Raw genomic sequence first — 115,000 nt, 5'->3', positions numbered from 1 at the left:
AAATGTAATACAATAGATTCAAAGGACGATCAATTCTACAAACATGAAAACACAACACGCCTCCATCCTGCTGCTGTGGTTTCATCCCAGTGTCTGAAGCCTTCAGATGTTTTGGATTTGGCTGCGACACGGTTCCCCCCTGAAACTCCAGAAGTGTTTAGTGTATTGATATAGTGGAGGGTAGATCATGAGGGGATTTCCATTTGGCGGGGACCTATCCCCTTCAGCCCTGGTTAGAAACCTGTCCCTGTGTCTTCTGTCTTTATCTTTTGGGGGATGTCTCCTGATGTCTCGACCTGACAGACAGGAATCCCCTCAGAGCTCCTCAGAGTCTCAGAGTCAGAGTCACAGTGACTGTGCAGCAGTGAAATATCATGTTATATAAAATACTGGAGTCAAGTGTTCAGCATCCACCTGCAGCTCAGCATCTCCACCTGCTGGAGGTCAGGGGGGACTGCAGATTATTTAAGGAAACTCCCTTTGGTTATTAAAGTTATTACAGAATTAGAGAAGACATCTGTTACCAGACTTAAAGTTAGCTTAGCTTAGCATTAAGACTGGAAATAGGGAAGCAGCTGCTCCAGTAAACCTTTCCACACTTATTGCTAAAATAAGTACATATATATATATATATATATATGGATCTGACTGGATCTGTATTATTCAAGTTAGCTCCTTTACATTATTTTTATGTTATGATGCTGTTATGGACGCACCACATTTGGACAGACTGTGATGTTAGCGAAATGTTAGAATCCTAATGAAGGAGTTTCCCACAGACTCAACTCAAACAACCGCTCAGAACTGTCATCACTTTTAATTTGAATTAAGTGATTATGCCTTTTTCTATTTGTGTATTAGTGTCTGTATTTGTACTGTATCATGTTATTATTTATACCTATAGACAATGCATGTCAATTATCATTCTTGCCAACTCTGCATCCTGTATTTACATTTGGTATTTTATACTTATATTCATTAATTTACTAGGTCCCTGTTAAATAAAATAAATAAATCTGTGTCACGTAGTATTTCTCACATGTTGTTGTCTGAGCTCGTACGTTGGACGACTACAGATGAAGTCAGGAGGCAGAGCCACGGACAATTTATTCATTTTGAGAAAAATATATATGAAACACACGTACTGTTTATAAATAAGATCGTTTCCTTCTGAGAAATTGAAAGCAAACACTTTAACTTGTCTTGTCTTTAGCTACACAGACTGTGAACGAGGTCAGAACAGTAGAATGAAATCAACATCACTTTCACCTCATATTGAAACTCAAATAATTTCTGACCTGATTCCTGCAGTTTTGTCCCTGAAGAGACGACACTGGGAGGGAGGTGGATATATAGAGTTTACAGATATAGAAATACACACACACACACACACACACACAATACACTGTGCAACATGGTTATGAAAGCCTGTTGTGGAGAGTTCCCCATTGGACAGGATGGGGCAGCGGAGGCGTCTGATTGGCTCCCGCGGACGCTGTGTCAGTCTCTCAGCTGCAGCTCACGCTTCAGAAGACAAAGATCAGAGAGAAGTGAAGTCGACTTTTCCACAAGTTGCACCAAAGAATGAAAGAAACCGGTTCCTGGAGCAGAGAGTGAATTTATGTTTCTCTCTCCTGCGACCGACAACAAATCAAAACTCTGAGTCTGAACAAAACCATTTCCTGTGAATGTTGGGAAACAATCTGCTGAAGGTTTCGTGCTCTCGTGGTTGATATCAATGTGAGGACGTTATGTCTTATGTCTTTATGTGACTGTGGAAATGGAAAGTAAAATATCTGCAAATAAATACATAATAATAACATTACCTTAACTCATATGGAACTTTTTAAAACAAAGTGCTTTACATGGTTGAAACAGGATGTAAACATCCATAGGGCCTACGGCAAATAAGATTAGAGAATTAAATAAAACAGAAATCCATCATCAAAACAATAACTTAATAAAACAGAAAACATGTATAGGTAATACAGATGAAGTATTAGGATGTTTTAAGAAGTGAATTAAAAGACGCCACATATTCACAGGCAGGGAACTGGGACGTCTATTATGCAAACTGGTATCTAATGAACTGGTCTCTACATATAAACACTCTGTTTGTAACGCAGAGTTCACCTGGAGGGCGTCTGGAGCAGGGGATCTGGATCTCTGGGGATCTGATCCAACACCCCTCCAGCTGCAGGACGGTGACGACGGGGCACTGAACCAAATGTGCAGATTTAGTGAATCTGTGGAAGCAGCTGCAGAGACAGAGTTAAGGTCGGGTTCAGGTTCACAGAGGAAAGTAAGTGAGACATCTGGAGGAGAGTTCACAGAGAAGACAGGAACAGAAAGAGAAACAGAGGGAGAGCAGAGACAGGAAGTGCACTTGGGCCCAGACTGAGCCACTTCCTGTTTGCTTTATGTTCAGGTCCAATTAGATTCAGGCTCAGAAAAAGAGACAGAGTCAGAAACGAGAGTCAACCCACCGTGACGTCACCTGTTGGTTTGTTGGAGTTCTCCAGCAGGGGGCAGAGCATGAGCCTGCACGCCCACTTACACCTGCAACCATTGGACGGTAGAAGCTGTCAATCACATTGTTGTGTCCACGCCCCTACATGCATATGGTGCTTTATTCCACAGAACACAGGTTTCAGGCACTTTCACGTTGGCTTCACTTTCTGGACCTGGAGTCTACGATAAGAAAAATGAGATTTAGGTCTCAGTGCTTTGGGTTTTTTATCCAATCAGAAGCGAACACATGTTACATAGAGAGTGACATCATCTCCAGCCTTACATGGGCATCTTCAAACCTGGTGTGGAAGGGACTTATGTTACTCTGTTAGCGCTGATATAAGGTTGGACCTTCTGGTCTCCATGATGCATCAAGTCCAGTCTCTGCCAGAGTTTCATCAGTTTCCAGAAAACTTCCATCACAAGTTTATGACTTTTCTTCTTCTTCTTTTCTTCTCCTCCGACTCAGGAAATAATGATAAAACAATAAAAACCGAAGGCGCTGACAGTTACGGTGACGGACCTTTGCAGCTCCAGGAACCTTTCTCATCTGAAACTTCTCTTTTATGTCAAGTATTTCCAGAGACTAAAAAGTAATTTGAACATTTAGCTCAAATATATATTTATATATATAACTTGTGTAACCCTGCATTTGCATTTAAAGAGGTATATGTGCAACACTTGCAGACGGGACACATTCAGCCTAAGTGCTCTTGACTCTTGGTGACACTGCAGAGCTGCGTCTGTGGACAGATGAGACAAGTTCTCGTCCCATGGTCTTTTTTCATGTTGCCCTCCACTCGGCTTCCGCAGCTCTCAAATTAAATTTCTAACGAGGCCGCTAAGTGTGAGAAAACACGTCAACCACACACTTCACAAAGTTTGCGTAAGTTTCCCGAGCCGCCCACGTCCGAGCTCAGCCATCACGGGTTCTAAAAGCACAGCTCAGGGTGTTATTGATTCCCTGGCTCCTCTCAAGGCTTCTCCTCTGATGGTTTGACACCTCTTCTCCCACAGCAGCTCGTCTCCTCAGCTACTGTATGAACTCAGTGGCTCGGCCTCTCCAGCATTCATTAAAATCTCTGTGCTCCCTTCAACTCGTCCTCAGACTAATCACTGGCAGAAGCATCTCTGTTAATCCAGTCTGGGGCCTTGAATATTCTCTCAGAGTGTCTCAGACCTTATTGAGTATTTGTGGGAACATTCAGGTCTGAAGTGAATATTTTCTTTATCTGATCTGACTGCAGGATGCTCTCTTTTCAAAAGGACGGGTATCATCATGGAGCCACACTGGAGAGAACAGTGACAGAAAGGATCTGCTGAGGACGTGAGGACATTTCTCCAAACCAAGGTCGGGACATCACCTCAAGTCTCTCTGCTCAGGGTCGAGAGCATCTTTTATTTTGAGGCTGCAGGATTTTCATACTTGTTAATGTTAATCAAAGCAACTGGCCTCACAGTGATGAAATCCACTCGGCTCTATTTTAATCCAGAGTTTTACTGAAATTCATATTCAAGACGTTTCCCTCTGAATCTGACGCAGCAGTTTCATGTGGAGAGTTTACAGCAGAGGCTCGTTGAGACTTCTGAGTTCTCTAGCTCATTATTAATATCTATACTGCAGCACATTTAGTTCCATCTCAAACATCAGCTCTACATTGTGTTTTTAACATTTTGAAATTAGTGTATTCACAAAAACATTATACAAAACTTGTTTTTCAAATTGTAAAAACGAGTCACGTTTCTCAGGTAAAGCTCATTCAAAGGTTGAGTTAAAGGTGATTCATGGATTTATGCATTAATTTACATAAAAAGCAAATCCCTCATGGAAGCATGTGCATCATTTTCAGTTTCTCTTCACTGTTAAATCCAAATGAAACTAAATGTTATTATGCACTAGATTAATTCTGCCACAGGTGTGTCCTCCAAACCACGTCTTTAAAAGTCTTTACATGTTCTAAGATTTTAAACAAACAGACGACTTTAACTGACTTTGATTGTTTGTTTGCATTTTGTTTCTTATTTCACTTATTTATTTACATTTTTTATTTCCCTCCTACCTCCACTGGAAAGGTTTTGTTTTCACTCATGTTTGTGTGTTTACAGTTTTACGTAAAAACTACAGGAACCATGAATAATCATGAAACTGAATGACAGGAAGTAATATGGGTCAAGAAAGAACTTATTAAATGTTGGTGCGGATTCAGTGAGAAAATACATTTGTCAACATTTTCCTTTATCGAAAAAGCAATCAGACGTGTTGTGGGGACTGAGATCTAAGAGTGTGTGTGATTTGTTTTAGATTCATATAAGAATCCAGATCTAGTGGATTTAAATATGGTTTCATAAGGAGACTGCTGGGCCTCTGCAGAGATATGAACTTTACTGAGTGACATTCTAGTTTATAATTGACTCTATTGAATATATTTCATTAATATAAGCTTAGAGTGATAGTTATAGTTAAGAGTCTACAAAGGTCTGAATGACTCATTATTATTGAACGCTCTCTTGCACCTGCAGCCGCTGGCCACACGGTGTCAGTGTGTAGCTGTGAATCCAATCAACGAGCACCAGTTCAGCACGTTTCAACAGAGACGTTCAGTGTCTGTGAGGAATCAGTTACAGATGTTTGAATCAGAGTCAGGAGCAGACCAACAAAAACACACTGGTGATGAATGTTGGTCAAAGAGTTTTAATTTACTAAAGTGACTGTTGGAGGAAATGTGAAGTGTTCGCCTACTGAGCAAAGGAAATCACACACACACACACACACTCACACACACACACACACACACACACACACACACACACACACACACACACTCACTCACTCACACACAAACACAGACTAACACACAGTTGTGTCTCTATGACTTCAGAGGACATTACATTAAATTACTGGAAATTTATTATAACCTTAAACCTGACCTTAACCTAAACCTAACCTCAGTCTTAACATTAACCAAAATATACATAATCTTAACAAAATGTTTATTTAGAACTATCCTTAACCTAAACCAAACCTTAAACTTGTGCCAAAGCTAAAGCTTATCTTAACTTTACCCTTATCTTAACCTTAACTAACCTTGACCTTAACAAAAACCTAACCTGATCATATACCTAAATATACATTTTGATTCACGGGGACTTTATTTTGGTCCCCATAACATGAATGTGTAAACAGATTTAGTTCCCAACAACAACAACACACACACATACGAAAACACACACACACACACACACAGCCTTTGTGTTATCCCATCATTTCTGACCTCCTCCCTCTGGAACTACAAATCATCTCCGAGCTCCCTCAGCTCGGTTCAGCTCATAGAGCGACTCAGAGCTTCTTCCTCTGTTTCCTGTGAATAGAAGCAATCAGACGCTCGTTCAAAGAGCCGACGGGTCCGCGGCCTCGTGCACGACAATTAGCCGAGTTAGCTAAACCTCTGATTGACACAACGAGGCGGGTTGATTAGAAACCTGAACTGATCAGACTGCAGTGAAAAGGGGACGAGACGTCACCTTGATAATTCAGGGAAAGTGGTTTATGAGAAACTAAAGAATTAATTTACAGGATATTTCACAAGCGGGTTTGATGAGTCGGACCGAGAGAGGCTTCATATTCAAGTTTGCCTTTCAATGTAGTACTAAGTACCCTAAGTAATAATGCAGCAGCGATTACTACTAAGTACTTGTGCAATAATGTAATGTCATAGTATTCTAGCAGCAAATTAATGAATGAGTATGAGTACTTGTGTAACAATGTATTGGTGTCTACAGAGTACTACATAAGTTATAAAGTAGTAATGACTACCAAGTACTCATTTGATATTGTTGTGTCGACTACAGAGTTTTGTGTGATAGTGTAATGAACAACCACTGAGTACTTGTGTTATTATAAAGAAAAGACTTCAAGTACTTGTGTAATAATGTATCGGTGGCTACAGAGTACTTAAGTTATAAAGTAGCAATGAAGTACTCATTCGATATTGTTGTGTCGACTACAGAGTTTTGTGTGATAGTGTAATGAACAACCACTGAGTACTTGTGTGTTATTATAAAGTAATGAATTCAAGTACTTGTGTAATAATGTAGTAAAGACACCTGAGTCTACATGTTTAATGTAGAAATATCTCCTAATACTTGTGTATTGATGTGGTGATGACAACAAAGTGTTGTGTGATGATGTCTTCTGACTAGTTGTGTCATAACGTCAGCAGCTTCAGACACATCACTCATATTTAGAGGTTGAAGTTTTCAATCAAACGTGTAGAAACGCTTCCATCAGCCTGGTGTCAAAGTCTATTTGTCCTCATTGTGTCTGAGCCACGTTTAGAATTCCACTTCACCGCTGTGCCGCGATAATCAATAAAACAGATTTCCCCTCCGTTTGTCCATTTTCTGCAAATATTAGCAAACTGAGCAGAACATCATCTGGATTTTGAACGATGATCTTCGTGTTCGTTAGCGCTGCTGCTGCCGGACTGAGCTGAGATCACTGCCTCCTCCTCACAGCAGGAGATGATGTGATATTCTGGTCCCGTTCAGGAGGAGAGACGTATTAGCCTGCGACGCCCACTCATGCAGCCCCGCTCTTCATCTACTGGCTCGGTCTAATTGGTTTTTGATCGACTGCTAACGAGGTTAGAAAGTGCTCCGGAAAGAAGGAAAACACTCGAAGCAAACTGTACAAGTGAGGGAGCGAGTGAAGGGAGACACAGACAGGACCTGGACAAAGGAGCAGATGAATAAAGACTTAAACTAACGGACAAAAGGTTTAAATCTTTGTTCTTCAACACTTCATAAAATAGAAAATCTTTTTCTTATGTCTGCAAAGGGCTTTGTAAAATGTTTTTTTTTTTAAAACTGCTGTATGATTAAAGGTTTATGATCGTTATTATAATTGTACTAATTGTTTAACTACAGCCGCTATCGTTTCTTCAATTCTGATGAATAATATAGTTGGAATGCACCATTTTGTCCATTAAGCTCTATGGTACAAAATGCTTAAGTCAATTTAAATCTATTTTCATCTGGTTTACTGCCAACAGACAACAACTAACACATCAGCCTGTAACAAAGATACACAGATTAACAATATTAACACACATTTAAAAGCACAATCCATTCTTATTAAATCTTGTTTTAGCTCTGGTTTGGTCTCAACCAGCTCCGGAGAAAAATATCAGTTATTCTTTTAAACATTTTAACTTTTATTCATTTGTTTTTTAATTAATTAATTAAAAAGCTCCTCACTTTTACTTCTTACTTTATCTCATTAATCTCAACTTCTATTTAACTTGATTTTCATAGTTTTATTCTAATTTCCTCTTATTATCTTATTGTATTTAATTATTATTTATTTCATTTTGCTGCTTGCATTTGTCTTAAATTGTTTTTAATAATTTGAATTACTTCTTTCCTCTTTCTTGTTTTTCATGTCTGAGTTATTATCGTATTGTCCGTCACACGTGAAGCACTTTGAATGTCATGAACCTTCGTGACTCGTGTTATAAAAAAACAACATGTTGACTGATTGAAAGTGACAAAGCTTTGACTTTCCACATTAATAAAGAACAGAAGGCAACAGTTTGTGTTGGGATCGAACTCCCGAGGGGAAGTTGACGCTCATGAACCACGTGACGGTGACACGACCCACATGACACACGGCCGTGGATTCATGCAACAAGAGAACAAATGGCTGCTGAGGACAGAAATCAATGAGGTGAGTCTCCCAGATCAATCCTGTGGTTGCTGGGCTACTCACTTCCATTTCCTCCCCTACACACACACACACACACACACACACACACACACACACACACACACACAAACACACACACAGACACACACTCCACACGACCCCAAACTCATTGAGGGTGACAAAGACTAAACATGTTGCCGCCTGCACAGAGAAATATACATTCCTCAAAACTGTCACCTCTTCAATCTCGTGCCGACAGTAATGATCCTGAGACGCCGCCATTTTGAGACGTGCAATTTAAAGAAAGAAATGAGCGAGCGGAGGAGGACAAATGTCTCGGAGTGAAGAGGGGAGGAAGAGGAGGGTGGAAGGAGGAGGGTGGACGGACGGAGGAGGACTCGCTGTGAATCATTAGTTCAGTGGAAGCTCCGAGGTTTCAGGACTAATTGAGTATCGGTGTGAGCTGGGGGGGGGGGGGGGTCGGCCTCCGAGCTGCTGTCGTCAGGTTTTTGGGCCCGATGGGGGGGTGTGAGCGGGGGGGCACTGTGATCCGGAGACGACGCCATTTTGAGCAATTTAAAGATAAAGACGAGTTTAAAGGATTCACTGGATAAACTGGTGAAAAATGCAACACACAAAAAACTAAGAATGTAGTTAGGACTTGTGCATGCATAGTACTAGTGTAATAACCTAGTACTAAGTAATAATGTAGCAGTGATGAGTGTATTTTGTACTCAAGTAGCATTGTATTGATGACTACTGAGCATTTGTTTAATAATGTATTGGTGGCTAGAGAGTACTCATGTGATAAACTAGTGAAGACCAAGTACTTATTTTCAAATTGTTGTAATGACTACATAGTTTTTGTGTGTTGATGCAATAACACCACTGAGTATGTGTTTAATAACATAGTAATGACTAATGAATACTTGTGTAGTAATCTAGTAGACTACTACTGAGTCTACATGTGTATTAATGTAGTAATGTCTATTAAATATTTGTGTATTGATGTAGTAGAGACCACTGAGTACTTATGTAATAATTGAATAATTACTGAGTATTGATGTATTAATGTATTATTGACTACAGAGTATCAATGTCATGATAAAGTAATGACTACTAAGTACTAAGTAGTCTTTACTACATCAATACACATATAGTTAATAGACATAACTACATTACATGTACATGTACTCATGTAGTAACATAGTAGCTGCTGAGTACTTGTGTGATAACGTAGTAATACATGAGTACTCCTGAGTGAGGACTGTCCCCGGTGGTTCGATTCCCTCTTAGGAACCGAAGCCTTTAACTTTATTATCTCATCGTCTTCTCTGTGTAAAGTCACGGCCGAGTCGAGGTGTTTATTTTTCTCTCACATATTTCTTCTCTGACACTCGAGTCATATGAATAATTAACTTCTAACCTGCAGAATAATCATCTCGACTTCCATCGCTCTGCAGAGGCAGAAAACAATCTTCCTCTTCGTGGGAGGAAGTTAACGGAAACCGGCCTCTAATCTCCACCAGGTGATTAGAGCTGAGAGGGAAATTATGCGTTTATGAGAGGAGCCAGAACTTCAATAACGTCAGAGAGAAGAGATCGAGATGGAAAAATACTTCATTTAAAGTTGTGACTAATATTTCTGAGCAGAAGCTGTGACGGCTGATTGAGGTGCTGAATTCTAAGTAAAGTTAGGACCTCACAGGAAGAAGACATGTTTTAAATAGATAATATAATAACAGGAAGTTCTTTAGTCCCGTTTTAATACAGAGTCGCATTAGCTCAGAATCATTTTCCTAAAGTTTTAATATCTCCAGCTGTGGTTATGGTCTCAAAACAACAGCCTCCGGAGCAATAACTGAAAATCCGATGACGTGTAATCAGCATCAAATTGATCCTGAGCCAGGAATCCATCCACAGTCACTTTGGGGTTTGAGGGACGACCTCCTGCAAAGTGTTTGTTCAGCACAAAGTCAGATTCATCATTTCACACTTTTACATTCTGGCCTCATAGAGAATTAATTTCACTTTGTTATGAGCAGGTCAAACTGAATCTGTTACTTTCTTCTTTAAACAAACAAACTTCATCTTAGTTTTGTGTTCTCATTCAGTTGATTTGATGCCAGAAAAATGACTATAATGATATTATTATTAAAAACCTTATTAAATCCTCTCACTTTGCTTGTAAACAGCTGTAAAATGGAAAATCCATATTTGCACAGATGTGGGGTTTGTGTGTTTGTGCATGAGTGAGTGAAACTGAAACCTTTGTGTGACAGTAACTCATCAACAGACAGTGAATAGTGCGGTTATTTCATTATTCACTTTTGAATATGGCTGATTATAGATAGTCCTCCTGTTTTGGTTTGCCCCCCCCCCCGAGCAGCAGGACAGATTCATGCTGTTGGATGATGGTTTTCACTGGGAAGGAATCGCACCGAACCGGCTGTGCTGGGGGGGTTTCCAGCTGGCTCCAGTGGCACGGTGATGGGTGTGTTGGAGGGGTGATGGTGTTGGGGTGAGATGGGGTGACGTGTGTGTGTGTGTGGGGGGGGGGGGACTGGGGCGAGATGTCCTGGTGGGGACAGGTGCAGGGGGAACAGGTTGAGACGAGCGTGTGAAATCTGAGTCCTGCTGGAACAGACAAGCACAGGTGGCTCCTTGTCTCCGGGTGAAAGAGTCGGAGCTGCTGAGTCGAGATCGGAGCTTCGCCTGACCGCACCGGATTCAACCGGCGGCAACCCACACACACACACACTCACACACACAGACACACAACAGACACGCTACTGTAGCTGTGACTGGGGGTGTGTCAGGCATCAGGCCATTAGTGCCAGACGTGCCAGGCATAGCACATAACTGCCGACTGACCTCAGATCGCCCTCGTGGCAACATCGTCACATCCAACGCACCGGGCTGCAGGAAAAATTACATTTACCACCGTTATACAGTTTATCCTTAACCCCCCCCCCCCCCCCCCCCCCCCCACACACACACACACACACACACTCCCCCCAGCTGCTTTTAATTACAGTGAACTTAACTTTGAATCTCTGCATCTTTAAAAAAAGGACCAGGACACCGAAATCCACCGCAAGCACCGAGGAGGTTCCCATCCCCCCTTGACCCCATTTTAATGAAATGTATGTGGGATATGACCCCAGTAATAAATACATGTAATGATGAATTTAATAATTTTACATGTTTGAGCTGATCCAGAGGAAGACGTTATCCATGGTGGAGGGATTTGACTCTGGATGAATATTCTGATTTTGATCTTTTATTTATTTATTGTTTGTTATTTGCACAATAGATTTTATTTCCTTATATAACACATTATATATAAAAGCGATGCAGGACTGTACAGGAACTATTATGTTCTTTCTGTTTTAATGTTATTTTTTGTTTCTGTTTTCACTTCACATCGTTTGTTTTGTTGTTCGGGGGGGGGGGGGGGGGGGTCGGACCCAGTATGATTTAAAAATCTCTTGACATATGCAAAAGGTAAAAATGACCTTTTCCATAAACAAACAGACTCAGAGAACTGCTCTGTGTTATCAGACGTCTCTTCATGCTCATGCAGCCGCTCCGGGTTTCTCCAGATCTTCATCTCTGATCTTTCTGCTGCCACGACACAGATGAGATGAGTTCTCTCTCCGGGACTCGACACATTCACGAATAAGATTGAAATATTCCAAAGCAAGAGTATTTGCAGTCGAGCTGAAACTGGAAAAACATCTATGATTGACACGTTAATAATATTTAATTGGCTGACGGTCGAACCGTTAAGAGGAATTTCTGTTTGGAACATTTCCTTCCAAAATAAAGTTCTTGGCCGAGGTTAAGTTTTGAGTTTGCACGTCTGCATTTTGTCATAAACTGCATTGGTCTGTTTGTAATGTACAATACAAACATTATATTCCAATAACAACAACACACACACACACAGACACACGCACACACAAAACCACAATCAAGTGGTCTGTTTAAATCTTTCAATAGAGTGAACATGCATTCTGCTTGAACAGAGGATTTCGTCCCTGAGGCCGAAGCAGAGGATCATGGTCCAAATCTGTCTAATAAAACACAACCCAGACCCGAGCCGGCCTCAGTGAAATGTGCTGAGAGGAAGAGCCGCGCTCCGCTCGACCACATGTCGGTGAAACGTTCGATGCCGAGTGCTGGACGGGGGGGGGGGGGGGGGGGGGGCAGCAGCCGGGATGTGGGTCAGTTCAGAATCGATGCAGAGCTGCAGTTTAACTCAAGTGTGAAAACCAGCAGAGGGTAAATCAGCTGCTTCTCCAGATCCACGGCTGCAGAGGTGGTTTTTTATTTGACTGTTTCTCCGTCTGCTCTGTTCACTCACTCAGTCAGTCAGTCAGTCAGTCATTCAGTCAGTCAGTCAGTCAGTCAGTCAGTCAGTCAGTCAGTCAGTCAGTCAGTCAGTCAGTCAGTCAGTCAGTCAGTCAGTCAGGAAGGGTTCCATGAGCAGGCCCTGGTCTTGTGATGTTCTTGGCAGCACAGACATCTTAGAACATAATTTCTCCTCTCGTCCGCCTCGGCATGAAAAGCCTCTTTCATGGAGACGCGTATGAAAAGGCCGCGCCGGCGTTTCTGACGGGGAGAAGTGCAACAGTTTTTACTGAAGACATTTTCGGGGAATTCGGTATTCGGCTCGGTGGGAGGGAGGGAGGGAGGAGGGGGGGGGGGGGGGGGGGTGGACGTCGTGTCTCCGTGTGTGCTGCAGCCCTTTCTGCTCCTCCATCGGTGTTTATGAGGCATTTAAAAGCCTCCGAATGTGCTGTGGTTTGCGGCCTGCAAGTCCAACCCCCCCCCCCCCCCTCCCCCCCCGCCCAAACCCTCCGGGCACGCTGCCATCGCAGGCCCACAGTTAAAGTCAACAGACACAGTGCAGAGGGGGGGGGGGGGAGTTACGAGGGCTTGTGCAGCACAGAGCGAGAGACTATTTTCTTGGCTTGTAAAATAACTCCACTTCTTGCCCGACTGATGAAGACGTTGTGGGGAATCGAACCCGTTTCCCTTGGTCGTGTTTCCATGTACACATCAGCCTCCTCACTGTGTCACAATTCTGACAAATCCTCATTCAACCTCCAGTCACTGAGATGATTAAGCAAAATTAAACGGGATCAAACCGTTTAATGACGCCGCATTCGCTCCTTCAATCGACCGCCTGTGTGTTTGTGCAGCTGTAATGAGCCCGGGGGGAAACTGGCAGATTATTTGCGTTGTCGTGATCCCTCATGGTTCAAATTTCCCTAAACTACTTTGTGCATCTGACATTTTCTAAATGGTTATTAGTGGATACTGGGATAACGACCTGATGTCACAGAACTCGTCTGTTTGGACTCGAGATGTTCAAATCAATCCGACACGGTATCGAACTTCCAGCTCCATGTTTTCTGATTTGCAGTCTTGGTGCATCCTCCTCTTCAGTCACGATAATCTCACACATTTAAATTGATGAACTCCATTTATCACAAACAACATTAAAACAGGAAGCTGCTTTTTAATGTTGTGCCGATCAAAGATTTAACAACATTTTTGATTTGATCACAAAAGAAGATGTTGTTCCTCGTATTTATCGTAAATCTGCTCCGACGTAAAGGCTGATGGGATAGTTATTATATTTCATAAATAGCCTTCTTTACGATGCATCATCCTTCTGTCTTCTGTTGACATGTGATTAAAACCGACTTGCATTAGATTAACTGTGTCACTCAGAATTATTTGACACCTTTATTTACTTTTTGCTCAGAGGTAATTTACTGTCATGTGTTCCAGCAGCTGAGAGCGAGGACACGACTCGTCCGTCTGATGTGAGGAGACGTCTTCTGATGATGAGACGTCAAAACGTAAATTGCACCTGTCCTCTGCATCATTGTCTCCTCAAACTCAGCCTGACACATTGTTGAGTGAGATATATTTTGAAAACTTGAAAGTTCCAGTGTTCATCTCCACATCATGAGCAGAAGAGGATCATTAATTTGAATTTCAAGACCTCACAGCGCTCGGCCCCCGACCCTCTGGCTGCAGCAGCTTCATTAATTGAAAGACGTAAACCTGCTGAGTCGATGCTTTTTCACTTCAAACACTGGAAACCGGCCTGTTGGACAGATTTCAGTTTGAGTCATGATGCAAACACTGGGCAGTGAGAATACCGAGGTGGGGGGGGGGGGGGGGGGAGGTCGGGACAGGGGCTGCATTTTAAAACACCAAAACTTTAAAAGTGTTAAAGGTTCAGTGTGTAGGATTTAGTGACATCTAGTGGTTGAGTTGCATGTTGCAGCCACCTCAGGGTCGGCCACAGTTTGGACTTCACGTGTTTCCTTTGTGATTAACTGAAATCCCAGAGGCTGTAATTCACCTCGGAGTATTTCTATAAATAGTTATTAATGATATTGATATTGGCAACTCCGGGTCTGCTGCTTTACATAGTAACCAAAACAACAGATAACAGATAAGCTCAGAATGTGCCAAACAACATTTTTCCATTCACACGAGTTTCCAAAGCTAATATTAGAAAACAATAAACCAGCGGCTGACGAGCGCTGCACCGTAGATGGAGAAGAAACCAAACTGCAGATTGAGAACAAATCCAAATGATTCAGCCTGATTCTGCCATGAGCCATGAGCACGTTAATAAAGTTATAAACATGATGGCTCCCAAAAATTAATCCCAACGACATTAACCTCTAACAGAAAAGTTAGGATCCTGCTATCGACAAGGCTAAAGGCTGATTTGATGGCTTTTAGGATTTGAACTTCCGAGCCACCACAGATTTCCAGGCCACGTCTCAACCCCGAGCAGCTTCTCCACAGACCTGAGGCCCCATGTGGACCTGATGGATTGTGGATCTTCAGGACCCTTCTGGTCTCATTCTACCAGGAGCGCTCCTCTGGATGTTTGGATTCAGTCTGTGGTCTTCAGAAGGAACCACTGGGCTTCAGGCCAAGAGCCACAGACGAGGTTTGTTCGTCAAACGAGTCCAAACGTTAAAGGACAGTGACACGTACACATGTCGACGCCCCTCTTCCTGTCAGACACACACACACACTTCACACACACACGATGCTTCAAAGCCCCGGAGAAGTTCATTAGAAGAAGGACTTGAGGAAAGTTCTGCCCGACTCCCTCACCCTGCGTCTTACGATCCATCCTGACAGGCAGCGATCCGACTTAACTGAAAAACTTTCCTTAAACCGTCAACTTCAGCAAAGACGTGTCCGTCACAGGATGAGATGAAAGTCGAGCCGCGGTGTTTAACAAGCTCAAATTAATGCAGAGTCTAATGAGGCTCCTTCCTTGGATCCTTTGAGTCGAGGCCTGAGGGGCGAGCAGGAACGCAGCTTCTCTCACGTGATCCCGAGGAGGCCCCGAGCGCCGAGGTGGCCCAACGGAGCCCGAGTAAAAAGATGAAGATTAAAAAACACAGGACTCTGCTGCGAGGCCACATTTAATGACAAAACATCAAAGACACTCGGATCCGTCCGTTAGTCGGAGAACAAAGGATCCCTGTCTGTTGCCCAGAGGATGAATTCTTTATGTTTGATTCCGGATTTTTTATTTCTAAAGCCAAGAACAAATTCATAAATACTCCATACTACATTGTGTTGGGCCTTATCTTTAAGTTGTATGCAAGAGATGATGGTCGACTCTTCTCTGTCTGTTGCTAAATCACAATTAAAATATGCAGCAAACCAGGTCTGTGCTGTTTAATCTCAAACTGGAATACTTATGCTTATGGAATGCCTAGGTGGGGGGGGGGCAGAGTCCTCTTCTCCCTCCATACTGACAAAAATAAATGTGACTGATAAATAAAAAATGGCTCTAAACCCACAGAACATTAGAGAAGGTGCGTTGGCTTGTTCCCCTCCAGCCTCCATGTTTCCCCTGCATGTTGAAAGAGCCGGTGAGAGCTTCACTCAGATGAGAATATGAAGAGCAGCCTTAGAGAAATCCCCCCCCCCCCCGACACGCTGACACAGGACAGGAAGACGACTTCACGTCAGGGACACGGGACAGAACACGAGTCCTGAAAACCAGGATCAGTGTTTTCCAGACAGATGCCTGCCGCACAGACGAGGGGACAGACTGAAGAAAGAATCACAAGCTACATGTCAGTGTCTGTGATTATTCCACTGACAGGTCTCGATAGTGAAACATGGTGAGACCTTCTCCCCGGCCCTTTGCTGCCTGTTCCAGCACAGACATAATGAACTGTGATAGCGTCTGTCAGCGAGCAGCAGCCGGGGCTCAGACGAGGGGAATAGAAAAGTCATTTTGAGGAACATGCCACGATTCCAGCGTAGATGTATTTCTTTAAGGCTGGAGGGTTTGTGGGGAAGGTACGGGGGGGGGGGGGGGGGGGGGGGGGGCGGCTGGCAACACAAAAACCCATTTAAAGGAAAAAAGAAAAACCTGCAGTCGCTGGTCAGACATTAAAGGAGGTAGGAGGCCGTGGACAGTAATTGGAAAATGTTTTTTCCCTGTCAGTCACAACCGGCAGTTTTCTCACCGTGTCCCCGTGTTTCTTTTTTTCGGAACGTGAAGAGGTCAAAGACAATAATTGGATTAGAGATCAGAATATATTTTTCAGGACTCAATCTTTCAATTGCTCCAGACATAAAAAAGCAAAACGCAGAAACAAAGTGATAAATGTCCGACTTGCTCCAAAGTCACACGATGTTGAATCCGTGTTTGGGAAACGCAGTCGCTCCAGTTTTAGGTTTCAGTTGAAACTGGTGGGATCCTGGATGAGAGGGAAATCCCAGAGGAGGATTAAAACCTTTTCTCTGTCACTTCACATCACAAACTTTGGCTTTTCCACAATAAATGTCAGAGACGGAGACTATTTATACTTATTGAATCAGTATCAAATGTCCACTGCTTAATTTCTACTGGAAACTACATTAAAATCAGTTTTGGGGGACGGATAGAACAGACGATACATTTTACAAAGCAGCTCAGCTTCATTCAGCAGCTGTTTAGAATCATTCAATAGTTTGTAACTTGACGAACAGATCATGTAGAACAAGCATCTGTAATGTGTACGTATGGAATCAATCTTTACATTAAGAAATTGTACAGTTTGTACATTGGTCCTGTAACGTCCCTCCTGAACACATTAACAACACTCTGCACCACAATACTTCAGTTAAATGATGTTTCCCCTGTGAAGTCATCCGCCTTATTGACAAGAATCAGAGAATGACTTCATCCGAGGCTCATTTCCATCAGCACACATTCATCAGCAGCTGCCATCGAGAGGGAAACATGCAAACAGGCTGGAGAAGAGGCCGAGCGCTCCGACTGCAGCCTATCGACTGCCGCTCGGCTGGAATCCAATAATTATGCAGGAGCTAAACGCCGTCCATTATCCAGCCTGGGTTCAATCTGCACCAGCAACAAACACGTCTCCGTCATCTCCTCCAGACACACAAACACAAACACACACACACACACAGACATGATTATCTAATAGACTGCGGGGAGGATAATTGTATAAACTAATCGATACCACCTCATTAGTGGAGCTGTTTTGGCTAAAAGGTCGATCTCAGCATCCATCAGAGTCGTTTCACTGGATGCATTAAGACGAGAGCATCGTTTGGCTTTAACGTCTCAACCGGTTCATCCCAGATCCTCTCGCTGCTGATGCATTTACAGGAGAATCAACTGATGGACGTGACGGTGGAATCCAGCTCGATGATCCTAAGAGGCTCCGACGTCTCTGGCTTCACGCTGAGGGAACCTGTGGAGCGTTTAACTGGAAACAAGGAGGATGAGTGATATTGTGTATTTTTCCAGCAGTGGTTCGATGTAAATATCGTGTGTTTTAGCTGCTGGTGGCCCTGAGAGCTCAGCGCAGTGAGGAGACAAGAGCAAATACACAAAACAGACGGAACAGACACTTGACAACACGTACACGGCAAATAGAAAACGTGTTGCAGTGGGTTGAGCTTCCACGGCCACTGTAGGACACGGTTTTATGGCTATAAAAAAACAGAGCTAACATATTTAATCTGGACAGAGATAATATTTTACCTTGAAAATGTTTTTAAACAAAGATATGTTCGAATGGATGTGGCCTGATCCCTTTAATCCCAAAGAAGAGGCCTAACATGGAAACCCTGTTATTCCATATGAGACACAAACATGACAGCTGTTTGTTCATTGCAACTAAACTCTAATGAAAGGATCCAAAACTTTCTACCACTCGTAATACAACATTATATTCTGAGTCTTGTGCTTTGCTCGGTTCCGGAGGGCTGATTCAAACTGAAGGTCTCAGAGACACAGCTTCCACCAGCAGACGGAGACTCTGCAGAAATGAGTCTCCACACGACCCTGGAGCTCCCGGCTGTTTACTCGCTGTCGGGCTGAGTTCCCGCCGTGATGTTTATTGTCTCTTATGCAACGGCCTGCGTGGAGTCTATTAGTCAGAGTAACTTGGTAATTGAATTCAGATTTACTTCTGTAAACACATCAGAGTTTTGTCTTCATCACTCTCCTGTGGCTGGAGCTTCTGAAAAATGGATCTTTACAGGGAAGCAAAACACAAAACCCTGTGACGCCACTAAACTCCTGAAACAACAACACAAACACAACGTCAACAACACACTCTGCATTCACCACATTCTTAACAACGGTGGCTCAGGGGTAGAACGGGTCGTCCGATAATCAGAGGGTTGATGGTTCGATTCCTGGCTGAACACTGAACCCCAAAATTGCTCCACACTGAAAAATATAATGCTCGAAATAGAAGCGCTGTGAGTTTAATATCAACTGCACCGTAAACTGCATTTACATGAAAATTACCAAAATGTTTTAACATTTGGGATTTTCTTATAGTTCTTTTTGAAAATTAAAGCACTGAGAGAGAAGAACTTTGTGTGAACTATGGTAAGTGAAGCGAACAAGCTACAGATTTGACTGCTTTCTAACGGCTGGATATCAGTTTAGCATTTTTGCTCTGATTAGCCAACACTTCTTGCATTTTTTTAATTAGTAGCTTATGCTTAAACTGTAGTTTAAACATTTTGTAAGTCGGAAACCATAATTTGTAACATATAATACGTGAATTGCCCAAAATGACGTCAAAAGGTGTAAAATAAACCAAATAGAATTCACAGCATTGTTGCCTTCGCCACGGAGGCTTTGTTTTTTTCCGTTTATATAATAAATCCGTTTGTAATATATAACAGACCTTGAAGCACAAAATAAATACACAATTTCTTCATTAATGAGGACGATGTCTGCGTCGAGGTGCTCCACATGGGATCGAGTGAATTTTCAATCTACACATGCACAAACAAGATAAGTGAAACATTTGTCCAAGAGCGAAAAGCACTTAGAGCTTCTAGGTCGAGCGAGGCTGGACCCTGTACATGTTCTATGTTGCTTTATTATACCAAATGATCAATTCCCTCTTTACTTCCTGGTTCTTATTTACAATAAGTGTTCAATTTAGAAGCAGGAACACAGGAAACAACCTTGATAGGACTTTCATAACCAGGTGAACACACTTCGTTCAGTTTCTATCGGAGTCCTGTTAATGATCTTGATTACTTCATTCGAGCTGTTTCCATCGAACATCATCTCCAGAATAACTGTAATTAGAATGTAATCTGAGGTATGTTTGAGTTCTATCTCTGTTATGTTTCCTCTTGGTTTTTAATGTACAAACTGAAATGTCCTTGTTAGTCTTCTCATCAGGAGTTAGGTCAGAACAGGACTCCTCCACTGCTCGGCAGCAGGACCTGGATGTTTACTCTGTGTCCTCTCGTGGCTCTGGGCTCTTCTTTGTTGAAGGAAACTAAACCCAATGACATTCGCTGATGTTGTTAAAGCCTTTAAAAGATACGCTCTGGATGAAATGTGTGTAATAGAGCAGGGACACTCCGACCACAGCAAACAGCTAACACAGTCATATGAGCGGTTCAAGGGACTTTAGAGTTCCAGAGCAGAACGCAGCCAGAGGGCCTCGAACCAAAATGAACCCTGATGAACCAGATCACTAAAAGTATTCATTAATACAGCAGGATATTATACTGAGGATTCACCATGGGCCTCTTGATGACCTTTATAAGACGATGCACAACTGATATCACATAGATATCTCAAGATTGAAGAAGAGGAGCCACTCACACGGAAGACCACGATGAAGACGTCAACTTGGAAAGACTTTGTGATAATGGCCGACACCTGTGTTGATGTGATGTGAACGTGTGATTTCCACAGCAGCATTTATACGTTGTGTTCTTTACCCAGGCTCCACCCCCCTTCACTACACAACTCCACCCCTTCACTACACAAAGTCAGTTCTGTCAGACAACTCACGTTTGATCATGTAATATATTTATTACAACAGATTTAGTGTTTGGCGTCTAGGCTCCAACTTAATCACTCCCCCATATGATTACACAGTAATGATGGGAGTGATGAGCAAATACTTGTAACCCCCGTTGGAGCCTACAGGTGGATGCTGGGCCTACAGGTGGATGCTGGGGTGGTGGAGGGACTGAAGCAACAGGTAGCAATACTGCAGCAGCAGTGCGAGCAAGAGGGGTTGATGGGAAATGTCTCTCTGGTTAAATAGACCACCTGATAAGGTGGGTGTGTATTAAGATGGTTGTGGAGATTGAGGTATGTCACATGATGTATGTCACATGATGTATGACACCTGATTGGCGCAGCGCCGCTCGAGTTGCCTGCCAGAACTAGCTCGCAGGCGTCGCCATATTTCTGTCAGACAACTCACGTTTGATCATGTAATATATTTATTACAACAGATTTAGTGTTTGGCGTCTAGGCTCCAACTTAATCACTCCCCCATATGATTACACAGTAATGATGGGAGTGATGAGCAAATACTTGTAACCCCCCAACACTGCACATAGTCGGAGCCTGACGTATGGATCGGTATCTGCTATGTGTGCGCCATTCACCGTAGGGGCATTAGCCTGCAGGAGAATATGCTAACTAGTGAACCTGTTATGTGAGCCATTCACCGCCGTGGTGTGGTCATTCGATTTAGCCAAATTGTCTGCGGGGGAATATACTACCTGGTGAGGTTCCATATACGGGAATATAGTGAACTTGGCACATGGCAACATATGCATCGGAATTTCACCTTTAAGCCCAGCAAACCACCTGAAATGCAATAAAAGAATCAGTCTGCAAAGCACATAGAAATTATTCACTCACATGTTTTGTTTGTATCGCCAATATTCAAAACATGATTCGTTTCATCGGGCTTAACAAATGCGACATCCTGTCCTTAACCCTCGACAAGAGTAAGGAAAAACTACCAAAAAACCCCCATAAACAGGGGAAAATGTAGAAACCTCAGAGAGAGCCACATGTGAGGGATCCCTCTCCCAGGATGGACAGGAACAGATGTATGCCACGGCAAGGGTGCAATGAATCCCTTGGCATCGTTTGCATTGTATCGTCACCATTTGAGGGTATGAAGGCGCGCCAAAACATGCCTGTGACTATACCCGGACGCGGAGACGTAATGGATCCCGAGATCTGACATGCAACAAAGGATTTGTGCAGCGGAGATTACATATTAAAACACCAAGGCTGCAGATGATGTTTGAGAGTCAATATTCCTTCTTGTGGTGTCCAACATAGCATGAGTAGCATTGATGATGGAGTGTTGCAGTCATAGCGGTGCCACATCTTAAGGAGTGCGGGAACAGCATCCAGGTGTTAGGCCTCAGCTCTGGCAGGGATGGCGAAGCTTTGAGGAGATCTCGTCATGCATTTTCAACCATTGTTGGTAGGCAAGGGTGTCGTCAGATGGGTTGAAGAGGGATGCAAGCGTTTGATCATAGAGAAGAAAGAACAGAAAGCAGTATTTATTCTTAGCAATGATAATTCAGAAGTCTCGACAAGATCTATCAGACTTGTTGTAAACATGTGTTCTTCTAAGACTAGAAAGGATAAGGTCATGTAGAGGATTAAATGAGCGTCCTTGTCAGATTTCCTATTAGACTGCTTCCGTTATCGTATACTCTGACTCACCTTGACAACAATTCAGTAATAAGGAAATATAAAGCCAAGGTAAATGACAGTCTTACCTGTCATCATTGAGGATTCATAGATTTTCTATTGTAGCAGCATTGACACATGATAAGGTTATTGGTTCTTGATCTATTCACTGCTCTGTAGGAATTGGATGAATACCATGGGGTCAAGACGCTCGGGTATGGTTGGACAGATGGGATTTCCCTCTGCTTAAATAGACCGCCTAATGCAGTGGATGAGTGCTGTGGCTGGTTGTGGCAAGTGAAGTATGTCACCTGATATGTCACATGATTTATGTCACCTGATGTATGGCACATGACTGAAGCAGCGCAGCTCGATTTGCCTGCCAGAACTAGCTCGCTGGCTTCGCTCCATTTCAGTCAGACTACTCACGTTTGATTATTTATCTTATTTATTAAGATATTTATTATTCACAATAGAACATGTTTGTGTTTGGTGTCTAGGCTCCAACTTAATCACTCCCCATATGCTAACACAGGAATGATGGGAGTGATGAGCTAATACTGTAACCGCCCAACACTGCACAAATTCGGAGCTTGACGAATAAATCGGTATCTGTTATGTGTGCATTTCTCCATAAGCGCATGCCTGCTTGAGAATATGCTACCTAGTGAGCCTGTTATGTGTTCCATGCCACTGCGGTGTGGCTATTCTCCATAGGCGCATGCCTGCAGGAGAATATGCTAACTAGTGAGCCTGTTATGTGTTCCACGCCACTGCGGTGTGGCTATTCTCCATAGGCGCCTGCCTGCAGGAGAATATGCTACCTAGTGAGCCTGTTATGTGTTCCACGCCACTGCGGTGTGGCTATTCTCCATAGGCGCATGCCTGCTGGAGAATATGCTACCTAGTGAGCCTGTTATGTGTTCCACGCCACTGCGGTGTGGCTATTCTCCATAGGCGCATGCCTGCTGGAGAATATGCTACCTAGTGAGCCTGTTATGTGTTCCACGCCACTGCGGTGTGGCTATTCTCCATAGGCGCATGCCTGCTGGAGAATATGCTACCTAGTGAGCCTGTTATGTGTTCCACGCCACTGCGGTGTGGCTATTCTCCATAGGCGCATGCCTGCTGGAGAATATGCTATCTAGTGAGCCTGTTATGTGTTCCACGCCACTGCGGTGTGGCTATTCTCCATAGGCGCATGCCTGCTGGAGAATATGCTATCTAGTGAGCCTGTTATGTGTTCCACGCCACTGCGGTGTGGCTATTCTCCATAGGCGCATGCCTGCTGGCTAGTGAGCCTGTTACCTAGTGAGCCTGTTATGTGTTCCACGCCACTGCGGTGTGGCTATTCTCCATAGGCGCATGCCTGCTGGAGAATATGCTACCTAGTGAGCCTGTTATGTGTTCCACGCCACTGCGGTGTGGCTATTCTCCATAGGCGCATGCCTGCTGGAGAATATGCTACCTAGTGAGCCTGTTATGTGTTCCACGCCACTGCGGTGTGGCTATTCTCCATAGGCGCATGCCTGCTGGAGAATATGCTACCTAGTGAGCCTGTTATGTGTTCCACGCCACTGCGGTGTGGCTATTCTCCATAGGCCCATGCCTGCTGGAGAATATGCTACCTAGTGAGCCTGTTATGTGTGCCATGCCACTGCGGTGTAGCTATTCTCCATAGGCGCATGCCTGCAGGAGAATATGCTACCTTGTGAAACTGATTATGTGCGCCATTCACCGCCGCGGTGGGGCCATTCTCCATGGCGCATGCCTGCAGGAGAATATGCTACCTGTGAAACTGTGATGCGCACCATGCACCCCCGTGGTGTGGTCATTCGCTGTAGGCACATTGTCGCGGGAGAATATATACTGCCTGGTGAGGTTCCCCCCAACTGCCCTGGCTGTAGGAGAATATATTGTGAACTTGGCACATGGCAACCTATACCCCAGAATTTAACACTCTAAGTCCAGCAAACCACCTGAAATGCTGGCAATCATGGACAATCCGTCTCACCCCTCCACAAAACACTGGACAGGCTAAGGAGCAGCTTCAGCCATAGACTCATTCAACCCCGCTGCTCTAAGGAACGATACAGGTCGTTCCTCCCAACCGCAATAAGACTGTACAACGCATCTACCTCTGTCAGAGCCACCATCACTGAACTAAACTAAATATACCTGTCTCAATTCATCATTTTATACAATAATATTGTCTTTTGCACACTCGGTCTACATATTCTTACACTCATAGTACATTATATATTGCATCGCCAAATACTTATATTTATACCCGTACTATATATTATATCATACTCTTTGTATATTCTTTGTATATATAAGTCTATATACACATATTTATACATGTGTACCTGTTATTATTATTATATTTGACTATTATTATATATACTGTTACTGCTATTATTACTATATACTGCTATTATATTGGTATAATTACTATCATATATAAATACTATACAATTTTTTATATACTATCTAACAATAACATTACCATCATATCATCAGTACTATTACCATCATCTGCCACTGCACCTTATCTACCTATTTATCTTGTGTTTCTGTTTTTATTCTTTCTACCTCAATATTTTATTCTATTGTATTTATTTTATTGTAATCAAATGTACCGGCTGCTATGACGACTTAATTTCCCTTCGGGGATGAAGTAATCTATCTATCTATCTATCTATCTATCTATTTACGGACCTCAGAGTGACAAAGGGAGCCACAACAACTAGGGCTGCACAATTAATCGAATTGCATGATCGTCAGCGATATTGACATTTAAAATGCGTGCTTTGCTACATATCAAATCAAGCGCTTTCTCGCCTAACATTCGCTAACCACAAGAGGGAGAACAAAATGGGAGTTGTCATGCACGCACCCTGCAGCGGTAGCCAGAACAACGTTTTGTCTGCAGTCAGTTCCGGTATTTCTTAGAGAGTAGAGACAGAGAGTAGCCAATCACGGTGTCGTGTGAAAGGTAAATCAATTATCAGGAGCAGAAGGCGAGGAGCTAGTCCTTCGAAAAGGATCATCAACCGTTGTATGGTAGTTTTGGAATTTAGGGCAAGTGATGATAACCAAGAACAAATCATGCCAGAGTGAGTTTAGAGTTGTGTTTGCGCCGCATAGCAATACAACTACCTTGTTTAACCACCTGAAAAAACGACCCACAAACCATAGTACAACAAGTGCATCAAGGCCAAAACTAACATTACCTCCCTGAATCTCCGTCAATGTCCAACGTCAACAGAGAAAACCATAAACGACCATGCATGGTGCGACAGCGTATCCATCCCCTTCCCGAAGACACACTGGAATAACTGATGCGATCGCATTTCATTTGGCCAAAGACATGTGTCCAATAAATACTGTGAGCAATGATCAAGCACAACAATGGAGCCGTACATGTCCCTGACAATTCACTGCATTGATTGTAATTTGCAATGAAGAGTCGATGCTTACAGACGTCATTTTTTCCCATAAGAACCGACAGGAGAGTCGATTGCCCAGGACCTAATGAAAGATGTGTACATTAGCTGGAATGTAGCACAACATGGAAGTGAAGCAGTGTTCTTGTGCCTTTAAACATGAAAATGCTATAAAAATATATTGTTCCTAAAATGTATGAATAATCATGATATTAATATTGATCTAAATAATCGTAATTATGATTTTGGCCATAATCATGCAGGCCTTACGACAACGCTGCGCACAGAAGTGTTGTGGTGTCTTAACACAACAGTAAACCACCACTCTCTCACATCCAATGAAGGATGTCCAGAATTTTCTGGTGCACTTCCTCAAAGTGGACCAGATTGTAGTTGACAATCCGAAGACAAAATAGTTGCCCGCGAATTTAATATTCGTTCATTCGTTAGTTACCTCATGCGCGTGTTATTCGCGCAGCTGTAATAAACTTTGTTTTACCGGAGGTGCTGATGGAAGTAGCTGAGGAGTGAGCCATCTCGCTCCCTTCCTATCCCTGAAACTCGGGCATGTGCAATGCGATAAATATAGCACATGGCACGTCCGTTGCGAAATCATCGCATGCCAGAAGTCATAAGAAAGTCATATATACAAGTTATTTATAATTATTGCATTCAACATCTATGAGGGCCCACCTGAGGGCCCAGCACCCTGCACAAGATTGAACCCCAACCCTTGGTTGGAGGAAGACCACTCCACCCACATATATATTATATAATTGAAAGTTTCCGGAATAACAAAACATATTACCTGCTAGCCTTTGATTCCTTTGGGAAAGGTACTGTTGTCAGGAGACAGAAGCTTCAGACCCATGGCTGGAGATTGGACTACAACTCCCATAATCCTGCTGGAGTGACGTACCAGGAAGTACTATAACACGAGCCGGTCCCGTAATTTTGTTTACATCACGTGCCGGGAAGATGGCGTGTGATTCCAGCCTGAATTGTTTCATTCATAACGTTCAGTGCAGACTTCATTCAGCAGAGGAGACAGGATGAAAGCCCCAGCGGATCCAGGCGCGCTTCCTCTGCCTCCGAGGGACAACATCCCGCGGTGAGGGAGAAGTTGGTAGAGCAGAGATGTCCCGGGAAGAATCCGTCAGCGAAGCTGCCGTCAGTGACGCTGCTACCAGCGTTTGTTCGGCCTCGCGGAGCCGCCTTCAGTCAAGAAGTAGTTGAAACTAACTCGTGGCTCAGACCCGATGAATTAAACGCTTCGGGTGCGCAGCTCCTCCAGGATGTGGTGCGCGCTGAGAGGCCCGCGGGAGTCGTGGCGCAGACGCTTGACGTCAGATTCACACGTAGTGAATCTTGAAGGACCGAGCCGAAATTTCGGAAATAAAGCGAACTTCTTCAGAGGAGGAATTACTCGGATTGAGAGAGACAACGACCCACGGAGGAACAACGGTCACTTGGTCAACGGCTGAGACGCTGAAGCAACAGGTAGCAATACTGCAGCAGCAGTGCGAGCAAGAGGGGTTGATGGGAAATGTCTCTCTGGTTAAATAGACCACCTGATAAGGTGGGTGTGTATTAAGATGGTTGTGGAGATTGAGGTATGTCACATGATGTATGTCACATGATGTATGACACCTGATTGGCGCAGCGCCGCTCGAGTTGCCTGCCAGAACTAGCTCGCAGGCGTCGCCATATTTGTGTTTGTGTTCATGCATCACCTGGAGACTTCACACTTTGACACATTCACCAGTGAGACACGTCATGTTTTCATTTTTATTCCTAGTATAAGAGACATACAATGTTTTTTTTTCTCCGTGAGACCAAATTCATATTAATTCAAGAGGCGCAGTCTGAAAATCAAACAGAAAAAGGAAAAACAATACTGAATCCATGAGACCCCGTCCAGATAGAATGTATTTACACCAAATCAAATTCTGATTCAGACGTCAGAGGCGGCACCGCTTCTTTTCTCATTCAATCTGTCACCGGCAGATAAAAGAAAAACTCACACACTCTTCAAACATGGCAGCAGCTCCTCTTATGGAACAGTACGGGCGGGACCTTCAAAAACCAAAGTTGCATGTTTTATATTTGTGGTGTGAAAAGCTAAATCTACTTCTTTTCCCCCTGAAGAACAAACAGTGTGGTCAGTTATATTTTCCTTCATTAACTGGATGAATGATCAACTCTACATTGGGTCCAATGAGCTTTGGGGAGATTTCAAATCAATACGAAACCCTTTCAGATACAGTGAGTGGCGCAGTGCTGTGTTCACAGAATGGATCATGGTTCCACTCGACTGTGGCTTTGACGAGTCTGACTGACATCGTGATCCCTGAGGGAAAAACCTCAGCAGAGGGAACCTGGTCCACCAATCACTTCCTAAGAATCGACCCAAGAGACAAACTCAACTTGTGGGATCGATGTTCATTGCACTTCTCCAGGTTTTAACATTTTTGTCCGAATCGACCATCGTGTCCAGACTTGTGTCTCTTGCATCTAAACCAGAACTAGATCGTCTTCTTCCTCTGAATAAGAACTTCAGAAGCCGAAGCAACATCTTAGCTTTATCCATCGGTTAGATGTGACTTGTAGAAACGGGGACAGGTCTGAAGGTCAAGCTTCAGAGGAACCGTGAACTGCTCCTGCAGAACTCCAAAGAGATGCTCACACTACTTCTAAAAGAAAAATAACAATGGCACCAGTAGGGGAAGTGACTCCCAGTGGAAAGTGACCGACCGCAGGCTCACACTGCTGGGATGCGAAAATTAACAACAACAAAAAACAAAACAACAAAGCGAAATGAAGGGTTTCATTCCAAAACTCCATCAATCTTAGAAAAAAAGAGACGATAATTTGTAAAATATTCCTTTGTAAAAAAAAAAAAAACTAAAAGAAAAAGGCTCAATATACTCAAGATATAACATAAAATATGATACAATAATAAGTGTTACAATCATATTCACAGTTACCAGTTTATCAGACAACTTTTTAAATGACAATTCATTCTGGAATGAAACTCTTCAAATGTACAATAGATACTGTATGACACGAACTGACGACCATAGAAAATGAAACACCAACAATATACTGGAGCATAGTAGCCATCAGAGCCCCTTGCATTAACCCCTACCCCCATGTCACACACTATTATTAAATAAGGCACACATTTACACATACAGTTAAAATTTGGCTAGTAATTATTCCTTTATTTACAACCAATAGTCACAAAGTTAATAATTATAATACTTGCAATCCGTTCTATGTGTCGTGTTCACTCTGCCAGGTGGCGTGTTTGTCACTTGAGAATACAGTATTTCTTTTTTTTGTGTTTCTTCCACTGCAGAGGAAACTAAACCCTCTGAATTCTGTGGAGCACCAGTGTCACAGGAACATTCTGGAGGAACCTAAATGGACCCGATTCGGTCGCGGCTGACCTGACATCTGCTGGAACGGGGACAGAAGAGAGAGAGAAGGGACGAGAGTAGCTGCTTTGTTGAAGTATTTCCTTTCTCTTGTCGACACAAACTAATTTGGTTCATTTTTCTTTTTTTTTAGCCAACTTGACAATGAGCTGTGATGATGAAGTGCATGATGAAGATACTTCTTAAGAGTGTGCAGGGGGGGGGGGATCGTTTGATATGCCCAAAGATGAAAGAGTATAGTAAGGCCAAGACATAACTACTTTCGGGGGGGAAATTGCTGACTTTTCACCACAGGTTACATATACTGCAAATGTATATGTATACATATACGGTGTGGATATAAACACACATATATATACACACACATGCATAATATAAACACATTCGAGGGTGGGGCGGGGGGGAGGGGGGGGGGGGACTGGTTACCAACACTACATCAGAAAAGGTTAAGCAAAAGCCTGAATCTACGCATCGCAGGAGCCTCCGGCTTTGAAGTGTTCGAGATGACGGATGAGTTTCGTTTCTCCAACATCGATGTGTCCAAAAACTAAGTTGCATTGTAAATCCACACTGAGGACATTGGCAGCCTAATATAAGGAGGTGGCGTCGCGTCACCCGAGTCAGCGGTTCTATAATAAGCAAGTAGCTGAGCAATACCAATATGGTACAAAGATATTCGCTGGACAAAAAGAGTGGGAAAAACAAGTTTGGTTGAGGCTTTTGTCCACAGTGACACTGGCTGTCACGTGATAGGTTGTGTTTTCTTGTCAAGGTCTGCAACCTCAAACCCACTGGGTTCCTTCAAAGAGAATGTCCTCTGAGAAGACCCGACGAGGGAGAACCTCCTCTAGTCCAGGAGAGAACCTCCTCAGTAGTTGAACTTCCCCTGTTGGTTCACCGGGGACGTGGCAGGTATGAACAAAGGTTTGGGAGGGACGTCGGGTTTGAGCGAGGAGCCCCGGCGGACGATGGCGCCCCTGTGTGGGACCTCCTGCTCTCCGGCGTAGCTGTGCTGGCGCGCCAGGTACCCGTTGGGGATGAGGGGGTAGTGAACCTCACACGCGCTGCCTGTTGAGTTCATCCGTGCCAGGAGGGGGGGTGGCTGGTGGGGCCCACCGTTTCGTTGGCTGAAGCTGTGCTGGCGAGGGATCATTCCCCCTCCTCCACCTCCACCTGGCATCTTGGCGGCTGCAGCGATCAGCGAGTGCCTCTGGGAGGAGTGCCTCCTCTCCAGAGTGGACTGGTGGTGTGAAGGGATGTCCGGAGGAACATCCATGCGTCGGGTAAGGCTGTCTCGAGGTAAAGTTGACGAGCTGTAGTAAGGGGCAGATTCTGTCTCCGGGATCTGAGGTTGGATTCGGTTGGCGAAGGCTAAGTGGCCTCCACCACCACTGGCCATCAGACCCGATGGGCTCATTAACTGGGAGTTTTTACTGCTGCTTGCATCATGGATGTGCTTCAGGAGCTCATCCAGCGAGGTCACCTCCATCACTTTCTGCGAGTAACCAGGGTAGGGCTGCTGGGATAGCACACGTTCAACATTGTGGATTTTACGTTCATCCGAAAGGAGGTGACCCCCAACCAGTGGCTGCCCATTGGACAGGCTGTGGGAGTAGGGGAAGACCTGCTGGTGGAGCAGGGCTGAACTGGGCCTGGAGCCGCCGCAGTGGGACTTTGGGTCTTTGGCATTGTTGCAATTCTGGTTCTTCTCCCACTGGTTCTTGAAGGCTTTCATGCTCTTTATGGGAAGCTCTGGGGTCGAGTCGGGTGTCGGCAGACCGGAGAGTTCTGAGGAGTGGTGCAGGTGGTGATGGTGGGGGTGAACCAGGTCTCCCATTGTCATGCCATGGTGGCCATTTCTCCTTGGTGGGTGATGTTCCTTGCTGTTGGTGAAGAAAGAATTGTAGATCTTTGGCGATGACACCTCCATCTTGTCATCCTTACTCTGGCTGTCCAGGAGGCCGTTGAGCTTGGCCAGGCTGCGGAGGGACAGGGCGTGTGGAATCGGAACCTCGGGATCCTTCGCCAGCTTCTTGGTCTTGTGACCCGAGTGGTTGCAGTAGCAGGAAACCAGGAAGCCGGAGAGAAAGGCGCCGAGGACGAAGGCCACCAACACACACGCGATCAGGAGCGTGTAATGAACACTGTGGTTGGTCTTCTCCAGGTCTGGTGGTCGCCTCACACCTGGACAACAGAAACAGATTGAGGAAAAGGTTAAGAGCTTTGCAGACTGAGCCGAGAGAGAAAAAGCAAAACACAAACATTCAAGAGCTAATGTAGGTCAAGTAGCAGCTGGGAGAGACAGGTTGCGTTGACAGGGATTTCTCGATGTGAGAACCAGCATGGGAGAGGTGTTTGAACTCAGCTCTCTGCTCCCTTCCCCTTCACTGTTAATAGATCAATACCGACTCCCTCGGACCTGAGCTCTCCCCACAGACCGGCGGAGACCGAGCGTTCCCCGGGCCGGTGAGAAATAAACTCTGAAATGAGCTACAGCTTTAAATATTGATGGAAGCAGAGCAGCAGGAACCTGATATCATTTTCACAGACTTTGCTTTCCAGTGTCGGGATCGGGGGCGCGAGCACCTGGCTTGATGAACGAGCCAAAAATAACAGCACCGGCCAATAGCTCACCGAGTGTGACGCCTTTGCCAACACGGACCCAAATGAGGTTGTCAAATTCTTTCAAAATGAAGCCTAGGGGGACAGCCTGTGCGACAGTGCACCGCGAACACAAGGTCACTTAGCTGAGGTAAATCTACCGTGTAAACGTCCTTGGGTGATGTGACCCTAGCAGAGTGTTTGCCTAATGGCGTGAAAGGCAGCGATGATAAGAAGAGTGAAACCTGCCACCTCTTATAATCAGAGCTCATTTGCAAGAGGCTGCCGCCATCTGGGGTGTCAGGCCCTTCTCTCCGCCCTTAATGACAATTTCTGTGAAACTGATTAGTCTGTGGAGGTGGGGGACGGGAGGGGGGGGGGGAGAGGGGGAAGGACGGAGCAGCGCAGAGGGGGGGAGGGGGGGGGAAACATGCAGGTGTTCAAAACAGGTTAATTCCGACAGCTCAAGGAAAGCTTCGATGAGGAAGGAAAATGGAAAGTGATGATTTCTAAATCAGGCCTCGCTGATGAGTTCATAAGATGTTCAGAGTGATGATGACGAGGGTGATGATCGGTGGGCGAGCGAAGAGCAGATCGGCTCAATAATTCAGAGGAGCAGATTTTAATCTTTCCCCTGAATTAAGTGACCCGGACTTGACAGGACGACGGCTCTTGGGTCCAGAATAGTCCGGCTTAGAAATTCATCTCTCGAGTTATGGAGTGGACGATCTGGATGGAATCTAGCAGAGTGTTTTCTCCGTGGTGATAAACAGTTCATCGTGAGGTGGAGATATATTGATAACAGGAAAAGTAACACGAGGCTTTTGGCTCAGAGAGTCACAGAATCATTAATATCATCCAACTCTGCCAGATGATTGATCGCTCCTGCCATGACTCCAGAATTATGCGGATATATTTTACGTGACGAAGCTGCAAAAACAACTCAAATGCTTCAAAACTTAATTCTTTGATCCCTTCGAGACAAACCTCTTGGATGGATTTCATGTTTCGTGGAAAGGACGGTGTGAATAAAACCTAACGCAGAGTTCTGAGTGAACATTATTAAAAGGTAATGACTAAGTCAAAAGGGTCAAAGAGTTCCTCCTCAGAGGTTGTGTGTTGATTAGAGGGAAAATATTAGGGGATATTACAGAGGAGGGAAATCTGATCAGAGTCGTTAGATTTCAGTCAAATCTCATTAGAAATCCCCTAGAGACAAACGAGTGAAAACTAAATCTAATTTCCTCGAGCCCAGAAAGACGCCCGACACCACAACGCAGGAGACGGAGAGACGAGCCGTTTGCCTCCTGTCGTCCTCGCGGCTTTAATTTGACTGAATCTCATTAGAGACGAGGACAGAATCTGAATCCATCCAGGTTTGATCCGATCTGCGTGTGTACACAGTTCCCGGCCGACAGTTTAAAGCTTATCGTTTAAATCCTGAAGTTACTTGTGAAGTTCTTTTCACTCGTCATTATCCGGAGGCAGACGTCTGTGCAGGTGCTTGTGGAGGATTAGTATCTCATCATCGAGTATCATTGAATTCATTCTCTAGCTGTTCCCCCCACAGAGGTACTGTAGTCCACTATCTAATCTTTCTGGATATAAAGCTTTGAGTAGAGCTTTCCAATTAAAATCCTCACTTTTTCGCCATTTATTCTTATGATTGCCTGGACTTATGACCACATTAAAGAGTCATAAATCATAATTGCAATCCCAGTGGGAGAGGCAATCAAAAGTGGTGCAGCAGTGAGCCTGTTAAAGCCTCCTCTTTTATTCTTGGACAGTTTTCTTTTGTCTCATTACGCCGGCTGCCAATCAGCTCTGCGGCAAAGTCACAGTTGTGAGTTTTGGATTATACCCGAGCAGCGTCCCGGCAGCTTCATGCACCTTTTGGTAATGAGCCTCCATCTCAGTGTGGTTCCTGCCTCCTGTCGCCCCAGCGGCTCTCTGGTACCTGTGACTCATCTGCTCCCTCTGGACCATGGCGCCCTGCCTGACCTCCGGCTACCAGGCGGCTGAGGGCGTCCTCCCGGTCGAGGGGGAATGAGTCAAGTGGCTCGACGAGGGGGGGGGGGGGGGGGGGGGGGGGGGCGAGACACACAGCTGAGGTAAACAAATCCAGAGCCGACAAACGACCTGTCACAACATGCTTCACCAGCAGGTCGGATGACTCAATCATCGGGTGTTTGGGACATACGGTGCCACCGGTCACACTCAGATCATCTCACGGTGAATCACACCGACAGCCTGGCGAGCAGCTCGGCGGCGAACAGGAGGCGACGGCCGACTGTACCCAACTTCTTGGCTTTCTTCGCCGTGCTTCACCAGAACGTGGAAACTCAACATTTGGGGTTTGAAACTTCATGAGTACTTTTATTTTAAAGTTAGTTGACGAGGAGAAAATCGTCACCTCATGTTCGAAGCGATAATTAACAAAGCTTTACGCTCATCTCACAACTTCCCTTCCACGTTTAACACGGTTCAAGAGTCAAGTTCCCGTCTCTAAAACCGTCTCTTTGTATTTCTGTGCCGAGCTCTCAGCCCAGCGACGGCTTAATATAGAGATACCCAAGTCTGCCAAAAGGTAAAAAGACAGATGGGCTGCGTGAGTGGAGTCAAGGGAGGGGAGGGGAGGGAGAGAGAGAGAGGGACGGTGACAGGCAGGGGAAAGAAAAGAAAAGAGGAGATGAAGGGACGAAACTCAACCTTGGTGACAAACTGGCGATGAAGAGGGCGAGTGAATGAGGGGAGGACTCAGAGATCAATAGGAGCGGAGCAAAGGGAGGATGAAAGCCACGGAGCAGAAAGAAAAGAGGGCGAGTTAGAGATAACAAGTGAATGTGTGTGTGAGGAGCTCGTCTGGAGGAGGAGGAGTGAGAGACAGACGTGACGGGCTCGGTGACAGACCATCACTCTGCTGCAGCTCTGAAGCTCTGCTGCTGTGATGTGATGTGGTGGGAGAAGAACCTGGTGCTGCTCCTCACAACCGCAGGAGGAGAAACACTTCTGCATCCATGTGGATAAAAATAGACGGTGCGGCAGGTTACGTAAACAGGTTTCTACACCGCGCTGCCTGAGCTGCAGCTTACTAATTGGTGATGTTATTTTTTTTTGGGGGCATAAGGGAAATAAAGACTGTCTGTTGTTATGTCTGATTCCCCCCCCCCTATCCTCCCCCTTGCAGGTGATTAAGTTGAGTCTGAAAAACTAATTACAATGGAAGTGATAACTACAGTAAGTGATTAAGTAAAATGGCTACTGTCTGTGCAAGACCAAATCTGCTTCGTTAACAACACAGCAGCCATAAGCTTCTTCCATGACACCAATTACCGGCAATCTGAGCACTTTGAAGTGTCTCTCTCTCTCTCTCTCTCTCTCTCTCTCGCTCTCAAAGCATCTGAACTGTACAATGCCGGAATTTTAAACACTGCTGCGAGGGAACAGCTACTTTTATATCAAGGTCAGATACCAAGTGATTTAAACAGAACAACTTTTTTCTTTAGCATATGACTTTTCCATTATATCAGACTTTCCTCAAGGGTGCGTTTAAACACTTTTCAAACCTGAGGACGACTCGTCAAGCGAAGATGCTTTTTCAGAATAGCCTCCAAATTACTTTCTGCTTCCACGAGTTTACAAGTGCATGTTATTGTTCCCTTAATGGATCCTCCATCCCGACGAGAAGTCAATGAGACAAAATGGCCCCGAGTTTCATATCCCTCGTCTTCCTGCTAATGCTGCAGATTCATTTCTTCCACACTAAAAGAAATAAAAAAAACACAATTGAACTCCTGGGAGACGCCCTGAGGTCGAGGAATGGAACAAATTAAACATTTTCCCTTTTTTTTTTTTTAATCCGGCTCGTCGCTGTCAGTTTCAGTAATTTGACAGTTTTAATTCCTGACGTCTGTTGTCGCTGACAGACGTGGTTAACAGACAGAGCGTGATTGTGTGCGTCACACACACACACACACACTGAGTAAAAGCACTCTGTGTGTGTGTGTGTGTGTGTGTGCAGGACTGACTGGGTGAATTCAATCATGTACACTTGTTATTAGGAATTTGCATAATATTCCCCCTCAGTGCTCAGCCAACTGGATGAGGTGTAATATACGTGCAGGAGCTAAGGTGACGCGGTGTAATGTTAACAGATCCTTTCCAATTGAAAAGTAGTGGTGATGAGAAGTGCATTTCATTCCAGGTGTGCCGGTGCATACAGAGAATAGATTTCATTACAGGTTTGATTGAATGCTGGTAAATTAAGTGTGAGGTGGCATCTGGCAATCAGCGCCACACTGTCTGTACCCGGTCGGGGCTTTGAAGGGAAAATCAGGTTTTCTCAAGGAGCTGCACAGAAAAAGGCGAAAGAGAAAAAGATAGTTTTGGTTTTGATCGTCCAGGTTTGGAGACATCAGTCCCTGCCGCCACTCGGCTGCACACGGACGTGAATGTTTGTGCTGATTGAAGCTTTAAAAATCATATTTGAAGTGGGGTGTCGTCATAAAAACAACAACTCAAGCACAAAGCCAAGTAAATATAGATGCCAATATTTTACCAATAGGGATGTGATCACGTTGGGGAGGAGGCAAACGTCGCAGATATCTCCAGATCAATGTGAAACCAAAACTATCTGCGTGATGAGATGTCACCAAGTAGGAAACAGAAACTCCTTTCAATGAACCTCTGATGAACTCATGGAGCCGGTGAACCGGGCCGAGCACATGCACAGGGCGGAGTTCTTGTTTTTTCCTCTTTACATGCAGTTGCATCAGAAACTTAAAAAAACAAAAAAAGGAAAGAGTGTTAATTTGCCATTCGGAGGCTGGTAAATCAAAAACTGTTCCAGTGCAAACCTCCACCTGTTGATGGTCTGATCTGAGAGGAGCCGGCTGCAGTGGAAGAGTCTTGGCTTTACCAACCGGCTTAAAGAGACAGTCCACGCCAAAGTCCGGCTCTATAGCTTCTACAAATCACTCTGTTCTAGCTTCGAGTATCAAGAACATACAGCAAATCATAAAGAAAATGATGGGACCATTAATAACAATCACTGGTTTCCTGGTGGACTCGTCTTTGGAGTGAACTGCTGCTTTAAGAGACGGAGAAACTGTCACTCAGACGTCTGAGCTCAGTGAATCCAGAAAGGCAGGTCGGGGGGGAAAGGGGGTCAGTGGGGGGGAATTCAACAAAGGAGGCAGGTGCAGCTAAAGGGTTAGTCCGACTAAAACAGAGGAGAGGAAACACAGGCAGGTAAAACTCCGGAGGGACACCCCCCCCCCCCCCCCCAGAGGTCAATGAGACAGGGTTGAGGGTAAGGGGTTAGAACCAAGAGCCGGGACGCAGGTGGGGGGTTGATCACTGTGGGCCCCGTGGATCAGCTGATCGCTCTCCATCCCGACACCGAGCTGAGCTCTCATGGCCCACACGGAGGTAAGAGCCATTAAAATGTGCCGGGGATGGAGAGTGAAGTGTTCGGTGTGTGTGTGTGTGTGTAATGTTGTCGAGGTGAGTTTGTGCGGCGCAGTGTGTTTTCAAAGAAAAGTAAAAAGCATGATGTCACTTGTGATCGCTGAAAAGTGCTGGTGAGCGAAGGGAAAGTGTGTGTCTGCCTGACCTTTAATGATCATTACACCACGAGTGTGAGTCAGGGAGACCGAGGTGTGTGTGTGGGTGTGTTTGAGTGTGTGTCCGTGTCACACCCTGAGTTGTGTTAAAACGTTTTAGAGAATCCTGTCAGGTCAAAGCAATTTGAAGATGTTAAAATTAAAAACACGCTTTATGGTTTTAAAAGAGCAACAGTTGATTTTTCAAAATCACTTCTAAAATTCAAAGTAAAGGCCTGAATATATTTTTTTGAATTATTATGAATTATTTAATTAATTCTGATGTCAAGGCAACTAGTTTTGTCTCTTCTTCTACAACCTTGTGACAATGTGCGACTTAGTTTATTTCCTCTGAACCATGTTGTGTAAATAAAGATGGACGACATGACAGGCTCCATGAAAGTGAAGCCAAATCTTCTTAATCGACCCCCTGGTGGCTGGCTTCAGAATAACAGATGGATAAAAAAAAAAAAAAAAAGTCTGAGTAAACTTGAAATTCATTTTTCTCAGAGGTGGTTTGAGTCAATTTAGTTATGTTTCATGACATTGATGTTTGTTTGTGAACTAAATAAATTTTGGAGCTGGAGATGTCGTCTCACTATTTACAGTCCATGTTTTCAACCTCATCCTCACATTTGATTGTCTTTTTGTTGTTTTTGAACGATTTTAAACATAAAACTATTGTAGTAATTTTTGAAGAGTTGTGACGCTGATGTGAGTTGAAGAGGAGAAACCTCTCGGTGGTGGTTTGAGGGGACGTGTCGTCAGAGCTCGACCAGACGATGTGTCTGTTACCATGGTCTTCATAAGTATAAATAACTATCTGGAAAACGAGCTGGCATCGATGCCCCCCCCCCCCCCCCCCCCCCCCCGGCCCCCTCATGTGAAGGTTCAGCCCGAGTTCACTTTCTGCTCGACTCCTGTCAAGCTTTAATGAGTTGGAAAACACCCGCCTCACTTGATTCTATTATCGAGCCATCTCTCTGTGCACGTCAGTTAAATTAGCTGCTAGCACACACACACAGACACACACACAGAGACAGACAGAGACACACACTGGTTTATCCAAATGAGCAGAGGAGTCAGGGAAAAGGTCAAATCACAATGGAGGGCAGGAGAGGGGGAGCAAACAACCTGGAGGAGGCTGGATCCTGGAGGAGGCTGTGAGGTGGATGTATCCCCCGTCCTGACCTCGGCTGTTTGTCTCAATAATCTCTCACCGGGGTTCGAACGATCGAGTGCAGCCGCCCACGTCTCAGCCAATATTCTACTGTGTGATTATCTGAGCCACATAAACACTAATTCTAGTTTAAACTCAGGTGAGCTGAGTCTTCTCTTTTAAATCCCTTGTTAAAAAAGACTTTTATCGAGGAGCCTTTTCCTGGTTTTACCTGTTTTTTTTATTATATTTTATTGGATTCTATCTCAAAACTTAATTAAAAATAATTTCATGACTTTCAATATTTGTGATTCCTTGATTTTTGCCGGGCCGGGTTGGTTTTATTTTGCTGCCCTTGTAAAGCGCTCTGTATTTTGGAAAGAGCTCTATGAATAAAGTTATTATTATGGTCTGTATGAGCTGGATTTACTTTTATTCCAGATAATGTTATTGGTCTCACTCGTTTTTTACAATGGTCATAAAGAAAGGTTCTTTACTAAGTTTATTTACTTTAATTCATTCTAAATGCTATTAAAGCTTCTTAAATCTATTTAACAGTATTCCATTGTTTTATTTATCAGAACCATCCTGCAGTGCACTTCTCTATGTGAAAGGCCTGATTGATTGATTGACTGATTGATTGATTGACTGACTGATCTACGTCAGCTCCAGCTCTCATTAGCATCAACACTTCATCTTCTCAGCTTTTTGCTTTAAGAGCCATCGGAGCTGAAAACACATTAATTACAGAGCAGGTCGTCATCCTGTCGACTCTTCACATTAACCAGAGTCGTTACATAAGCAGAGGCGACAGCTGTTTGGATTAAAACCACATCTGCTCACAGAGACAAACACTGTGGATGGAGCCTGTTTAGAGGCTGAGAGATAAATCAGCATCAGCCCACTGCAGGTCAAAGTCAAGGTCACGACATCGGATCATTTATCTTTTAATCTGCGTCAATAACGTTTTACATTATTTCCCATAAAGCAACAGGACTAATAACCACGTGTTGAGCTCTCCTAACTCTTTTTTACCGGGCAGATCTTTTACTTACTCAATCTTCTCTCCTTCCAGCCTCAAGTCCTCATTACTGCGACTTAGGGGCCGATTGAAATCCTAAACGAAGTCCTTAATCTACAGGTGGCGTCTTGATAAAGGCTGGAGGTTGTGTGTTAGCGTTAAATTGCCTCGGCCTGATGGCTCGCAGGTGAGCTGCCTCTTTGTTACAGCAAATGAATGTGATTTGGAGTCGAGACTAAGGAGCGAAGTCAATTTTCTTTGCAACAATGAGCGATTTACCGGCGTTACCGGCAGCGTTTCCCTCAGAATCTCCTCAGGTGACCTCGTCTCTCTCGCCCGGTTGTGTTTTATCTCAGCGCCGCCTTGTCGGCCGGCCCACCTGCCGGCTGCCGGGGAGATTTGTGACCGAGCCGCGGAGCGTCTACAGAAGGTTCCGACACGAGGGCAGATATCTGGTGAGGAATGGACAGGAAGTGGGGCAGATAGGACGCCTCTCTTCGCTGTGATGCTTCCTCTCTCCTCTCCTTATCAAGCCGCCTCCTCTGATTGAAGCGGCAGCCCCACAGTCTCTGGCTGAAATAGATTGTGTGGCTGTTTCTTGTTCGCCCTTCACCTTCCCTCTCTCCTCCTCTTCACCTCTTTGTCCGATTCCCCCGGCTTCGGGTCCCTGCTGCTTTTTATTTGTTGTGTTTTTTTTTCTCATTTAAGCCTGAGTGGCTCATAATTGCAGGCACCGAGTCTGGCTGTGAGATTGGACGCCTCTTTCACCCGCTGAGGATTTATGGACCTGTGACTCGGTGCCTGTAGATCTGAGCAGCAGAGAGAAAGACCTGCGTCACGCCGCCTCTCCTCCCTGAATGACGTGCCCATAAACCGACTCCTCTTCCTGAACGTGGAGGAGAAATGTTCTGTGGGGGGGGGGGGGGGGGGAGGGGGCGACCCGAGCTCTGTCTCTGGCTGTGCAGCTCGTTTCCTTTATGTGATTATTTGAGGGTCAAAGAGACATTTTCCTGCATTTCCAGTCCTGGCTAAACAGCTCTCTGACTTGTGATGTTAATCAGTACGAGTGCGAAGTGTCACATTAAAAATGTACGAAATAATGAGACTGCGGCCGATAAAGATCAAGGTGTAATTAAATATTCAGGAACTGGCTGGACTCTTATAGGTCATGTCATTTACTGGGGGGGCCGGACTGCACCCTGGCTTTAGATGCTGTGGACAATACGTGAAGTGAAAGTTTCCCGTCCAGAGGGGAAACTTTACTCGATCACTTTGACATTTGTCACTTTGCAAATTACAAACAGCAAATTTTAACAATATAACCTTTAGAGCGGCAAATACCAGGCAATTAATCATCTTTGATAAAAAAAGGAACGTGACAAATAAGATGATCTCAGCTTCTGGAGTGTGAAGCTGTTTTGCTTTTATTACCTATTACTTGTTATCGTCTGCTTTCACAGCAGAATAACAGAAAAACTACTGAACCGGTTTTCAATGTCATTTTGTGGAAGGGGGGGAGACACGACCCCATTAGTCTTTGAAGAATTGATTGAATCCATGGCGGTAGCGGTGTTATAAAAGTGACTGTGTGGGAGAGAGAGCTGCATCTTAAAGTATGAGGTCTGCATGGACGGTAAAAACATTATGGACGAGTGAGGATGCTGCATTAAGTACTCGGTTAATTGGTTCATTATAAAACTGTGGACATTATAAAAATGTTAGATGATGTAAAAAGACGACATTGAGCGTGAAGGGCGTCTGGTCTGATTGGTTTGAGGTGAAATGAAAGAACTAAATATTTCTATCTCTCACGTCTCTGATTAAAGCTTGTTTGTAGAAACCACTCATCCTTGTGTGTGTGTGTGCGTTTTATCTGATGCACGTTTTATTCGCTTTACTCGTTCTGTGGGGGATTTGAATATCGCTGAGTTAAGCTCAAAAGGGAGTTTAATTTTAGTATGAATATGATTTAATATATTACATTAGATTACGGACTATGAATCCGAGGAACATGTAAAACTCTTTTCAGGCAGACTGATGAAGTCCTGATGAGTCAGAGTCCCGTGGGAGCGACGCTGAACTTCACATCATGACTTTGTGTGAATTAGAAATTCAAAGTCGGAGTTTGCCGAGCGGGGAGAAGCCAGTTTGAGGTGCTGGGTACACTGGGAGTTAGAAATGTAAATGAAGAGTCTCGGGGAGGGACGTAAAACTTTACCTGGTTTGTGCTTCTGAAATCTTTGAGTGTGTTGTGAAACATCGGGGGAATGTGTGCGTGTGCTGACGAGCTAAATAAAAGATGAGGAGAGTTCAGCAGGGAGCAGCGTTGTTTAGACTCAGGTTGATTTGAGGAGTTAATTAGAGTCGGTGCAGGATTTTTTTTCTTAACTCATTAAATCTTGCACCTCCGCGGCTATTGAGACGTATGGTTGAACATGAGGGGATAATAACCGGGTAATATTCTGCAAGCTCGACCTAAACAAAGTGTGTGTGTGTTTGTGTGTGTGTCTTTGTGTGTGTGTGCGGTAAAAAAGCAGAAATCAGTCGGTTATGAGCTCCGGCCTGATCTGAGAGATTGTTTTAACTGGAGAGTTAATAGTTAGTGAGAAGATGAAAGAGAGATTTCACCCTGGAAGAACATTTAAATACATTAACATGCAAACCACCGCAGTGCACGAGTGGTCGGCCTCAGACTGAAGCAGATCTTTTTATCGACTATTCGCCAGAAACAGCAAATAGAAGAAAAATGAGGGGCAGGTTGAAAACGTTTCTATCAGAGTGAAACATCTTCTCTTGCTGGTTTGTTAGTGGTCAGTGTGTTAGACGGCGTTCGGGGCCCAGCAGTGCAAACCACGGCAGGTCAGAGGTCACTGAGGTCACACATCCCTCCCCCTTACCCTCCATCTCCACACTGATTGGCTCCGAGTCAGGTGACCCCTGTTCCCCCACTGGGGGAGGGCCATCAGGACCTGTACCTCTTTCAGGGTCACCTGCCTCCTTTGGGGATGCCGCCCCGTGATAGGTTGTGCTGGCGCTTGTGGGTGTGGTCTTCCCTGCGGTTGTGACGAAGGGGAGGGGGAGGGGGGGAGGAAGAGGAGGAGGAAGGAGGGAGGGGGGGGCGACAGAGTGAGCGATTAGTGAAATGTGAATCAGCCGAGACAATCAACTGCACAACAATGAGGGTGAGTCCTGAGTGGAGAGAAGACGGTCACGTGTTAACACACAGAGCAGTGATGAGCGACAGGATGAGACACAGACGCTGGGTCAAAGGTCGGCAGGGGATTCGAACCCGCGGTCATTCTCTGAGAAGCTGCTGTGGCTTCAGGACTCTAACATCCTCCGTCCCTTGGTTAGATCTCGCTGAGCAGACATTATTTATTCATAATAGATTTCAGAACATAAGAATAATATTAATATCCAGAGGAGGAGAAATCGACTCTCTGCTCTTGAGACCAGAACTGTGGCTCCTGAAGGTTTTAATAATTATTGAATTCCTCCATCATATGTTCTTAACGTGTTTTCTATAGATATTTCTCTATACATCTGCCTGAATGTAGATCTATGGTGACTCTCCATATTTTAACAGATATGTAGACTGTTATGGAATAACAACTATTGGTGTGTCAACAATTTTTTGTGTAGATTTGTTATCAATCTTCTATTATGTGTACATTTTCTCTATCGCTGCATCATCACGTGATTTGTTAAATAATGGCTTGTGGGTATTTTACTTTGTGTGTGTGTATTTTCTCTTTCTCAAACTTCTCATGCAGAAATGATCAGACTCAACATTAATAGATTGATTTAAAATTATATCTCACACCACACAAATAAATGACTGTAACATGCTTGAATTGTTACAAAGGGTTTGGCCTCATCTCTAAATATGAAACTCCAGATTAAACACATTTCTATTTCAACACCCTCGTGAAAAGCGAGTGTCTCCATCTTTTAGTCCCAATCTACAGTTTTGCAGGTGAAGCTCCTCCACCTGCTTTTCCTTTTTCATAACAGCCTTGAACTCCACCACCATTAAAACTCCTCCGTGTCCTCTGCACTAAGTGCTTTCACAGACTGGTTGAAACAGACACTGGTTTCCACTACCTCACCCAGGCTGAGCGCTTCCACAGATCCTCCGTCGTGTGGAGTCTTCTCAAACATGCGCCAAGAAACGCTCTGCCAGAGGCCTCGTATTATCAAACATATTTGTCTTGATGACACGCTCCACATCTCCATTGCTTTATTAGCTCACTGTTGTCCTTGAGGTCCGGGGAGCGGCAGGCTGCCATTGGCTCGGGCCCCTGCGCTAATAAGCCCTAGCAGCCCTCACAGCCCGTGGGCAGGAGCAGGGCTCGTTCTCTCTCTTTCTCTCTCTCTCTCTCTCTCTCTGCCAGCCGGTAGAGAACACTCCCTGTGAACGAGTGGCCCCGTCAGTTTGCCATCTGCGCCGGGCAAATTAAAAGTGAACACCAGGGGGTGTTTGGCCCCGGAGCCTCAGACAACAGCTCCAGGACCACATCATTACTTCAGCTCTCATTCTTCAAGTCGTTTGTTCTCTTTTTCTGTTGATTCAGTAAAAAAAAAAAAACTAAAACAGAATGCACAATGTACAACAGAGGAGCGTTTGATTCCCGACACAGGCGAGCGTTTGACTCGAGCCCTCCTCTCTGCTGGCGGCGATTGTTTGGGCGACGGGGAGGAGAGAGAGAGAGAACGAGCCAGCGTTTGTAGAGCGGGCGAGCGAGGCACAGCTCTGTCGGGCATATGGAGCGGTACTGTCGAGGAAAGCTGATAATTGATCTTCAGTGCAGAGACTTGAAAGTGTTTTTGTGTGAATCAGCTCGAAAAAATATGTAAACAACACAAAACAAAAACCAGAGACTGAATCTGAGTGTGTTAGAAACTTGTGAAGCTTCCGGGCGGCCGGAGCCTGATGGGATTAAGCGGCGGGGGGGGGGGGGGGTCCTCATCAAGCCTCGCTACCAGCAGGGCGTTGATTCTCCTCGAGCAGCTTCACACACCACTGAGGCACCGTGGGACCCCGGGACGGTCGGGGGTCTGATCCGAAGCCTCTGGCGGACAAAGTGGCCTCTGTTCTGAGAGAGACGCTGGATCAGACGCAGGATGGACGGTTCTGCGGAGCCGCAATGGCCGACGTCTTCCAGCAGGGGGCGGGTCTCTGCGGCGCTGACACTAATCACTGCGCGGGATCAGCCGCGGCCGTTAACTCCCCCGTGTCATCATTTGTTCAGTGACAAAGAGACGATAAGTCTTGAAAACTCCTCCAAAAGTTGAGGCGGAGCGTTTGAGTCGCGCGGCTGAAAAGCAAATGAGGCCGGACGAACACTTTGTGACTGAGAACGAGCGGCTCTGAATGTTGAGCCGTTAGAAACCAACAGCAACTCGTCAATCTTCTCCGAGGCCCCGGCCAGCTTGGCGGCGTTTCTATTCCTATTCCAGCCGAGCCAGGGGCAGAGCGGTGTGGCCGGCGGAGGAGTAATGGGACGTGACAGGGATGATGATCCTTCTGGATACAGGGCATTAGGCAGCCTCGCCGACAGAGCTCCCAGTCCATCAATGGAGTGATGCTTCAGACAATGGCTTCAATGTTTGAGCTGTCGGCCGAGGGAGAGAGAGAGAGGTGACCGACCATTCAGCCGCCGCAGAGCAGAGTCTGTAACCTCCAGAGTTAAAAGTAAAGAGAAGAGACGTTTACTTTGTACGAATGTAAATGAATCTGAAGCTTCTCTCCACACGCAGGGATTCTGCAGCTTTTAACGAGTTAGAACCACGAGGATTAACATTCAAGAGCAGTGACTACAAAGATATATCTGAATATATATCAGAGTCCCAGGATAAACCTGATCTTCAACTCATCATGGAAGATAAGGTGAAGTGAGGCGTTTGTAAAGTTGTATCACAGTGTGTTAATATCTGAGAAGGAAGTACAACACACGGGAAAACAAACGTTGATATAATTATGATTTAAGAGCGAGTACATGATACTTTAATGTATTTGAGATGTAACAATGAAAGAGTCGCTCCATATGGAATTTGTTATTCAAGATATTTCAAGTACATAAATAGTGTACATCATGTCCATGGTACTTTTACTGTTAAGTCTTTGTTATTTAATGTTTTACTTAGTAAAAGTATTCCACTTTTTAACCAGAATAGAGCTAGCACTGTATTTGGGGGAAAACTTATGACTCATTTTCATTTCGTCGATGCACTTCCTGTGGAATCAAAAACCCAACACTTAGAGTTTCATCACCAAATAAAAGTTTTACATAAACTGTACAATTATTTGACCCTTCGTGTTTTTGATTTAGTGAGAAGTTGTCGATATAACATGTAGAAACTGTCGATAAAACTATTTCAGTGAGACCCAGGCTCCGAAATGAAACTCCAGAACGTCAAAACAAAATAAAACAAATGCTAATTTCCTATAAATCACAACTGTTGTAGAGAAAAATCTGAATCTGAGTCGTGAACCCGTCGGTGCTCAGTTGTGTTTGTGAGGTGAAATATAAAAAGACGTGTCCACTGACCATACGCTGAATCCAGCGCCGTGTTCTGCTTGCGTGTTGTCGCCAGGACGTCTGAAAAAACATAAAAACACAACATCATCAGTGTGAGTCAGGTTTTTGTTTGTTGAATATTCCTGCTGCTCATCGATTCTAATGTGTCGTTGAATCTGTCCTGTTAAAAGCTAAACACAACAAACCCTTTGTCTTGAAAACGACTTTGAGCCGACGCTTGATTAACAGACAAAGTTTGAGAACAGTGTTCCACCGGGGCCTGTGAACGTGGGGGGGGGGGGGGGGGGGGGGGGGGGGGGGACTAACTCCTCCTCAAGCTTCTTCAGCACGATCTGAATCACATCATAATTCTCTCCGTTCGAAATTCGTTACGTCCGCAATCACTTTCTGTGACATCGGGATCCGCTGCCGCTCGACAGCTCGCCGCCCTCTTTCTTTATTGCTTATGTAAATCAGTGGGAATGAAGAAGTGTGTCCGTCTCACCGTGGCAGGTGTCAGGGAGCTGCTGGTGGCCGCTCTCCACGTCCTGTTCGAATCCGCCTCTGCAGAGACACGGGGACAAAGACAAAAGAGACATCAACTACGTTTGCATCAGTTCATTTCAGCCAGTGGTCCGATCCTCACAAAGCACCTCAGGGGGTGTAAGTGCTCCCCCACCAGGTTTAGTTTGTCTTGTGTGTGGCCGAGGTCGGAGTGTTTGTGTTTCTCTGACGTGTGTTGTTGACCAGACGCAGCCGTGGGTGGTCGGACCTGCAGGAGAACGACCAGCCTACCGAGGATCATCGGCTCTGTGGTGCTCAGCAGATTCTGGGATCGGCACCGTGGGGAGGAGTTGTGATCACATTTTGTTTGTTTGCCAAAAAAAACCTTGGTGCAGGTCTGAGCATCTTTTCTAATTCCCAACATGTCTTTTATCTGAGTCTATTCAGGAGACTGCTGGTGTAATTGGTAGCTTCACTTAGTTCAGTGTCTCCGCTCTGCAATTAATGTCTCAACGTGTGATTGTAGCATGTCAGTAAAAAAACGAGTTAATTCATAGTGACCGACACAAAACCCCCTGTGATTAGTATCTCTCCTCCTTCTGCAGCAAGTAGAGAAACTTGGAAACTGAAAACATGGCGCTCTACGTGTTGTTGTCAAACTTCAGGTATCAAGGACTTTTCCTGAGACAAAAGACAAACATGCACAGTTTTCACACAAAAACACTTTTCACCGCCGGCTCGAAGCGTCTCATGCAAACAAAGAAAGACGTTTGTGAACATTCGTGAAATTGATTTGTTGGTGTTTTTTTCATGGTAACCGAAGCACAAACAAAAGCTCAATCACGTCAAGGAAATCCGTCATGAATGATTTTTTACATTTTTGCAATTTCTCCCATCTTGAACTCGCTCCGTTTGAAATGTGAAAGCCTCTTTATTCGCCTTTTGAACCTTCTCCTGCAAAACCGACAAGAAACCCAATCTGACAATTATTGATTTACTGCTCCTCCGACGGGAACGTGCATACGATTGATACGCCATCTTTCACCTCCGAGTCAAATCACAGATCAGAGGCTCATCCGCTCGGCGGCTGAGTAATGAGATTGAGCGGAAGCTGTTCTCGCCGCATCAACGCCAACAATCCTCCCACACGTTGAGATGAACCCAACACAATAAGACACGGGCTCTAGTGTCGCACAAATGCAATGATCCGGTCTCCACGCAGAAAAAAAACACACTGTACGGGCGCGCGTGTCATTTGTATAACAAACCAATTAGTTTTCTTATATAATCTAACAGCTCAGGCACATTATATTGTGTGTTACACAGCATGCAAACACACACTCCCTGCATCCGTCTATAATTAGTGAGGAAAACACACACACGCATGGAAAATACATGATCTCTCACGTGCATTTTTATATTTCTTCACACTTTCCACCTCCTGAGAGAAACAAGATGTTCACTTTGGAGACAGAAGAACTTCCAAGAATGAAAAAGACTAAACTGAGGTGTGATGAATGTAAACAGGACGGTCGACCAAACAGCCAATCCAAGTCATAGACAGATCCGGCTCATCTTCAGGTTGATCCTTTAAATTAGTGTCAATTAGTTTATGACAGATTGTAATTTGCAGAACTCTGGTGACGTGTGTTTAGAAACTTCTTCCTCTGTCAGTCACTTCAAACCAAGCCTCTCCTCCAGCACCTTCCTGAGGACGATCACGGTCGGTGAAGACAGGAGGTGATTATCAAAATCAAACGCTCTGTTATTATTATTGAGAGAACAAAGGAGTCGGGGACAAGAACAAACTAAATAAATGAAATCTTAAAAATATCCTGACCACGTAGTTTTACAGTTTGTGTTCGATGCCAAACAACAACAGGACCATAAAAGGTCTGATCTCATCCACAGAGACGCAGCGAGCTTGTTCTCGTCCGGATGAGTCACAGTGAAAAGGTTTATTTTGGTACGTTGCTACTCGGGTTGTCTCAGCGCGGTGACCGGTTCAACCACAGGGTGATTGTTCTCTCTCCGATTAGCAAACAACATCCAGTGATTCAGAAGGAAAATGCAAAGATTAGAAGCTTTTCTACGAATTCCTCTCGCTAACCAGAACCCTGTAAAGCAGAAATGTTATTTACGAGCCTTCCAACCCGACCAGAGGATCAACCACAATCTGCATCAGTAATGTGCACGTGCACTTATTCACATTTTATTTACATTTCACTTGAAGCAGCTTCGAGTGACATTTTCCTTCTCCTGCAGTTTAATCCTCTGGGTTTAATTCAAACCAGCAAAGTGCGGTAAACACAGAAGTGAGCTCGGTGACATGCGCCGGTCGTGAGCTGCTCGGAAAAAACCAACAACTCACGTGTGTGGAGTCCTTTAGAATCAAACACAATCACAGTGAAGTGGCTTTTTACGGCACGGAGGCATAAAGGAATATGAGGTTTGTACATTCGCTGGCAGCACCGAGCACTTCTGCCTCATTTAAAAAGCTCCGAATATATGAATATGTGAACAGCTTTAGTTTAAAAGGTTTTGCTGCCGGACACAAGATGTTTCCCACTTCACTGAAAAGTCCATTCTCACCGTTAAGTGCTCTGGAGGCTTCGAGTTTCCACATGGCACCTGTGAAAGCTGCACGACCACAGAACACGAACAGGTTGTGTCACAAAAATCGTTTTGTTGCGCCCACGAGTGAAACTCAGATTCTGAGGTCAGCGCGGAGACGTTTTCCATATTCGGTGGATGAATATGAAAACAGCCTCTTGGTGTCAAACTCGGCACATAAATCATCCGGGGGAGTGAATGTCAAACGTTGCCGGCAGTGGAGCAACAATAAACTAAATCCATTTTCTGAATAATGGGGGGGGGGGGGGGGGCCGGAGCCTGTAAAGTTCTGTTAACCGGTGGCGTGACAGGTCACCTTTACTTCAGAAGAACACGACAGACCCGTCAGCACTCGACACCGTAATTGACCTTCTGCTGTTTGTGCATCTGAATAAACATCAGGCGAGAATTCATCTCTCATCCATCTGTCTGCTTTTTTACCCATAATCCCTTGCAGTGCGGGGTCCCAGTGCTGTCACCGGCTCGGCGACGCCCCCCTCGTAGGACACATTGGGGTTTGGAATTCTAAGAGCTGTAATCCTGTCGTCTGAGTATTAATGTTCTCACTTTTCTTTCCACCTGGTTTCAGATTCGCTGTGTGATTATTATTTGTGTCCTGACGTCGATAATAAAAGATTCTTTGTGCTCGGTGGCACAACATTGATTTCATTTCACAGATCAGCGGAAAAAACATCTCACGAGTGCAGCGACTGAGACTTTAAGAACTTTCACTGAGGGCGAGAATGTGCACTGATCATTAACACGTGCACATCGGAGTCCAGACCCCAGATCAGCTGCAGGAGCTGAATACAGCTTCGAGGGAACTAAATGATTATACAGAAATTACCATGAAACTTGATGGAAAGCTGCATTTAATGAGATCAACAAAGATCCAGGAATATTATTTTCCATCTCCTTTAACATTGTGAGCGTTAAATTACAATCATAGATCTTTAGAGGACTAAGATCTGTGATTGTAATATGGTGCAGATCCAAATAATACTCCAGATCTAGCTTATTTAAATGTGGTTTTATTTATGTGTATATATCGGCTGTGGATCAGAATCAGAAATTCCTTCTCCCTAATTGTTTTTTTGACTTTATCCCAGAAAGATCCGTATCAGCCCGGTTCTACGTTCCACAGCTGAGAACAGTCCAACAACAACTGCACTGTTGAGTCTGGGTCGTCTGGTAAAACAGCTCCAGGCTGATTTCAGAGCTGTTTTACAGAAATGAAAGTTCATGTCCGTGATGTGATGTCAGTGATTTAGAACTTAAAGAAGCAGCTCGGAGCCGGTGACACGTCAGGAAGTTCCAGACAGACGGATCAACTGTCTGCTGCTTCAAGGGTTTTTATCTGATTTGATAACATGAAGAGAATTATGGAATATGACCGGTCCCTCCCCCCCCCCCCCGTCCGTGGCTGTTTTCTGGTGACGGAGATTATGTCAGATGCATTATGGATGACACACAAAGAAACTAAAACCCCCCCAAAATGGTCTGAAGTGGACTAGTCCAGGCGAACAATCCCCCGGCGTTCAAGATGAAAAGGCACGAGGAGAATGTGAATGCTCCCCCACCACCCGCCCCCCCGCCCCTGTCCTCTGGATCAGCCACAAATCAGTCATTAAAATTTATGCCACCTCTGGATGAGGAAGGAAAAGGAAAAAAAGAGGCAGTGAGGAGGAGGAGGAGGAGGAGGAGGAGGTCCCAGTAGGTTGATGAGTATCGAGCTGCCTCATCTTTAACTCTGGTCAGGGCTCCTTCTCCTCCTGATTCTCATCCCTTCCTCCTTCTCTCCTTCCCCTCCTCCTCCTCTCTCACCAGCTGCTCCTCAGCTCCGCTCACTGTGACACATATAAAAGCACGTACACGTAAAACTTATCACTTCAGGCAGGTTTCAAATCGGAGGTTTTTTCTGGAGCCACACAGCCGGAGGAGAACGATTCTTTCCTCCAGTAGAAAAAAACCCAAATGAAATACAGATGTTCAGCACTTTTCTCTCTGCCCTTCCTCCTCGTGTGTTCTCCTTCTCTTCCCCTTCGCTTCATTGGTTTTCCCTTCACGCTTTCCTTCCTTATTCCATCTCTCTCTCTCACTCTGTTCTCTCTTTATTCATCCTACTTTCCCTTTGTCTTCCTTCATCTTCTCGTGTTTCTCTTGTTCTCTGTCTCCCTGGCAGACGAGGGAGGTTTTATTTTATTTCCTGGCTGATCTCTCCCAGGTTCTGGTCCATCGGTTTCCAGCGCGGCTCATAAATCAAACCTCGGCGAGCAGCTCGGAGTTCCTCGCCAGCAGGAAGACGCATCGCAACTTCCTGCTTCTCCAGCTTCACCGTCCAGTGACGGCCTCTAACTCTGAAGCTCAGACCACGCCCCTTCTTCAGAGCTTAATCACAACCTTACCTCAACTCATAAAACCCACTCCTGAGGGTCTCAACTAAATTAAAAGCACCTTTTCCGTGTTGCCTGCCAGCTTCCATGCTTCATTACACACAGAAATTTAATAAGGAAACATATTTCCAATGAAAAGCTCATTATTTTTATTACCTTAAATGCAGCGGATCTTTAATAGTCATCTCAGCGTGCGCCGGGAAACATAAACAAAGGTTTCAACTCATAAAACACACAAATTAAAGTCTCCTCCTCCTTCTTCTTCTTGACGTCTAATTAAATCACTGCCCGATGTTTCACAGGAACAGGAAGTGGATCAGATCGACCTCACCTCATTTCACTGGAAGCAAAAACCTTTCTGCCAATTACACAATCTGAAGCTCAAAAATCAATTAACAAGACAAACTGTATTAACTCGTAAAACGTTGACGTCGGATTTTGTTACCAAAGAGCAAAGCTATGCTAGCTGTTTCCATCTATCTACAGTGTTTATGCTAAGCTAACTGGCGCCAGACTTGATATTTTACCGATTAATCATTAAATTCATTATAAAAATCACTCTAAATAACAGATGCACATATTTTCTGCACCGTTTATTCTCAAACATAAACATTAAAACCTTTATGTCCGCGAGAGGCTCATAGGAATAAATCAGTTGGTTTCTGAAGCTAAACTCACCGTCATTAATTTTAATGAATGAGCATAAACTTCGGCAAGAAAGCAAATATGACATCATCTGCCTTCCATTCACGTTTCACTTGTACAGGTCTGACACCCACGAGATGGTTTAGAGAGACGCTTGTGTTTGTGAGGTCAGCTGATCTGAGCCCAGAGGCAGGGAACAGGGACACGGTGAGTTCTGCTCCTCCACAGATCCCAAACCAGCTCCTCCACCACCGCTCCGTCGCCAACTCGTGGCCCCGTGGGTTTTTAATCCACACGAGATCAGAAGTGTAAAAACGACACGTCGTGGTTTTTATAGGAGGATTATGTGCCTGATTATTTCTTGGCCGGGGCTCGGAGGCTTCGTGGAGACTCGTCTTCACCGTGCGGCTGCCAGACAGAAACCAGCTGCTTCCAGTCTTTATACTCTGATAAGTTAACCAGCTGTGGGAAACAGCTGGATCTCTGGCAGCGCGACACACCGGGACGCCACCGCGCCCGAGAGGGAAACTGGCTTGTTTCCCAAAAATATAGAAGAACCTAAAAATACACGAGGGCACAGACGCTTCTAAAAAAAGGAAAAGGAATTTCCCATTAGCCACCGTGTGTGTGTTGTGTGTATCTCTCTGTGTGTGTGTGTGTGTGTGTGTGTGTGTGTGTGTGTCTCTGTGTGTGTGTGTGTGTGAGGGCGGCGACAGTGACACGACCGACCGGCCGGGCAAAGGATACGTGGTAATTCCAGGTCTGCACATTTCAGGCCCTAAAATAATCTGTGGGAAGCCAGTCGGCACAGGAAGTGATGCTCCCTGTGTGTGTGTGTGTGTGTGTGTGTGTGAGGTAACACACACACACACAGAGTTTACAACCAGTGTACACAGAGATAAAGGAACAGTGATTTAGCAGCAGGTTGTACATCAGCCACATGGGGACACACAAAGTCCTTGACTGCCAGGAGGCAAATAGGAGGAGAAAACAGTTGCTTTAACTGCCTTTACACCCCCCCCTCCCTCCTCCTCAGCCTCCTCCTCCTCCTCCTCCTCCACCACTCCACCCATCTATCTGTCTCCCTCGTCATGCATCCATCTGTCCGTCCAACCAGCCATCCGTCTTTCTGCCGCCTGAACATCACTTCTGATTTTTATGAGACGAGCTAAGAGCGAGAGGCTGAAAAACGATGATGAGGAGAAAGATGAAGAGAAACCGAGCGATGACTGAAAATATATATTGTGTTTTATCTTCTGTTCAAAAGCAGTCATGATGCGCTCGAGGAATAAAAAAAAAGTTTAGTTGGATTTCACTTTTTCCCCTTTTCAGAAATAGATTGCATCATAATGCCTGGTGCCCCCCCCCACCCCATGATTCCCTGTGGTCCTGCTCCGTTTCCTCCGTTTCCCTGAGCTTTGAGAAGAGGAGCTCACCAACACAAGCATCCGTCCGCCTCAGGGATAATAACTGACTTCTTCCTGTTTTTAATCATATCTCAATCCCTCAGTCATGATGGAAACATGTTTACAGTCTCCGACGGGAGCAGCCGAGCGCTTTATTAAAAAACTACAGTCAGATATTCATCATGTTGACGTCGCCCCGTTTGTCTAATTGCAGATAAGTTATGGATCATCGGGGGGGAACGTGGCCTCGGCTGCTCTGGGTTCAGCCGATGTGAACGACTCACTCGAGGAGCCGGAGCGGATATGAAAACCATCGCTCCTGCTCGGCTCCACGTTATTGACCGAGGTGGAAATGTGTCCTCTGTGACGGTGAGTTAGAGAACCAATAACGTCTTTATACGGCCGCGTCCGCCCCGGTGCCATCCCACTGACCGAACCACACACAGCCCGGCCACACTAATTACAACGCCTGCGTCCGGGGGGGGATTAGAACCTGCAACCTACTGCTGGAGGAGTTTGATTAGAAAGCAGATCTGCACACGTCGGCCCCCCGGTGCTTTCTGATTGGAGACCTCGGAGGTAGAGGAGAGGATCCACGGTGAGTCATGCTGAGCGGAACATTGCTGCTGCATCATTAATAAAGTTCAAAGAATTTTATACTTCTGGGCACGGGTGGGTTTTTTCCTACGAGCTGTCAAAGCAAAAGTGAAACCGGAGGAGAAACATCAAGAATATCTGTGTGAACACGTTCCTGCTGATTGAAACGTGATGAAAAGCTTCAACGCTCAGGTTTCACCTCCAAAGAAAATTCAACTTATTGAACTCTGTCTGATCACACTCGCATTATTTATCTACTTTTGGGATCTTGTTTTATGCATCGGATTTGTTTTGTTTTTGAACTATTCCCCAAAACTGAAATATTTGGTGTCTTGTCGAGAAATTAAATCTGAATTTTAACATTTGTTTGGTTTAAAGTTCAGATCTTGATCTTTTACTGATTTATTAAATCTCCTGTGTGTATAAATTTCACCATGTTTGATATCGCACATGGGAAATTCTTGGTTTACATATTAAGAACTTGTTCTCCGCACCTGAAGCTAAATAATGTTAAGATGTGTTTATCCAGATACATAACTATGATCTTGTATAACGCAAAAAGATCTTGCTGCCAAAATGCAGTGAAGCCATGAGCAGAATCATCTTTAACACGTCACACACTTCTTAAATGAATAGAAATGTTTGTTTTTGAAATCATAACCTGTAAACACACTGTTTGTTTAAATGTCGTAACACAAAAAATTCAAAACCACAATATCTCACAGTTACATATTGAATGGGAGTGTTTCACATCAGACTGAATGTGTCTTTGGTGACGTATCTAAGAGGAAGACGACAAAAACATCAGCCGTAGAGTGTGAGTGTGTGTGTCTTTGTGTGTGTGTGTGTGTGTGTGTGTCTGTGTGTGTGTGAGACAAGACTTACTTTAATCCAGGTGAGACCGTGGCACAGCTGCCTGACTTCAGCCAAATGCAATAAGGGTCCCGTGAAGACAGACAGCTTCTGCAAGACACACACACACACACAGACACACACACACAGATGGTCAGTGATGGAGGGAGGTGCACAGAGAAACGTGTTTGAAACCCGGCAGATGTTACTGAGGTAACGACGCTCCGCTTCGCCCCCCGGCCTCGAAACCCCCCCGGCACTTTCTCAACTGCTGCTGCAGCACGGAGCGAAAGAAGTGAGTCCTGGTTTGAACCTTCAGGCAAATACAGCTTCACACCCAGGACATGTCCAGGAGATGAGCAAGAGGCAGGAGACAGGAGGTAGGAGGCAGGGGGCAGGAGGTAGGGGGCAGGAGGCAGGGGGCAGGAGGTAGGAGGTAGGGGGTAGGAGGTAGGGGGCAGGAGGTAGGGGGCAGGAGGCAGGAGGTAGGGGGTAGGGGGTAGGGGGCAGGAAGTAGGAGGTAGGAAGTAGGAGGTAGGAAGCAGGAGGCAAGAGGCAAGAGGCAAGAAGCATGAGGCAGAAGATAGGATATAGGAGGAAGGAGGCAGGAGGCAGGAGGTAGGAGGCAGGAGGCAGGAGGTAGGTGGTAGGGGTAGGGGGTAGGAGGCAGGAGGTAGGGGGCAGGAAGTATGAGGCAGGAGGCAGAATGTAGGAGGTAGGAAGCAGGAGGCAAGAGGCAAGAAGCATGAGGCAGAAGATAGGAGATAGGAGGAAGGAGGCAGGAGGTAGGAGGCAGGAGGTAGGAGGTATGAAGCAGGAGGCAAGAGGCAAGAGGCATGAGGCAGAAGATAGGAGATAGGAGGAAGGAGGCAGGAGGTAGGGGGCGGGAGGCAGGAGTCAGGGGGCAGGAGGCAGGAGTAAGGGGGCAGGAGGCAGGAGACAGGAGGCAGGAGGCAGGGGGTAGGGGGCAGGAGGCAGGAGTAAGGGGGCAGGAGACAGGAGGCAGGAGTAAGGGGGCAGGAGACAGGAGGCAGGAGACAGGAGGCAGGAGGCAGGAGTAAGGGGGCAGGAGTAAGGGGGCAGGAGACAGGAGGCAGGACAAGTAGTTTTTGTCACATCCACACCAGAGTCGCCAAAAGCTCTGGAATCTCCTCGTCTTTCCAAGTCGAGGTCTTCCAAGTGCATTCTGGGATGTTTGTGTTATCTCAGGTTTCACGTCCGACTCACATTTTCTAGAAGTTTTACTCGGGGACCGGCTGGAAAAGTTTGGGGACTGAACTCAACTGACTCGGACATTTGCTTTGTCTCAGAAAACCTCGATGGAACCTTTCAGCGAAGCGTCTGAAAGCAGCTTCAGAAACTCATAGAAAGAAAAACACTCAGATCCATAAAATGACCAAGCTGCGTGAACAGTTTGGTTAAAAGTTGAACTAACGTCTGTAATCAACAAATCAAAAGCAGCGTTTTCCTGAAATCACAGAGTAAATATTCACGTCTTCATCATTCATGGTTTCACTCAGTGTTTAAACCCAGTTCAGCTCGATGGTTTCACGGCCACAAAGGGAACACGATTGTTTAAGTGGATCTTTTCTTTGTATGAATAAAATATGTAATTAGCTCGGTCACAAACACTGACTCACAAGTATCCCGACCGCAATCTGCCGCCTGGAAACAAACAATTATGAGAAGAGAGGCGGGAAAGATCACAAGCAGATTAGTTTGTGATGAGAGTTAAAGGACAGAGATCCGGTTGTTTTCTTTCTTAATGGAGGGAATTAAAGAGCGGGAGCTGCTTTTTGTTCTCTTCTGCTTCTCTGAAAGATCCCATAATGATTTCACCCTCATACAATATGAGTATTTACAGAAGGAACATGGAGATGCATCATATCAAATCAAAACATAATTGAAAAACAAAAAGGCCTGATTTCCTTTTTGTGATTAAAACACTCAGTGACGTAAACAGAGACAAATGAAAGTTAAAAACTCATTTTCATCTTTTTAATTGAGTGAATTAAAAATATCTAATCACTTCATCCTCATTCTAAAATATCAATATATCCTGGTCCCAGTAAAATAAACAAACAAACAAAATGATTTGTGTTTGTAAACAACATATTCACAGTTTGTCTCATAGGGTTTAACAATCTGAGAATATGCAGAAACTTCAGAGAGAGTCACAAGTGAGGGATTCCTCTCCAGGGACGAAGACAACTACAAGAGATGTGTAACGGAGCACAACAACAAAACAACACAATTTAAAACCAATATAACAAAAAGACCTGTTCACGACAACCTGCACAGCGCCCCCTGCAGTCCACAGGGAATTTCACTCTACAGCATTTTGTTAAGTTGCTCTTTCATAACTCGTTTTAATTTCATCGTGATTTATTGGTTGACTGGTGTTAAACCAGGTTTTGAAAGATCTAAGATTTGAAGCGTTTCCCAGACGCACAATTTGTTTGAGCTTCTCTTTGACTGAGATGAATGTGGATCTGGAAATATCCAAGAAAAACTCCCATTAAACCCAAACTCTTAAAGGTAAAGTGAGAGCGGAGGCAGACATTTCCTCATCCAGCTCCTCATCGGCTTCACTCCGGCTTCACTCCGGCTTCACTCCAGTTCTCAGTCCAGCTTCGCACCAGCTTCGCACCAGCTTCACCATGCTTCACACCGGCTTCACTCCGGCTTCACTCCAGCTTCACTCCAGCTTCACTCCAGTTCTCAGTCGTACTGATTAACCACACGAGGCCTCATTCAGAGAAACCAGCTGACTGTGGCGTCGGCCTCATGTAGGCAGTCAGCAGACGAGTGGATCTTCTTCTGACTGTTCGTCTGTTGTGTGATTTAATGCAGATTGTTTACTTCCTCCCCTTCAGGCCGTCGGCATCAACCGGCATCAACCGCCATTAGTCACATTCTGCACGGTGTCAGTTCCCGGCAGCGTTCGGGACACGGCGGCGTCTCCTCCTCCCTGAGCCACGTGTCACTTCTGTTGATTAAACTCCTCTGCTGATCTGCTGTCAGTTGCTCTGCCTCATGTTTCATTTAAGTCTGTAGTTTTTTTCTTTAATCCCTCACCGAGGAACCAGTCTCTCGATCCTCTCGGCGTCCGCTCTGCCGCTGTGTCATTGTAAAGCAGCGCCGGGCGCCAAGGAGGGAGTTGAGTTTTTTTTTTTTTTTTTTTGGGCTGCTGCAGAACGCACAACTCTCAGGATCATACCCAGCAGCACCGACATAATGAGCGTAAAGCACACAAGGGACAAAAGACACGACAACAGACGACAATATTTACGTCTGCAGTCGCTTTGGAGATGTTTTTAGCCTGTTGTGCTGAACCCCCCCCCATCAGAGATGAAGGTAAACACACGAAATGGAAACGCCATCAGCTCGCTGGTGGTGGCGCCCGTCGTGATATCAAACCTGAAACCTTTAATGGCAGCCGAAGAGCAAGTTTTAATGAGAGCCCCCGTGACCTGTTTTTAACCCCCCCCCAAAAAAAACGACTTACAACAATCCAAACTTTAACACGCAGGAGTCGCACAACCGTCATCCTCCGTCTGCACACAGAGGAGTCCTCAGAGAGTTGTGTGTCACTCAGGCACGGTGAGGTAACACACGACAGGAACCACTTCCTGTCTGACGCCTGCAGCTCGGAGTTTGATGCTCAGACACGAGTGAGTTTCAACTGTTTTGTTTTTGTGGAGATGACGAGAAAAACAACAACAACAACAACAACACACGGCAGCAAACAACCTGATGAAGACTCAACAAATCCAGACTCACAACTTGAAACAACAAGCGGCTGCAAAATGAAAATATCTCACTCAGGGTTTCAGCTAAAATTAAACTGTAGAACAATAATATTCTTGTATATATTCCTTTTATTTCATAGTTCCTCATGTTGTTATGTATTGTTTTACTTATTTATTCCCTTCTAGCTCCATTAGTTCCTATAGTGGGAGCGATTAATCCCAATGATCTCGTCTCTTCTCATGAAACCCAGTTGTTGCTCTGCAGACTCTTCCTCACACGACAGCACTGGCCACAGGGATCATGGGAAAATGATCCGAGGCTCCAGTGAAGGTCACAAACACTCTCCATGCTGTTGTTCTTTCCAGGAAGCAGATTCTTCACCATGACGCTGACGCTCTGCAGTTCATCCAGATTTACTGAAGCTCATAAAGCTCGTTCAGGTTCTGTTCAAGCTCAGTAGAATGTCCCGTGAGGTCTTTGGGTCGGAATCGGAGAAGAAGAGCTTCTTCCTGGTAAACAAACATTATTCCTCCAATTATGATTCCCAGAGGGGAAGTGCTCTGCGGAACAACGTGCACATAATACACAACGCACATCACGAGTGCATCGGAGACACAAATTCAAACAAACGTTATAGCTAAGAACACACAAAGTTTCTCAGATACACATCAGGGTAGTTACAGGTTTCGTAAAACCACATTTAAATCCCCTCAAAACTGAATCCCCACAAAATAACACTAACCTGCTAAATATGTCAGAATCTTTTCGACAAAACTTACTAAAAGTTCTCAAAGAAATCTTAAATAAATAAATAAATGTTAAAGAAAGTGACAAAACACTTCTTCCCCTGACCTGTATCACAACCCCCCCCACCCCCGCACCCCAGCTTCATGGTAATCCATCCAGTAGTTTGTGTGTAACCCTGCTTAACATCAAACAAACTACAATAGCCCTTTTATTGGGATCTGAACCAAATTACACACACACTCCATTATGTGTTCTTTAGGAAAAGAGCTGAACAATCTAAAAATAGAAAACCACATCCTCCCACTAAGGTCTGTGGGAATCCGTTTAGTAGGTTGTGTGTGTAATCCATACAAATAATTTAACAAACCAACAGACACACAAAACAAAAAGCTTCTAAAATTCAAAGCCTACAAGAAAAAAAAAATCAATTGAAAATTAGAAAGCAGGAGCTTCAGTGAGTCAGGAATCAATGCTCCCTGTCACGTGTCACCTCCTGTGAACCCAGACACACACAGGAAGTGGAAAGAATCCAAACTTCAGAGTGAATCATAAACTTTTCCTTCATCATAAAAACCAACTTTCCGTCCCCCCCCCCCCCAAATCAAATCCTGAGCGGTTATTTATTCCTTTGCTCTGTCAGAGCCTCACAGCCGGAGCCCCCCCCCCGCTGGGTGTCGAGGTCTCAGAGTCACTCCGGCCCGTGTGTGTGTGTGTGTGTGTCTGTGTGTGTGTGTGTGTGTGTGTGTGTGTGTGGTTTCCAATATGTGTCAGGGAATCGAGCGGCTTCAAATAAATGATTCATACCCGACCCACAAGGTGTATATGAATCCCCCCCCCCGCTGTGCCTGCCTCCTTCCCTCCCCTCAGTGATATGACGGGTATGGACCTGTGAACCTCTGCAGGGGAACAGACCAGATGTTTCCAGCTGTGGAGCGAAGTCGTTTCTACTTCACGTGACGTCTCTTCTCCAACGAGCAGCTTGAATATATACGACTTGTGTTGGTGTGTGTCCCTCGTCGCTCTTTAAAAATCTCACACTCCTCTTCCTCCGTCTCACCCGCACAATGTAGTGCTATGAGTAACACAAAGGTGTGTGTGTCAGGAACATCCATTAGCTGCTGAGGGGGGACGGGATTCATCCAGCTACTGAGGCCGGGACGCACAACTTCCAGCTGTCACTTAACCCACATCCAGGTGGTAACACAACACAGACCGACTGGAGCTGGTTTCCTCTCCAACTACACAACACAGACCCACTGGAGCTGGTTTCATCTCCAACTACACAACTAAGACCAACTGGAGCTGGTTTCATCTCAAACTACACAACACAGACCCACTGGAGCTGGTTTCCTCTCAAACTACACAACACAGTCCCACTAGAGCTGGTTTCATCTCAAACTACACAACACAGACCAACTGGAGCTGGTTTCCTCTCAAACTACACAACACAGACCCACTGGAGCTGGTTTCCTCTCAAACTACACAACACAGACCAACTGGAGCTGGTTTCATCTCAAGCTACACAACACAGACCAACTGGAGCTGGTTTCCTCTCAAACTACACAACACAGACCCACTGGAGCTGGTTTCATCTCCAACTACACAACACAGACCAACTGGAGCTGGTTTCCTCTCAAACTACACAACACAGACCCACTGGAGCTGGTTTCATCTCAAACTACACAACACTGACCCACTGGAGCTGGTTTCATCTCAAACTACACAACACAGACCCACTTGAGCTGGTTTCCTCTCAAACTACACAACACAGACCAACTGGAGCTGGTTTCATCTCCAACTACACAACAAAGACCACTCTGGAGCTGGTTTCATCTCAAACTACACAACACTGACCCACTGGAGCTGGTTTCATCTCAAACTACACAACACTGACCCACTGGAGCTGGTTTCATCTCAAACTACACAACACAGACCCACATAATAAACGTTGTGTTGTTTTGAACACTGTGTTGAGTTGTTGTCTGAGATCTCAACAGTTGCTTTGTGAGCTCGATTCACTAGAACCAACATCAATTATGAATAAAACCACAAAAATGAAACCCAATAACTTATCGTTTCCTGTTCCATCTACTTCTAAAATCAACAAATCTTTTTACAGTAGGTGACAGTAACAATAATACAGTTATGTATCTGATTCTGTTCATATAAAGCACTGGGAGCTGAGTAGTTCAGGGTTTGGGGGCCTCCTCGGCCCACTCATTGTATTTTTTTATTAAAACCTCACATTTCATACAGTTCCCAGCCGCTGTTCAAAACAGTTTCTGAAACCTAATATCAGCAGCAGAGGCCTCGGGTGAAAAACTGAAACCCGACGGTGCCGACTCCAGTGAGACGAGAAAAAAAACTGAGAAATTCAGAAGCAAAGAGAAGATGGAGGCAGAGAAACAGAGAGATGGAGGAGATCTCATCTGGAGGGAGACGGATTCATCGGTGTGGTGAAGGAGGTGAAGGAGGTGAAGGAGGTGAAGGAGGTTGAAACCTGACCTCCTGCCCGCTGCTGATGAGACTTATAAGGCCTCTAATCCCAGGAGGAGGTGCGCTGGAGGCTCTACCACGGATTTGGGGATGAAGCCGGCCTGTAAGCTTATGTAAGGCAGACCTCCTCCTCCTCCTCCTCCTCCTCCTCCTCCTCCTTTCTCTCCTGCAGCTTCGATGGTGGCTCCTGGCCAATCAGCTGGATCCAATTTATGAATGAGTGATTTTGAGAGCTTCTCCAGACCTTCACAACGAGGGGTTAGCATGCTATGGAGCTGTGTGTGTGTGTGTGTGTGTGTGTGTGTGTTTGTATTCCCCCGGTGGAGTTGAGGAGAAATCCTGACTCTGGCTGAGTGGGGTTGACAAAGAGCAAGGGGGGGGGGGGGGGGGGGGGGGGGTTCGACATTCCTCAGAGCCCCAAAAATAGATTCCGAAGCTTGGGGAGCGACTCCGCTGAAGCTGGGGTTAAAACATCGGCCTGGAAAAACAAAAGGCTGAAGAAAAATAGAGACGCTCGAAGGCTTCGCTGTGCTCGGCTCATAAAGCTGCTGTGAAGCCCGTCGGCCTCATGACAGACGCACTTTACAGCTTCTCCACCGCACAATAACAAGCATGGCAACTGTGTTCACAGCCCGACGAGCGCGTGATCACCGTGGACGTTTCACAACTAATAAACGATTCATAATTGATGAATCTCCTGTTCTCTCTCTCTCTCTCTATTTCAGATTCTCCTGTCGTCTATAAAACGTTGAAATATGACCGTCACTCTTCCTCTGACTCCAAAGTGTTTCTTTTATTTGTCTGACGTCCAAAATGATTCAATTTAGAGACAAATGTGTTTTAGCTTCCTCAATAACCTGAAAACACTTCTCCATTTCCTCCACATATGGAAAATTGATGCTCAAATATCCTGGATACAGGTTTTGACCAATCACGAGTCAGTCTCAGCTGTCAATCATCAGATTCATTTCATCAAACAACTAATTCAAACCAAACTTGTCCAAAACACAGACACAATAATAGTAATAATACAAAATAATGACAAAGAAATGTTTGTCCCATTTACTAACATGGAGGAGGCAGGTTTTTTCTTATCTGTCTATGGATAAAGTTGATTTATTGGCACCAGGTCTTTAATTATATTTTCCACATCTGACAAAGACATTAAAATAACTCTGTCCAAGTATAACTAAGATAAAGTTAATGAACTATCAACTTCAACTGCTGCTAATATCCGCTCGGTGAGAACCTGAACATTTTAAACACGAGGCTCCAACTGGAATCTGATCAGAACTTTGACTGTTTCCCAAACACAACATTTCTTCGGCCTCACTGAACTTCCTCCTGCTGCTAAGTTTATTCCTCAGTCTTACTTTCAGGGGGGGGGAAAGTCCCTGAACCAGGCCGATGATCCACTAACACCTGTTATTTGGTGCCGCCATTTGTCCAAATCCCTCTAACAGCCCCATGAGTGGACACATTTCTTAAATTGGGAGCTGCAGAGGAAATCGATGGCGTTTTACTCGAGTTCCCCGGCAGAGCTGGTGCCCAGGGAGGAAACCCTGAACTCACTGAGTGGTCTCGTTCTCCAGGCTGGTTTCAAGACCTTCCAACAAATTTAAAATCGTGTTCATCCTGCTTTCAAATCCACATTTTTACCTCAGGAAACACTACAATGATATTAAGGATTTTTCTATTAAAGGCTGTGACTTCTATTTATTTTCCTTCATCTATAGATCTGATTAGAACATGTCCAAATATCCAGAAAGGGAGTGAGAATACAAATATCCAAGAAGGAAAAATACAAAAGACATTTTCCTGCTGTTGTGAACGAGTCTGACCCGAACATCTCCTGCTGCTTCTCCACATGAGAAACACAAACTCCAGAAAACGTTCATTTTTCACAGCTCCTGGTGGAAAACGTTTTTTCTAGATAAATAATAAAACCAACAACCCCCCACTGCGCTCCACAGGTGACTCACTTCCTGCAGGTTGTGTAGTCGGAGCAGCGGCTGAGCGGCACCCGGATCACGCAGCTGGAAAAGGCCACGAACAAGGCGTGATGGTCCCGGTCCAGCTCCAGGCCCAGAACCCTCCTGTCCTCCCCCCGCACGTTACATCTGGGGACAGAGGACAAACACAGACAGTCACCGTCACATACTTCCACTCGTTTTCATCTTTTTACAACAATAAAACATAAACTGTGCTGCAACTGACACCGTCTGAGTGTGAGTTGAACACCGTGCAGATACACTCCTCGAGTTGTGTAGTCAGAAAGACACAAAAGACGACACAGGGAAAAGAAAGCCCCCCCCCCCTGGCTGTACAGGGTGACGCAAAGCGTGACAATAGACCAAAGAGTGGGTGGGCAGGACACGTCAGAGGAGAAGAAGAGACGAACAGAGAAAGTGAAGAACGAGGGCGGACATTAGAGGACAAGAAGACGGAGAGAGCGTCTCACTTGTTGGGGTTGTAGACGTCGATGTCCTCCAGGAGCTGCGTGCCGAAGGAGGCGTTGGCTCCCTCGGTGCTGGCGAGGATCTTCAGCACGTGGCCGTTGTCCGAGCCCAGGAAAACCACCGTGTAGTTCTTATACGGCCCGGCCGACGTGTCCACGGCTATCTGGGTCAACTTGAATCTGCATGAGACACAAACAAACAAACAAACAAACAAGGAAAATAATCACGAAGGGAAGTGGAGTTGAAAATGAAAATGGACGCGTCTTCTAAAGTGAAGCTGACGTTTCTGTTCTCAGTGATTTGAGCAGAAGGAGCCGATTCGTGTCTGATCGCTTTTCGTCAAAGTCGATTTCTCACAGTAAACAAAACAACCAGTAGGCGAGAGCTGAGCTCATTGTGTAAAGCATCAGTCTGCAATCAATCACTCCATCTCCCGTCCCACCATCCCCTCCATCCTCGCCTACATCCCTTAATCCCTTCATCCCATTAATTCTTCCGCCCCTCCATCCATCCATCCATCCATCCACCCACGTCCCATCGATCCGCCCCCCCCCCCCCAGCGACACTCTGCAGCCTCCCTCTCGTTTCAGTTTGGTGTTTCTCAGGAAGTTGTTGTTTTATTCCGAGCAGCGCTTCACCCGGCTCCTCACACATGGGAGCTGCCCAGTATCACCCCAGTATCACCACAGCTGTTGACTGCTGGCTCCGGCGGGGCGGGGGGGGGGGGGCTGAAGGGCACCTTGAGTCCAGCGGCTGTTGACAGAGGGATCAGCTTCACTTTCTCAGGCTCTGGGACCTGAACAAACAAACTTCCTATAATAAACCCACTTATATTCTTTGGCATCACTTGCTTTGGAGAATCTTTGATTAAAGGACACCCGCGGAGGCTCCAGTGCCCGGGCTCCTCCCCCAGTGGCTCCCAGTGGCTCCCAGTGGCTCCCACGGAGGATGGTGTGTGTCTACCCACATGCACTCCACGTGCACGCCCTCTGAAAACCTCCAGCAGTATCATGTGATGCTCTTCTGGTTCGGTTTCATTTATCCAGCTCGTCTCTGGGGACCAGGCAGATGTGATGGTTTTGGCGCCAGATGTGAAGTGGCGCATGTTTCCTCGGTGTGGAGCCTCTGCAGCGTTGGGTTGGCTGTGAGCCCGGCTCTGCTTAAGGAGGCATGGAAGAGGCTCCTGTGCACTGTGTGTGTGTGTCTGTGGAAGTTGATTCTACAGTGTGTATCTACCTGTGTACCTCAGTGTCTGAGGTTTGTGTGACACCAGTGACACTCATCACCAATTCAACCTTCTACCCATCATCATGTGAAATCAGTGGATTCTCAAATGTCACCTCACACACAGGGACACACACGAACACACACACACACACACAGACACACAGACACACAGAGGTCAGGGCTGAAGGAAGCTCTACTGCAGCTCCTCTTTGACGTGCACTGGAATCGACCGCTGCATAAATCCAATAGATTTTAACGAGGGAGCAGGTTGTGTGTTCCACCTGAGCTCACGCGTCGATACTGACCACAGCACCCCCCCCCCCTTTCCCAGAGTGTGGAAAATGGAAAATAATCATACCTGCGTACTAACCATGACAGAAAAGGTATTTTCTCTCAAAGACCTTTGTCATAATTACAGCGAAGCTCTGCAGCCGAGCCGGCGTCCATTTAACCGCCGTGTTTTTTTTTTAAACCTGATTTAATGAAGAAGTGTTCAGAGGAGCTCACTGAGGATCTGAGAGCACTTCAACAAAAAGCTGTGCAGGTAAATTAATGAGTTCTGGTGAACGAGGTGGTGCATTAGAGACATTTAGCAAAAACCGAAGCCAAACTTCAAATCATGAGTCACAATGAGGCTTCAGAATAAATTATACTACTTTACACCTTTAGAGCTGAAACTGGGAATCCATCCATTTTAAAGTGATCAGCTAAAATGCATGGGAATTAATTTATAACACGTTTTTAGCATAAATTAACAATTAAATAAAAAACTGACTAATGATTAATCAAGCTTTAATTTAAGACTGCAACTTAACTTGGGTATTATTTAACTCTGATGTAAAATGTTATGGTGCAAATCAATATTGAAAATACTAATTAATTTTAGAAGCATTTTATCAAATTTGGTTTCTGCTCATGAATAATTTAAAAATCATTTCATCTGTTGATTCTTTTCTGGTAAGTCAGTGGTTTAGATTCTATAAAGACTCTCAAAGTGAGGGATTCATCATTTTGATTGTTTGCTCATCTTCATCAGTCCAAAATCAAAATGGAATTATAATTATAATGATTAAACACAAAGTCTGTCTGTGGTTTATTGATGAGAACAGATTTGGTACCTGCTGGTGGTTCTGGTGAAGTAGGGCCTGTCGTTGACCGAGGGCACCGACTCGTCCATGAGCGGATACGACTTGATGAAGGTCAGCGTCTCGTCGGGGAAGGTCGTGGACGACTTGTAGGCCGCCGCCGAGCCCTCGCCGGCGCAGCAGCCCGGCCTGTGAGGAGAAAAGAAAAACTCATCAGCACCGAATCAACTTCCATGGGCACAGATGAAGAAAAGCTCTGGCAGCTGTTTGTTCTTGGCGACGAGCAGGTGGGAGGAAACAGGTGCATGCTGGGATTCTTCCAGAACAATAACAACAGCAGCTGCAGAGTCTCTATTGTCAGACGCGGAGACACAACGTTCCTGCAAAGTGACAGTTTGCTATTTAAAGGTTTTGCCTCTCTCACCTTGGCTTCGGGACTTGCTCCTCGGGAACAGGTGTCCACGCCGACTCGCTGTTCCTCTGCTCCTTGAATTTGCCACTGAAGACCTTCTCTATGTCGTCCATGTAGAAAGCACAGACCGCCGAGCCGGTGATGCTGGTGAGGAGGTCACAGAGAGAGAGAGGACGTTAGAAAGAGCGAGACAAGGGTCGGAGATTCTGCTTCGTGTCCAAGGTCGACACAAACTGCTGCATGTGCACAAAACGCTTGAATACTTTTTATTTATCTGGTTATTGCTACGTCTGTGTTGTTACTTTATTTATTTACAGAAGTAGAATTTAAACTTCATGTTTTGCCGATAAACCTTCTTTGAGAAAAGTTTGGTCCATGTCCCGTCAGCTAACATGGAGGAGGCGGGGCTTATGACCTGTACTGCCGCCAGCCACCAGGGGGAGATGTCATATCGTCCATCTTTACACACAGTACGGCACCAGACCACGTACCGTCACTGAGTATTTTTCCTTATCTGACCTCAGCCTCACTTTTGGGAAATAGAAATCACCAGACAGTGAAACGGTGGCCAGGGCCCGTGAAGCACTGACCTGTTGGCCTGCGTGGTGAAGACGCCGAGCACCGCCGGCCGGTGGTTGATCTGCATCACGTTGGTCAGCGACTGCAGGACGTCGAAGTAGAAGAAGGAGTCGCCGGGCACGGAGCAGTTCAGCCGGGCCTTGAGGAACGAGGTCCAGTAACGCTCCAGGACCCTCGGGGAGCCGCCGTTGTCGTTCTTGCAAACACGAGCCACTCTGGAGAAAACCACCTGAGCGGAGATAGAGAGAGAGAAAGAGAGACGGAGAGAGAGAGAGAGATCCGGGACGTCAACACACTGATGTGATGTTCAGCTTCAGAAACTAAAAGAACCGAAACCACAGCTCTGGATGGAGCGTCGGGCCCGAGACGAGCGCCTCACCTTGCCAAGTGTGGTGTACTCCACGGCGATCTCGCTGAGGAAGAAGTACACGTAGTTCCCGTACTCGATGGCGTGAAGGAAATGGGGCTCTGTGGGAGACGGGGGGGGGGGGAGGGAAGAGACATGTGACCAACGAGCTGGCAGAGACGCCTTGTTGCCGACATGACGGGGCATTGTGAGCAGGCTGGCAGCCGGGCCGACAACACAGATGCTCAATTTGGAAAATGTGTCCAGGAGAGATTTAAAGAGGGAGAGTGCTGAAAATGGCAAATCTGAATAATGGCACAGACCAATGAGGAGCAGCACTCGCACAAGATTTATTATTCTGACACAGAAGAACTCCAGCTTGTTAAAAAATCGAATTTAGAAAAGTTTCTTGTGGGATTCAAGAGAAAGTAAATCAGAGTTTTAACCTGATTTCTTTATGAATCTATTCAGATTCTGGACATTTTCCTGTAGTTGACCCAAACAATCTCCTGCTGCTTCTTCACATGTGAAAGACAAATGTCCAGACGCAGGATTATACATTTTTCATTGTTCATGTCTGAAAACTGCTTCAGGTTTGATGTTAAGTCAACTTTGGAGGCCGGACTTTCAAAGACAGTGTATATAAAGATGGACTATGGAGCCGTAGATGCGAGGAAAAAACAAAAAACCTTCTTTGAGAAAAGTTTGGTCCATGTCCCATCAGCTAACATGGAGGAGACAGGGCTTATGACCTGTACATTAATTTGGAAAATGTGTCCAGGAGAGATTTAAAGAGGGAGAGTGCTGAAAATGGCAGATCAACCTCACGTGGTCACATCTGTACGTTGACGTGTGAAACGCCGGATTCTCACCTCGCAGCCATTTGGAGTCGTACTTCACTGTGCGGAGGACCGGGCTGCTCTCTCCCAGACTCCGGTAGATCACCGCGTCGCTCGCCAGGAAGTCGGTCATGGTGGCCGAGTAGAAATCCCCACCTGAGAAAAAGGGGAAGTAATTGAGTTATTGAGGAACACGGCCCGGGATCACAGTTCAAACACACCACTCCTTCTAAAGTGTCTATTTCGGTCCCAGATGACTTTTTATTGCCCTTTGAAAACAGGCGGCGGGAGGAGATGAAGGAGAACGTGTCACTTTTAATAACGCCCCGCGTGAACTTTGCATAAATGTCAGTGGAAACCTGGCAGGGCCGAGCGCAGGTCTGCTTCTCTCTTCACTCTCCTCTGAACCTCATTGACCCCGACGTGTTCACCGAGGATCAGCTTCCTCCTCTATGATTAGTACAAAAGAATATGTATCTGACCGCAGATCAGATCCCATCAGAAGAGACGTATCCAGACGATACCCTGTGTTTATCGGAGCTCTGAGGCTGAACGGCTTTTATTCATATTCTGCTTTTTTTTTTTAGCTCTTACTGTTTCCAGAGGTTTAGAAAGGAAGCAGCCAACGTGTAGCTTCAGCTATTATTACATTTAAATTACAGGTTATGATTTCCTTTTTGTATCATGCACGGTTGTATTCAATGACCATGTGTTGCAGATAAAGCAGATGGACATTAACACGTTTGATTCAGTGTTCATCATGTACAGAGAAAGATTTTTACTGCGGCTCTCCTTCAGTTTCATTCGTTCACAATAAAAACGTCAATTAACTGACAGGTAATGTCCGTCTTTTCAAATCAATCAGCTTTTCGTCTTGTTTATCTACATTAGGTGATTATAATAATAATGACAGAGCAAAATGAAAAAAAGATCCCAAACTGCTTTCGAATAAGTTTCCTCCAAAAGAGAAATTCAAAGTTCCTTTGATAACCGATATATTTGATCCACACTTGATTTACGATGGCTTTGATCTTCCTGATGAAAATCCATTCGATCTCACAACACAACAGCTTCTGATGCTGGTGTTTCACCCATGATGACTTCCTGATTTAATAAACATCAATTTAATGTTCAAAAGATATGAACCTGCTTTCATTTTCAGCATCAGCCAAAATAAAAACAACAAAATTAGAATTACCGGACTGTAGTTTTATGCCTCCGCTAACCAGAGAAGTTTTTAAAGAACTTTCTGCTTAGAGACATCATGGCTTTGTGAGGCCATCATGACCTTGACCTTTGACCCCCCAAATCTGATCAGTTAACCCGAGAGTCTAAATGAACATTTGCACCAAATTAGAAAAGATTCCCTCAAGGTCTTCTAGAGATATCATGTTCACAAGGAGACGGACACTCACTGTCAGTGGGGGGGGGGGACATGTCAAACTAAATACTGATGGTACTTTAAAGACACTTTTAAAACAAACAGTAGCTGTGGGACCTGAACCCATCACATTTCTACAATCACTCAGTTACTGAACTCACCAGCGAAAAGCCCGACGTTGGACTGCCGGGACTCGAAGGGACAACGGGCTTGTCCCACCACCTCCTCTCCTTCCTGCTCCAGTGTGGACATCTAGGTCAGAGAGGACAACACCACTGTAAAAGCTGCACCAGAAAAACAACCGCACATAAAGGACAGAGTGACGACTTTAAACACAAAGACAACATCATCGTTTACACTCGCAAACCCACGAGGTCACTGCTGCAGCGACTGAAAAATCAATCAGCCTCACACACACACACACACACACACAGGTATTTAATGTGCAGTCGTGTTCTAAAGCAAAGGATACGCAACAAATTATTGTGCGATAATGAACAACAACACATGCATCATAGAGATTAGTTTCATTTGATCCGTTGTGCGTGAGTCGAGTTGGTTAACGACACATTTCGAGAGCCGAGAGGAAACTCGTTATCTCTCGACCGTATTCAAAACCTGCTGGTAACAAGGTTGTGTAGCTCGTACATGACAATAAGAAGAGCCCGGCGGTGTGTGTGTGTGTGTGTGTGTGTGGAGAGGAGGCCTTTGTTGACATTATTATCAGGCTCTTTATGTCCTTATTTTTATTCTCCTACTCCTAAAAACCTGATTTAACACAAACGTACACATTCAGGTCAATAAAGTGTTTTTGGGGATGTCAGTATTAAGGCTATGGTGATAACCTGCCTCTTCCATGTTAGTGGATGGGACATGGAGCAAAGTAAGAAGTCAAAGTACTGAACTTTTCCATCAGCCAATCACGAATTATCTGGGATAATTTAAGGCTTCATCTCCTGATAGATGGAGGAAGTGGAGACGAGTCGACTAAGATGACGACAGATTACAACAGCGCCATCTAGTGGTCGGAGGTTCAAACAACACAAACCGAACCACTGCCATGAATCTTTGAATATAAACAATAAATCAATACGCTGGTTTTGAGACTCAGTGTCACAAACCATAATCAGATTCATATTCTCCCAGCTCGAGTCAGTGTGGACGAGTCCAGCTGAATTGTGGGTGATTGCTGCTCCGTGTGCTCCAACTCACAGGAGGAGAAAATCAGCCATTAAACTTTACATCAGAGCTTTGCCACATAACACTCAAGGGATGTGAACAAAAATAACACGTCAGATAGTGGGAGAGGAATGTGTTTACACCCCTGAACCTGACGCAACCATACAGCTCTGCCCTAAATATCATTTGTGTGAAGTGTTCACTTATTATTCAGACCGAGCCTCTGGTTTGTGTTGCTGCTGGAATCAGTTGCATTATAAAGCACAAAGTGACGGCTCTTATTGTGTCCACCGCTTGTATGGCATCAGATGTGAGCTCCGCTTGGATCTGGTGAAAAGAGCTTTTTGTGTGACAGAGAAAAATAAGAAAAACATGAATCTAAAAAAAAAGAAAAGAAAAATCTGTGAATTAGAGAAAGTGGCAAAGACGAAGAAGTGTTTTAATGTGTTTTCTAGTTTGGCTTTTATTAAAGGAAGCAGACACACAGGAAACCTCGGGGGACTCACTCTCGCACTTTACTCCTAAATGTACGTTTAGAAGCTGCTGAGACTCGAGAGGTAAACATTTCATTTTTGTTTTGTTGTAATAACTTTTCTCAATATTTCATGTCTGTCAGTTTTCCCTTGACAAATGCAAAATAAATGCCCAAAACTAATAATCTTTCATTTTTGAAAAAAAAGGTTCACAAGGGGCCGACTGTGTTCTGGTTTCTAAAACTGAGGACTTCAATATTTCTCCAGAATAAACTTAAACAATGTGATCTTAAAACCCTGGGAAAGAAATTCAAAATCAAGAATCTGAGAGAATCTGGTAAGAACAAGTGTTCAGAGGGGATTGTTGTGCATATTGATCTGTGACTACAGAGTGGGGATCGAACCCATGCAGCAGAAGTTGCAGCCATTACATGACAGGGAGCAAGATCTGATTCTGCATATTTACGTGTACAGTGTACAGTGTGGACATTGAGCTATGGAGGGTTTTGTTTTCTGCATATGGTTTAGAAACCATATCGGACCTCATGGGGACAACCTGCTTGGAATTGTTTCTCAGTAAAAAATAGAAAATATACGATCAGAATTACTTAGCAATTTCGAAAAAGGTTCATTCCTCGGGGGCTTTAAGAGAAAAACGAGAAAACAAGCAGCAGCAGGAATAAACTTAATAATCCCGATTCCCTCTCTGATCAGATATTCACCTGCAGGACGAATCCGTCTCAAGTGAAACAGCAGTTTGTTCTGATCAGGAAAACACAAAGAGCTCAGAAGTGAGGATTGAACAAAGCGGCGCGGTGACGGCAGGATCGCGGCCCAGCGGGGGGGTGAAGACAGATGGATCTGACGCCTCAAGGTTTTTTCCTTTTTGCTTGTGTGTATCACGGAGACATGTTGAAGACAGCCTCTCTCTGTTGTCTGCAGAGCAGCTGTCTCAGCAGTCTGGTCAGTGAAGCTGCGTGTTCACGGCTGAGCGTCCATTCATGTCTTTGACCAACGCACACACACACACACACACATTCTCACACAAACACACACACACAGACACACACTCTCACTCAATCCCCCGTTGTCCTGCACAGACTCTTCATGACGTCCCAGAGACAGTTTTCCTTGATATGATTTACACCTGCTCTCTCTCCAGCTGTCTGGATAGTCATCTATTGGGCGCTGGGGTTTCTTTTTTAGATGAGGGGGTAAGTGGATGGGGGGGGGGACACATCTGGGGGGGGGGGGGGGGGGGGTGTGTTGGTTAAACTGTAAATCAGCCGCTCTTCACCGGAGGGAGTCCACGGCGGGGAGAAGCTCTGTACTCGAGGCTGCAGCTGTGGAGTGAGACTGTGCTCGTCCTTCATGACACATGAGACCTGATCCCAGAGGGTTCTAGATCTAATCTTTAATTTAAACCACACACGGCTCCAGACTCACCGGTCACACAAGTCAATATGACCACGTGTTGACTTTTGCCAAACAAGGACGTGAGAGGATTGTGGATAATAGTGGATCGTGGTGCTGTTATTAATTTATTATTAAACCAGATGAGTTACCAGCTGAAGGTTGTTGGTTCGACCCCAGAGAGTCGAGCTGCAGTTCAACTTCAGGTCATGAATTTAACGAGGGGGGGGGGGGGGGGGGGGTGAGGGAAAAGGTTTCAGACGTATTCTGTCATAATGAGGATGTGAATTCTTGAGTTATGGGTAAATCCAGGTCACAGTGACCTTGACCTTTGACCGTCAGCTCCTCATCAGTTGGTTCTCACGGCCGATGAATGTTTTTTGGCCGCATGTGAAGAAGATTCCCTCACAAACCAAAGTGTTTGATGACATTATAAATAAATCAAAACAAAGTATATTTACATTTCCTCTTGTTTTCCAGAGCTCCAGACCGGCCTCTGCTAATAACCCTTCTCTCCCCGTGTCGACCGTTAAAATGATTTTTAATTTCACCCGAGCAGTAAAACATGGAGCCCTGGACGAACCCGGCTCACTCTGACCTCGGGATATACACACGACTGGGTTAGTTCACAGAACAGCTCTGGAGATATCGTCTGGCCTCGCTCAGCCTCCCCCCCCCACCCCCCCACCGCACTGTTAGATTTACAGTGTGTGTGTTTCCCCTCCTGCTCCGATGACCGGCTGTGACCTGCTGCTGCTTCACACACCGACGCAGCTTTACCTTCACGTTGTCCTTAAAGAAACTGAATCTGGGCCTTTGTAATGTTTGTTAGTATTTAGCTAAAACGAGGAGATAACCAGAGATTAGTCTCCTCCCGTCTCTCCTCCTCTCGTTCTGTCTCCTCTCCTTTGTCCTGATTCCTTTATCTCCGGTCGTGTTGACCCAACATACCCCCCCACCCCCCCCCCAGTGAACAGACCTGCTGTGGATATCCGCTACAGATACAGAGAAGTACCGCATGTGTCCAGTAGGGTCTCACAAGTATTCAACGTAGTATTTTTCTGAATGGGCCACATGTTCCTCGTTATTTATATGCTTTTTCATAATTTCCCACCTATTGTCTCACTCTGAGCTCACAGCTGTTTGTTGTAGCATCAGTGAAACACTAGTTTTTTTAAGTAAAGATCTACAGCTGGACTCAGAACCTGAAGGAAAGACCTGCTGCTGTTACACAAAGAAGTTCTCATCATTGGCCCTGAACACTAGTTCCCTCAACATTAACTCAGCCCCAAAGAATCTGGGATTAAATTCAGAAAGTAACTTGAGCCTTAAACAACACGTAAGACAAACAATCGAGTCAGGTTTTTATCAAACGAGGAATATTTCCAAACTAATTAGACTTTACAGCCACATTTCCTTTTATATATTTTTCCTTTTATAGTAAAAAAACGACTAATGTCATTTTTTGCCTCAAGCCAACAACAAAACTAAATCCATTAATTTCCCCTTCACCTCTTGTATGTGATGCTTAGCGTGTTCTGAATGTAGTAGCATGTATGTGAACTTGCCCTGGGCCGTTTGTCATGTGACGTGTTGTGTCCCGACCTGAAAGAGTCAAACAGTTTTTCAACATCTGTGGAGCCGGAGCCGGTTGTGTGACCCGTTTGTATTTGTGCGTTTACGACGTGACATCGCCGGTTGATGACACTCCTCACACACAAGGACACGCTCCATCATCCTGTCACTGAGCTGTAATATGATCACTTATCTCTAACTGAGGCCCGGTGGTGGCAGCGGTGGCGATGCGGCATGTGGCCGTGCAGCGTCTTACCTTGTAGTTGCGGCAGGTCGGGTTGAAGGCGTTGGTGCCGCAGGCGAAAAGCGTCTCGTCGTTTCGCGGAACGAGAACTTTGATGTAGTTGTAACATTCGTCCTGTCGGGGGGGGGGGGGGAACAGATTGAAGTGAGAGAGCATCAGGGAGCAGGTCCACAGGGACGAGTTTCACCGTCATCAGCGTCATTCCCTCGGCTTGTTGTTGTGGTTTTATTCCAACTGTCTTTTGCCCAATGGCTGTGGCACCGATTCTGATAAAAACTGGACATGAACTTTGACATTTGAGCATTTTAGATCAAGTCTCGTGTCAAATCTTAGACTGGTGATTTACATTAGAAACGCCTCAAACATAGGTTTCCTTAAAGAGCCAAACCAAAGTGTCCATATCCTCTAACCCCCCCCCCCCCCCCCCCCCCCCCCTCCCCTGTGTGTCCCAGAAGCCAACGCCTCTCACTGTGGACGTCTCTGCACAGAAGGACACATGTAATCAAGGCAGGAGGTTTAACTGTTTGTAGCATCGTTAGCAGACAAACTTCCAATCCAGTCAAACGGAGGCAGATGATTGGTCGGTACAGTGAGAGCGCGTGAGTCACAAGGTTTGGGTTTCACGTCTCAAACTATCGGCACTTAAAAAACTCCACAGTGGAGGAAACGAGGGCAAAGGCAGAGGAAGAGGATTTTAAACTGAGAAATGGAGGAAGATTGTTGTGTGTGTGTGTGTGTGTGTGTGTGTGTGTGTGTGTGTGTGTGTGTGTGTGTGTGTGTGTGTGTGTGTGTGTGTGTGTGTGTGTGCTGAAGATAGTACTCACGCTGTTCTTCCCCCTCACGGTGCATTTATCCACATCCTTCGTCTTCCAAGTCAGTTTCTGAAACAGAGAGCAGAAAGGCTGTCAGCACACAGAGGAGCTGCTTCCCACCGTCCCAGCTTCTGTCTGTCCCCAATGTCCCAGCTTCTGTCTGTCCCCATCGTCCCAGTGCCGTTAGGAGACGACTGTGATGCAAATCTCATTAACTTCATAAACTGTCGTGGAGCTAAACACACAAACACACAGACAAACAGAAACAGAGGGACGCCTGCGGTGGCCTGCGCAGCTTCTCGCTGTTCCACAGGGATTTAAAAAAACACTCAACACTCGTGCGGGAATCGAACCTCTGCAGAGGACGTTTCTATCACTGTCCATACGAGGAGCAGTCAATTAGTCCCAATTAGCTCCAGACCACAGACACACTTCCTGTTCTGCAGCAGAAGATGCGTCCCCTTGTTAACAGGCTCTGCAGCTGAAGGTTTAATGTTTCCCGTCCACCGTGGGAATATTTACTGAATTCCCTCCGGGCCCAGTTTCCTTCACTGGATCCTCTCTGGTCTCCGCTCACAGGAGTTTGATGTTTCACTCAGTGACACATCAAACTCCGGGATCATGGACTGAACTTCACAAGAACAAGACAAAGTGTCTTCTGTGGGACGCTCTGCCGGGAGTCGGAGACACCGGCTCTGCTCCTGGTATTTTCAGACTCGTTAGGTTTTAATGCCAAATGTGACTTTCAGAGGTTTCAGCCACTTTAGAGCTTCGACTCGTTTCTGCTGCGGATCTGAAAGCTCCACACTTCTCTCCTCAGATGATCCTCGTGTGTCTGACAAGCACCATAATCAGTCTGGATATTAAATAGATGATTTTACACAAACTTTCAAGAATATGCACATTTTAATTACTGTTTTCACATCGACTACTTGTGTCAACAGCACATTTCTGAATATACAAGTTATTTAGTAATGCAGTGCAATTTAATTCCCACTGAATGAATAAACAAATTAATCTATCATGTATCCAGGAAGATGGAATCTAACCAGTATTGATTTTTGGGGCCAACTCCGAGCAATAAAAGGGAGTTATACACAGATGTATATATATAATTTATGATAAATGATTTAGAAAATGTGTTTAATTGAGTTTCTACTCCGTCTTTTACTGTGAACTGTGTAATGCTTCAGTATTGTAAGATAAATAAAAGATACTTATCTTGTAAATATGGATGATTTGGCCTGATAATAATTCCCTGATCCCTAAAAAGTCATTATCAAACCTTTCTAACAAAGAAATGTAATTAAGATTTGAATTTTTACAGTTGAACCATAAAGTTAATAACAAATAAATACAAATATAACTCAAAAATAACCTATTGTATAGAACTTGAATTAAGAAATTAGACGTAACATCCTATCTGAGTCATTTATTCATTACGTCATACCAGATCCCAATCTGTGAAATCCATCAGACTCTCTTCACCTGAGATGCTAAACGCTGCTGCACCGAACTGGGGAAACAAACTGGGATCACTGGTTTCTCCATTACAGCCTCACAAAGAGCCTGTAGTGTAACACACCACTGGGGCCGAGGGTCAGTCCTCTCGGTCCCTGACACACAATTTGTACCATGAGCCCCGTGCTCTCCTGTCTCCTTGTTCTCAGACAGCTTCTAATTCCAGCCCTCAAGTCACACACTTCACTTAGAACCTGTGAATCCAGTAAACCTGGCAGCGTGTTGTTGATGAAGAGGAGACGTGCATCTTAAATGAGCTTCGTTCAGACGTGCTAAAGAGACTGAGTGGCGTGGAGCTCGCTGCAGGAATCACACGGGAGTAAACCGGGCTTTTGTCGGGGACTCGCTCACATGAAGCGGTTTGTGCTTCACGACAACCAACAAAAAACTAGAGTCACTGTGATCGTGAAACTGAGGGAACATCGTTGGATGAGGAATAAAGAATAAGGCCGTTTCCTGTACAGGAGACATAAGCTGCTCATATTCAGATTGATCATTTTAATGGGTTATTACTTAAAAAGGTTTTTCCCCACCCTCATCTTCATCACTTTCCTTCAGGGCGAACTCAACATGTGACAGACTCCTTGAGCTTGAAGCCCCCCCCCACAGGCCATCACCTGGAACTCCTCCAGTGCGACTTTGAGGAGATCAGACATGATTCAGGAGAAGTCAGCGTTATGGTAATAGCTCCTTCCTTGTCCATGCTCCATTTGGTTTACTAATAATTACTTATGGCCACCCAGGCCCACGGGGATCAACGAGGAGAGGGGGGGGGAGATGAAGAGCTGGTTCAAAAATGGATCTGAGAAGAAGAGAACCCTTCGTCTCCTGGCAGCGCGAGTCAGTCACACACTAACGATGGAGCTCGGAACAGGAGGAGCAGGAGCGGGAGTGTGACGGAGGAACACGAGCTTCAATAAGTTTCCACTCTGCTGTCACAGAGAAGCCTTTTCAAAAGCATCATACACAAACTTTTAACGTCTCACAGAAGGTAACTGGAACCAGATGGACACACATCACATCCCAGAGCTTTGTGCCACGGCTGACGGTGAAATCAATATTCCAGATCCCCTCGACGTGGACCGGCGGCCGGATCAGAATGAATATCCGTGTTTGGCACTAATCTAAATATAAGCAAAGTAAAGCCGGGGCCTCGGAGGGCTTTTATTTAAGTGCAATCATGTTTGACAAATGAGATTCAGATAGGAGCGAGCGCGGCACTTCAGCAGCCACGAGAGAGCCGGCGCGCCACTTGTATTGGATATATGTCTGAAGAGAGATTGCTTAATACTCGAGTGAAACGGGAGGCAAAGTGCAGAAAGGAAAACAACCGGATACAAACAGGAAGCTTGGTTTTGTTTTTCTGTTAAATTGCTGTGGGTCAGAAACACAGAAAAACAGGGGACTGGTGTGTTATTGCAGAAAACACAGAGGTTTTATGGTTTCACTGGTATTTGTTTGTCAGAAGGAAGGATTATGGAAAAAGTGCAGGATGGATTTCCATGAAACTTTGTGGAAGGGTGAGTTATGAGTCAGGGAAGAATTAGAAAAATCAGGCTTCTTTAGGGAACTGATTGATTTTAATTCAAGGGGACTGTTGCTTTCCACTGGCTGAATCCACGTTTATGATATTTATCGAGTGAGCCGAGTATTTTTAAACTATCGGCTTTGATCAAATCAAACACTCCTTAAATGTCAAATTCTCAGGAAACAGGAAATTCATCTTGGATGTAGAAGAGCAAATATCAACAGGTCGTGTTTGTACAAGAGTCACGTTGAATAATACGTTAATAAAGTGATATCGACTCGAGCAGGAGTTTAGAGAAAGGTTAAACAGAACAAGAACATGTTGGTTTGATAAATTGGTTTGATTCCTACCTGTCGTGGGATTATCTGCTCGGACGAAGCAGCCAGATTGACGGCAAACACGTGGTCCCTGCAAGAGATGGAGAGATGACATGTCAGGAGAAGAAGAAGAAGAAGTTATTAAATCACCAAACCTGTGCTTTGAAAAAACAAGGGCTTCTCTCCTGCTGGATCGAGAACGTGGAGCAGCAGGAGGTTTATTGGCTTTTCAATTTTTTACTTTTCAAACCAGCAAAACTTTTCCATCTATCGACCCGATCCATATGAATCACTGTGGGAAGGGGGGGGAAAGGCCGCGGTAAAATAACAATTCCATTTAGGAACATTAAAGATCTCTGTACCTCTTTCGGATGGGGGGGGGGGGGGGGGGGGGGGGGGGGGGGGCTCTTGGCACGAGAGCACCGCAGTTTGAGTCGGAGCCAAGAAGTGAGGTGGAATTTATTCTGCACAATGAAAATAAGGAGAGGAGGCGCAACCTCCTACTTTTTGGATAATTAACCTACGACATCTTGATGGAGAGGGGAGCAGCACACAATTAGACTGAGTGATGCACAAGGAGCAGAGAGGAGCTCATTCAGGTCTGAGAGGAGCACAGAGGAGGAGGAACATTCAGGTCTGAGAGGAGCACAGAGGAGGAGGAACACTCAGGTCAGAGAGGAGCACAGAGGAGGAGGAACATTCAGGTCTGAGAGGAGCACAGAGGAGGAGGAACATTCAGGTCTGAGAGGAGCACAGAGGAGGAGGAACATTCAGGTCTGAGAGGAGCACAGAGGAGGAGGGACATTCAGGTCTGAGAGGAGCACAGAGGAGGAGGAACATTCAGGTCTGAGAGGAGCACAGAGGAGGAGGAACATTCAGGTCTGAGAGGAGCACAGAGGAGGAGGAACACTCAGGTCAGAGAGGAGAACAGAGGAGGAGGAACATTCAGGTCTGAGAGGAGCACAGAGGAGGAGGAACATTCAGGTCTGAGAGGAGCACAGAGGAGGAGGAACATGCAGGTCTGAGAGGAGCACAGAGGAGGAGGAACACTCAGGTGTGAGAGGAGCACAGAGGAGGAGGAACATTCAGGTCTGAGAGGAGCACAGAGGAGGAGGAAGACTCAGGTCTGAGAGGAGCACAGAGGAGGAGGAACGTTCAGGTCTGAGAGGAGAACAGAGGAGGAGGAACACTCAGGTCTGAGAGGAGCACAGAGGAGGAGGAACACTCAGGTCTGAGAGGAGCACAGAGGAGGTATTACTCCTCAGTATTTAGGAGTAAAACTTCTCTTTCAGCGATATAAGAACAGATTTAGATAAACTAAGAGGTTGTTATTATACAACGACAAAGAAAAGTAACTTTTTCTGTTAATTAAACCATAAACGGAAATACAAACCCTTATAGAATGTTTTATATAATCTAATGGACACTTCAGGGAATCTTTGTCTGCCGGTAAAGAAAAGATATAAAACAGTCGGGGTCTGGAAAGTCTGGATCATATTTTTTCAGTCTATTGAACTAAACAACTAAATGAAACAATTATGAAACATAACTACTCTGAAATGGAAGAACTATCAGTGCACCCTGTGTGCATTCATTTCACATTAGAGTTAACTTCATGAGCAAAAGATATGAAAACATATTTTTCTCAACATGGATTCCTTTTTAAGACGAGATGATGATGAGACGTCGTTAAACTGTGATCAACACGTTGTATCCTCAAAAAATAATAAAGCCTGGTGAAAAAAAATTCTCTGCTAAACAAAAATAAGAGGAGACTAAATTTATATCTTATTAATCAGCAGGAGAGCAGCTGGCAGCTCGGTGAAGACAGCAGGGGGCCGAGCAGGGACTCAGAGCAGCTCACTGACACTTCTTCAGTCAACCTGAGGTTTTCATCTGATGCTTGTGAGATAACTTTCTTTAAAATGACAATGTTCTGTTTATAGCAGAGGTACAACTATGTAAATGTTCCTAATATTGACAGAAACCAACAGTGCTAATAAAAGTGCATCGAGAGCTTTGTGTCAGATTCTATGTCACATGAAACCAGCCGGTGAGAGTTGGTGACTCACCGAGCAGCGATGTAGAGCATGTGGTTGATCCTCAGCATCCTCTGGAAGTCCAGGCCCAGGCGGACGGTGTCATTGTCCGACATGAGGCCCTGGAAGCTGGGGTAGAGGTAGGAGGCTGCGTGGGGGGGGGGGGGGGGGGGGGGGGGGGGGGACCAGACGGAGAGGAGAAGATGTTAAAACCAGAGAGAAAGCCAGAGCTGAACCTCGACAGCGATTCACAGAGAGATGATAAAACGACGAGGAGACTCAGACCAGCTCTCCTCCACGTGTTATTAAATCTCAGTCATCACATGTCAGTGCTTCTACAAACTGTCTGTGATGGTCTCACATCGGTCAAGAAGCAGCAGAGCGACAAACATTTAACAACAAATCAGCAGCTGAGAGAAACATTTCACCTTCACAGTGGAAAAATAACACAAAAATGAAAGATGCATTGTGCTAAAACACCCAGAGCACACCCACTGTATGCTAATGTGCACTCGTGGAGATGGATGGGGGGGGGGGGGGGGGGGGGGGGGAGTTGTGAGTTACACAGCAGTGTCATAGAAGTCAGTGTGATTTAAATAAATAGCTCCTGGTGAGAAGTTCTTAAGGACGAGGCAACAAATCACAACGTGTCTCTGTCTGGTCAACATTCAAACAGAAACAGTTGGAGGTCAACGAGGTTTAACTTTGCTGTTGTCAGGTGTTCCATTTATTAAATGATATCACGTGGTTAAAAAAAGTCAAAAGTATAAACTCTCTGTTTCCACGGGCGGCTGCAGTTTGACTCGGTGGAAATCAGACGCGTCCATGCGCTAAAACAAAATGAGGAGGCAGCAGCATGAAAATATTAGATAAGATGAAGTGAGAGAAGTGGTGCAAAGAGAACGATATAAAGGAGAGTGATATAATATCCACTCTGTGTTGCACCGCGGCAGATTTTCATTTTTTTATATATATATATTCTCCCTCCTCTGCATTTTAATTCCAGCCGACTCACAGGAGGACGTGGGGAGAAGCTGCCGAGCGGTTTGAGGAGCAGGACGTCAGGCGGTCGGGGGGGGGGGGGGGGGGGGAGGACATGCATGTGTTTAAAAAAAGAGAAAAGGAAGCTAGAGGCAGAAGTAGAATCTGCCTGTTCACTACTGACAGCCTACTTACACCACCCTGTCCTCCACATCACACTCATCCTCCGCCCTTTCCCTTTCCTCTGTGTTTTTCCAGAGCAGTGATTCAGCTGAAGGCCACGCTGCTCTGGATCTGCACCATCCTGTGTTGCTCTGGATCTGCACCGTCCTGTGTTCAGTGCCCTCCAGGCTCCCATCTGACCCGGGCTGCTGCTGAATTAGCAAAGACCCACTAGAACTACACCACAGTCTGAAACGGGTCCCTCTACAGGGAGCCGTGTGTTCCCCTCAACGCTCGTCTGCAATCCACTGTTTAAAGATTTAAGCGCCTAATGTCTGGTAGAGCGCTGGACCTCGCTGCTCTGTCTGGTGAGGAGACTCCCAGCGGCTCCGTGGTCCACCGCCGCTCCACCGCTCCCCCCGGGTCAACGAGCTCTTCTAATTACTCCTCAGCACTTTCACACCCTCTAAAGTTTAGGGGGCAGCGGGGGCACGGCCCGGGGTTGAATCATCACAGAGCAGGGGAGGGTGTCCACATTTAGATCTGTGCAGCAACTCTGCTGAGAAGAGACTGAAGTGAAGCAACGTGCAGCAACATCCTCAGGCTGCTGCTGATCTCAGACCAGCACCGACACCAGTGGACCGAGAGGACGAGCACCTGGACTCACTGTATTTCTAGCTGCAGCAATTAATATCACAATATCTATCAGCAAACTATGTATTTTGATGATGGCCCGGTGGTTCAACGTGGAATTTGAATGTTCCTCCAGAGTTGTACGTGGCTCACTTCCTAAGAGCATCTTGCCAGTTTACATAAAATAACAAACGCCTACTGAAGGACGTGGGTTCGAGTCTCCTCATCTGTCACTAAGAGTCAAAGAGCCAAGGCGAGTCCCGGAGGAAGCATCTCTTAGCTTCGCCTTCATCGACCTCCACCTGACGAGCGACTCACACAGGAAGTGTCTCTGACTGGTGAGCGACCTCGTGTCCCACTGTCAGCTGCTGGGACCAGAGGTGACAGATTGCTCCCATTACACCTGGGATAGAGCGCCACATATAGAACTATTAGCGCGGCTATTTCTGCTAATGGCTGCATTGCTCTCCTCCAGATAGATCAATTACAGTGCGTGGGCCGTGGTCTCAGCCGCCTCTTAACTCAATTATGGGCCATTACAGGCAGTCGGGATCTTTTCTGAAGACCTCCCCAGTGATTGGGTGGCACTGATGAATCACAGGGGGGGAGGGAGGGGAGGGGGGGGGAGCTGCTGGTAAACTCTTGAATTTAAAGTGTGTAATTCTGTTTAGATCAAGTAGATTTAAATGTGGTTTCATAAGAGCGTAGGTGTGAGTAGGCACTCTGCTGCTCGAGGTTTCAAGCAAAGTGTAATACTTGTTATTTGTTTAAAAAATGATATTTTCCAGGAGATTACACAGATTTTTTCCATTTAAATCAATATCAGGAACCTTCAGTTCTTTTCAGCTGGTTCATACCAAGCAAAGTAATCATCCAATCAGCAGCTGTTGCCAATTTATTTGTGGTTTGAGTCACGTTGACCTGCCTGATCCATCAAAGCTTCATTTTCCAGAACATCTCGGATCAGAATCTCAGACATATTCTCACAAAATCACCAAAAAAACAGATTCAAAGAAAACAGGATGTTCCAGCAGCAGAATAAAACGATGCTAATATGCACTCGCTGGGAACTTGTCCTCAAACACATCCACCTCCCTGAGCCCTGGTCCCCGGGGACGAGACTCAAACACAACAGTGACCCGAGCTCCACTCTTACATCTGCTCCTGCTGTAGCAACACAACAGAGTGTGAACTCACAGTCTCTTCCCACGCTGCTGATTGGCTCCAGGTCCTGGGGGAACGGCGCGGCTCCTGAGGACAGAGGAGGCAAGGAGGCGGCGGCGAGGGTGAGAGCCAGGAGGAGCGGCAGGACGGGCGGAGGCGAGCCGGGCATCAGCCTCATGGTGGCAGAAGATGAGACCTCACTAGAAACACATGGCACCGGGTCGATTCCCCTCCCACCTGAAAACAGACATGATGGAGAAGGTCAGAAGTCAGAAGTCAGAAGTATTTTTTTATTGCCAAGTAGGTTTACACCTACAAGGAATTTGCTCTGGTAATTGGTGCTTACAATTAACATAGAAACATAAAAACGCAATAAATACAACACACATAGGAAAGCAATGAAAAATAGAAAACCAGTATATATTTACTCACTGTTTACTTCTTATTTACTCACTTTTTTCCAATATCTATACAAAGTAACATTTATTTCGACATAAACATTTCTGAATAAAAAATATATAAAAGATAAAAGATGTAAAAAGTGAGCAAACAGCAGAATGAGAGTAATCAAGTAGGTTTGTAGGTTGGAAAAAATAAAACCAAATTATTATTATATGTAGGTCAAAGTCAATTTATTGTTAGTTCTGCTCTTCAGGACATAGACGGGATTGAAAAGCTGTTTCTCTCTGATCCCCGGTGCAAACACAAGAACATATAAGTACTCAAAACAAAGTACACAGAAGGACAAAGTATACACAAAGTATGCAGTCACAAGGCACACGGTGGAAAGGATGAGAGAAGTAATTTAATCAGAGTGTCGGCATCTGCCCTGAATTCCATTTCGATGGAACTCTACTAAAATAAGACATAAAAACATAAACATCTCAATTTCCACTGATATCATGTTTATTGTGCTCTGAGCATTTGTTCTGGAAACAAACACGTTCACAGGGAACTTGGCCGGTAAACAGGTTTGTGATACATTATTGTACATCACCAGACATAGGAAGAATGTCTCCATCTGCATAATTACAGAGCTGAAGCAGCAGCCGGAGAACAAAGGCAAAGGGTCGAGTCAGAGATAAAGACGTTTCCTCTCCACCGCCGCACACAGAAGAGCGAGGAGGACAGAAGACGGGGACGGGTTGTGTGTCTCGTGTGAAGATGTCCCGACCTCGTCCGCCTCCTTTCAGAGTCACTTTACCTTTTCCCTCTGACACGTAGAGAAACTCCGAGGATGAGAGAGACCGCGAGAGAACGAGCAACACGTTTCATATCTGAGCAAAGACACGGATCTGTTGAGATAAACTTCAAACTGTGATGACCTGAGCTTATTAAGGGCATTGTGTCCTCCACAGGCGGGGGGGCGGGGGGGGGGGCGGGCGGGGCGGGGGGGGGGGGTTAATGCCATGTGTGGTTTGGCAATGAGACACGGGCCACATGGTTTTAAGTGGGAACAGGAAAGTAAGTCAACAGAGACATGAACCGTCATCAATATTGATAATAGCCCGCTTCATCTGAATGCAGGGGAGGAAGCTGCATTTAGCAACGAGGCCAAGTGGCCATCGCGACGCCATAAATCGAGGGGCGTGGGGGGGGGGGGGGGGGGGGGTCTGCTCGTGTGGCCGGCCCAGGGCGATGCATGATGACAGTGTACATGATGGGTTAGCCTCATGTGCCGTGATGTGGACGGGGATTCCTGCCAACGAGGACTCCCACCTGATGGAACTGAGACAAATCCCTTAAAATGTGCCAGAGACACTCAGGGGACGAAAAGGACTCTGATCAGTGAAAAGCTTTAAATTCCCAACAAAACAGAGATTAAACACGGCGCAGGTGCAAAACACAGAATAAGAACCAGTTCACTTTCAGGTAAACCAGCACATCCCGGCATCATTATGTCCTCGTGAGGAGTTATTGACATTTATTAACGACCCACAGGGCAAAAGGGACAGGAAGCCAGCAGCCAGCAGAGTGTGGTAGTGACGCACAACCATAGTGAGCTTATGCAAAACCCCGTCTCATACACTGAAAGTCAAGCTAACACCTCGACTACAAGCCAGGAGACACGGAGCATGAGGTCCCATGATGACTTTATCATTCCGAGCTGCTGCCGGAGACATTCTGCAAACTCGGCTGGATTAAAGCCACAGAGCAAACTTAAGCTACGAGGACATGTCAACTTCAGGATTAAAGAAACGACTGCTGCCACATCATCACAACACGTGGAGAACTGCGTCAGTCAGCAGCGAGCTGACGGAGGTTCACACCCCCGCACACACGACACAGCAAAACAAAACACACACACCTCCTCCTAGAACTGGTTATACTGGCCCCGAGCCAGTCCCATTAAAAACAGGGGAGTTGACTATGAGAGGATAAAGGGCTGTGATGATGTAAAAACAAATTAGTTAGCTCTGAGCCAAGTTTCTTAACGGTGAGGAGAAAATCCGCCTTCGCATTTCAAGTTTGTCTGAAATATAAATTATCATAGAGTCACTGGGATTACAGAGAAGTTACAGAGTGTTTCCTGCAGAGAGGATTACAAGAAGCATGATCTGTGTTCTTCTAGTGCATGTTCTGTTGACATTTACAGTCAACACAATCTTAATGTATATAAGTTATTAAAGTTTATGGCTTTAAGTTTGGTTCCCAACAAGTTGCTGCACAAACCCCCCCCCCATCCCATGTTCCTGCTCTGTACCCCATGCTCTGGGGTTCGGACGAGAGGGATCATTGTTTTTAATGAAATGGACTCGTTAATCCATCTGGGAGACGCTGTCTGTTCTGAGGAGAACGGGGGTTTCTCCGGGACACCAGGGGGCGCTCCATTGATTATCTGACATTCACTGGGATTACCAGGCAGATAGGATGCATCCACACAGAATCATTCTGGCATCCCCCGGCCGTTCGCTGGGTTAATGTAGAAACGAGACGTTAAGAACAAACTTTAAATCTCAGTCTTTATCGCTGGGCATCGAACGAGGACATAGTCGTTTAAATTCATGCATAAACTCACGCAAGTACATTTTTATGTTCACCAGTCCCCACTTGGCCCGGGATAATGGTCCCATAAAAAGTCACACTTAAAAATCTAAAGTCCAATTTTATCCTCAATCAACTGCATCGCATCGCGAGCACCTGTCGGCTCGGGGGGGGGGGGGGGGGGGGGGGTCCACTTCCTGCCAACACCTGCCGCACGCCACCGAACAGAGGAGCTTAATCCGAGCGCTGAGTCGGTCCCTTAATAGTCCCTGACCTCACCGGGGCCGCGGTGCTGCCGAGGCTAATCCACCCACCCGCTTTCGATAGCCGCAGAATGGAGCGCACCTCTCGCCTGGCACCTCTGTGCACGTGGAGATCTCGGAGCCCCTTTGCCGGGGAAACGTTTAAGCCGCCCTCTCTCTCTCTCTCTCTCTCTGCTCCGACCTATCTGCCGAGCACACCGGTCAGATTATAACGAGCTCGCGGATCCCCCGGTCTCTCGGCACATTTTCGGACACAATTAGCCACATTAGCCTCTGCTCTCCGCGGGCCGGGGGAAGCTCGGCAGCGGCGCAGGGTCACCGGCAGAACACCGTGATCATGGTGAGAGGATGAGAAGTCAAGTGGGAGGTACAGTCCAGGATGTGAGGGTGTATCTGTGGTAAAGCCACGGATGGAATTCATTTAAAAAGGAAATGCTCAGAGGAGGAGGGGATTTATATAATTCATGCAAATCAACACACATTTCTCATTGTGTGTATTGTTTCTGAAGTTTTTCATACACCAAGGTCTCAGTGACACCGTTCAAACCCCCCCTGGCTCGTCTGTGTTGTATATATATATAACTTTACAGAATCCCATACCTTTAAGGCCACCATGTGCAGCCCCAGCACACTGGTTCCCATTAGCATTAGGGGAGGATAACAGGGTGTCAAGCTGTCGGGCTCCCCCCCCCCCTCGCTTTTCCCGACCAGCGTAGAAACAAATAAAAAAAAACCTGCCTGATGATTTTTGATTTTTTTGTTGTTGTCAAAAACAACCACATGGGGAATTCTAATGTGGCAGGAGGGGAAAACACCACATGATGTGAGCGGTGCGCCGACAGACAAACAATCCACTGTCGAGGCCCGAGCCACATTGTTCCTCTTCTCTTCCTGGAGGGTTCATCAGACCACCTCTCTCTCTCCCTCTCTCTCTCTCTCTCTCTAGTCCCATGACACGAATCACACAGCTCATCACCGCCGGCACTGAGCTGTTGCTGTTATTCTCTGACGAGCTCACATCCGTCCCAGGGTTCACTCTGAGTCACAGCTGACATTCAAACACAACACACCACGGGGAGGAAAACAACATTTCCCCATGTTTGGTAAATATTGACGATGGATATCCTTTCCACACCAAACTTCTCTTCTGTGTATTTACAGCAGTTCCCCCCCCCCCCCCTCCATTTACCCAGAGGCTATTTCATCTCCTCACTCAACCCTAAAGGAACTAATTAGGTTTCTGATGGTTAAACACGTGGAAGGCGTCTCGGCAAATTGGAATTGGGATTAAGGAGAATTTGGCAATAATTGAGAGAACAACCCCCACGGGACTCAGAGGTGGATTCTATGGACTCGTGTTTTCATGGGGTGGAAATTAGTTCATTCTACTGTAGCTACAACCTAGCATACAATTAATAATTAACCTTCAAAGATCAGAAGTTAAAGCAATATTGGGCAACTTGGTTTTACATGAAATCAGCTCCAGCAAGTTGAGGAGTGAAGCTGAACTGTGGATCAGTTAAAAATAATTTATCTCCAATATTCTGCAGGAAACTCTTAAAATACGAAGAATTCTAAATATCAGTTTGGTGGATTTGTTAAAGCCGCAGCTCCTCTGGTTCAGGAAGCCGGGGATTATGGGTAATATTAACTGTTTTGAGTGGGACTACGCAGTCAGAGCTCCACTCAACACACAGGTGTTGTTTTATGTCTACATTGAAACCACTTCATCCCCCAGTATTAGATCCCAATAGAATCAATCACCACATGTGTCTGTAGAGGGCGCTGTTGCTCAGTTAAAAGTTACACAGTGTTGCTTTAAAATCTGATTTTGATCTGATTTTTTGAGTTCAACATGTCTAACAATTACACTTTGATGGATCTGGAATAGACACATTAAGTGTTCTTTCAATAACAACCATTTAAACCTTTATTCAAGCTTATTTAGTGGATTTCAACACCAGTAATTCTTACAAATTAAAAAGAAAACTTAAATATGTACTTTTTGAACCTTCCTTTATGTCAGACGTTCAGGGACTGCCAGTGTCACCTGTCTCACACCAGGCTGACGCTGGGTATAAATACCTGACCCGGCTGAGGCGTCTAAGCTGAAGACAAACATGTCAGATATAGAATCTGGGGAATTCAGTATTTTTCAAAGGGCCCCGCAGTGACAGAAACAGAATGGCTCCGGGGGGGATTTCTCCTTGGCAACATTTTTTAAAAGTCCATTAGCATCCCTGGTGGAAAAGGAGTGATGGCTGGCTTCTCGCCTTTTACCAAGAATAGAAAATCAATGGTCCCTGTAGTCCTTTAGTCCTTTAGTTCTTGGATTAGTATGTCAACTGCCTGCTGTCCGGATAATGTAGTCTCATTCTCAGAGTGCCTGCATTGTGCCATGGCAAAGAGTGTGGGGGGGGGCAAGATGGCATCCAGGATGAGCTATGTCTATCAGGGGGGGGGGACCCTCCTTGCCATCAATGCCACTCAGCCCGTGCTCAGGGGAAGGCTGCTCTAACCTCAGCAGCCTCTCGGTTCAGACGAGTGACGGGCGAGGCCATCGATTGTCACCCAGTGTCAGACTCCCCCGCTCTGTGCTCATCGAGGAATCCCCACAGATTAGAACCCAGTTCATACCCGAGCGTCCGAGGAGGATCTTGATTGATGTCAAAGTTAGACCGAGCCGACAGCGAGAGCCAATACAAGTTCTGGAAACTGTTTCAGCTCTGAACTGATCCGACGGACGTCATTAGATGGGAGGAGAGTGTCTGAGCAGGGTCCCACGCCCCTTCTTAAAGATTCAAGGGCTTTTCAAGGACTTTCCAGGCCTGACTCCCTCCAATCAGAGGACCCAGCATGAAGGAGTCGCAGGAACAGATCGAGGTTAATTAAGGTGGCAACGTTCAGAATCTGATGAGGAGTAGCAGGTGTTGCTCAAGCTCCGAGGCAACGACTACTTCAATGTGTGAATTTCCGTTTCACAATGACGCAGACAATGGTCTCTCTCGCTTTCTCTAACACAACACAACTCAAACATAGTGTTTAAGATGAGCCACATGGACAGAGACTTATTTATGAGTTGAAAAGATGAAGGGACACATGCAGACAACAGATTGGAACCAATTTCCTGACATTAATAATAAAATAAATGTTTGTTTATTGCACAAAATCTCAGAATACAACCCACGTCTCGTCTGAATCTGTTTTCAAAAACTTGTAAGGCCTTGATTTTCTTTAAAATGTCCCCTGATGGCGTCTCCCTGAGAGTCCAACGCTCAATACAAACAGAATTACTCGACTGAAACCCAGTGATTTGTGAATGGGTATCAAATCAGTCAGGACTCAGTCAGTCCTGCTTCCAGGACCGGTTTCTACAGAGCGAGTGGGCCGGACTTCACACACAGGAGGATCCGTGCAGGACTCAGACAGCGAGACGTTCTCTGATCGATCTGCACAAACCGCTGCAGGCATCATCCATCGTCTTCATGTCTATTTGCAGTGGCTGAAGAGAAAAGAAGCCCAGAGGACCATCAGTCGAAGGAGGATCAGGCCTGCGCCAGAGGAATCATCTTCATCCGTCTGAGTCCTGTTAATTATTTAGATTCATTTTGAGGGAGGCCTATAACTCCCTGACCAATCCCTGCCCCCTGTCAGTCAGGATCCAGCTTCAATCTCCTGTGGTGCTTATGGCATTTTCAAAACAGGCCTTACCTCAGGGTCACCTAATCAAAACCATCAATTTTAAAACACCCTCGGCGGCATTTGTCCGAAGCCGTCCTCCCTCATCTCTCCTCTCTCCTCTCCATACATACAAGTGAATGTTAACTCCGCCCGCCTCCTCTCAATCTCTCTCTCATCAATAATTCAGGGTGTTATTGAGAAACACTACCTGAACCCGTATTGACAGAAATCTAAGCACCGTCATTCTCTCAAGGGCGTCATAATTGGATACCCCCCCCCCCCCCCGCCCCGCCCAGGTTTGCAGGGCAAGGTTTGGGAAAAGCTGGGTAAAGAGAGATTGTTGTTGTTTTCCTGTATTTTGCGTGTTTCCATTTCTATTTCAGGGACTGGACTCATCGACTGGGGCACGATCCCTCTGGAGCGTTTAGAGAAAGTGCTCGAGAACCTGAAACTTGCCAGATTGGAAGTGTTGAAGAAATCTCTGAATGAAGCACGAGTGTGTGTCATTTCATTACCTGGCAAAGACGTTCACTCAATCCAACCATGTAGGGAAATTTAAATCAGAATCACATAATCACATGTCATGCAGCGCTACACCAGCCAAAATCTCTGAAGGAATTAAAACACCCCAAGAACGAGATATTCACAATCCGATGAATAACGTGCGGTAGACGGGGACTTCCTGCACACGGCTGCACGAGGATAATTAGCGTTCTCCTCCCGTTAACTGATTTATCCGTGTGCACATCATACAAACACAACACCCCTGTTCCACGGCTGCACACTGATGTCTGATGCCGATAGAAAAGGAGCAAAGAGCAGAGACAATCTCCTGTCCCATGACACGTTACACACTATTGTGTTGCCGGAGCCTGTCAGGATTCACACACAGCTGCTGACCCACTACAGGGTCGTGAGGAGAGACACACAACCTGTCTGGATGAGGCTGATAATCAACAGAGCAGTGGCAGGATGGAAATATGCTGATAAAAAGCTGTATTGTGTTGAAGGGAGACGACAGAGAAACAATGGGATTCTGTCCAGTTGCCAGGAGATGGACTTTCCAACCAAGTCAATGCAAAGAGACCACACGGCCGTCTGGGCTCCGAGACAAAGAAAACACAGATGTGAGAGGAGACATGATGTTTCCTTCCTTTGCCCCCAGTTGCATAATGTGTGGATAGCAGCTAGTCTGACTCTAAACCAGTCGCACAACAGTTCTGCTGAGGTTTCCAGGTTGACCACTTGGGGTGGAAAGGGTTTCACGATGGCTTTGGTGAGTTGTGAAAACGAGCAGCACGAGGGAAGTGTTGTGTTATCTGAACATTAGATCATTTAAATCCATTCAATCTACAGTGAAGCTGGAAATGAGCAGAATGAGTCACTTTAAGAAGCTTCGGGGATGTTTGCTCCCTCAGGTGAAGAAACCAACACGAGGGATCACAAGAGCACCGGGCTCAGTGGTGTTTGTGCTCTTCCTTTGATCAGATTTGGTTTGTGAGTGTGTCTGTGAATATATGTGCACGTATATATACTAAATAACTAATTAATACTTTGATCACACTGTGGAGGAGAATTTCAAGAGACTTGCCTGAGTAAACTTTCACTGCAGTGGGCGAAAAAAAAAGGAGAAAACCGGGATTAAACAAATGAGAAGACAGGATACCGACCTTCAAACTAACCTTGAAGTGTGAGTTACAAACTTATTGTGCGTTCGATGCTGTTTCATGTGCCACAGCTGGATGTCTGCCTCCATGGGGACAATGGTTTCCATAATTGAATCAAGGCCTGAATCAGAGCCCACACGTGCAGCCGCCTGTTTGCAATAAACGGAAATGGAAATGTGCAACTTTCACTTTGCCGTCGCCGAGGAGGCTTCTGCTGAGGACCAGCGCTTTGAGGACTTCACGGTGGCTTTGTGTCCATTAACTCGGTGGCGGACAAAAAAAAAAAGAAATAGAGAGAGAGAGTGAGACTTCTCTATTAACACAGAGGCTCTTTGATCTCTATCTCCCCCGTGGTACCAATTAGCTCAGCTGCACCGTTTGCATTTCAAACTCTTTGCGCTTCCTATTTTTCTGAAAAGACATCCTGCATGAATTATCAACCTACCGGAACTTCTATTCCCTTTCGAAGGAAAAGTGAATCATGAGTGGCGTGTCTCTGAAGTTTTGGTTTCTTCAAACGAGCAGCGAGGAGGGAAGATTTCAGATTCACGTGGCCTCCTGCTTGTTCCTGTTTGTCTGGAAAGGTGATGAGGTCACAGCTCAGAGCGAAGCCAAAACAGCTTCTACTCCAATGATGAGACACGGGGGGGGGGGGGGGGGGGGCAGCGCAGTTGAGAAGTGATCAAGGAAGATAAATAGCTCTGAAGATTCTACCAATGCTTTTATCCCTTGTTAGTGAATCACAAAGACGTCACCCGGAGTGATCCATCCCTGTCACGTTAAGTCCCCGGTAAGACAGGGAGGAGGAGGGGGGGGGGGGGGGGGGGGGGAGCTTCTGAGGGAACGTGTGACAAAAGTACATTCGGTGAATTTCACTTGGACAAGAACAAAAGCAGCGAGCCCTGCTTTTTTATAAATGAATGATTTTTGCAATCTGAGCGGTCGATGCTGATGAAGGGAAATATAAATCAAGGGCGAGCGAGAGGCTTCTCGGCGAGAGAGTGCCTCGCCGAGATAATGGCATCATCATGCCCGTGTGGTTCGCTGTTCCAGGGAAGATTAAACACTTTATCATTGTCTTTGGGACAAACAGTCTCTCCACGTCGAGCATGCATCTCCAGTTATTAGACGCCCTCTCTGCTCAAACCTGACATCCGAGCGTCGGGCTCATCACGCAGCCGGAGCCTGAAGAGGAGAGAGAGAGGAAATGGAGGCGGAGGTCTTATCAGGCCGGTGCTACCGTTCGGGGCAGAGAGCCGACGGTGGCAGGCGACCTCGTCTTTTATTACCCCTGATCACACTGATGATGTCACCTCAACACATACTGAAAGGCCCAGAAGCTTTCAAGCTCAGTTTATCTCAGTTTATAGCTTCAACAAGTCATCGGCTGCGGGCGATCATGGACCGAGGAGCCGCGTGGATCCGCTCGTCACGGTGGAACATGGGAGGACCACGGCAGGAGCTGGGCCATGAAACAGAGGAATGGGACTTGAACGGTGACACTGGGAGAGACAGTAAATCTAAATGAGCTGGAGGAGGAGGAGGAGGAGGAGGGGAAGGAATGACAGTGTCTCACAGCTCACTGGTCTGGAATCAGCCAGACAATCAATTCCACCACTCAGTTTCAGGCTGGCAGGTCCTGCCTCAGTGACAATGAGCCTCACCGGGGGGGGGGGGGGGGCACTACATGATCAACAGTCACTTAAATGCTCGGAAACTGGAGTCACAGCGAAACAAATATATCACGACATTCAAAGGAACCTGAACTTCATCCTGTCGTGTGATTGGCTGCAGCTTTACAATAGAATCATGTACTTTAGATGTTTCTTCTTCAATATGTTAATATTAAATCTGAAAGCTCACTCTTTGTAACCAACACAAAATGTTTCAAGATTTAGAAATTAAATTGATTTACAGCCCTTTCTTTAATTAAAGACGGGATTAAGCAATAGTGAGTTGCTATTGCTCTGCCAGGTTAAATGAGTGCATATACGAAAGAAATCCAATATATTCATCATATTTTAAAGCTATAACATATTTTAAAACATCATCCAGATGTGTAGTCTGGGATGGATGCACAGAATTAGAGTCCGAATTGGAGAAAGTCCCTCAGATCCTGATTAAAGTGAGTTAGATGAACTTTCTGCCAATCGGATTCCGTCTCTGAGGCGACATCACAGACATCCATCACCGTTGTCCATTGTCCCTCAGACACCGTGGCGTCCTCCTCGTCTCAGCAGCACTACAGTTCTGCTAAGACGTGTCTAATGTGTCTGAGCTGTGTGTTGAAGCTCGGCCTGGATTTCAGTTTCGATAATGTACAGCCTCTCTAGCTCTTAAGGAGGATTTGCTCTTATCTCCGTGGAGCAGTCATTAGAAGCTGCAGGGCCCGGCTCACAAGTCCGTCTAATTAGGGCTGGAATCATCCGTCCTGCTTCCCAACATAAACATCTCTACATCGGCCTCTGAGGATCACACAGCCATTGTGTCTAAGATGTCTCTACTTCTGCTTTTGACATGCACCGACTGAATTGAGCACATTTCTTACAGTCTGAGATTTAAGATTATAAACCCGAAGGTGTATTGTTGAATGTTCCCTTCCAATGGGAGCCATGAATATAAAACCACATCCTGGCTAATATCTGCTGCCACACGTCTAATCGTTTGAAATTCATGTTTCTCTGACAGACAGGTCTTTAGTGTTTCTGGAGTTAAGAGTCCTCGTGCAAAGCTCCGTGTCACCTCACAAATAAAAAACAACACTTGATAGTGATGGATCAAAGCGTCGCGTGTAGAATTCATCTGTCGGCTCCGTCGCCTTCCCCGAGCTGAAGAGCTCCACTCATCTGCATTTCGGTTTTCAGAAGGCTGCTGTGAAGCCGACACAAAGAGAATAAAGGAAGTTGAGAATAGACTAATTCACGCTGCGAGAGCTGGAGATGGACGGGAGGAGACAAGACAGAAGATTAAAAAAACAAACGCTCCCCAACACCAGCAGACGTGCCACTGGATCTGACTCCAATCCTGCTTTACCCCACCTCCTCCTTGTTCTTCATCCTCCTCCTCCTCCTCCCTCTTCATCCTTCCACAAGGTTCGGCTGTAAGATATAAGAAAGGGAGCTGGACAAAGGGGCCATCTGTAATAGAGGCAGACTTCAGTGTGAGTGTGCTGCTGAGCCCGGGTGGTGCTGTCACTACGTGTGAGTGGGTGATAAATAGACTCTGTTTGTGGGATGTGAGATCCTCATTAGTCTGCGTTCAGCCGGAGACCTGGAGCCATTACTCCTGCAGCTTCCTCCACAAGAGGCCGAATGGGTCCCGAGTGAAAGAGCCAGAGAAAGTCTAATTTCTATTGGGACGCTTGTTGACGTATATTCTAGATGACGTATCTAGAACTATGTAGATCTGTAATTCTCTGATTAACATTTCCTGTGTTTCTAATCGGGAAATAATTGTGTTTTATATATGAAAGCAACTGTCTTTGTATATTCATCTGGTATTTGTACTAAACCGGTATTTAGCATGTTTCCAATTGTCATAATAAGAAATAAAAGAAATTCAATAGCACTCAGCATTTGGCTGAACCACTGGTTTCGCTGGTAAAGGTTTAGAACAAGCTGCTTTCTGTCAGATTTAGCACTGAACCAGTGACTGGGATACATTTCTTATATTATTGGTAAAGTCTTGATTCCTAACTGTAGCTGGATGTTGATCTATTACATCATCTGACCTCATTAAGATGTGTGTTTCAAGACTTCGGGCAGAAACACACACTTCTCTCTCCCAGGTCACACTAACCATGAATCTCCACAATGACCTGAAGCCACATCCACACCACAACCCTCCTCTCAGCCCCCTCTGCAAACTTCATATGCAGTTAGCCATTATTTATGTGCAGTTCCCCCGGTGAACTGTGGCTGCGGCTGCCAGGAGGTTTGTGACACAAAGCCACTACAGGAGGAAAAACAAGGACACAAGCTGTCCAACATAAGCACGGTGAGAAAATGTATTTTAAGCCGCCCGTGTCTCACCGCCTGACACAATGGAGCGTGGTATCTTTAAATGTGTGATAGCAAAAGGATGTATGTACCCAGGAAACAAATTCCCTTATTCCACCGGCGCTGTGTGACAGTGTGTCATGTCACATTTTCACAACGGTTCCTTGTGGCTGCACAGGGGGGACGAGCGGAGAGGTGGCCCCCAGTCCTGCCTGCTCTGCGTCAGAGTCTGGAACAGTCGTCTGGACGTCTGGCCCCGGTCGATACTCAGAGACAAGCGTCTGCAGGGGTCTCCTGTTACTGTACCTCTGCTCCCAGGGCCTCCTCCTCCTCCTCCTCCTCCTCCTCCTCCTCCTATCGGCCCCGGGTCTTATCACGGAGCCACACAGGAAATGTGATCGCACGTCGGGCGGCCGCTGACACTTTAATTTGTCGCCGGTGATGTGGTTTGTCAAACTGCTCCGGGACTCATCAGCCACCTGGTCCTGTTTGCTCACTGCGCAGATGACTTCTCAGAACCTCTTGAGGAATCCTTCGCCCACAATGACCTTGATGCTCAATCACGGCATATTCCTCATTATATACAGGCCTCCGCGGAGCAGGTACCACGTTGCTCTTCAGGTCAGGACAGTGTGCTGGGTTCTGATGAACCCGCGTGAGAGCTATGAAATAACTGACACAGTCATTTGACTCAGGAAAAAAATATATAAAGAACGGCGCAAGATTTCTCAAGGAGCTGCAAAGCTGGAAGTGAGAGGGAGACGCACACTTCAACACAACAGTCACTCTCTTCACCAACAACTTTCTCTTTCCTCTCCACTTTCGCAGAGTACCTGCACATGTGGGGAACTGTTGGGTTCCTCCTATTAATGCTGCAAGGCCTTGGTCCTAATGCACAATATGAAATGCATCATATCTGTTATTATCGTCACCAAACAAGTTATGTTTTCATCAAAGTCTATTTGTTTGTTTGCTTGTTTACGCCAAAAATACAGAACAGATTTCAGAAGATTCTTGAATTTTCTTCCACATTGTGAAATAGGTTTTTTTTTTTACACTCTAATCTGCCCTAATGCCTGGAGTGATATCTGAGAGTCTGCAAATTGGTGCAGCTTGATTAAACCGATTATTCTGCACTCTGACATTAAGGTTATTGCCCAATGGTGCGACTGGACCGAGGCAGCTGAAGCAAAAGGAAATGAAGTTGTGAGTCGTGTTGAACAAGCGGCTGTAATCCAGGTTTAACGCAGGATGAAGAAAAACTCATCTGCTTAAACTTCGTGGCCTGAAGTAAACCTGGAAGCACGAGAGCGGTGAACATCTGGAATGATCACGTTCTGCTTTTGAGAAGAACCATCGCACACACACCAGGACGCACAAACACCAGAAACACACAAACACAGAGTCTGTTCGATACACAATGTGACATTGTGTGGAGGTTTTTGATACTCTGACCTTTTGAACTCTGCGGCCTGTGGCCTGGCTGCAGTCCAATCTCGAAACAAACGCGCCTTTAAAAAGGAGCTGCAGAACAGATCCATATTCAGAGAAGAAGAAAGTGAGATGCTTTGGAAGAAACGGTTATCACACAGTATTTATCATTTACAGCCAAGCTTGGGCACAGTGATGGAGGGAGGGTATCTCCACTTCTGGACATTATCCTAAAGTGGCATATTTAAACCAATACAAATACTTTTAATAAAGACTTCACATTCTAGATAACTCAAATTAAAAGTCAGTTAAAAGCAGAAACTGACATTCGACTCTCACTCTGCCTCACAATTAAAAACTCGCACCAGTCTTCTTCGTAAGTGACTCACTTCTCCAGAAGAGGAAGGAGGCGGATTCACTTTAATCTCAGCGATTTCATTCCCTCGCCTCTGTCTCGGTAATTTGCTGGAGCTGCAGATGTCTTCTCTGTGTAAGTCCTTCAGCCATATGGTGCCGCCGCCCGGACCACGACACGAGGGCTGTTTTAATCACTCTTCTCAGTGACGGAGCACATGCCGTCATTAAAGAGCTGGAGGCTTTGAGGCCTGCCTGAGCCTCTCGCCCCCCCGAGTCTCCTGGCTGCAGCCGGGGGTCGAGATCCCTTCACTACTGCAGCCTCGTGGAAAAATAAGAATAAAAGGAAAGAGAAGTTTTCCTGCTTTCTAATCTATTTGAGCTGCTTCTCTGCTCTTTCCACAGACACAATGTCCACTCTCTGTCTGTCTGTCTGGATGAGGAGGACGTTTAGAGGACTCAAATCTATCATTCAACAAATCATCCTCTTCTGTTTCACTCAAAGAGCTCCAGCACAATCCTGCAGACAAACCTCACACACCAGAAAACAAAGATGGAAGTCCCATAGAAAGAGAGATGGTAATCTGGGAGCCACATCACTGTATAATAAGCCACTTGCAAGAAATCTGGGGGTTATATTAGATCCTTCCCTTTTGTCTAAGGACCGAGGAAATAAGGTTGTCCAGTCCAGTTTCTCCAATTTAAGTTAATTTAAAAAGATATATATTCCCCTAACGTTTCCTCACACAGAGTTGTTCCAGCCTTTATCTTTCACAGACCAGAGATCTGTGACGCTCTCCAGGTGAATCGACTTCACTGGGTTCAAAGTGCTGCTTTTTAAAGGGACTGTTTCAAGAAGAAGGATTCCAGCCTCGGTGCATTGGCTTCCTGTTTGTTGTTGCACTAAACTTTTAAGGCTTTACACATTTAAGGTAGAGATGTTCAGATTCCAGCTTCGGGGAAAAAGCTTCTGTTACGGCCAAAAATATCGGTGAGAACACGAGTCTGTGTGCTGAGAGTATATTCAGTTCTTTTCCTGTAAATAAATTATACCTTACTCTTCTCAAAGTGCAGCTCTGGAAGTGAATCATTACCAAGATGCTGGAACAGGTGTCAGCACTTTGACTCTGTTTCATGCTGGTAAACCCAACAAGTAAGAAAACAGGGACATGCACCATATGCAAGGCTCCAGTTTCAAGGGGTTGAACTTGTGTTGGTAATTACAACACAAGCAACTCTGAAGAACCATCACACAAAAGAGCACGAGGAGTTCATTAAGCACCAAGTGCAGCTATAAATTAGACTGACAGCTCCAGAGCAGCAGAGATAACCCAGAAATGCATTGAGTCTATTGTTCTATTTTTCTAAAAGCACTGGTATCTGATCTGTACTCAGCTGATATGAAAAAGTCTGGTTATCGGAATGTGTGTCAGGGAGGGAAGTTGTGTATCAGATAATCTTTTGTGAGTCTGCACGACATCTCACACCAGCTGAGATTCATCTTCTGGTCGTTCCCAGAATACTACAACTGTTGGATCCCTTCTTCAAATACTTTAATTTGTGTTTCAATCTTTATCTATTCGACTAAATTAAATATCATTGTTTCCTTATTGTTTTATCCTCTTGAGCTGAACTTTGTCTTTTTGTTCAAATAAAGCACATTATTATCACTGCTGTGTGTTTTCAAGCCTCTGGTTTGCTCCACAGGGGAAACAGAGATAATCTTTTCTCACAAACGACCTGCAGGTCACAAAACTGAACCTAATTGGCGACAGGATAAATATCCTAATTCCATCTTTGCTGCAGCACAAAGAAGGAAAAAGAGACGGTTTCAGTGCAAAACACCCAAAAGCTGAGAAGCAGCTCCAGTTCCATCTGGAGCAGCTCCTCTGGATCGGGGCCAGCTGTCCACACAGATCAATGTTAATGTGCAGAGGAGTTATCTGAAGGGGGGGGGGGAGTGAAAGACCTTTAATGGGCAAACGGATGAACTTAGTGTAATTGAATTAATTTGGCTTTTACCCTCAAAGTAAATATTATTCAATAGCACGGGACATTACCATAAATTAAAACCCAGAACTCCCCATATGAGTTTCACCATGTTGTGACCTCTACGTGTGGTTCCAGTATGAAACATATATTCCTCTGTCGACCCTCTGATAATTTGAATTCTATCAGAATCAGTACAAAACAGCCTTGAGTGAATCTTTGGAGAGTTTCCTGACTTTCACCTCAACTTCAAAAACGACCCCGCCCTCATTATCCAAACTCACTTCATGTGTCCACTAGGCTCACAGCGATGGAACCACAGAGGGATCAGAGGATTTCTGTTAAAGTCGAGCTCACAGCGTCTGAGTCGTGTTCCTGATGCAGATGTTTAGAGTGAGTGCGCGTGCAGCCATGTTTGCTGACACTGTAAAAAACAGCAGCTCTGCTCTTTAAGAGGGATTTCTCTCTCTCTCCATTACACGGAGATGATTTATTTAAACTCGGCAGCGGATTGGTTTTTGCACTCCGTGTTCTGAGGGCTGTGGGAATGTGAACACTGTGGGTTGTTATGGGGCAGTGAGGTCTGCATATTGTTTGCGCTGACAGAGAAAGAGCTGTTATCACAAACTGAGGGCCTGTCCCCCCCCCCCCTCACAGTTTGCAAAGACACGCGATTGGATTCCGTGCGTTTGCGAGGAGCTGGCGTCCTTCCAGGATCTCTCCCTGTGTCTAATTGCACGCTGTGTGAGGGTCGGACGGGTAGTTTCACTCGCCCTGAGAAATTACATCATTTCATCTTTCCTAACGTGAGGATAATTAGCCGTTGATGAACATGAAAGTCAGCAAAAAGTCTCTTTGAACTCCAAACTACTCGGAGGGCGTGTGTTTCAGAGGAAAGTCGATGAGCTTCTCTGTCGTTAGGAAACGCTGCTGAACACAGGCTCTGATGGTGGATCAATAAAAACGATGCTCATCATTTGAGATTCAGTCAAATCAAGTGGGAGGTGTTGAACCATCTGGAGGATATAGGAGGATTTGAGGGAGATTCTCGACCCTGCACATGTGTCAGAGGTCAGAGGTCACGTCACACCTGCAGATCAATATCCTCTGCTCGTGGCTTCCTGGTTCACTGCACATCAAGCAGCCGTGGGAAAGTGATCCCGTCAGGTTTCACGTGGAGGAACCTGAAGCTGGTTGATTCTCCTGCCCACACAGCAAACACATGGTTTTAATGAGAGGAAAATCTGATCCACTAACGAACCCACTTCATCTCTAAACCTGTATATTTTGATGGGTTGATACCAGTTTGGAGCCGGAGAGGGACTTTCTGTGTTGATCTCTTCTCTGACACTTGGAGCTGGAGATGTTCTCTTGAATCATTCGTTAAACAGAAGCTCTCACGGCTGGTGTAGTAACTTGAAACACTTGGTTTCATGTTGACTCTGAATGAGCCAGCATCTGAGGGGCTTTACTGACGCAGCAGCCAACACACATTCAGACAAACTTCCAAATGGTTTTCAGCCAAACCTCGCACGCTTGGCAAAGACTCTTTTTTATTAGAGTTGCTGGGAATATGGAGGGTTTTTGTTTTTCAGCAGGAATACAGAAGAACTACTGGACTGATTTCAACAGAACTTGGTGGAAGATGGAACCCGTTCGATTCTGAAGCAGGGCCAGAGATTTTTTATTACTTTCTTTAACAACCTTTATTCCAAGATAATGATTATTTATACTTGCATCTTGCATTTCACTTTTTACTTCACTTTTTATATCTTTAATCTATTATATTTATTTAATGTAGATGTTTATATCTAAATAAATGTTACTTTGTATAAATATTAGAAAAAGGGAGTAAATAAGAAGTAAATAGTGGGTAAATATATATTGTTTCTTTTTATTGCTTTTCTTATGTGTGTTGTATTTATTGTGTTTTTATGTTTTTACGTTTCTATGTTCATTGTATGCACCAATAACCAGAGCAGATTCCTTGTAGGTGTAAACCTATCTGGCAATAAATACTTTCTGATTCTGATTCTGATTTAGAGAATTTAATTATTGACTGAAACTCCAACCAGTTCACCAGTTAGTCAAACAGAACCTGTGTTCCACGTTTGAAGAAATCTCCTTACGGTGTTCTTTGGATATCGTGTTCACAAGCAACCTGAAAACATAAAGCTTCTCCACTCGGAGTCATAAAAACCCGTCTTCTACGAGGACAATTATGATTTAACGATCAGTATTGTTTTGTTGGCCTTTAGCTAAAGGGCCTGAGCGGCTGTAAGGAGACTCCGGGGCCTCGGTGGATGTTCTCCGGTTCGTTACGTGTCCAGTTCCAACAGAAGTGACAAATATCAGAGATTCTTCCAACCTCATAAAACACGACACTTAAATACAACACAATGCTTCACTGGTTTTTACTTCAACAACAGTCTGGTCAGGTTCTATTGGGAGAAGTGGAAGTTGCACGTTAGGATGTTTCTAATCCGCTAATCTATAAATGTTTGCGTTTTGCAATTAGCAGAAAGCTACAGAGACGCTGACAGGCCCGGAAACTTTACCAGAGGAAACAAACTATAAATCAATATTGACTATTTTTTAATTTATTCAAATTAGATACTGGAATCACCTTTACAGTTGACAACTCATTTACAATCCCGGCCGCGCTGAGATGACTTGTTAATCGTCGAGGTGAAAAAAGAAAAAAGTTAATTGCAGTGCAGCTCGATGTAGTTTTTCACCTAAAGAGACACGAGGGAGCTGCTTTGTGTTCTGGTTTTAATACAAAGCTGCACTAACAACACTTTTCAGCAAGTTCACGTCCACCTGAGCCCGTGATGCATTCTGGGAAAAGAGATCCAACCTGAGCAAGAACAGTTCCCTGGATTCTTTTTTAGTTTTCACCTCCTGCCGCTGCTGCTCCCTTCAGGGGAGTCAGGAATCATCTATTTCCTGTAAGTGAGGCATTCAGGGAATATCTGTATATTGCAGCGAGAGGAAATTACTGGGTGACAACAAACTCCTGGTTACTGCTTCTTTACATGAAAATAGGGTTTTAACAGTAGAGCTTTAGCAAATGCACACATTTCAACACTGTGTTCACACTCGACTGTTTTCCTTCTCCCACTAAATGGATCAGGAAATGGAGAATCAATAAAGAATCGGACCGGGACACAGAAGAGTTAATGGCAGTGACATCAATGGGATCTTATTAATTCACCATCTCCCTCCACTTCCTGTTGCCACCCCCCCCACGTTGTTTAAAGTGAGATTTAAAGTGTATCTTTCGAAATCCCTGCTCAACTGTGACGGGGAAAGAAAAACCATTTGGGAAACATTCCCAGTGCCTCCGCCTAACGAGCGCTGCCGCTCCTGAAAGACAAACTGGGATCCGACCAGACGACCTGTTGGAAATGAAAACACACCCGCAGGGATTTGAGTGCAGCTGCACCGGACCCACACGGGTAAACATTGTTAGGAGGACAGCAACACTGTAAACACAACAGCCCGCTGACATGTACAGTGTATCAGTGCGGGTGTGTGTGTGTGTGTGTCTCTATGGTAGGGTCGGTGTTAAAGCTCCCAGTCTCCCAGCAGCCCACCATTACTCTGAGCTCTGTCTGGCTGTCAGAAATCCCTCAGCGTCCCCTCGCCCCCCTGAGCCGAGAGCCTGACAGTCACCGAGCGCCTCCACTGCACCAATCATGGGCCCTAATGGGGACGGAGGGCTGATGCAGGGTGGCATGTGTGTCGGGATTCACCGTGGTGTGTGTCTGTGTGTGTGTTTGTGGGTAACACACGCCAGGATTACACAAGTGGAGCATGTGTGCTCGCGCCGCGGCACAGATATCAATTCATGTCGCTGCGGCAAATGGCATCAACACCGGCCTCCTCCCCGGCACCATCTGCCTCCTCTGTGCCTATTTGTCGCGGCACATCCAAGTGTGGCCTTGCCCTCGTTTAACATTGAGCAGGAGCACGAGTCGAGGAGGAGGGAGGGAGGGAAAAAGGAAAGAAGGCTAAAAAATAAAAAGAAGGGTGCTGACAAAAGAGCTGCAGAGAGAGAGGTCAACTGGAGTTTATCAGAGTGTGAGGAGGTTTTAAACTGGGGGGGTGATCCCGGTGACTCAGCTGGCTCAGGTACAAGCCACAAAATGATATAAAGTTAAACTGAAACATGCAGGAAAGCGACTGAGACAGCTGCCTCCTCAGCGTGGTGGCACCGGGGATCTCCGGCTCCTCCAGAGAGCGCGTCCAAGTGCCCTTGAGCAAGACACTGAATCCCTAACTGCTCCTGACGCTGTGCCACCAGTGTCTGGATGTGTGTGTGTCTGTGTGAGGCTGGAGGAAATGTACAGTGTGTGGTGGAGCACTTCCTAGTGGACGGGGGGGGGGGATCGTGAAAAGCTACTGTTTATTATTTATACTTTAAAGTCCGTGGGCCGTGGACAAATGTTCAAAACATCCAAACTATGCATCACACTGAGGGACATTCTTCAGTGGGACGGACACAGTGGACGCTCTGTCGGGGGGGTGGGTGACAAGATATGAAAGCAATGCCACTCGCTCGCCCTCTGCCTCCATCCCTCCCTCTCTCTCTCTCTCGCTGGCACAATAATACCTCCATTCTACTCGGCGGTCTGATCATGTTTCACGCCTGTGCACCCGCATTGACGACCGCTCTGTCCCATTTCACCCCCCCCCCTGTGATGCGTCTTTGTGTCATCGATAACGACAAGCAGAAAATGGCCGTTCACATCGGGGCCCTCATGCCACCGGGATGCCAGGGACCTGCTTCCAACACCGGGTCCTGTGTATGTGTGTGTATTCAGCCTCCACACCAGACCGTTGTGTGTTTGTTTCCCAGCTGTCAGCAGAGAGCACGGTGCAGAAAGTGGAGGGTTTTCTATTCACCTACACTGACGCACAATGCCGCACAATAACCCACAATAGCCCTGTGTCACACATGTGCACGGCCGGCCAGAGGAGGGATCACGGCACAATGGTGGCGCTTTGAAAAGTGCCGTGAATGAAGAGATAGTCCAACGTGAGCATTTGTGTTATTGAATAAGAGCTCACGGGGACAAACCCACTGTTTGTTTGTGTGTCTGGGCGTGTGAGGCCGACAACTGTCTTTGTGTAGCTGTGGAAAAACAGATTATGGTCCTGCAGCAGTCAGGTGTGGGTGTGATGGAGGAACGTCATCGTGTCCTGTCTCCATTGCGTTGAGCCTCGCTGAGTGTGCGTTTTAAAATCATAAACAAACAGATAATTATATCCTGCGTCTTAACGACTCAACATGTTCTCTGGATACGACGGAGAGAATAAAACACAACAGAGCTTCACACCAACGACAAGAAGAGGCAGAGGAAAGATACACAAAGTCACTGACGCACTCCAAATGTACAGAATCACTTTTTATGTGTTGCGTAGTTTAGAAAAGTAACATGAAACAAAAGAAACCTGAAGAGAGGAAATGTTTATAAAAGGATTCATTCGGTGCCATTTGCAGCAAAATGTCATGAATATGAAAAACAAGATTTTAAAAGTGAGTGAAAGGAACTCAGAGCTCATCAAATACTGTTAAATTATATTTCTCTTCCCAGGAGAAAGTCGATTTTCATCCCGACTGACGGTTTCCGACAAATATTTATATTTGTTTCTTGCCAAAAACTAAAATAATTTTGGCTTTATTTTTTCTCTCACTTGTTTGAAATGGAAAGTGGAAAATGTCAAGTATCACTAATCAGAGTTTGGCTCCGGAATCTGACTCAGAATCTGATTTAATTCAGCTTGTTTGTGTGTTTTACTTCTTTCTATGAATTTATGGAACATCACTGGAGTTGCATCGATTGTCTTTGTCATGCACGACACCAGAATAACCAGATACTATTCATACTCTATTGATCCGTGATGTAATGGTGAGTATTTTTTGAAAAAAAACACAATAAAAACACAACAAATCAAACGCAGGTTACAACTAACATTAGCAGAACCGTGTTGTTTGTGCAAAGTGAAAACAGGAACAACAGGAATAACAGCTCCACTTACACACAAGGTCTTCGTTCTCCACGCCCAGCGATCAACAACTCCACCCGGGTAGCTCCTCCCACTTCTGACAGGAAATGACGTAAGCAGGGGGGGGGGGGGGGGGGGGGGGGTCGGTCGGGGGCGAGACCCCCTTGTGAGAATCTCCCTCGGAAAGACGTTCAGTCCTCAACAAACTTCCTGTGAAAACAGAAAAATAAATCATGAGGATGGAAAAGCAACCGGAGAGGAGCAGCTGCACGGAAAACACGCGGCTGGAAAAAAACCCTCAGGGGTCGTTCGCCCGTTTCATTCTTCGGCCTAAATGGACCCCCCCCCGCCCCCCCCCCGCGGTGAGGGTCTCTGGGTCCTCTTAGTGTTATCTCCTCAGTCACTCTGCTGTCATAACATCACAGCCGACACAACAGAGAGGCCATGAATAGATCCAGATGTGCCGGGTTACAACCACAACGTGCCGACGATAACAAACGTCCTCAGGCGGTGGTGGGGGTGGTGGGGGTGGGGGGCGGGGGGGGGGGGGGGGTACGGGCACGACTACACAACGAGATATTTCTCCTTTATATGGATTCAAATCATTAAATCACAAATGGTTGTGTAACTTGGACGTCCAACACCTCCTCCCACGCTCGGTGTCTTCAGACCCGGAGTCAGTTCTCTGACAGCAGACACACACACCATGTGGTCCAACAGGTTCAACTGCGTGGGCATCGAACAAACTGCTTCTCATAACAATATGTCAGGTTGGAGGATGTGTTGTGCAACAGCAGCAGAACTGATAAACATCAGGATGTCAGCTGAGAGGAGCCCAGTGTGGTGGAATACAGGTAATGTACTGGTTTCTCTATGTGTGACCAGTAACCACAGGAGGACCAGGACCATGACAAGGAACTGTCTCTATAGAGGTCTATGAATTAATTAATTTGGTTTATAACGAGTTTATGTCTCAATCTGTAGTTTTTTCAAAGTTTTCTTCAAAACAGCTGATTTTCATTTTGCAAATTATGATCGATTCAGAGTCAAATAGACCATAAGGCCCCGTGTGATTGACAGCTAGTATCGTCCGCGTTGGACAAAACACCAAACTGAAGGTATAACTTTTGTCTGAGCCATCCCCCCCCCCAGGCTTCTTATCATTCATCACTTTGCTGGAGGGGGGGGGGGGGCTTGTTTTCATCCTTCTGAACTTCTCAGAAACGTGGAAACTTTCTCCATCGTCCCGCAGCAGCCGGTCTCTGGAGGGTCATTCACGGGGGCACAGCTGCTGGGGATCGAACCGCCGGCACTCCGTCGTTAGCCCGCGTGCGCTACTGCACAGTCATCCTTTACCCAGCAGCCCCCCCCCCCCCGCGGACACGCCACAATTACCCTGACGAGAATTCAAGACGGATGAACTTCCTGTAAATCCGTTCCTGCAAGTTCAGCAACCCCTGAAAAACACACACACACACACACACACACACACACACACACACACACACACACACACACACACACACACACACACACACACACACACACACACACACACACACACACACACACACACACACACACACACACACACACACACACACACACACACACACACACACGATCTGTGGTGACTAATGGCCACTGGTCAATGGATTTCCTGTAACCAAGCTTCCCTCCTATTAATCACACTCACTTTTTAACCCCCCCACCCACCCACCCACACACACACACACACACACCTACACCCACACAACACTTGAATGAAGCGGGGGGGTCTGAGGTTGTGGCCACAGAGCGAGTCCTCGCTTCTTTAGCAGTGGATGAAACGTGTTCAGTCACTGACTCAGGCGGCCTCCTGAACGAGGAGGCCCCCTGAACGAGGCAGCCTCCTGAATGAGGTGGCTAACTGCAGCTGCTGGAGCTCAACGCCGCCGCCACCACTGAGGCCCGGTAAATACTTAACAACTCCACCATCTGCAAAATGAAGCACAGCGCTGTGAGCGGTTTGGCTCGACGGCTCAGGGCGACTTAACCTGTGTGGTGTGAAGACTGTGGGGGGGGGGGGGCTTCTGTCAGACCACAGGGCTGGTCGCTGTGACCTCATGGGAAATGGCGAAGTGGAGCAAAGAGGGCGCGGCCACCTCTGAAAATCTATTTATAGCCTCCGTTATAAACATGGACACATCACAGCTGTTCCTCTAGTGAGAAAACATCTCCATCAATAACACAACGTTCATGAGAATGATTGTTTTTCCAATAGACATATTAATCGATCAAAAAATTTAACTACGACAGTTAATTCATGTATTTATCTTAGATTAGGAAAACGTTTATTTCACAGGATAAACAAATTAGAAAAGAAGTGCATTGATGTTTATTTTCCTAATTGAAGTTATATAGTTTTGGTTGTACTTGTTTAAAATGGTAATGATAAGACTTTGTATTTGTTGGAATCCACATTAATTTACCTTATTGCACATGTAGAGCTGCAGTTTATACTTATTTACATTATCAATAAACCCAAAGGTCAGTAACTGTCTGTTTTAGAAACTGGTTAAAATAATCAAATCAGTTTTCTAAACTCTGGGCTAACGACTAAAGGACCGAAACCAAACCAGAGGGAAAGTTCCTCCCTGAGTTTCGTCCTTGAACACAGAACCATTAGAACATCTCCTGAGTCAACGAGTCATCGACTGGTGGATCACACGGATCGGTTCTGCTGTGGTCACACTGGGAATGTTTGCTAAAAAATCCTCAAAGTCCTTTAATGGAAAACAAGTAATTGAAGATGTGACCGAACCCTCCTCGCTAATTGAACAATGAATTCTGGAACGATAAGATCATCTCCCCGATAAAAAGCTCCTCTGAATTATTAAGTCCTAACCGGTGAACTCTGGAGAGGACGTCCCCAAGAACAACATGTCCAGTGGATAAGCATCGTGATAAGGAGCTGCCGGGGGGGGGCGGGGGGGGGACACTGGACGGTGTCTGTCTCCTGGACGTGGACGGACGAGCCACCAAAGAGCAAAGAGGTTTTGTTGTTGCACAGAGTTTCTTTTTTCTTTCCTCCTCCAGCCTGAACAGAGATTCCAATATCGATTTTTAGCGAATGAGATCAGCCGCCGGGGTCGTTATCGGCTCTGTGACTTCAGCTGTCGGGCCCATTAGAGCCTCAGCTCACACAGCACATGGGAGATGAGGGATAATGCTGCTGTGATTGTTTCATTGCGACACTGAGATCATTGTTCCCCCGGTGTTAGTGGCAGCCTATGATTCCTAATCTCATTTTCTAGAAATAGTCCCCGCAGAGAGGGGGGCCCCCTTATCTTGCCATAATAGTTTTGAGGTGAGCCCCATTAACCAAATGAGCTTTTCAGAGCACAACATTCCCATTAACAGCACTGGTTCGATCCCCCCCCCCCCCCCCGCAGACCCCATGCCTGCACCACCAGGCATCAGGCTCTCCGGGGGTGATGCTCCCAGTCGACCTCCACTGAGCGGAACTGGCAAAATCCTTCCCTTTCTAAACTGACCCCGAACAGATTCATCCCACACACACACACACACACTGACACTCCCTCTATTCTGGATATTTCCCAGTGAGGTCTTGCGGTGCTCACTGGGTTGTGGTAGTGATCAATGGCCCCTGGCAGCAGGCGTCGGGGGTGCCCTGGGCTCCTGGAATGGAGGTATTAATAATGGAAGGTCCAGGGCCTGTCATATCCTCCATTAGCACAGAGGAGGCGGGAGGCCCACCGGCTGATTGATTACTAATTAGATTAATTGCAGTCTTTTAAAGGAGGAGGAGAGTGTAATAGACCGGGGGGGCAGTGACGAGTGCGAGGGCAGGGGGGGGGGGGGGGTAGTGAAGAACTTTTCAGATTAGAGATCCACGTTCTTTCTCCTCTGAGACCAGATTACAATCCAGGACTGAAGAAGCTTGAGTCTCTGTAATAAACATGAATTCAATCAAAGTCCAACTGACGCCTGTTACTTTAAAAAACGTCTAATAACTTATTTAATAACCTTTAATAACCTCAGTTATCTGCAGACCTCACACACACACACACACACACGACAACACACAGATGACAACACACACGACAACACTGTGATTTGCTGTTTTCATTTGAGACCATTTCCGAGCCTCATCCACACGTTTGTTCCTTATTAGATATCGCTGTGTGGAAAACATGACACGACAAGGACCAACACTCTGCAGCTTCTGTGTAATGTGTGTAGAGAAAACACACATCTGCTAATAAGATTGTGTGTTACCGCTGCTGTTTGGATTTAAAACTAGTAGAACTCAAGTTAAAGTTGTGAGAGGTTTTTGAACGTGTATTCATCAGAACTCTAAATGTTGTTTGAGACACTAACTATTGTTCTAATTCACTTTATGCTTCTCCCATATTTCAGACTGATGCTCAGAAATCCATTAGTGTTCACTTAGTGTCATTTCATAACTTCCCACATGATGAATGTGAAGCGGTTTTTTCTTGAGAGGACGTTTATTGACGAATTGATCAGAACTAAACCGTCGGTCAGTGAGAAGCTGTTTCACTTCATTTCTATTATCCGTGGTTCTAATTAAAAAATCCGAGCGTCTCACGATGGAAACGTTTGTTTGAGTCTTTTCCAACCGGCGATATTAAAATGATTGCAAAGCCCCGAACACTTGATTAGAACAGGCATCCGGCTGCGAGAGCTGAAATCACTCAGGCACCGCATCAACATCAGAGCCGCAATTATTTCTGTCCACATCACGTCTTCGCACCCGACAAGTGGCGAGGGCAGGCACGCACGTTCGAGTCCCTGAGCACCGGACTAATTGGGCACATCGGTACGGCCACACTCATTACACAAACCCACACTCAACATAAATAGCCCTCACACTTTCGGAGCAGATAATGCCTTTTCCAAAGAGGGAGCTGTGTTATTTGTCTCTGCACCGGCAGACCGTGGCGAGTCGGATCTTGCTTCGCTGGTTCGCGCCAACCTCGGGGGGGGGGGGGGGGGGGTAAAACAGCCCCAGCATGCATTGGTATGTTTAGCACAATAAACTGTGCCCATTTTGTGATTTCTGTAAACACATGATTTATCTGCAGAGGAGTCACAATTGGCTCGATAGCTAAATTGAAATGGAAATCCTGTTCTGCCTCAAATCGTCCATCTCACCACTCTGACACAATGATGTCATCAGGACTCCAACATAAGCCGAGCTCCTTCTTTCTTCTTCTTCTTCTTCTTCTTCTTATCTACTGTCACGAATCCTAAGTAGACTGGTCTCCATCAGCGTATCTGACAGCGAGACGAGGCTTCACGCCTTCTTGTCACAAATGAGAATCTTGAGGGCCCGTCAGGATCAAGTGGAATATTAGACCCATTAATTACTCCTCGGCTCTTTCATCGCGCTGGGAGTCGGTTCGGAGTCGCTCCCTCACATCTGACAAACTTCATCTCAGAGTTTCAAGGCTTTGCAAAATGACCGTCGGAGAACGAAATCCAATTTTTAAAAAACTGCATGTGGTATTGTCCATCTTAAAAATGCCTCACAACTGAGATTAGAGGATGTTAATTCCAGTAATAAACCATTAAACGGTCTCAATTAGAGTCCAACAGTGATATTCATTTGCCTCACAGCAAGAAGATTGTTTGTGTGAAGCCGACGGTCGACCAGGTTCTTTCAGAGTGACGACTGTGAACCCACCATAAGTATAAATGATTGATGGTCTCTGTCTGTCAGTCATCAACATAAAGACCAGATTTCTTTAAGCTGTACAACGCTTAAAGATTTGCCACAATTTGCACCCACGAGTTTGTCTTCCACCTGCAGTTTCTTCTGTCTTTGACTGTAATTGCTTTCTTTCTTTTCTCCTTCCCTGTTTGCCCAAGGCCGCCTCCCGCCCCCCCCCCTCCCTCCCTCCTCCTCCCCTCCCCCCCCCCCCCCCCCCCCGGCCCCCGTGGCTCAGTGCAGTGACGCCACGCTGTGCTAATTGAAAGGCGACCCTGACTCGTCCTTTTACAGAACCACTCCGGCGGATGCCCTGTTGTTTTCCCCGCCGCCGGTGGCTGACAACTGGCCTTTCGGCTGCGGCGCGGTGCGGCGTGACCTCTGACCTCGCCGTGTCGCCCCCCCCCTTCCTCCCTCTGCAAACACAAGAGCCGGTCCAACGCCACACACACACAGAGAGAGAGAGAGGACCAACTGCAGACGAGAGGCACGGCTCCATCAACATGAAGGACTCCTCAAGAAGCTGTAAAGAGACGAATCCTTCGGTTGCTTCACGCAGATGCAAAAATATCGGCTTCACAATTACAGAAGGTTTCCAATCTGCAGATTCTATGTAGATGCAAACTGTTTCAAGTCGTCTTCCCCTGATTGTTCTCTGCAAACTGTGAAGGACAAAAGCACGAAGGCTAAACTAATAGATGAGCTACAGCCGCAGCACAGACGACACGATTAGATTCTGCTCCGACTTAATTCCTTTATCCACACGCAGCGATACTCCACTGAAGGAAAACTCTTGTACCTGCAGTGTTCCCTGGTGGGGGGGTGTGTGTGTGGGGGGGGGGGGTGCTCTTATCGCCCCTCGCTGAATGGGACCAGGCCACGTAATGTAACAGCCTCGCCGGGCGCTCGTAAATCACCTGAAGAGACTTTATGCCACAAGCACTGACACAACCAATCTGCCAACCTGTGTCTTTATTAAAGAACACATTATACTGAAAGGTGCCCCCCCCCCCACCAGTCGCCCTTCTATAAACACCACAACTCATGTTTTTATGCAAACACAAGAATACAAATATTTTCCTCTGGAGACACAAATACATTCCTGCAGACTTTTATGTACAGAATCTGTGCGTGTGTGTGTGTGTGTGTGTGTGTGTGTGTGTGTGTGTGAATAAGACAGAGAATGCTATTGTTTTTATATCTCCTCCGCCTCCCTCCTCACAATTACAGCAATCCTCTCCCACAGCGAGCGATGCATAAATTTGTAAGTATGAATGTCTACTCATCTGATTTGCCTCCGTGAATCTCTTCGATTTTATTGGCGGAAAAAGTGTCTGTGTGTGTCTGTGTGTGTCTGTGGCCTGCTTTGATACACTGCATTGTGTCTCTCTCCGTCCGTCCTTCCAGAAGCTTTGATATCTCACTTGCAAAATGTCAACAATAAAAGTCTCGTGAGCGAACAAGGAGAAAGTCGGTAAATGTCCCGCGGGAATAAAAAGGGAGGAGACGTCCAGTTCTTTAATTTGTGAAAAAACAAGACGTCTTTGTGTGTTAAACAAAGAACTGAATCTGTGTCATGTGTGTATTTAATGGGACCTTCAGGTTCTCTCTGCCCTATTTAACATCCGGTGGAGTCTAAAGATTTTTATTCTCCAAATTCTCTCCCCCGAAAGAAAGACCGAGTCGGATCCGGGAGTTTCAGAAAATGTCACATTGATCACGACAGGTAACAGGAACCGACACAGGCCTGCAGACGATGTGCTGAGTCGGACCTTTCACAGAGAGGCCATGTGACATTTTCTCTGTGTTTATCTCTTGAGTTACAAGGTCACCCTCTACATCTCTTATCCCGTTTGGTTTGAATTAATCCTCTCTGTTATCACCGTGTTATTGTCAGTGCACCTCTGCTCAGCTGGGCCTAAAGAACGCGGCTCATTAGGGTTTGTTAAGCTGTCGGATAAAAGATTTGACATTTGCTCATGATGCACACAAACGAGGAAGACGCACACTTGAAGGACTTCAGTGTGTCACATCTCTGCCGGCTTCTCCGAGCTCCAAGAGTAATTGTGCAAACGACACGCGTCTCTAAACTCTGCAGGCGGCTGTGCACGGTGCTCCCGACCGAGATCGTGCAAATCGTGAAGAGGGAAAAACACTGAATCCCCGTTCGTGCAAACACAAGTAAGAAGTAACCCCCCCCCAGCAGAACACATCCCGTGAAGAAAAGCCTCGCCGCTGAGAGACGGATGTAAACACCTCCCAGACTCTGAGGAGGAGAAGTTGTTACACTCTGGAAACACGAGGACGGGGATTTGAACAAAGACACGAGTCCGAGCTGCTCGCTGGAGGTTGTTTGTCTCCGGGCTCGTGCGGCTGTAATCTGACCGGTGGCAGCGCTCCAAGACAATCCTCCGAGAACCCCGCCCCCCCACAGAGCGGCTGCTACAAATGAGTCTGGACGTGAGAAACACTG

General features: G+C 45.7%; 1 protein-coding gene across 1 annotated transcript; it reads right to left on the bottom strand.

The window, feature by feature from the left end:
• Positions 1 to 27,461: 27,461 nt before the first annotated feature.
• On the bottom strand, positions 27,462 to 93,535 carry sema6e (sema domain, transmembrane domain (TM), and cytoplasmic domain, (semaphorin) 6E). Its single transcript, XM_053432823.1, has 19 exons — positions 93,449 to 93,535; positions 84,441 to 84,644; positions 81,501 to 81,615; positions 79,462 to 79,519; positions 76,075 to 76,131; positions 75,263 to 75,364; positions 70,528 to 70,618; positions 69,019 to 69,141; positions 68,180 to 68,268; positions 67,812 to 68,029; positions 67,234 to 67,365; positions 66,843 to 66,998; positions 64,500 to 64,676; positions 64,021 to 64,158; positions 55,076 to 55,153; positions 46,538 to 46,596; positions 46,063 to 46,113; positions 42,409 to 42,564; positions 27,462 to 31,311 (listed from the first exon to the last, which is right to left on the bottom strand). The coding sequence occupies exons 2-19, from the start codon at positions 84,583 to 84,585 to the stop codon at positions 29,996 to 29,998; spliced, it is 3,261 nt and encodes a 1,086-aa protein (XP_053288798.1). The 5' UTR covers positions 84,586 to 84,644; positions 93,449 to 93,535; the 3' UTR covers positions 27,462 to 29,995.
• Between the last annotated feature and the right edge of the window lie 21,465 nt (positions 93,536 to 115,000).

Source organism: Pleuronectes platessa, chromosome 10 (assembly GCF_947347685.1).
Source record: "Pleuronectes platessa chromosome 10, fPlePla1.1, whole genome shotgun sequence".
In the NCBI taxonomy this organism is placed as follows: Eukaryota; Metazoa; Chordata; class Actinopteri; order Pleuronectiformes; family Pleuronectidae; genus Pleuronectes; species Pleuronectes platessa.
Note: the sequence above shows the minus strand (reverse complement) of the source record. Positions and strands in the feature narration are given on the sequence as shown.

Coding starts and splice junctions, on each gene's coding strand:
- sema6e (XM_053432823.1), bottom strand. CDS start 84,585: ATGAGGCTGATGCCCGGCTCGCCTCCGCCCGTCCTGCCGCTCCTCCTG. Junction 81,616..84,440: donor CAGCAGCGTGGGAAGAGACT/GTGAGTTCACAC, acceptor CCCCCCACGCAG/CCTCCTACCTCTACCCCAGC. Junction 42,565..46,062: donor GGCGCTGGATTCAGCGTATG/GTCAGTGGACAC, acceptor TCACAACCGCAG/GGAAGACCACACCCACAAGC.